This window comes from Primulina tabacum, chromosome 15 (assembly GCF_025594145.1).
Source record: "Primulina tabacum isolate GXHZ01 chromosome 15, ASM2559414v2, whole genome shotgun sequence".
NCBI classification, from domain to species: Eukaryota; Viridiplantae; Streptophyta; class Magnoliopsida; order Lamiales; family Gesneriaceae; genus Primulina; species Primulina tabacum.
In genome coordinates this window covers 14,398,404-14,542,582 of record NC_134564.1, presented here as the reverse complement: position 1 = coordinate 14,542,582, position 144,179 = coordinate 14,398,404, and the positions used below count along the sequence as shown (strand labels likewise).

The 144,179-nt window shown below is 40.0% G+C and overlaps 1 protein-coding gene and 1 pseudogene across 1 annotated transcript; one reads left to right on the top strand and one right to left on the bottom strand.

The window, feature by feature from the left end:
* LOC142525902 (uncharacterized) overlaps window positions 1-3,397 on the bottom strand; it is a 7,953-nt pseudogene extending 4,556 nt beyond the window's left edge.
* Window positions 3,398-43,221: 39,824 nt separating this feature from the next.
* On the top strand, window positions 43,222-102,408 carry LOC142525901 (uncharacterized). The gene is given in 11 exon segments (XM_075630188.1): window positions 43,222-43,402; window positions 43,552-44,237; window positions 44,239-44,712; window positions 45,142-45,388; window positions 45,835-46,467; window positions 81,517-81,607; window positions 97,011-97,066; window positions 97,069-97,644; window positions 97,792-97,923; window positions 97,984-98,144; window positions 102,403-102,408. Coding segments are annotated over 11 exon segments (3,243 nt in total).
* The last annotated feature ends 41,771 nt before the right edge of the window (window positions 102,409-144,179 follow it).

Sequence of the window (144,179 nt, the reverse complement as noted above, 5' to 3'; positions counted from 1 at the left end):
CCTCGTCTCCTCCCGAATCATATTCCTCATCCTATCTACCCAATTCCTTAGGTTTGGATTTACTCCCACTCGCACTAACTTCAATCTTATCCAACCTCTCATGTAAGGGCTCTAATTCATTCCTCATCATCCTACTAAAATGCCGAAACAACGCCTCCATTTGAACCATAGACAACCCCGGGTTCGAACTATCTCCTACCTCCCTCTCCATTTAATTTCAAATTTGTACCTGCAAGAAAACGTTAGTAGAAAACAAAATGTTCCTCACCCAAATGCTCACGGTCACTCCAAAGAAATTCACTCGTCTCTCCTCTCTTATTTTTTTTTTGCTCACAACAAATATTCACCGTTCACTCCAAGGAAAATGCACTCGCACTCAAGTAATGTCACTCAAGTTCGAGAGTTCTCTCAAGGTGAGCTTTGTATTTGAATATATCAACAATCAAGTTTCAACTTGTGAACAAATGTGATCGACTCACTTGGACTGCGTAGACAAGCAATTTGAAGATCAATATATTTTTTTTTCGACTGTGTGAGGCAAGTGTATATGACTCACAAAAAGAATAGAACAAAATATTGAAAAGAAATAATGGAGAATTTTCGGAATTTTTGTACTCTTTTTATTTAAATAATAAAAATTCCGAAAATTCAAAGAAAAAAAATAAGACACAAAATTTCGTGTATCACAGAATCACGAACGACGAAGAATGATAGAACAAAACAGATCTGAAAGCGGAACGAAAGAATAATTAGATATGATAATAGAACGAAGTATAAACTTATTTGAACTCAATGAGCCTAAGCTCTGATACCAAATGATACGAATCCTCGTACGAATAAATAGCAATCACGATTAAAATCGAATCGCGCCCTCTGTTCAATAACGAACAAGGATCGATGTGTTGTCCCGATCTTTTGAATCAAGTGTGTGTGTTGTGATTTTAACCTCTAAACTATGAAAAGTTTAGCAACAAATAATCACGAAATAAACAATCGAAAACTCGACGAACCTTCAAAGAACAAGTCGAAGACAATCCGCACAAGCACGATCGACAAACGCCACAAAGTTAAAAACTTTGATAAGTTTGATTTGAAGAACAAAGCAAGGCTTTGAATGTTTGAGAGAAAACTCTAAAACTTTGATAAAATATCAATAATGATCTGAATTGTACATGAATTTTCGTCCAAATATATTTTAGTAATCAAAGGATAACACCAAATCTAGTTACCAAACAAATTAAAACACTAAAAAGGAAAATATATTCGCCAAGCTGTCTCAGACACGGACCCCGTGTAGGCCTTCGTGTACGGGTCCGTGTACACTCGGCCAAAATTACTCTCCAGCAAACAAAGGACACGGACCACGTGTAGAGGTCCATGCTCGGGTCCGTGTAGACTCGGGATTTCTTCATTCTTGTGTGTAATGGACACGGACCCCGTGTATAGGTCTGTGCTCGGGTCCGTGTAGCCTCGGTCCTTCAAAATGTACTTGAATGATATTCCTTTGGTCCCTCACACGTACTCCCATGCAACACGAAGCCTTCCGCACTATGCACCCCACTTGTAAGTCCGTCTCTTTGGCTCATAAGTCCATGCAACGCTTCCTTGAACTTCTTCAATCGTCCCCTCGTAATTGGTCCCTCCGGCAACTCTAAAGGGTTCCCATGCTTTCCTTGGGGCTCGACCTTCCGTGTTTGCATCATTGTATCTCCTCTTTTGGCTCTTTGGGTGTGGGTTCTTCAATTGTGAGTGTCTCTCGAACCTCTTCGAGTTCTATCATCTCTCCATTTCTATCCAATAGAAATTCATTTTCGAACAAGGTTGTATTCCTAGAAACAAACACCTTTGTCTTTTGAGGATGATAGAAATAGTATCCAACTGAATTCCTTGGATATCCCACAAAGTAACATAAAATGGACGACTATCCAATTTATCTCCCACTGCCTGCTCACATAAGCAGGGCAGTCCCCATAGTCTAAGATAAGAATATTTGGGAGGCTTACCCATCCATATCTCATATGGTGTCTTATCAATTGCCTTTGAATGGACATTTTTCAACAACAGTGCCGCTGTCTCAAGCGCATATCCCCAAAAGGATGGCGGTAACTCTGTGAACCCTATCATTGACCGAACCATGTCTATCAAAGTCCTGTTACGAAGCTCCGAAACACCATTTAACTGCGGTATAGCAGGCAGAGTACACTGTGAGATAATCTAATTCTCTCTAAGATACTCTTGGAACTCGGCACTCAAGTACTAACCGCCTCGATCCGATCGAAGTGACTTGATGCTTTGTTCCAAACTGTTTCTCTACTTCACTTCTGAATTCTTTGAACCTTTCAAAGGCTTCAGATTTGTATTTAATCAAATACACATACCCATACCTCGTAAAGTCATCGGTAAAGGTGATGAAGTAGGCATGTCCATGCTTAGTGGTGATGCTAAGCGAACCGCACACATCGGTATGGATCAAATCCAATAACCCTTTGGCTCGCTCCACATGGCTCTTAAAGGGAATTTCGGTCATCTTTCCTTTTAGAATGGATTCACAACTTGGGCAGAGAATTAATATGAGACATATCAAACATGACTACTCCACTAGCTTGTTCATCCTTCTTAGGGAAATATGTCCTAATCGAGCATGCCATAATTGTGCCAAATTTAGAGTATCTTGTTTTCTTTTGTTTTTTGTTGTTATTGCTTGGACATTGTTTAGTGGAATATCTTTCAATTTTAAGTTATAGAGATCGTTTTCAAGTTCTCAAGTACCAATCCTACATTCATTCTTGTAAATGTTGCAAACACCTTTGCTAAATAAACAAGAAGATCCATCTTTATCAAGCATAGAAATGGAAACAATGTTTTTCACCAAATCCTGTACAAACGAATCATCTCTTAAAATTAACTTAAAATCATTGTTCAAAAGCAAGTAAACATCTCCTACGGCCTTGGCAGCAACTCTTGCTCCATTGCACATCCTCAAAAAGGTCTCACCTTCCCTAATTCTCCTACTTCTTACCATCACCTACAAATCATTACAGAGATGTGAGCCACAGCCGGTATCCAATACCCAAGAAGTAGAGTTAATTGAAATGTTTACTTCAATATAGAACATACAATTTTCAAAACCTTTCTGGGCAAGATATTCTCTGCAGTTACACCTCCAATGTCCGGGCTTCTTGCAGTGATGACATACATCAACAGTCTTGTCAGCCTTTACTAGTATGGCTGCCACAGTGGGACTCAGAGATTGCCTCTTCAATGGCACGTTCTTCTTGGGATGTTGGAAAGAACGCTGTTTTCCCTTCTCATGTGGACCAATCTTCGTATCAGATGAAAAACCCATATAAAGAATCAACTTCTCTTTCTTAATGGTGGCTTCAAACATAACAAGCATATTTACAAACTCCTCAAGGGTAGGCTCTAGCTTGTTCATGTTGAAATTCACCACAAAAGGATCAAATGAGCTCGGCAGTGACAAGAAAAACACGTCGGTGGTCAACTCCGAAGGCAGCGTAAGATCCATGCCAACGAGCTTTTCCACAAGCCCAATCATCTTTAGGTCATGCTCATGGACCGAAGGCCCCATCTCGTATGCGTAAAATGATCAACTCCTTGACAGTGGCATGCCTAAGAGGTCGAGTCTGCTCACCAAAGAGCTCTTTGAGATGCAAATGAATGTCAGCAGCATTCTTTGCATCCTCAAAATTCCTCTGCAGCTCATCATTCGTAGAACACTGCATATACCACTTGGCTTTCAAGTCATGGTCACACCATACCTTGTAAGTCTGTAATTCCTCAGGAGTGCAGCCAGTCGGAGCCTCAACAGGGAGCGACTCAGTAAGTGTATATGCTATCCTTTCCGAATTCAAGACGGTTTTCAGGTTTCTTAGCCAATTGAGGTAATTAGGTCCAGTTAAAATGTGTTTGTCGAGTATTGCAGATAGCAGATTGCGAATCGAAGACATTTTCAAATTTGTACTGAAAAGTCAAACAGATTAATTTTAATGACTATTTTAAAATATTTAGTAAGATATAAAGTATGGACTTTTACTTTATAAATTTTCACTCCCACTATTTGGACATCTTTCACTAACCTCTGGTGAAAACGGGAAACTCCTTTCCTCAGTAGGTACGTAAGGTCTAATTATCAAATTATGATCCCGAATAATTTCAGCCAATCATAATTCCTAAAAGCTAGTTTCCAATGCATCTCCATGCAACCCTCTACGTAAACTTTTGTCTCACGTTTTATTAGGGCCAAATAATATGACATCGTTCATCTTTTCGTGTCAAGCCTTACACATCGATGTTTAACCTTAATGGACCGTCGCCATGAGTTACTTCAATAATATGAGCCGAAATCATGGGAGTTCCACGTAGTTCACATCACCATGTCAATGGATGTCACAGCTTTCGGGTGTCCAAGGCCCCCCCTATATTATGATCCGAGCCCCGAGCACGGTTAGCGTTCATCATGCACCCATTGTCGATGGAAGACATGGAAATTATAAACATATTTACAATTCCCTTTTCGGGTTTGATATTAATTTTGAATCTTATTCAAAATGAGGGTTTTTAATTTTGAAATGTCTCATCATTAATTTTATTTAAAAGCACGTCATGTTTGATCGTATGTTTGCTGGATTCATGCAACTTTGTTATTATCATAATAATAACACACATACTCATTATTTATAACATATCATGCATATATTATAAACAGTAAACAAAACAAGGATGATCAATCGCCCAAAAAACTAATGGTCCGTGTGAGCTAAGCACGGGCCTAGATCCAACCTTAGGGAAATGTATGGGATGCAAATGAAACTTTTACATAAGCCTCCAATATTTACATGTCTTCGACCATCATAATCATCAAGACCACCATCTTCCAATCTTGATCTTCCACTATACTAATATTTACAAATAAATATTCATGACAAATAGGGATACATCTCATGGGGTGAGAACGGGCTATAAACTAAGCCCACTTTTAAATTGATAATTATTACAATCATTCAATACAAAATATCCTAGCATACACCTAGAAAATTGGGCTTGGGCTTTTGATCATCCTTCATGCATAATATCACATATCATACACCATCAATTAATTATCACAATAATCAATTGATATAATATTATATATCTTGATCCAATCACTAACCGCCACGATTATAAACTAAATCAACAAAGTAAACAAACTCCTATGAGTATTTTATAATTAATTTATTTATAATAGAATTTCTTGTAAATCACCATTTACTATAAATAATTAAAGTCTAACTTCAATCATTTATTTCATGAGAAAATATATACAAATTTTGTAAATTTAAACTTAAGGGCCTAATAAGGCCTTTTTCACCAAAAATATTTTGGCCCATTTAAATTTCACAAATTGTGTTAGCCATCTAATGACCCAACAACTCAAGGCCCATGACACTTTGAAATTCCAAAACACTTTTGGAAACCCTAGTCGTCATCGTCGTTGCCAGAGCACCGTCGCGGGAGTCCGGCCAACAAATTTTTTATTTTTATTTTTAAAGAGGGGTGCCCTTGCTGCCCAAAATTCCACAAAAACAGCCTCGATTTTGTTGCGACAAATTTTCTCATTTGGTTAGAAATTGTTCTCAATATAATATCATATATTTGCTACACAAAACTAGTAACCTTAGCTCTGATAACACTTGAAAGGGGATCAGTTACGGTGCCCGATTGCGCAACAGAAGTTTCAAAAACAAAATTTTTACAAGAAGAAAACCAAGCACCAACTAGTATGTGTAGCAAATACAAAAATACAAAAATGACATTCATAGTGTGTTTAGAAATATTTACTTATCAATAACAAGGAATGATTATCGACTCCAACCAAGTTGTAAATGTGGGGACCCAGGACGCTAATTCCAATTTTAATCATTCTTAGGATTTATTCAATCAATTATAATAAACAGGGTCTAAAATTTTTTTTAAAATACAATGCGGAAACGTAAGATAAATCAATCTGAAATACACATTATACATAAAAGTACAAGTCTCGTATTTCCTACAATGATTCAACTAGGTTCCACTACTATATATCAAGTGATGATTCCTAGTTTACTTCTGCGCCCGGATCTCCACGCTATCTAGTCCAGCTTCATTCTTTTTTTGACCCTGATTCTATCACACCTGTTGCCATGCACAAATACAAACAAGACAACAGCCGGATAACTCCGGTGAGAAATAAATCCCAGTATAAATCAACGCAACATGCATTTATATAAACAATGTAAAAGCATGTAAAACATGTAACAGATATCGGTAACATTGATGCGATCATGGTAGCGTTGCAGGGACTTATGATCAATCAAGGAAGGCTCACGGGCAAGGAGCAAAGTGCCGAAAAGTTCGTGATGCATGGGAGTGAGTTCGGAAGCCAAAGGATTATCATTCAAGCATTGTTAGATCAGACCGAGGCTACACGGACGGACGTGTACACGGACCTGTACACGGGGTCCGTGTCCATTACACTTGAGGAAGAGAATTCCCGAGCCTACACGGACCCGAGCACGGACCTGTACACGGGGTCCGTGTCTATTGTTTTCCCGAAGAGTAATTTTGCCGAGTGTACACGGACCCTCATCCGGAGGCCTACACGGGGTCCGTGCCCTTTACGTTTGGGCGAGAATATTTTTCCTTTTTAGAGTTTTAATTATTTTGGCAAGTAGATTTGATATCTTTTGATTTTTGAGACAATATATACTCGAAAGTTTCATCATTGTAAACAACTTTTGAGTCATTAATTGAGTTTTATATAAAACTTTTCTTTGAGAATTCTCTCAAAAACAAGCTTAAGTTTCGTTATAACTTTTGCGTTGTATCAAATCAAACTTATCAAAAGATTTATCTTTTGTGGCGTTTGTCAATCGAATATCACGAGGGTTGCCAAGGACGGGTTCTTTAGAGGTTCTCTTGAACGAGATTGTTTCTATCGTTGATGAATTGTTGCTAGACCGCGTGATCTAGAGGCGATTATCACACCTATCAATTACTTGTTTCAAAGATCGGGACAAATCAAAGATCTCGTGGGCGGGATCACATCAAACATGCAACAAAATCATAAACATAATCAATATAAACTGCCAATCATACTTGTGACTCCACATCTCAGATTAGACTCAATCCTAGTCTAGGGATCCCGATTTCCAGACGTTGGTATTCCTATATCGACCAACAGTAATCGAAGAAACTTCGATTCTATCCACGTCGATATAACCAAACATCCAGTGTCTTGATCTATCCGTCACAGACTGTGGCACTATCACCAATACACTATCTTGTGACATTGTGCAATGTGCCCGTGGCGATCCCACCACTATCAGGCACTCGTCTAATACATGCTTCCTATAAATCAATAGAACAGCATATAAAATCAAATCAATGCATATAAGAACAATAAGTATGTGATTTAGGGAAACTCAAGTATATCCTACTCGAGTCGATCTCCCAATACCACATTGACTTATACCTTTGTCTTCTTGATCTGACGAAGTCGAAGTCTCGAAGTCAAATCTGTCCATATCAAATCTGAAATGACAATATCGAATAGACTGTGTCAATGTATCACTAAATTCAAAACCTGTACTGATCAATACTCAAATCAATACATAATCTGATCAATGTCAACGACATACAATGCAATCTCAATCACTACTGAATCTGATTAAAATCAATCTACTGATGTCTCGACGACATAATAATAATGTCTTGATAGCCCCGTCAATCTCAACATCACAGATATAATCATACAACTCATAATCGCTATCAATACGAATCATAATCTGTAAGGCCCGAGGATTTTATCCTATTAATCTGAAATGATTTGGGGATAATTGATATGATTATAAATGGAAAGGATCGAACCGGGAAAGACGAGATAATGCATGAAAATGTGCGAGGAACAGTAGCCCTCGCGCATATGCGCGACGTGGGCAGACGACCTCGCGCATATACGCGAAGTGAGTCGCGCATATGCGCAAGCCTGTACAAGCGAAGTTTAGAGGACCTCGCGCATATGGCGCGAGCTGCCAAGAAGCTTATCCACGAGACCCGTAGGTCTCGCGCATATGCGCCGATATTAATCGCGCATATGCGCGAGACGTGCAGTAGGCACACCGAGCCACTTGGCTTATTGCATGTGCGTGGATGTATATATATATATGTACATCTTAATTCTTCAGAACAAGAAAACGAAGAAGGAAACTAAGAAAAGGAGAAGCTTCAGAGAAAGAATGAAATCCTTACGCCTTTTGTGAGAAATCCGCCCGTCCGATTTTGAATCCGTCTTCGGTATTGAGTTCCTATCGACGTAGGCTACAACTGGACGTAAGTTTTGCTACGTTTTGATATGATTTGAAATTGTGGTATTGTCAAAATCTGATATGATTCATATATGATGGTCTTGTCATGTTAGACATCGTATAATCGAAACCGGACTGGAGAACAAATACCATATGAAATTGTTATGATTTTCGGAGTATTTTTGTAGTCGATTTGATATCAGATTGAATTGTTATCGATTATGAGGTGTTGGAATTTATATCTGACTGATATGGTAGTGCTGGATATATTGAAATTATGACATCATATTGTTGAAACAGAATTTGATTGAATTCTGATTATATCCAGTATTGATTGAGTGGTGTATTGATGTCGTACCCTCAATATTGTTATTGTCAGATTGAGTATTGACAGGCTTTGAGTTCGAGACTTCGACAGAGTCAGAGTATCAGAAAGAAAGGTATAAATTAATGTTGAGTTGGGATTGCACAACTCGAGTGATGTTTGACTCGAGTTTCCCTAAATCACATACTTAGTTTATTGCATTGATATTTGTAATTGATGAGATTGATGTTTGTAGTCTATTGATTTATAGCCACTCCATGTATTGACTACTGATTGTTGAGTCACCGGCTGATTCGCCTAGTCACCGGCTGATTCGTCTAGTTATCGACTGATTCGTCTAGTTATCGACTGATTCGTCTAAACTTTGGCTGATTCGCTTAATTACTGGCTGATTCGTCTAGTTATTGGCCGATTTGCTTAATTCTTGACTGATTCGTCAATCTGCGGCTGTTTCGCCCAGACACTGGATATATGAATTATATCGATGCCATTTAGGGTTGATTCATTCCTATCGACTGAGATTCGATATAATTATCAATATTCAGACATTAGGATCCCTAGGTTAGAGTTGAGTCGAGTCTGAGATGACGCGTTGTTTGAGTCGAGTATGTGATGACTAGTTGATTTACAGTTTTATATCATTCAAACTTGTTGATTTGCTACATGTTAATGATAACTGTTATATGCTTTTGTATATATTTTTATATGATTGCATGTTTACATTGTTTATACTGGGATTTATTCTCACCGAGTTATCCGGCTGTTGTCTTGTTTTGTATGTGTGCATGACAATAGGTGGGGCTGGATCAGGGTCAAGAAGAGGATGAGAGAAGACAGTTAGCGTGGAGATCCGAGCTTAGGGGTATATCTGTTATATCACCTGAGATGTAGTGAAGAAACAGTAGTTATTATGATTTATGATTGTACAGGACTTGTACTTAGATCTGAATAGTGATCTTGTAAATGAGATAGGACTTATTTCATATGCTGCGTACTCTCGTATTTTAAAAAAAAATTAGACCCTGTTTATTTTAATTGATTAATTATTCCCAGAAAGTGATTAAGAATTGAATTAAGTTCGGGTCCCCACAACAGGTGGTATCAGAGCGATAGATCCTTTAGATTGAAATAGAAGCTAGTGAGCGGGGTAGATTGAGTTTTCTTTCCTTGCTTGTGATTGCTAGCATGCTTTACTGCTTTATATAATGCATGTTACTTGACTTATCTGATTTGATTGTGTAATATGTATTATTGGGAACGAATTTGAACCGATTCTCGATCAGCAGTAAGATGATCGGAGGAGGGAACTGAAGTGAAACAGGTTTATTGGATTGGGGTACTAATCCATTTGATTATCAGATATGCCTCCTCGAAGAATACCAGAACAGGGTAGCATATCGAATCCTCCAATGGATGTGACAGCAACTCCGATGGAAACGTTATTGAAAAGGTTTCAGTCATTCAAACCACCGACTCTGAAGGGTACTGAGACATCAGTTGAATGTGAGAGTTGGTTAGATAACATTGAGATGCTATTTGATTCACTGGAGTACAGTGATGAGCGCCGAATTAAATTGATTGGGCACCAGTTGCTTGATGTTGCAAAGAACTGGTGGATTACGATGAAGAGGGCCTTGGAGCATCGAGGTACGACTATTACTTGGGTTGTATTTAAAACTGAGTTTTATCAAAGATTTTTCCCAGTGTCGTACAGGAAAGACAAGGGGGCGGAGTTTGCCAATTTGAGACTGGGTCAACTGAACATTGAAGAATATGTAACCAAGTTCTCTACCTTGTTAAAGTTTGCTCCACATGTGGCTGGAAATGACGAAGCCGTTGCTGATCAGTTCATCAATGGCTTGAATCCCGATATATTTACATTGGTGAACACAGGGCGACCGAATAACTTTGCTGATGCCATGAATAGAGCAAAGGGCGTTGAAGCGGGCCTGATAAGACAAAGAGGAGCTGCAGATGTTCCTCCTGCATTGAGACCACAACAACCACCTCCCCGATTTGAGAGTGATAGTAGCAGTGGTGGAAAGAAAGATTTTCTGAAGGCTAGAGGAAAGCAGTTTAAGAAGTCTGGCGGCAGTTCTTCTAGCTCCAGTCTGTAACGTCCCAGATTCGACGACTGTCCTCACTGTACCAAGACGAGTCTTTTCCAGCGTGCTTATGTCCACTTCCCAGGAGGTCACCCATCCCAAAATTTCCCCAAGTCAAGCACGCTTAACTTTGGAGTTCTTATGTGATGAGCTACCGAAAAGAAGATGCACCTTCGTGATATGAGTAGTACCAATCAAATCTTTTAAGACCTCTTCAACTGTACAGTCCATTACATTGAACAGTCTCGGAATCCCTCTCATTCCGGTGTGGGATCGGTTCATTCATGTTCCCTCCACCTAGAAGCCTGCCAGGAGCCGCTCATTGTCCGTGCAACCTCATGGCACCGGCGATCACCCCCCGCCCTCTTCGGCCCCGGGGGCCTCACAGGTTCCAAACAGAGTTATACCGGAGCTTACTACGAAAATTGTGGAGGGAGACATTCCACTGAGCAATACCAAGGAATACTTGGTAGTTGCCTCTTCTGCAAACAACAGGGACATTTTGCCAGAGTGTGTCCACATCTCAAAGATCCAAGGGAGCCGAATCATCTGCATCAGCGGCACAGTGGAGTAGACGATCAGCTGCTGTTCATTCATTTCAGCCAGCACCATCTCAGTCACAGCAGAGGCCAGGAGGAAGTAAGACAATTGGCCAGCCTCCTAGACAGCAGGCCAGAGTATTTGCTTTGACTGAGGAGCAGGCTCAGGAAGCACCAGATGATGATGTTGCAGGTAACTATTCTTGATGTAGTTATCCTGCTTTTGTATTGTTGAATACGGATGCTTCCCATATGTTTATTTTTGAACGATTTGCATTGAGTCATGCATTACCTGTTGAATTTTATCTACTGTAGTATATCTCTTTAGTGGTTGGGGAGAGTTTTTATAGCAGTGAATTCTGTAAAATATCGTATACTACAATAGGATGAGAATGAGATTGAGTTAGATCGTCTGGTAGCTGGTATTGTACTAATGTTGTCTGATTTTGGGACGGCATTACTGATATTGATATGCTGACCAAGTACAGAGCTACCCTAGATTAGTTCCAGAAAATGGTGAGAATCGGACCTGAGATGGCCAAAGAATGAATATTGTACGATAAGGATTCTAGATTGAGAATTCCTTTGATAATCCGTACTATCTATGATTCGATTATTACAGAAAGGAGCAGAGAGACTCCTTATGTATTCAGGTTGATTTACTGAAGTTGAGTCTATCATTGGCTGATTTACCAATGATATGAAAGTTATTGATGTTTTCCCCAGATAAGACTTTAGATTTGATTTCAGTCATAGAGATTGATTTAACCTTGACTTGATATCGGAAATTGTGAAATGGTGAATCCTGATTGAGATAGATTGCATTCAGGGTATGTTATATCTGAAGATGATGTATTTATTGATTTTAGCAGAATTAAACCGTAATTAGTTGGCCGAGATGGATATCAGTGTTAGATATTTGCGGTTTTATGAGTTAGCAGATCAGTACCGATGAGTGATGTTTTGAATTTTATTGAATATTGCTGTTATTCTGAATCCGTGTTCGAATCAGATAGTAGACAGTGGGGGAATTTATATTGTACAGTCCGACCCAGAGCTGATTTTGAAATATAAGTAGCTCAGAAAGTTGATCAGAAGGTACAGAACTAGATAGCGAGGGTTAGAGCAAGACATCGATCCGAGTACCAGGTTCGTGACAATGTTCTGTATGTAAATAATTGTATTGTTGTGCCAAACGTTTCGGAGTTGAAACGATAGATACTATTAGAAGCGCACAACATTCGATTCAGTATTCGTCTTGGTGGCAAGAAAATATGTATAATGATTTGAAAGGACAGTTTTAGAGGAAACAAATGAAAGCTGATATTGCTAAATTTGTAGCCAAATGTCTGAATTGCCAACAGGTAAAGGCTGAGAGAAAGAAACCCGGAGGATTGTTAAAGAATTTGTCCATTCCTGAATGGAAATGGGATCACATTTCCAGGGATTTTTGTGACGCAGTTACCATGTTCCTCCGGAGGTTGCGATGCGATTTGGGTTGTGATTGACAGGTTGACCAAATCCGCATACTTTATTCCGGTACAAGATGACGTACAGACATAACTAGATGGCTGAGATTTATGTCAGAGAGGTAGTTAGACTGCATAGAGTGCCGAAGTCGATTGTAGCAGACCATGATCCTCGGTTCACATCGTACTTCTGGCAGAATTTACAGCAGATTTTAGATACGAAGTTATATTTTAGTACTGCATATCATCCATAGACCGATGGATAGTCTGAGCAGACGATCCAAACGTTGGAAGATATGCTGAGAGCAGCAGTGCTTGATTTTAGCACTAGGCTGGCAAGATATATTGCCACTTGGTGAGTTTCGTACAACAATAGCTATCAAACGAGTATTGAGATAGCTCCGTTCGAAGCGTTGTACGGAAAGAGGTGTCGATCCCCTCTTTATTAGATGATATCTCTGAGGTTCCTGATATCGGACCTGACATGACTAGAGATATAATTGAAAAAGTGAAGCTGATTCAAAAGAGAATGAAGGCAGCCCAAGACAGACAAGCCAATTATGCCAATGTGCGACGACGACCGTTGGTATTTGAGGCTGGTGACCGAGTATTTCTGAAAATTTCACCTTTCCGAGGAGTTGTTCACCTTTCAGAGGGTTGTCAGATTTGGCAAGAAAGGGAAACTATCTCCTATGATATATTGGGTCGTACGAGATTTTTGAGAAGATAGGAGATTGTGCCTATCGACTCGCTTTAATCGCCTTCATTATATGGGATATAGGACGTTTTTCATGTTTGTTCTTGCGAAAATACTTGTCTGATGCTTCACATGTCATCCAACCAAATGAGGCCGAGTTGGATGAGACATTGAGTTATTTCGAAAAGTCGATTCAGATTCTTGATCGAAAGGAAAAGTAGCTCAGAACGAAGACTATTCCACTTGTGAAAGTTCGGTGGAGTTAACATAGCATGGAAAAAGCTACTTGGGAAACTGAGTCTGATATGAGACAGAGGTTCCCAGTTTTATTTCACTAAGGTGAGTTGTTTACTTAGCTTCTTCTATATACCTTCTTATGATATGATTGATCGCCATTGATTTCGAGGACGAAATCATATCTTAGGGGGGGAGAAATGTAAGGCCCAAGGATTTTATCCTATTAATCTGAAATGATTTGGGGATAATTGATATGATTATAAATGGAAAGGATCAGACCGGGAAAGACGAGATAATGCATGAAAATGTGCGAGGAACAGTAGCCCTCGCGCATATGCGCGACGTGCGCAGAGGACCTCGCGCATATGCGCGAAGTGAGTCACGCATATGCGCGAGCCTGTACAAGCGAAGTTCAGAGGACCTCGCGCATATGCGCGGAGATGAGTCGCGCATATGCGCGAGCTGCCGAGAAGCTTATCCACGAGACCCGTAGGTCTCGCGCATATGCGCCGATATTAGTCGCGCATATGCGCGAGACGTGCAGTAGGCACACCGAGCCACTGGCTTATTGCATGTACGTGGATGTATATATATATTTATGTATATCTTAATTCTTCAGAACAAGAAAACGAAGAAGGAAACGAATAAAAGGAGAAGCTTCAGAGAAAGAAAGAAATCCTTACGCCTTTTGTGAGAAATCCGCCCGTCCGATTTTGAATCCGACTTCGGTATTGAGTTCCTATTGACGTAGGCTACAACTGGGTATTGAGTTCCTATTGACGTAGGCTACAACTGGACGTAAGTTTTGCTACGTTTTGATATGATTTGAAATTATGGTATTGTCAAAATCTGATATGATTCATATATGATGTTCTTGTCATGTTAGACATCGTATAATCGAAATCGGACTGGAGAACAAATACCATATGAAATTGTTATGATTTTCGGAGTAGTTTTGGAGTCGATTTGATATCAGAATTGAATTGTTATCGATTATGAGGTGTTGAAATTGATATCTGACTGATATGGTAGTGCTGAATATATTGAAATTATGACATCATATTGTTGAAACAGAATTTGATTGAATTCTGATTATATCCAGTATTGATTGAGTGGTGTATTGATGTCGTACCCTCAATATTGTTATTGTCAGATTGAGTATTGACAGGCTTTGAGTTCGAGACTTCGACAGAGTCAGAGTATCAGAAAGAAAGGTATAAATTAATGTTGAGTTGGGATTGCACAACTCGAGTGAGGTTTGACTCGAGTTTCCCTAAATCACATACTTAGTTTATTGCATTGATATTTGTAATTGATGAGATTGATGTTTGTAGTCTATTGATTTATAGCCACTGCATGTATTGACTACTGATTGTTGAGTCATTGGCTGATTCGCCTAGTCACCGGCTGATTCGTCTGGTTATTGGCTGATTCGTCTAGTTATCGACTGATTCATCTAAACTTTGGCTGATTCGCTTAATTACTGGCTGATTCGTCTAGTTATTGGCTGATTCGCTTAATTCTTGACCGATTCGTCAATTCTGCGGCTGTTTCGCCCAGACACTGGATATATGAATTATATCGATGCCGTTTAGGGTTGATTCATTCCTATCGACTGAGATTCGATATAATTATCAATATCCAGACATTGGGATCCCTAGGTTAGAGTTGAGTCGAGTCTGAGACGACGCGTTGTTTGAGTCGAGTCTGTGATGACTAGTTGATTTACAATTTTATATCATTCATGTTTGTTGATTTGCTACATGTTAATGATAACTGTTATATGCTTTTGTATATGTTTTTATATGATTGCATGTTTACATTGTTTATACTGGGATTTATTCTCACCGGAGTTATCCGGCTGTTGTCTTGTTTTGTATGTGTGCATGACAACAGGTGGGGCTGGATCAGGGTCAAGAAGAGGATGAGAGAAGACAGTTAGCGTGGAGATCCGGACTTAGGAGTATATCTGTTATATCACCTGAGATGTAGTGAAGAAACAATAGTTATTATGATTTATGATTGTACAGGACTTGTACTTAGATCTGAATAGTGATCTTGTAAATGAGATAGGACTTATTTCATATGCTGCGTACTCTCGTATTTTAAAAAAAATTTAGACCCTGTTTATTTTAATTGATTAATTATTCCCAGAAAGTGATTAAGATTTGAACTAAGTTCGGGTTCCCACATAATCTCAATTCTGTACAGTCTCGCAATACCGGCAATACAATATCAGTATATTCGAATCAACAACTCATCTGATCCAAATCTGAATAATATCAATATACCCAGCGATACAGTATAAATCAGATATCAATTCCAACACCTCATAATCGATAACAACATAATTTTGATATCAAATCGGTATAACCACAATTGAATCAACTCTGAAAATTCATAACAATTGCATAAACAGTCTGTTCTTTAATCTGGTTTCGATTATATGATGTCTATTGTCTCGAGAACAACATATATGAATCATATTCAATTCCAGTCAACATCATATTTTCAAATCATCTCAAAACGTAATAAAACTTACGTCCTTGTGTAGCTCGTGTCGAGAGGAACTCAGAATTGAAGTCGGATTCAAAATCGGACGGACGGATTTCTCACAATTCACAATTTAACCTACAAAAACAAGAAAGCTTTTTCCCTAGAGATTCTCGGCTCTTTTCTCTCTGAATTTCGAAAGAAGACATCATATATATACTGCATGCAACACCAGGAAACGTGGCTTATTTTTCATGCTGCACGTCACACCGCGGCTGCGCTCACTTTTGCACCGCGGGTGCGCTTAGTGTACTGATATACATCAAATTTTCCAGAAGCTTGGACCGCGGGTGTAATGCCCGAGACTTCAATTCTATTAATATGAGATTATTAATTATGTTTTAATGTAATTATAGCCGGGCCATTCCGAGACCAGATTGGAGTGAGCAAGAAAGTCGAACACTTCGCGCCCGGGCGGAAGTCCTTGTCCGCCCGAGCGCGACTGAATTACGTAGGAGGGCCGAGAGTTGCGCGCCCGGGCGGAACTTTATGTCCGCCCGAGCGCGAGACGTGGTTTATGAAAAATCATGCCACGTATCTTATGGTTGCCTGCAATATATAAATATACGTATCAAGCTTCAATTCTTCAGAAATCCTCAAAAGAAAATCGAGAGAAGTTGCCGTGAAAGTGTTGAATATAGACTGATATAGTATTATCAGTATCGCAAGATTGTACTGTTGTACTGTCAGAATTTGATAAAACAGAGATGTTGTGATTTGATTAGAATATTGATACAGAATATTGATATTGTCATTGCCAGATTGAACCGTGACAGACTTTGAATCAAGACTTTGATTGTATCAGATCGACAGCAAGAAAGGTATAAATAAATGTTGATTCGGGATTGCACAACTCGAGTTAGGTTCGACTTGAGTTTCCCTAAATCACATACTTTATTTATTGCATTGATATGTTAATGTATTGACTTAGAACAAAGTCAGAGTCCGAGTCTAGGGCAGATCAGCCTAGCTAGGGCAGAACCGCCGAGTCTTTCTTAGAACCGATAAGACTCTAGACCTACGGTGTATCGAAAAGCTTTAGATGTAGATCGACGTCTATCGTAGACACCCGATACAGAATACCAAAGTCTAAATTAGATTGGGATCCCTAGATTTGAGATAAGATAAGATTAGATCACGAGTCATTGATTCATGTAGTCAGATTAGATACATGTTTTGATGTTTGTTATGCTTTTATATATGTTTTATATGAATGCATTTAATACATTGTTTATACTGGGATATTTATATCTCACCGGAGTTATCCGGCTGTTGTCTTGTTTGTACTGTGTACTTGACAACAGGTGGGGCAGGTACAGGGTCACAGAGGTGAAGACAGATCGAGATTAAAGTGGAGACTACGGACTTGGACTAGAGATAGGGTTTAAACACTTGATAGTAGTTGTTGAACCTGAGTGTGTATGTTTGTATGTTTTATCAGATTTATACTTTAATACTGATATGTATAGGAGTTTGATTCCATTGCCTTCCGCGTTTTAAAAAAAAAATTTAAAATTTAGACCTTGTTTATTATAATTGATCAGATTAGTCCCAATGACGATTTAAAAGATGATTAGCGTCCGGGTCCCCACAGCGGGTGCGCTCTCTTTGGTACCGCGGGTGCGGTGCACGTTCTGCCCCAAAAACGTACCCTACTGCCCTCCAAGCGCGGGTACGGTAGAAGCTTAAGCGCGGGTGCGGTGGCTATTGAAATCAAAAAAATCCAACTTTCTGCCCTTACACCGCGGGTGCGGTCTATTTCTTGGTGCGGGTGCGGTCTCTCTCTTTGTCAACAGACTCAATTTGCAACGTCGCTTCTCCACGTCTGTTCTTCCATCGCCTTATTCATAATATATAACAATTCAAAAATATCAAACTAAAATCTCGGGCATTACAGTAAACAACTTGGATTTTGAAGGTAGACAATCTACAAGCTCCCTTGAGCACTCCTTGCTCAAATTTCTTCTTTCCTTCAAATTAGTTCCACCATTAACAAGGTAGATCCACTCTAATTTTGCATTTTTCTTTGAGAAAAGTATATTTTATCTCCAACAAAATCAAGAAGAAAATTGGAGGGAGAATTGAAGCAATATTTCGGCCAACATGAGGAAGAAAAAGAGGGAGATTAAATTTTATTGGAGCTTGAAAAAGTTAAAATGCATGTGAGACACATTCTTTGTTTATTGAAAACGTTGTCTCCCAACTCTTCACCTTCCCATGCATATTATTTGGGCTTGTAACAATTATAAAGCCCATGGACTTTTATTTAAATGTCCCAAACAAATTTAAGACCAATTAAACTTTATTTGAATTTACTCAAGCCCACTAGTTGAATAATTATTCCTTATTGGGCTCTACAAGACTCAATGTTATTTAATTAATTCAACACTTGAATTAATTTAATTATTTGAATTCTAATCGTTCCACCAGTATTTAATTAATTCATTACTTGAATTTTTTTAATTTAGTCCATAATAATGTTTATGAAAATCACAGTTTTCAAATACATTATTTATTTGGCCAACTTTTAATTTAGGAATACTTCCACAAATTAAAATTCATATTCTTCTTATAGAAGTCATACTTCTAATTTTCCTTGTGTTTATAAGCCGTTCAACACATTGAACTAATTTCACTTCTCAATGGGATCTAAAAAGTTCGCACTTGTGTGACCCTTAATGGTTCATTGATACAACTAACAGTGGTTTCACATATCTATGTGATTAGGGACTAAACATGTCCTTATATGAGCATACCTCAATTGCCCCGTTCTTACTTATTAACTCCTTGATAATAAGAACGTCAGAACTCAAGTCTGATAGTACCCAACCAATCATGTTAAATGCCTAGCAGCATCGCTTACATGATTCCCTATGTATCAAATGATAGTGCCTGCAAGAACCATTCAATTATGGTTAGCGTACAGTACGATCCCTTCATCTCATATATCCCGACCGATTCGACAACTATTGGTATATCAAGAGCTGTCAAATGAATCACTACTATGTGTCATGTCGTAGTTGCATTCGATGATGTAATCTATTGTGGGGACCCGAACCTAATTCATTTTCTTAATCATCATTAGGATTTGTTAATTAATCTGGGTCTAAATTTTTTTTAAAAATACATGAGTGCGCAACATATAATAATTAATCTGATATAAACATCGAAAGTAAAGTACAAGTCTTGTACAACATATGTTCAGATCAACTAGTGTTCAACAACTACATCAAGTGCTGAAAATCAAATCTACGTCTAAGTTCGGATCTCCATGCTAATCTTGATCTCTCATCCTTTTATCGACCCTGATCCTGTCCTACCTGTTGTCATGTACACATACAAACACAACAACAGCTGGATAACTCCGGTGAGAAATATATTCCCAGTATAAACAACGTATACATGCAATCATATAAACAGATATAAAAGCATGAAACAAATATCAATAACATGTATCATAATCTGAAAGACATGAATCGATATAAAACTTTAAATCAAACTCTTGACTCATAATCTCTGACCCGACTCTTCTCTAATCTAGGGATCACGGCTTCCTGGACTTTGGCACACTCTATCGAATCTCAGCAATAGAAGTCGATCTAATCCTAAGCAACATCGATATAAACCAAACATCCAGTGTCTTGGCACATCCGCCAAAGACTTGGCACCTCAGGCCAATGAGTAGGCATATCCGCCCATGTGGGGACCCGGGCTCTAACTCAATTCTTTTCGGGGTTAATTGGATCTTTATTCAAAAATACGGGTCAAAATTTTGCTTTTAACATTAAATCAAATGTTTATAACTCAGGCACAAGATAATTCTATATTCATTTCATTACAACAAACATAATATACATGTCTCGTTTTATTCATATTCTACAAATCAGTAATTAAATACAGTACATATCAAAAGTACAACTACTAGTTCATCTGCTACGCCCGTGATCACCACGCTATGTCCATCTCTCATCTCTGTCGCGACCCTGATCCTGCCCTACCTGTTGTTATGCACACATACAGACATAACAACAGCCGGAAACTCCGGTGAGAACAAATCCCAGTATAAAACATGCTGATACGAAATCATAAATCATGCATGAAAGCAATAACAATGGCTCCATAGTCTATGAAACCGATCTATCTAAACATGCAACTCAAATCAAATCATATCTTGACTCGAATCGACTCTACTCTAGGGATCCCGATGTGAATAAGACGTCACTGTCTGTCACCTACCCTCCTAATCGGGGTAATTGTACGTCTTATTCCTAGACTTCGGTCATATCTGTATCGAATGTCTACAATCGGAGTGAATCTGATCCGAAGCGTCGATACCACCGAACATCTAGTTTGGCAAGTCTGCCAATGACTCTCCTATCTCAAAGGCTTGAATATAAATCTATAAACAAGACATCATCATATCAAGAGATTTGGATATAAATCTATAAACAAATCACAATCACATCAAAAGATAAACAACAATTCTAGTATGTGATTTGGTTGGGAAACTCAAATTGATTCTCATTTGAGTTGTGTCTTCCCCAAACAAAACATGAATTATACCTTTCGTCGCACAATGTCTGTCGATGTCGAAGTCTCGATGACGAATCTGTCACTATCAAATCTGAAATGGAAATGTTGATACATATTCTATCAATCTCTAATCTCAATCAACACATATCCAATTCAATACTTGACCTCGGTACCATTTGACGGCATAACAACGTAATTTCTTAATACCGATCAATCCAACTCCCACATATATCAATAATTCATAGGTCTCAACTCATAATCATCATCATAAGCATATGATAGTACTCAAAATCTGCACAAGTTAACTCTAAACATGCTGGAAAATAATAACTATAGCATACAATATCCGTTCTTCGATCTGGTTGCATTTCCACGACATCTATAATCTCAAGAACATATAATCACAAACATATCTGAATTTCCTCCACATGTTAACTTCAAAACATGCTGAAAAGATATAGAAAGTATACCCTTTTGGAGCCCTTGTCAAGAGGAACAAGAATCTCAACTTGGATTAAAGTTTGGATATGTAATTCTTTCAAAATCACAACCTTAAAGCATAAGGAGTTGAAGCTTCTCCCCACTCTCTCACGTTTTCAGCTGATGGAAATGGTGAAATTGAAGACTCAGCACAATTATATATATATATATGCCATGTGTCTTCATGGAGTTTGAAGGTGGATTTCTCGCATGCAGCACCGCGGGTGCGGTCACTCTTCACCGCGGGTGCGCTGTGCCCACGGCATGCCTTTCATTTTCTGAAATTTGACGACCGCGGGTGCGGTACATATAAGACCGCGGGTGCGGTGACATTACCGCGGGTGCGGTTACGTTAGCGCCGCGGGTGCGGTGTCATTTCTGTAATTAATTCTCAACTCTCTGTCCATCAACCGCGGGTGCACTCTGTCTTGGACCGCGGGTGCGGTGACCCTACTGTAAAATGACCAATTTTCTGTCCATGCACCGCGGGTGCGGCATCAGAAGGAGTGCGGGTGCGCTCTCTTCCTTCAAGCAACACTTCATCTTTTCATTTTATCCACATACAATCTATGGCATTACATTTCTCCCCCTCTTAGATATTAGCTCGTCCTCGAACGTGAAATCAATTAATCAAAGTATGTAAAAACAGCAGTAAGATCAAAAGATGAATAAATACTCACATCACGAGAATAACTCGGGATATTTCTGTCTCATATCTGCTTCTGTCTCCCAAGTTGCTTCCTCGGTGCCATGATGACTCCACTGGACTTTCACTAGGGGAATTGTCTTCGTTCTGAGCTGTTTCATTTTCCGATCAAGAATCTGTATCGGTTGTTCAACATAACTCAATGTCTAATCCAGCTCAGCTTCGTCAGGTCGAATGACATGAGAACAATCTGGCATGTATCTACGCAGCATCGATACATGAAAAACGTCATGTATCCCGGATAGAGAAGGAGGAAGAGCTAGTCGATATGCTCGATCGCCATTCTTTTCAAGAATCTCGTATGGACCGATGTATGTAGGAGACAATTTCCCACGCTTGCCAAATCTGACAATGCCTCTGAAGGGAGAAATTTTCAAGAATACTCTGTCTCCTTGTTCAATTACTAACGGTCTATGTCTGATATTGGCATACTTGGCTTGTCTATCCTGTGCCGTCTTCATTCCTTTCTGGATTATCTTCACTTTCTCAGTCATATCACGAATCATATCAGGCCCAAGTTCTGGTGCCTCAGAGATATCATCCCAATATAGAGGAGATCTGCATTTTTTGCCATACAACGCCTCAAACGGTGCCATCTCTATGCTCGTTTGATAGCTGTTGTTGTACGAGAATTCACACAACGGTAGTGAATCTTGCCAACTAGTGCCGAAATCTAGCACTACAGCTCTCAACATGTCCTCTATAGTCTGGATAGTCCGCTCTGACTGTCCGTCTGTCTGGGGATGATAAGCAGTGCTCAGGTGCAATGTCGTACCTAAAGCCTGCTGCAGACTGTGCCAAAAGTGAGAAGTGAATCGTGGATCACGATATGATACGATAGACTTCGGCACACCATGTAATCTGACTACCTCTCGGACATATATCTCAGCCATCTGATCATGTCTGTACGTCATTCTGTACGGAATAAAACACGCTGATTTGGTTAATCTGCCTATCACAACCCAAATCGCATCACAACCCCGGGATGATCGAGGTAACTTCGTCACGAAATCCATGGAAATGTGATCCCATTTCCATTCAGGAATAGACAAACTCTGAAGTAACCCTCCCGGCTTCTTTCTTTCGGCCTTCACCTGTTGGCAATTTAAGCACTTAGACACATATTCGGCAATATCTGATTTCATATGTTTCCACCAGAACTATGTCTTCAAGTCGTTGTACATCTTTCTGCCACCAGGGTGAACGCTGAACCGACTACAGTGTGCTGCTGACAATATCTGTTGTTTCAACTCCGAAACATCTGGCACTACAATACGGTTATTCACATACATACAAAATCATGTACCTGATATTCAGACTGATGTCCTGATCTGACCATCTGAATTGACTGCTGTATATTCTGATCTGTTCTTTGAGCTTCTTTGATTTTCATAATCATATCTGGCTCAACTTGAATCGTGGCAAGTCTTAATGGTCTACTATCTGTGTCAAATGCTAAACCAGACAAACAACAATCTTCAACTAAATTCGAAACACCTATCGTCGATAAGGATAGGGCACAAACCTTTCGACTCAAGGCATCTGCTGCTGCATTTGACTTCCCTGGATAGTACTTGATCTCGCAATCAAAATCTTTCAGTAGATCAAGCCATCTACGCTGCCTCATGTTCAACTCTGACTGAGAAAAAAGATACTTCAGGCTTTTATGGTCAGAGTAAATCTCAAATTTCTCACCATAAAGATAATGACGCCAGATCTTTAAGGAAAAAACAATAGCCGCTAATTCAAGATCATGAATGGGGTATCGAATCTCGTGTGGCTTCAGCCTGTCTAGAGGCATATGCGATCACATGACCACGCTGGATAAGAACACATCCCAGCCCTCTGTGAGATGCATCACAATATACAACAAAATCACCAATACCCGAAGGAATCATCAAGACAGGTGCACTGGTCAGCCTCTTCTTCAACTCTAGGAAACTAGATTCACAATCCGCAGACCACGCAAACGGTGCATTTTTCTGTGTCAACTGGGTAATCGGCTTTGCAATACTGGAAAAATCTTTGATGAATCGTCTATAGTACCCTGCTAGACCCATGAAACTGCGTATCTCAGGCACCGAAGTGGGTCTCGGCCAACTGATCACAGCTTCCACTTTACTCGGATCTACAGAAATACCGTCTCCAGATATGATATGACCCAAGAAGACAACCTGTCTCAGCCAAAACTCACACTTTGACAGTTTCACATATAATCTTTCATTTCTTAGTGTTTGCAACACAATTCTCAAATGATTGGCATGCTCATTCAGATTCTTTGAATACACCAAAATATCATCAATAAAAACAATCACAAACTCATCTAAATACCTCTGAAAGACACGGTTCATTAGTCCCATAAACACCGCTGAAGCATTCGTTAATCCAAAAGGCATGAAAATAAATTCGTAATGTCCATACCTGGTTCGGAATGCTGTCTTTGGTATATCAATATCTCGTACTCGCAGTTGGTGATATCCAGATCTCAGATCGATCTTGGAATAGATAGATGATCCCTGCAACTGATCAAATAAGTCGTCGATACGAGGCAAATGATATTTATTCTTTAGCGTTGCCTTGCTTCAGTTGCCTGTAATCTATACACAATCTCATAGAACCGTCTTTCTTTCGCACAAATAGCACTGGTGCGCCCCAAGGAGATACACTAGGTCTGATATATCCCTTGGCTAGAAGATCTTCTAGTTGTGCCTTCAATTCCTTCAATTCTATTGGTGCCATCCTGTACGGAGCTCTCGAAATAGGAACGGTACCTTGAATAAGATCAATGCTAAAATCTACCTCTCGGGCTGGAGGTAACCCTGGAATCTCGTCAGGAAATACATCTACAAACTCTCGTACTACTGGCAAATCTGCCAATGCCGAGCTCGATTTCAGTAAGTCTACTGAATAAATAAGGAACCCTTCTGATCCTTGCTGCAACAATCTACTCATAGTCAGAGCAGATACTAAGGGAATCCGAGATCTGGAACCCTTACCGTAGAATTTCTACTCCTCTGTCATTTCAGGTCTGAATCTGACAATCTTGTGAAAACAGTCTATGGTGGCTCTGTAATTAGTCAACATGTCAATCCCGACAATACAATCAAAATCAGATAAACCAAGTACAACACATTCTAAATCGATCTCATGCCCTTCAAACTGTAGTACACAATGTTTAACTGAAGTCACAGATATCAGACCACTTCCCAACGGAGAAGAAATAGACACTACAGTAGACAATGACTCTATAGGCAATGCATGTGTCAATGCAAAACGTTCTGATATGAATGTATGTGATGCACCTGTATCTATCAATACATATGCAGGATAACCGCAAAGAAAACAGTTACCTGCAATCATATCGTCTGGTGCATCTTGGGCTTGCTCCTCGGTCAGTGCAAACACCCTAGCCTGTTGTCTAGGAGGTTGGCTCACTGTCTGGCCACCACTAGCTCTAGGTTGGGATTGTGCAGATGGTGGCTGGAATGAATGTACAGATGTCTGTCTCTCAGGCTGAGTCACTGATGCTGATGACCCTGCACTCTGAAATCTCTGGGCACCTCTCTGGGGACAAACTCTGGCAAAGTGTCCCTGTTGCCTGCATATATTACATCTGCCCATCACTCCCTGACACTGCTCTGTGGCATGTCGGCCTCCACAAGTAGTACAATATACACCTGTCACATCTGTACTCTGGCCAGGACCTCTCTGTCTTGACCCACTGGAGCTCGATGAACTGCTCCCTGCTCTCTTGAACTGCTTACTCTTAGCCTTCAAAGAATCTTTCTTCCCAATACTATTGATTCCACTATCAAATCGAGGAGGAGGTGGTGGAAACTGTGGGGCGAACGGTGGCAGGTCTCTGACCCTGAACACTATAGGAAGCTCCTCGCTGCCTAATCAAGCCAGCCTCTGCTCCCTTCGCTCGATTCAGCGCCTCAGAAAAAGTGTTGGGTCGTCCCGTGTTCACTAAAGTGAAAATATCCGGATTCAAACCACTTATGAATTGATCGGCAACTTCCTCATCATTCCTGCTACGTGAGGTGCAAATCGAAGCAAGGACGAGAATTTGGCAACATACTCCTCTATGTTCCATTGCCCCTGTCTCAAGTTGGCGAACTCGGCCCCTTTGTCTTTTCGATATGACACTGGAAAGAAACGTTGATAAAATTCATCTTTAAAAACTTTCCAAGTAATATCAATACCTCGATGTTCTAAGGCTCGTTTCGCCGTTAGCCACCAACTCTTGGCCACTTCTTGCAATTGATGCCCAACCAGCTTCACTCTACGTTCATCTGTATAGGCAAGTGATTCAAATAACATCTCTATATCATCCAACCAGCTTTCGCAATCCGCTGCATTCTCAGTGCCTTTCAAAGTCGGAGGTCGGAATGACTGAAACCGTTTCAACAGTGTCTCCATCGGGGTAGCGGTTACGTCCATCTGGGTACCTGACGTACTCCCCTGTTCTGGCACTTGTCTTGCAGCTGGTTGCGGTATCCTTCTAGGCGGCATATCTGATTATCAAACAGATTAAGATACAATCTATACAATCTGTCTCAGCCCTCCTCTGATCATATACTTCTGATCCATAATCGGTTCTGATTCAGTCTTTACAAGTATATGCTGTAATCAACTCAGATACAATACAACATATAATAGGGAAAGCATTAAATCATGCTAGCACATCAAAAGCAAGGAAGAAGACTCGATCTACCCCGCACATTCTATTCTATCTCAGTCTACAGAACCTACGGCTCTGATACCACCTGTTGTGGGGACACGGGCTCTAACTCAATTCTTTTCGGGGTTAATTGGATCTTTATTCAAAAATACGGGTCAAAATTTTGCTTTTAACATTAAATCAAATATTTATAACTCATGCAAAAGGCCCTGTAACTTCTTGCTTGAAAATTTGCGGAAAAATTAAAATTTTTTTTTTTAAAAGAACTTAAATGGCCTCATTCATAAAATCACTTGTAAATCAAGTTCAATATTTAAAATAATAGCAGCGGAAGAAAATAAAGTTTTGCCAACAATAACAATTTAAAAATTATCCAACGACTGATAAAAATTGTTTGCGGAATAAAATAACAACTGCTGCACTGAGGTCCTCGGGTGTCACTACTGCCGACCCAAGCTGGCTCACTGGTCCCCTGCCCTCGGCCCTGGCCTCATCAGTACCTACAACAATCAAATCTAGTGAGCCTATAGACTCAGCATGCATATATCGCAGGTAACGAGTAAAAATCTGAATTAAAATATGCATGAGTTAACATATCCTGTCCTGAGGCATGCTGAAAATAATCTGTAATGAGCAATTATAATACGTGCATAACTGAACTGATAATCACAGTAAAAATGTTTGCTCCTTGGAGCCTGTACTGAAATAACTGATAAAATTTTCTGTTGAGATTATGTTTTACGCCTGTGGCCACTGCACTAAGCTGAACTGATCGGTAACTGGCTACCGGGGAGGCTGAAACTGAACTGAGCTGGCCGGTCACTGGCGACCGGGTGGTACCATACTGAACTGATCGGTCACTGGCGACCGTATAAAATAACACTCTCACATAGTGAATGAACCACAAGCCATATCGCATAAATCTCAAAAATAATCATTTTCTGTTTAATGCACGTAAAATAATTAACTGGCATAATGAAAATGTCCCGTAATTTAACCAACTGGATTGGATTGGATCGTTCCCAGGCTCGCTGCAACCTAACTGTGCTATGAAAAATATGCAATAGCTTAAACTTGACCAACTATGCAATTTACGTTAAAAATATGCGACTATGACGCCTAATGATTTCGTATTTAGTCATGACTCCGAACCAACCTGAACCGACACCAAACCGACGTATAGTCATGATTAAAATACGCTGAAAAATCATAAAATGATGCTCCTAAAATGATAGGGTCGAAATCTAGGTGGAATGGAGGCCAAAACACGAAACGCTCTTTCGAGAGTCAATTTGGCACATCGCACCGTAAATTCTCGTACGACCTCAAAAATGAACCGAATCACAAACGGTGCAAAAACATGACCTTCCCAACTCAAAGGGACATCGTCCAGTCCAAGGCCATATGCTAAAAGCCAACCGAGAACTCAAACGAGCCGCCGAACCGACACAGCAACTTGCTGTAATTTTCCAGCAACTGTACAATCGTGTAACTTGTGTTGTTTTCGAGACTACCGGCCATTGGGGCGTGAACCACCGACCAGAGACTCTTACCAACATCCCAAGGAATGATTCGAACCATGGCTAAGGGCCTTAGGCCAGCCACAATCCGCGTCACACAAAAACTCAACCGAAACTCCAACCGATAACCAACATGCATGCGTGTGTAGTGTTTTGCTTAGATCGATGTCTTGCAGTCGTTCCAGTGGCCATTTGATTGACCATGGAACAATCTAGACATATAGGGGCATGGTATGAACCATGGCTATGGGCCATAGGCCAACCAAGATCCATACCAAGCAACCAAAACCGAAACCGTATGCTGAACCAATGAAGATGCCGAATGGGGAAAGAGGTTGTTCTTGATGTTTTGATTAAAACCGATGTACCATGGACCAAGCCACCAAAAGGGTGACTTAGTCACGTCTTAGACATGCTAGGGGAGTGATCCAACCATGGCTATAGGCCCTTGGGGCAGCCAAGATCAGATCCTTCCTCCTTGACAACCAAACTGAATTTTCGAACTCAAAAAGGGACACAAATGGTGTTGCTGTCATTTCTTGCTTTCCAGCGAGCATGGGCTGAAACCGATGGACAAATGGGGTCCTAATACATCCTATTACATGTATATAAGTCGCCTTGGGAGCATGGAGTCGAACCAATCACCTGAAACTCACAAACCAAGAGAAACCGTGAAGCTTGCCGAGGAAAATTCGAAAATTCTGCATGTGTTGTTTCAAAATGTTTTGACATGTATCTCGGTTTTTGCTTGAATAAACATGATCATGTACTGAAAAATAAATGATAATATTACTTGATTGAGGTTTGAAAGAAATCTAGACATGCCTGGTTATCGTTTGAAATGAAAACGAAAAAAAGAGACGAGACGGCGCGGAGGAGACAGAGTGGCTTCCTTTTCTACCTTACCTTGCTCTCGATTTTTCTCTCTTCTTTTTGGCTATGTACCTCACGATTTTTACCTCTGAAAATGAGTCTGAATTCACTCTGAATTTTCGAAAAGGAGAGGGGGGGAAAAGATGGTTAGGAGGGTGAGGGAAGTGGGTGCAAGATATAAGGAAAGATATCAAGACTGAGTCTTCTAAATTTTAATTTTGAATGGTTGTTGATATCAAGTCTATGTTGGGTGTTTCTAGAATGGTGATGGACCGATTTTATGCATGGTAGTCTAGGTTAGAATGAGGTTAATTAATAATTTAATGGTGCTCCCAAACAAAAAGAATTATCCTCCTAATTAAATACCAAGAAGGGGTCAAAGGTGATGAGTTGGCAAATGAATCTTCTAGCAACTAAGGGTGGCCGAAAATGCATAATAAAATAAAGGGGAAATGTTTTTTATTTACTAAATTACTAACTCTTAAAAGCCTCACTAATCCCTTAAATAATTTAGTGAATAAAACCATTAATTATGCAACTTAAATGAGTTTATTTCTTAATCACCTCAAGCAACTTAAATTAATTCCTCAAACCTCCTTTTTAACTTAAATGAACTTACTTGCTAGCTAAATTAACTTCTGGAAGTATTTCTCGAATCTTAAATTCTATCTCAAAACTTCAACTCCAGTCCGGCCTCACTGAAATAACTGAAATGCTAAAAATCAAACTACTGAACTGAAATAATAAAATAATTAAGTTCAAAGAAATGCATTTAAAATAATCATGCAATGAAGTCAATTAAATTTAAAAATCTAGAATTATGCATGGCTTATACGTAGACTGATTTACGGGTTCTACAATCCTTTCCCCCCTTAAAAGAAATTTCGTCCTCGAAATTAGAACTCACCGAATAACTCGGGGTATCGATCTCTCATCTCCGGCTCAGACTCCCACGTAGCTTCCTCCTCAGAATGGTTGAGCCATTTGTTTTGACTCGCTTAACAAGCTTGTTCTGAAGTTTCTTCTCCTGCCGGTCTAGGATCTGCACGGGTCTCTCCTCATAAGACAAGTTCAGAGTAAGCTGCAACGGCTCGAAATTCAGCACATGCGAAGGATTTGCCATATACTTCCTCAGCATGGAGACGTGGAAGACATTGTGTACTCCGGCCAGATTCGGCGGAAGAGCCACGCGATAAGCAAGCGTCCCAACTCTGTCAAGGATCTCAAACGGTCCAATGAATCTCGGACTGAGCTTCCCTTTCTTCCCAAATCTCATGACACCCTTCATAGGTGCCACTTTCACGAAGACATGATCGCCCACTGCAAACTCTAAGTCTCTCCTCCGCTGATCGGCATAACTCTTCTGTCGGCTCTGAGCAGTCCTCATCCTATCACGGATCTTGACTACTACCTCTGCTGTCTGCTGAACAATCTCTGGACCCAACTCTGTTCTCTCTCCTACTTCATCCCAATGAACAGGAGATCTACACTTGCGGCCATACAGTGCTTCATACGGAGCCATACCTATAGACGACTGGAAACTGTTGTTATAGGTGAACTCAACCAGTGGCAAGTTCGACTCCCAACTCCCTGAGAAATCGATGACGCAAGCGCAAAGAAGATCCTCCAAAATCTGAATAACTCGCTCCGACTGTCCATCTGTCTGCGGATGGAAAGCTGTGCTAAACAGCAACTTCGTACCCAAAGTCGAATGCAAACTCTTCCAAAATGAGGAAGTGAATCTGGGATCTCTGTCGGATACGATCGAAACTGGAATACCATGGAGTCGGACTATCTCTCGGATATATAGCTCTGCATACTGAATCATGGTGAAAGTAGTCTTAATAGGCAAGAAGTGCGCTGATTTGGTAAGACGATCTACAATCACCCAAATAGCATTCGATCCCCTGGCTGACTTCGGCAATCCGGTCACAAAATCCATGGTAACATTCTCCCACTTCCACTCAGGAATAGGAAGAGGCTTGAGCAAACCTGCTGATCTCTGATGCTCGGTCTTCACTAACTGACAGGTCAGACACTCGGACACAAACCGTCTTATGTCCTTCTTCATACCGGGCCACCAATACAATAGCTGCAGATCTTTGTACATCTTCGTACTCCCAGGGTGAATGGAGTACAGGGACATGTGGGCCTTTGATAAGATGTCTGCTCGGATAGAATCACTGCTAGGAACCCATATCCTATCTCGGTATCTCACAATACCGTCGCTGACTGAATACAAAACACTGCCCTTGGCTTCATCTCTCTTCTTCCACTGTGCCAACTGCTCATCTGCGGCCTGACCACTGCGAATACGGTCCAAAAGAGAAGACTGAATGGTCAAGGTAGATAGACGAGGAACTCTACCTCGAGGGTAAGTCTCAAGATCAAACCTCTGCATCTCAATCTGAAGAGGTTTCTGCATCGTCAAGTGAGCCATCACTGCGACTTTTCTGCTCAAAGCATCCGCGACTACATTAGCTTTGCCCGGGTGGTAGCTAATGTCACAATCGTAGTCTTTCACAAGCTCCAACCAACGCCTCTGACGCATGTTCAGCTCCTTCTGCGTGAAGAAATACTTGAGGCTCTTGTGGTCGGTAAAGATCTGACACTTTCTCTCCATACAGATAGTGCCTCCAAATCTTCAAAGCAAAAACTACGGCCGCTAACTCCAGATCATGGGTAGGGTAATTCTTCTCATGGATTTTCAGCTGTCGAGAAGCATACGCTATTACTCTCCCATGCTGCATCAGAACTGCACCTAAACCAAGCTTCGAAGCATCGGTATAAAGGACAAACTCACCGGATCCTGACGGTACAGCCAAAACGGGTGCTGAGATAAGTGTTTGCTTCAAAGTATCGAAGCTCTTCTGACACTCCTCGCTCAACACAAACTTCACATTTTTCTTGGTCAGAGCTGTGAGTGGAACGGCAATGGATGAGAATCCCTGAATGAACTTCCTGTAATATCCTGCTAGCCCAAGAAAACTGCGGATCTCGGATGCATTCTGAGGCACAACCCAATCTCTGACTGCAGCGACTTTCGCCGGGTCTACCTCAATGCCACTGCTAGAAACAATGTGGCCCAAGAATGCCACCTTCTCTAACCAGAATTCGCACTTACTGAACATTGCGAATAATTTGTGCTTCTGCAATGTCTGCAACACTGTGGTCAGATGTCAGCTGTGCTCCTCCCGACTCTTGGAGTAGACGAGAATGTCATCTATGAACACTATCACAAACTGGTCGAGGTACGGCTGAAATACGCGATTAATTAGATCCATGAAGATCGCTGGCACATTCGTCAGACCGAACAGCATCACAAGGAACTCGTAGTGACCATAACGAGTCCTGAAAGCTGTCTTCGAAACATCAGCATCTCTCACCCTCAACTGGTGATAACCAGAGCGCAGATCTATCTTGGAGAAAATCGAAGCTCCCTGCAACTGGTCAAACAGATCCTCAATCATCGGCAGTGGGTATTTATTCTTCACTGTAACCCTGTTCAACTCCCGGTAGTCAATGCAAAGCCTCATCGTGCCATCCTTCTTTTTCACAAATAAGACTGGCGCGCCCCATGGAGAAAAGCTCGGGCGAATGAACTCCTTGTCGAGAAGTTCCTGAATCTGCTTCTTAAGCTCTGCCATCTCTGTCGGTGCTAATCGGTATGGCGCTTTGGATATCGGAGCCGTACCTGGCATAAGCTCAATGGAAAACTCCACCTCTCTCTTGGGTGGCATACCAGAGACGTCTTCGGGAAAAACGTCTAAGAAATCTCTGACAATCGGAACATCTGAGGCTGACTGGCTGGGTTCCTCGGGGACAGATAAAAAGGTCGCTAGAAATGCCCGACACCCTCTATGCATGAGTTTCCTAGCCTGAGCATAAGGAATAATGCGCGGTAAAGGAAAGTACCTGTCCGGCTCAAATAAGAACTGCTCCATTCCAGGCGGTCGGACAAGAACAGATCTCCGCTGGAAGTCTATCAACACTCTGTTCCTCAATAGCCAGCCCATCCCTAGGATGATGTCAAATTCTGGCATCGGTAGCACAATCAGATCCGCATAAACAAGTTTACCGTGCAGCTCAAGGTCTATATCTCGGATAACATTGGTGGCTACCATCTCCTCGCCTGACGGCAACACTACTGAAAAGGCTGTATCTAGCCCAATGGTCTGGATCTTGAGAAAGTTTGCAAAGACCTCCGAAATAAACGAGTGAGTGGCCCCTGAATCTATCAAGGCCTTGGTAGCGGAACCATATATAAAAATTCTCCCTAAAAGAGCGGAGCTCTAAGTTGAATCCAGTAGTTACAATGAACTAAACTTATATACATGCAAAGGTCAAGGTTCTTCTAGCTTAATTTCCCACAAAATAAATCTGAGTAGAGCATGCAATCCTATAACAGTTCTAAGTTCAAATCTAAATCCCGATTCCCAAAACACGGAAATTCAAATAATAACTTAAAGTTTAAAGGTACCTGTCAACAACATAGTCTCAGGGTTGGTTTCCGCGGCATGGAGAGCAAAAACCCTGCCCTGAGTAGGCAGATTCCTCTTAGGGCACTGCAGCAACATGTGGTCTGGACTGCCGCACTTAAAACACTTTCCTGAGCCAGCCATACATGCTCCAGGATGGCGACGTGAGCACCTGGGACAGACTGGGTGCTCCTGAGTCCTCGTGGCTGGGCGTCCCCGCTGCTGCTTCTGCTGCTGATGCTGGCCTCGGTTCCTGGGCGGTCCATGAAAAGGCCTCTTATTCTGCTGCTGATGCTGATGAGGAGGAGGGCGGTGCGGTGCCTGGACTGGTCGCTTGCCTGGCGATCCCTCTCGATATTCCGCAGATCCTGCTCTGCGGCTAAGGCCTTGGAGACGGCAATCTCATAAGTAGCAGGGTCACATACCCTAACATCCCGGCGCAAGATCGGCCGTAAACCCACCAGGAAGTGCATCAGCTTGGCTCTGGCATCATTCGCGATCAGGGGCACAAAGTGACAGCCGCTCTCGAACTTACGGATAAACTCCGTAACCGTCATATCCCCCTGTCTCAGACTCATGAACTCGGTGGTCAGCCTGGTGCGAACCTCCTCAGAAAAATACTTGGAGTAGAAAACTTCCGTAAAGCGGTTCCATGAAAGTTTAGCCAAAGTCAAGGCTACCGAAGCTCCTTCCCACCATAAGCGGGCGTCTCCAGTGAACAGGTAGGTGGCACAACGGATTCTGTCTGCATCTCCCAGCTCCATGAACTCGAATATAACCTCAAGGGATTTGATCCATCCCTCGGCAACCATGGGGTCAGATGTCCCAGAGAATTCCTTCGGGCGCATCTTCATGAATCGCTCATAAACAGCCTCGGGCCCTGTCGGCCTGGCTGCGGCTGCGGCATTGTTCCCCGCAAACTGTGCGAAGAACTGTACCATCCCAACTAACATCTGGGCACTCATGTCCGGTGGGGGTGGTGGAGGAGGTGGTAGGTCTCCCTCCGGTCTACGCTCCTCCCTGTCCTCTCGGCGAGGCTCCTCCTCTCTGTTGCGCTCCAAAATGCGTCTAGGGGGCATACTGTTCCAACATAACCCATACGTAACTAACATGCATAATTCCATAGTTTATTTTAAATGAACACTGAAGTACTGAAAATCTGGAAGCATGCTGACAAAATAATTCATGCTTTAACTGAAAAGCTGAACAAAATGCTGAACTGAAAAACTTACAGACCGAAGACGTGGCTTCGTGAGCTTCTCGCGGTCAGTAGTAGTGAAACCCTATACAGAACCACCGCTCTGATACCAATTGAAAAAGGCCCTGTAACTTCTTGCTTGAAAATTTGCGGAAAAATTAAAAATTTTCTTTTTTTTTTAATAGAACTTAAATGGCCTCATTCATAAAATCACTGGTAAATCAAGTTCAATATTTAAAATAATAGCAGCGGAAGAAAATAAAGTTTTGCCAACAATAACAATTTAAAAATTATCCAACGACTGATAAAAATTGTTTGCGGAATAAAATAACAACTGCTGCACTGAGGTCCTCGGGTGCCACTACTGCCGACCCAAGCTGGCTCACTGGTCCCCGCCCTCGGCCCTGGCCTCATCAGTACCTACAAAAATCAAGTCTAGTGAGCCTAAAGACTCAGCATGCATATATCGCAGGTAACGAGTAAAAATCTGAATTAAAATATGCATGAGTTAACATATCCTGTCCTGAGGCATGCTGAAAATAATCTGTACTGAGCAATTATAATACGTGCATAACTGAACTGATAATCACAGTAAAAATGTTTGCTCCTTGGAGCCTGTACTGAAATAACTTATAAAAGTTTCTGTTGAGATTATGTTTTACGCCTGTGGCCACTGAACTAAGCTGAACTGATCGGTAACTATCTACCGGGGAGGCTGAAACTGAACTGAGCTGGCCGGTCACTGGCGACCGGGTGGTACCATACTGAACTGATCGGTCACTGGCGCCCGTATAAAATAACACTCCCACATAGTGAATGAACCACAAGCCATATCGCATAAATCTCAAAAATAATCATTTTCTGTTTAATGCACGTAAAATAATTAACTGGCATAATGAAAATATCCCGTAATTTTACTACCTGGATTGGATTGGATCGTCCCCAGGCTCGCTGCAACCTAACTGTGCTATGAAAAATATGCAATAGCTTAAACTTGACCAACTATGCAATTTACGTTCAAAAGATGCAACTATGACACCTAATGATTTCGTATTTAGTCATGACTCCGAACCAACCTGAACCAACACCGAACCGACGTATAGTCATGATTAAAATACGCTGAAAAATCATAAAATGATGCTCCTAAAATGATAGGGTCGAAATTTAGGTGGAATTGAGGCCAAAACACGAAACGCTCTTTCGAGAGTCAATTTGGCACATCGCACCGTAAATTATCGTACGACCTAAAAAATGAACCGAATCACAAACGGTCAAAAACATGACCTTCCCAACTCAAAGGGGCATCGTCAAGTCCAAGGCCATAGGCTAAAAGCCAACCGAGAACTCAAACGAGCCGCCGAACCGACACAGCAACTTGCTGTAATTTTCCAGCAACTGTACAATCGTGTAACTTGTGTTGTTTTCGAGACTACCGGCCATTGGGGCATGAACCACCGACCAGAGACTCTTACCAACATCCCAAGGAATGATTCGAACCATGGCTAAGGGCCTTAGGCCAGCCACAATCCGCGTCACACCAAAGCTCAACCGAAACTCCAACCGAGAACCAACGTGCATGCGTGTGTAGTGTTTTGCTTAGATCGATGTCTTGCGTCGTTCAAGTGGCCATTTGATTGACCATGGCATGATCTAGACATATAGGGGCATGGTATGAACCGTGGCTACGGGCCATATGCCAACCAAGATCCATACCAAGCAACCAAAACCGAAACCGTATGCTGAACCAATGAAGAAGCCGAATGGGGAAAGGGGTTGTTCTTGATGTTTTGATTAAAACCGATGCACCATGGACCAAGCCACCAAAAGGGCGACTTAGTCACGTCTTAGACATGCTAGGGGAGTGATCCAACCATGGCTATAGGCCCTTGGGGCAGCCAAGATCAGATCCTTCCTCCTTGACAACCAAACTGAATTTTCGAACTCAAAAAGGGACACAAATGGTGTTGCTGTCATTTCTTGCTTTCCAGCAAGAATGGGCTGAAACCGATGGACAAATGGGGTCCTAATGCATCCTATTACATGTATATAAGTCGCCTTGGGAGCTTGGAGTCAAACCAATCACCTGAAACTCACAAACCAAGAGAAACCGTGAAGCTTGCCAAGGAAAATTCGAAAATTCTGCATGTGTTGTTTCAAAATGTTTTGACATGTATCTCGGTTTTTGCTTGAATAAACATGATCATGTACTGAAAAATAAATGATAATATGACTTGATTGAGGTTTGAAAGAAATATAGACATGCCTGGTTATCGTTTGAAATGAAAACGAAAAAAAGAGACGAGACGGCGCGGAGGAGACGGAGTGGCTTCCTTTTCTACCTTACCTTGCTCTCGATTTCTCTCTCTTCTTTTTGGCTATGTACCTCACGATTTTACCTCTGAAAATGAGTCTGAATTCACTCTGAATTTTCGAAAAGGAGAGGGGGGTAAAGATGGTTAGGAGGGTGAGGGAAGTGGGTGCAAGATATAAGAAAAGATATCAAGACTAAGTCTCCTAAATTTGAATTTTGAATGGTTGTTGATATCAAGTCTATGTTGGGTGTTTCTAGAATGGTGATGGCCGATTTTATGCATGGTAGTCTAGGTTAGAATGAGGTTAATTAATAATTTAATGGTGCTCCAAAACAAAAAGAATTATCCTCCTAATTAAATACCAAGAAGGGGTCAAAGGTGATGAGTTGGCAAATGAATCTTCTAGCAACTAAGGGTGGCCGAAAATGCATAATAAAATAAAGGGGAAATGTTGTTTATTTACTAAATTAATAACTCTTAAAAGCCTCACTAATCCCTTAAATAATTTAGTGAATAAAACCATTAATTATGCAACTTAAATGAGTTTATTTCTTAATCACCTCAAGCAACTTAAATTAATTCCTCAAACCTCCTTTTTAACTTAAATGAACTTACTTGCTAGCTAAATTAACTTCTGGAAGTATTTCTCGAATCTTAAATTCTATCTCAAAACTCCAACTCCAGTCCGGCCTCACTGAAATAACTGAAATGCTAAAAATCAAACTACTGAACTGAAATAATAAAATAATTAACTTCAAAGAAATGCATTTAAAATAATCATGCAATGAAGTCAATTAAATTAAAAAATCTAGAATTATGCATGGCTTATACGTAGACTGATTTACGGGTTCTACAACTCAGGCACAAGATAATTCTATATTCATTTCATTACAACAAACATAATATACATGTCTCGTTTTATTCATATTTTACAAACCAGTAATTAAATACTGTACATATCAAAAGTACAACTACTAGTTCATCTGCTACGCCCGTGATCACCACGCTATGTCCATCTCTCATCTCTGTCGCGACCCTGATCCTGCCCTACCTGTTGTTATGCATACATACAGACATAACAACAGCCGGAAACTCCGGTGAGAACAAATCCCAGTATAAAACATGCTGATACGAAATCATAAATCATGCATGAAAGCAATAACAATGGCTCCATAGTCTATGAAACCGATCTATCTAAACATGCAACTCAAATCAAATCATATCTTAACTCGAATCGACTCTACTCTAGGGATCCCGACGTGAATAAGACGTCACTGTCTGTCACCTACCCTTTCAATCGGGGTAACTGTGCGTCTTATTCCTAGACTTCGGTCATATCTGTATCGAATGTCTACAATCGGAGTGAATCTGATCCGAAGCGTCGATACCACCGAACATCTAGTTTGGCAAGACTGCCAATGACTGTCCTATCTCAAAGGCTTGAATATAAATCTATAAACAAGACATCATCATATCAAGAGATTTGAATATAAATCTATAAACAAATCACAATCACATCAAAAGATAACAACAATTCAAGTATGTGATTTGGTTGGGAAACTCAAATTGAATCTTATTTGAGTTGTGTCTTCCCCAAACAAAACATGAATTATACCTTTCGTCGCACAATGTCTGTCGATGTCGAAGTCTCGATGACGAATCTGTCACTATCAAATCTGAAATGGAAATGTTGATACATATTCTATCAATCTCTAATCTCAATCAACACATATCCAATTCAATACTTGACCTCGGTACCATTTGACGGCATGACAACGTAATTTCTCAATACCGGTCAATCCAACTCCCACATATATCAATAATTCATAGGTCTTAACTCATAATCATCATCATAAGCATATGATAGTACTCAAAATCTGCACAAGTTAACTCTAAACATGCTGGAAAATAATAACTATAGCATACAACATCCGTTCTTCGATCCGGTTGCATTTCCACGACATCTATAATCTCAAGAACATATAATCACAAACATATCTGAATTTCCTCCACATGTTAACTTCAAAACATGCTGAAAAGATATAGAAAGTATACCCTTTTGGAGCCCTTGTCAAGAGGAACAAGAATCTCAACTTGGATTAAAGTTTGGATATGTAATTCTTTCAAAATCACAACCTTAAAGCATAAGGAGTTGAAGCTTCTCCCCACTCTCTCACGTTTTCAGCTGATGGAAATGGTGAAAGTGAAGACTCAGCACAATTTTATATATATATATGTCATGTGTCTTCATGGAGTTCGAAGGTGGATTTCTCGCATGCAGCACCGCGGGTGCGGTCACTCTTCACCGCGGGTGCGCTGTGCCCACGGCATGCCTTTCATTTTCTGAAATTCGACGACCGCGGGTGCGGTACATATAAGACCGCGGGTGCGGTGACATTACCGCGGGTGCGGTTACGTTAGCGCCGCGGGTGCGGTGTCATTTCTGTAATTAATTCTCAACTCTCTGTCCATCAACCGCGGGTGCACTCTGTCTTGGACCGCGGGTGCGGTGACCCTACTGTAAAATGACCAATTTTCTGTCCATGCACCGCGGGTGCGGCATCAGAAGGAGCGCGGGTGCGCTCTCTTCCTTCAAGCAACACTTCATCTTTTCATTTTATCCACATACAATCTATGGCATTACAGCCCATGACTCAATACATGCTTTGCTATAAATCAATAGACTAAGCATTCCAATCTCATGAATTGCAAACATCAATGCAATAAAATAAAGTATGTGGTTTTGGGAAACTCAAGTTGGATCTAACTCGAGTCGTATCTCCCAGGTTCAACATTGATTTATACCTTTCTTTTGTCAATCTGATGAAGTCGAAGCTATCAATACTCAATCTGGCAATGAAAATATTGAGGAGTACAATATCAATATACAACCTCATCAATACTGGATATAATCAGAACTCAATCTAATTCTGTTTTGACGGCATAATAGCACAATCTTGATATACCCAGCAATACAAATATCAGCAGAAACAAATCTTAACTCATAATTGATCACAAACTCAATCTGATATCAAATCTGTATAATCTCAATCAAATTCAATCTGAAAAATGATAACAATTTCATACGGTATCCGTTCTTCGATCCGATTTCGATTATACGATTACAATAATCTCAGGAACAGATAATATCAATCATATCAAGATTTTCTCTATATCATATTTTCAAATCATATAAGAAAGTAATAAAACTTACGTCCTGTTGAAGTTCTTGTCGAGAGGATCACGGTACTCAATTCAGATTGAAAATCAGACAGCCGGATCTTTCGCAAATCAAATTTTCAACTTTAAAATGACTTTAAGCTTTCCAGGGAGAATTCTCGTTCTTTCCTCTTGCCAACTGAAGGAATGAATGAAAGTTATATATATATCTTGCATGCCAAGGACCAAGTGGCTTGTCTTTTGTGCTGCACGTCTCGCGCATATGCGCGACCTTCCTCGGCGCATATGCGCGAGACCTACTGGTCTCGGCATTCTTCTTTTCCTTAGCTCGCGCATATGCGCGTTTTCTCTTCGCCTATATGCGTGAGGTTCTCTGCCATGATCGCGCATCCTGTCGCGCATATGCGCGAGGTTCTCTGCCTGCCTCGCGCATATGCGCCGTGCCTGGTCGCGCATATGCGCGAGGGGTTCAATCCTCGCACATAACAATGTCTTCTCTCGTCTTCCCTGGTCTGTTCCTTTCCGTCTATAATCATATCAATTATCAATAAATCATTTCAGATTACAATAATAAAATCTCGGGCATTACATCTATGAAACCCCTTTCATAATTACCACCAACACTCTGATCAGAGATTTCAAACCACATACACATAGGATATCCATACCTGAAGGTAAGAGGGTGAATCCCCGACTAAAATGCATCGACTTCTATATATTTCGACAAAACACCCAACCTTGCCACCTGATTACCCCATTAGAGTCGGTAAACAAATCAAAGTTTAATACTAGCATATAGAGTCTCAATGTTTTCTCAGGTCATAAGGACTAATGTTGTACAACTATAAATTTGGACGTTTCCACTCGATAAGTGAGAACCACTTCAAATGTCCTTTATGGAGGGTTGTTCAGTGCACTCTACAAGGAGCACCTATTTGCATGCTCTAACATCACAATGTCCCCTACCAATGAAACATGGTACTCACATCGCAGATACTAGTCTCAAGCTCGAGCTGCCTTTATCCTTCTTAGCGGCGGCAGAATCGACTAGGAACTGTTTATAATATATAGTATTCCAAATATGAGTTTCATGAGACTCATCATATGAGCATCTCATATTCTTTCTACTGTTTGTATATTCAAGGACTTTATCTATGCAATTAGCATGAGTATATAGATAAAGATGTGTCAAAACAATAATTTCAATTATTATTAAAATAAAGATTGTTTATACATAAATTTTCAACATGATTCCTCGCCCAACACTTGGCTCGACAGGCACCTACTGTAACAAACACAATTTAATAAATACCAAAGAAATTTAATAAACTCAGGGACGTTACTTAACTTTGCATAAACTATGGAATACAAAGATACTTACTTGTCGAGTTCCCCATGTGTGGATGAATGCAGTGATGCGAACACGGAAGGTCAAGTCCCAAGGAAAGCGTGGGATCCTTTAGAGTTGCCGGAGGGACCAGTCACGAGGGGACGACTAAAGAAGTTCAAGGAGGCACTACAAGGAGTCATGAGCAAGCATGAAGGGGTCGTGATGCATGGGAGTACGTCGAGAGGCCAAAGGAATATCATTCAAGCATTGTTGGACACGGCCGAGACTACACGGATGTGTACACGGACCTGCACACGGGGTCCGTGTCCTTTACAGCCGAGGATGAAGAATTCCAGAGTCTACACGGACCCGAGCATGGATCAGCACACGGGGTCCGTGTCCTATGACATTTGCGAAGACCGAGTGTACACGGACCCGTACACGGAGATGGACACGGGGTCCGTGCCCCTTGTTTCCAGCTGAAGGTGATTTCCCGAGAGTACATGGACCCGTACACGGATGTCTACATGAGGTCCGTGTCTGAGACGGCTGCGCGAGAATATTTTCCTTTCTAGAGTTTTAATTATTTTGGAGACTAGATTTTTGATATCTTTTTGACATATAAATATGTTTTGGACGAAATTTTATACACAATTCAGATTATCATTGATATTTTTATCAAAGTTTAGAGTTTTTCTCTCAAGCTTTTTCAAAGCCTTTGCTTGGAGTTCATTCAAAAATCAAACTTATCAAGATTCGTTCTTGTGGCTTTTGTCGATTGATATCATACGGATTGTCAGGGACAAGTTCCTTGAAGGTTCGTCTGTTTCTCAATTGTTTAAATCGTGAATATTTATTGCTAAGTTTTTATAATTTAGAGGTGAATATCACACATTCAAACTTGATTCAAAATATCGGGACAACAACGATTCTTTGTTCGTTATTGAATTGAGGGCGCGATTCGATTTTAATCGTGTTTGCTATTCGTTCGTACAAAGATTCACATCATTTGGTATCAGAGCATAGGTTCATTGAATTCAAGTAAGTTTATCTTGTTCTTAAATCTTCATATCTGTGTTATTTCTTCGTCTTTTTTCGGATCTGTTTTTGTTCTACCATTCTTCATCAGTTTCTGAAATTTTGGTGATATTTTTGTTGGGATTTTCGAGTTTTTACTCAGCCTTAGAGAAAAAAAAAGATTACCAAAAATCCGAAAATTCACCATTATTTCTTTTTGACATTTTGCTCTATTCCTTCTTGTGAGTCATATACAAGTGTCTCACACAGTCAAAAAAAAATATTTATCTTCAAATTGCTTGTCTACGCAGTCCAAGTGAGTCGATCACGTTTGTTCACAAGTTGAACTTGATTGTTTGATATACGAATACAAAGCTTGAGCACACTTTCGAGAGAAACATCAAATTCGAGTGGAAACATTTGAGTGTGAGTGTTATTTTGTTTGGAGTGACTAGTGAGTATTTGTTGTGAGCAAACAAAATAAGAGGGAAAAGACGAGTGAATTTCTTTGGAGTGACCGTGAGCTTTTGGGTGAGGAATATATCTTGTTTTCTACTAACGTTTTCTTGCAGGTACTAAACTGAAATTTAAATGGAGAGGGAGGTAAGAGATAGTTCAAACCCTGGGGTTGTCCAAGGTCCAAATGGATGCGTTGTTTGGGCATTTTAGTAGGATGATGACGATCCAAATGGAGTCGTTACATGAAAGGTTGGATAAGCTTGAGGTTGGTGTTAGTGGGAGTAAATCTAAACCTAAGGATTTGGGTAGAGATGATGAGGAATGCGATTTGGGGGGAGACGAGGAGAGTCAAAATGAGAATTGGGGTAGGATTGGAAGAGATAGAGGATTTGGTAGAGGAAGAAGAGAAGCCTTACGGGGTAGATATGATGGAATAGGGAAGATGGAAACATGGGTAGCATTAAGATGAAAATTCCTTCATTCCATGGGAAATCCGACCCGGAGGCGTACTTAGAGTGGGAAAAGAGGGTAGAGTTTGTGTTCGAATGTCACCACTACTCCGAACAAAAGAAGGTTAGGTTGGCGGTGGTTGAATTTCTAGACTACGCTCTAATTTGGTGGGATCAATTAGTTACCACTAGAAGGAGGTATAATGAGGGACCCCTTGAGTCTTGGGATGAGATGAAGAGATTGATGAGAAAAAGGTTTGTCCCCAATCACTATTATAGGGAGATGTTCAAGAGGTTACAAACTTTGAGGCAAGGGTTGAAGAGTGTTGAGGACTACTATAAGGAGATGGAAGTAGTCATGATTAGGGCCAATGTTGAGGAAGATAGTGAGGCGACCATGGCTCGTTTTCTTTGTGGTTTGAACAGGGAAATTCACGATCAAGTGGAGCTTCGGCTCTACTTGGATCTAGACAAAATGGTGCAAATGGCCATAAAAGTGGAGCAACGACTCAAAAGGCGTGGAGTTGGCCGCACCAATCAAACTGGAGGCTCATCATCTTCTTGGCGGTCAAATGTGGTGAAACGTGAGGAGAATAAGTTGGTGACCAAGCCCAAGATTGAGACCAAACAAGAGGCGCCTAAACAAGGAGTGCAAGGTAAATCTGAAACTCCTTCTAATCGATCTAGGGATGTTAGATGTTTTAGGTGCCAAGGGTTAGGTCATATTTCTAGTGAATGTCCTAACAAAAGAAGTGATGATCTTGAATGACTATGGTGAATATGAGTTGCATAGTGATGGTGAGGATGAGGATGATATGCCTGCATTAGAGGATCCTGACGAGGGTTTTGAGGCGGTTGTAGGAGAAGCACTAGTGACTAGGCGTATCATGAGTGCCCAAGTCAAGGAGGAGGAGACTAACCAAAGAGAGAACTTGTTCCATACTAGGTGCTTTGTGAATCAAAGGGTTTGCAATTTAATCATAGATGGGGGGAGTTGTACTAATGTGGCTAGTAGTGAGATGGTCGAGAAATTAAGTCTACCTACATTGAAGCATCCTCAACCATATAGGCTTCAATGGTTGAATGATTGTGCGGAGGTGAAGGTGAACAAACAAGTGTTGGTGACTTTTTCTATTGGGAAGTATGTGGATGAGGTCTTGTGTGATGTGGTGCCCATGCATGCTTGTCATATCTTGTTGGGTATGCCGTGGCAATATGATAGACGGGTGACACATGATGGGTACAAGAATAGGTATTCATTTATGTTGAAGAAGGATTCCATTGTTTTACTTCCTTTGTCCCCAAAGCAAGTGTTGGAGGACCAATTAAAAAAAAAGAAGAGAGATGATGAGGTCGAAAAAAAGAGTGAATTAAAAAGTGAGATGGCCTTTGAAAATAAAAATGAAATGGCTGAAAAAAAGAGTGACAAAAAAGGTGAGATAGCCATACAAAAGAAAAAAGAGAGGAAAGAAAATGAGGGAAAAGAAAATGAGAGGAAAGAGGCCAAAAAGAAATCATATATGGCCCAAAAAGGTGAGTTGAAACAATGTTTGCGCACACATGAACCGCTTGTGTTAATTGTTTATAAGGAGATCCTCCTCAACACAAGTGATATAGCCGAATCCCTTCCGAGCATTGTTGTTTCCCTTTTGCAGGAATTTGAAGACGTGTTTCCCGAGGAGTTACCTCAAGGCTTACCACCATTGAGGGGAATCGAGCACCAAATTGATTTAGTGCCGGGGAGTGCATTGCCAAATCGTCCAGCCTATAGGAGTAATCCGGAGGAGACTAAGGAGCTTCAACGGCAGGTAAGTGAGTTGTTAGATAGAGGGTTTGTGCGTGAGTCCATGTCACCTTGTGTTGTACCTGTATTATTAGTTCCTAAGAAAGATGGCTCATGGCATATGTGTGTAGATTGTAGGGCAATCAATAACATAACCATTAAGTATAGGCATCCCATACCTAGACTAGATGATATGTTAGATGAATTGCATGGTGCATGTGTCTTTAGTAAAATTGACTTGAAAAGTGGATATCACCAAATTAGGATGAGGGAAGGTGATGAGTGGAAAACTGCTTTTAAAACCAAGTATGGGTTATATGAGTGGATGGTCATGCCTTTGGCTTAACTAACGCTCCTAGCACCTTTATGAGGTTAATGAATCATGTCTTGCATGCACACATAGGAAAATTTGTTGTGGTTTACTTTGATGACATCCTTGTGTATAGTAAGAATCTAGAAGAGCATGTTAAACACTTGAGACTTGTGCTAATCACACTAAGGGCTGAAAATTTATATGCTAACTTAAAGAAATATGATTTTTGTACAAGCAAACTTGTCTTCCTTGGTTTTGTGGTAAGTTCACAGGGTATACAAGTGGATGAAGACAAGGTAAGTGCTATTCGAGATGGGCCAACGCCTACTACTGTTGGTCAAGTCCGAAGCTTTCATGGACTTGCAAGCTTCTATAGGAGGTTTGTAAAGGATTTTAGCACATTGGCAGCACCGATGACGGTGGTAATCAAGAAGAACGTTCCATTCCATTGGGGCGATGAGCAAGAGGAGTCTTTTAATCTTATTAAGAAAAAATTAATTAATGCTCATTTACTTGTTTTACCTGATTTTGCTAATACTTTTGAAATTGAATGTGATGCATCAGGTGTAGGTATTGGTGGAGTGTTGATGCAAGGAGGGCGGCCGGTGGCATACTTTAGTGAGAAGCTCAATGGAGCAGCGCTTAACTATCCCACGTATGATAAGGAGTTCTACGCACTTGTGAGGACCCTAGGAACGTGGCAGCACTACTTGAGGCCTAAGGAGTTTGTGATTCATACGGATCACGAGTCTCTAAAGCACCTTAAGGGGCAACAGAAGTTGAACAAGCGGCATGCCAATTGGGTGGCATTCATTGAAACATTTCCCTACGTCATCAAATACAAACAAGGTAAGGAAAATGTCGTAGTCGACGCACTATCACGGATGTACGTACTAATCTCTACCTTGGAATCTAAAATTTTGGGGTTTGAGCATGTGAAAGAATTGTATGTGCTAGATGAGGACTTTAGGAGTTTGTTTGAAACTTGTATGCATGGTCCACATGATAAATTTTATTTGCATCATGGTTTCTTCATTACCTGATCTTGTAATACATGAGCTACGTGAGTTTATAAAACAAAATAATGGCACTTATACGTATCAATATGCATACAAAGAACATACATATCAAGTTGTGACCAATAATGAATCTTTAAACCATGTCATACCATACCATATATTCATGTTCATTTTTGTTCTTGAGCCTCATTAATTGACCTGTACTACTATGCTTGCTTTATTATATAGCTACTACTGTGTTGGACGTCAGGGAGCACCTTTGACAACCCCACGTCCCATGAACATATATTGGCCAATAGGTTTGGTGGACTTAAAACCACCCATGATATCAACAAGCTCGTATATCATATAAAAATCAGTCATTTCCTTTTCCTTTCATGTTCATGTTCATGAAATAGCACCCATCTTCAATATTCATGAATGTCTTTCATATTGAATACATAACAATAGAATATGGTGTTATGTTTTCATCAATAAACATACTAACAATGTACATATGTAAATAAAAAATGGGAAGAATTTGAAATTCATAATATTACTCATGTATTACTTCAAGAACATGGCAAATTACAGTCCAAGTGTACAAATACTGCTTTGAGACGATATTTCTCGTTCCTATACCGTGAAATATATCAATAGTTCAGTTACTATGTCTATACTAGGTGAAAGCAACTCCTCTACATGTTTAACAACCAAAAGATATAAAAACCTATACCCTTAGGAAGTTCTTGTGATGGAAAATTTAATTCTAACTTCAAAATGTTGAAGGAAAGGAAGAAAGGATCTTTTGGAGGATGGGTCTTTGTATTTCTTTCGAGTTTTTACTGGTATAGAAGTGGAGAAACTGATGAAATGGCTTAGAAAATCGATACTTATCTTTTCTTATGCAAAGCGGCGCTCGGGCAGTCATTCTCTTCTGCCCGGGCGCGAAAAAATCGGCCGAAAATTTAAAAATTACATGTACTGGCGCTCGGACGGTCATTTTTTCTGCCCAGGCGAGGTACTTTTGGGAAAATTATTGTTTAGGGGCGCTCGGGAGGTAATTCTCTTCCTCCCCTGCACACTGTTTCATCAAAGATCTCTGAAACATACGTTTCTTCCTTTCATAATCTGAAAAAATGTGGTTAACATGAAAGTTGTAGCCCTATCTCTTGGCTTGCAACTCCAATCGGTTTCATGTCATTTAAGGTCTGAGTAAAAGTTATGCTTATTCTCCCAACATGTGTCAGTGAAGGAATGACAATACACACGACACACTTCGGGGCACTTTTGCCTTGTCTTCTACAATGATATTGTTAGAGTAGGTGCCCGTCGAGCCAAGTGTTGGCCGAGTGTTCACAATGAAACTCTATGTATAAACAATCTTTATTTTAATAATATTTGAAATTATTGTTTTGGCACATCTTTATCTGTATAACCATACTAGTTGCATAAATAAAGTCCTTGAATATACAAATAGTAGAAAGAATATGAGATGCTCATATGATGAGTATCATGAAACTCATATTTGGAATACTGTATGTTCTAAATAGTTCCTAGTCGATTCAGCCGCCGCTAAGAAGGATATAGGCCGCTCCAGTTCGAGACTAGTATCTGCGATGTGAGTACCATGTTTCATTGGTAGGGGACATTGTGATGTCCGAGCATGCAGGTAGGTGCTCCTGGTAGAGTGCACTGAACAACCCTCCATAAAGGACTTTCCAAGTGGTTCTCACTTATCGAGTGGAAACGTCCTAGTTTATGGTTGTACACCATTAGTCCTTATGACCCGGGACAACATTGAGACTCTATGTGCTAGCATTACACTTTGACTTGTTTACCGACTCTCATGGGGTCATCAGGTGGCAAGGTTGGGTGTTTTGTCGAAACATATAGGAGTCGATGCATTGTAGTCGGGGATTCACCGCTTACCTTCGGATATGGATATCTTATGTGACCTCATGTGTATGTATTATGAAATCTCTGATTAGAGTATGGTGGTAATTAAGAAAGGGATTTCTTAGATTACACCATCGATGCAACTACAACATGACACATAGTATCGATTCATTGACAACTCTCGATATACCAATGGTTGTCAAATCGGTCGGGATATATGAGATGAAGAGATCGTACTGTACGCTAACCATAATTGAATGGTTCTTGCAGGCACTATCATTTGATACCTAGGGAATCATGTAAGCGATGCTGCTAGGCGTTTAACATGATTGGTTGGGTACTATCAGACTTGAGTTCTGACGTTCTTGTTATCAAGGAGTTGATAATTATGAATGGAGCAATTGGGGTATGCTCGTATAAGGACATGTTTAGTCCGAATCACATGGAGATGTGAACCCACGGCTAGTTGTATCAATGAACCATTGAGGGCCACACAAGTGCTAGCTTTCTAGATCCCGTTGAGAAGTAAAATAGTTCAAGGACTTTAAAGGAGTTTATAAGCGTAAGGAAAAATAGAAGTATGACTTCTATAAGGGGAATGTAACTTTTAATTTGAGGAAGTATTCCTAAATTAAAAGTTGGTCAAATAAATAATGTATTTGAAAATTGTGATTTTCATAAACATTATTATGGACTTAATTAAATTAATTCGAGTGTTGAATTAATTAAACACTAGTGGACCTAGTAGAGTCCAAATAATTAAATTAATTCAAGTGTTGAATTAATTAAATAACATTACATGGCCCAATTAGAAATAATTATTAAGCTAGTGGGCTTGAGTAAAATCAAGTAAACTTTAAATGGACTCAAATATGTTTGGGACATTTAAATAAAAGTCCATGGGTCTTGTAATTGTTACAAGCCTAAATAGAATGTGCATAGGGAGGTGAAGAGTTGAGAGACAACTTTTTTCATGTCCAAGGCATGGCATGCTTTTGGGACACCACAACAACTTTTTCACACACCAAGAAAAGTCTCCCCTTCCCTCCAAGACACACTATGGCCGAAAATTCCTTGTGAATTTTTTCTCCAATTTTGTTCTTCATTTTGTTGAGGAAATCCTTCTCTTCTCTTTGAAAAATCCTCTTATTTTTCTAGTGCAAAATAAGAGGGGTTCTATCTAGTTGGTAGTAGGCTTGATATTGAGCAAGGTGTTCTCGAAGGAAGCTTGTAGATTGTCTTGCCTTTGAAGAGCCAAGTTGTTGACAACTTGGTTGGAGCCAACATCAATCTCAAGAGATTGATAGGTAAAATTTTCCAAACACCATATGTATGACATTTCGTGTTTTTGTATTTGCTACACACTATAGGCTTAGGGTGCTCGGTTTTGTTTTTTTGTTGAAAAACAAATTTTTGAAACTTCCGTTGCGCATTAGGGCACCTAAAATCGATCCCTTTCAAGTGGTATCATGAGTTAAGGATACTATTTTGTGTAGCTTATACAAGATATTATATTGAGGTCCATTTCTAACCGCATGAGATGATTTGTTGCAACGAATTCAAGGCCGAATTGGGACGGGTTTTGGGCAGCAAGGGCCCGAACAGCCCCATGATTTTTAAATAAAAAAAAAAATTTGTTGGCCGGAATCTGGCGACGGCGATGACGACTAGGGTTTTCAAAAGTGTTTTGGATTATCAAAGTGTCATGGGCCTTGAGTTGTTGGGTCATTAGATTGCTAACATATTTGTGAAATTTAAATGGGCCAAAATGTTTTTGGTGAAAAATGATTTTTTGGGCCCTTAAGTTTAAATTTACAAAAGTTGCAAATATTTTCTCAAGAAATAAATAATTTAAGTTGGACTTTAATTATTTATAGTAAATGGTGATTTACAAGAAATTCGGTTATAAATAAATTAATTAGAAAGTAGACAAAGGTGTTTGTATACTTTGTTAATTTAGTTTATAATCGTGGCGGTTAGTGATTGAATCAAGATATATAATATTGGATCAATTAATTATTGTGATAATTAATTGATGGTGTATGATATGTGATATTATGCATGAAGGATGATCAAAAGCCCAAGCCCAATTTGCTAGGTGTATGCTAGAATATTTTGTATTGAATGATTGTAATAATTATCAAATTTAAAGTGGGCTTGGTTTATGGCCCGTTCCCACCCCATGAGATGTATCCCTATTTGTCATGGATATTTATTTGTAAATATTAGTATAGTGGAAGATCAAGATTGGAAGATGGTGGCCTTGATGATTATGAAGATCGAAGACACGTAAATATTGGAAGCATATGTAATAGTTGCATTTGCATCCCATTCATTTCTCTAGGATTGAACCTAGGTCCGTGTTTAACTCACACGGGCCATTAGTTTTGGGGCGATTGATCATATCCTTGTTTTGTTTACTGTTTATAATATATGAATGATATGTTATAAATAATGAGTATGTGCGTTATTATTATGATAATAATAAAGTTGCAAGAATCCGGCAAACATACGATCAAACATGGCGAGCTTTTAAATAAAATTAATGATGAGACCTTTCAAAATTAAAAACCCTCATTTTGAATAAGATTCAAAATTAATATCAAGCCCTGAAAAGGGGAACTATAAAGTTGTTTATAATTTTCATGTCTTCCATCGACAATGGGTGCATGATGACCGCAACCCGTGCTTGGGGCTCGGCTCATATTATTGGGGGGCCCTGGGTGCCGGAAAGCTGTGACATCCATTGACATGGTGATGTGAACTACGTGGAACTCCCATGATTTCGGCTCATATTATTGAGGGAACTCATTGCGACCGTCCATTAAGGTTCAACATCGATGGCTAAGGCTTGACACGTAAAGATGAACGACGTCATATTATTAGGCCCTAATCAAACGTGAGACAAAAGTTTATGTAGAGGGTTGCATGGAGATGCAATTGGAAATTACCTTTTAGGAATTGTGATTGGCTGATATTATTCGGGATCATAATTCGCTAATTGGACCTTGCGTACCTACTGAGGAAAGGAGTTTCCCATTTTCACTGGAGGGTAGTGAAAGATGTCAAAACAGTGGGAGTAAAAAATTTATGAAGTAAAAGTCCATACTTCATATCTTACTAAATATTTTAAAATAGTCATTAACATTTATCTGTTTTACTTTTCAATACTTTTTGACAACGTCTTCGATTCGCAATTCTCTATCTGTAATACTCGACATACACGTATTAACCGGACCTAATTACCTCAATTGGCTAAGAAATCTGAAAATCTTCTTGAATTCGGAAAGGATAGCGTATACACTTACTGAGTCGCTCCCTGTTGAGGCTCCGATTGACTGCACTCCGGAGGAATTGCAGACTAACAAGGAATGGTGTGACTATGACTTGAAAGCCAAGTGTTATATGCAGGCTTCTATGGAGGATGAGAAGTCGGTTCTTTATGTGGGCTCTTCATCTGGTACGAAGACTGGTCCACCTGGGAGGGAAAGAAGCGTTCTTTCCAACGTCCCAAGAAGAACGTGCCCTTGAAGAGGCAAGCTCCGAATCCTGTTGTGGCAGCCACACCGAGTAAAGGCTGACAAGACTGCTGATATTTATCATCACTGCAAAAGGCCTGGACATTGGAGGCGTAACTGTAGAGAATATCTTGCCCAGAAGAGTTCTAGAAATGGTATGTTCTATATTGAAGTAAACATTTCAATTAACTCTACTTTTGTGTATTGGATACCGGCTGTGGCTCACATCGCTGTAATGATTTACAGAGGATGGGAAGAAGTAGGAGACTTAGAGAAGGTGAGACCTTCTTGAGGTTGGGCAATGGAGCAAGAGTTGCTGCCAAGGCCGTAGGAGATGTTTACTTATTGTTGAACAATGATTTTAAGAGATGTTTTGTTTGTACCTGATTTGGTGAAAACATTGTTTTCATTTCTATGCTTGATAAAGATGGATATTCTTGTTTATTTAGCAAAGGTGTTTGCAACATTTACAGGAATGAATGTTTAAATGGTACTGGAGAACTTGAAAACGATCTCTATAACTTAAAATTGAAAGACATTCCACTAAACAATGTCCAAGCAATAACAACAACAAACAAGCAAAAGCAAGATACTCTAAATTCGGCACAATTATGGCATGCTCGATTAGGACATTTTTTCCTAAGAAGGATGAACAAGCTAGTGGGAGTGGGCATGTTTAATATGTCTGATATTAATGCTCTCACGACTTGTGAATCCTGTCTAAAAGGAAAGATGACCAAAATTCCCTTTAAGGGCCACGTGGAGCGAGCCAAAGGGTTATTGGATTTTATCCATACCGAAATTCACTCTTTTTTTCGGCCTCATCTCTCTTCTTTTTTTTCAACTGGTCCTCAAACACTTGCTTTGGGGACAAAGGGAGTAAAACAATGGGTTCTTTCTTGAGTAAAAAAGAATATTTATTTCTAAACCCATCATGTGTCACTTGCCTATCATATTGCCATGGTCTCCCTAATAAAATATGACAAGCATGCATTGGCACCACATCACACAACACCTCATCAACATACTTCCCAATCGAAAACGCTACCAAAACTTGTTTGTTCACTTTCACTTCAGCACAAGTCATTCAACCACTGTAGCCTATATGGTTGAGGATGTTTCAAAGTAGGCAAGCTCAATTTTTCCACCATCTCAAGACTAGCAACATTGGTACAACTCTCTCCATCTATAATAATGTTGCAAACTTTACCACTGACAAAACATCTAGTATGGAACAAGTTTTCCAGCTGGTTAGTCTCCTCCTCTTTGACTTGGGCATTCATGATACGCCTAGTCACTAACGCCTCACCCACAACTGCCCCATATCCCTCATCAGGATCTTCTAATGCAGGCATCTCATCTTCATCCTCTCCATCATCTCCCTCACTATGAGATTCATACTCCCCATAAGTATTCAACACCATCACTCTTTTATTGGGACATTGGCTAGCAATATGGCCAACTCCTTGACACCTAAAACATTTAATATCTCTAGAACGATTAATAGTAGTTTCAGGTTTACCTTGCACTCCTTGCTTAGGCGCCTCCTGTTTAATGTTAGCTTTGGGTTTGACCACTACCTTGCCTTCTTTATGTTTAACAACATTGGAACGCCAAGGTGTTGATGTATTCCCATCATCGTACCTTCCCCAGTACGGCTTCTCTTCTTCCCCTACCAAATCCTCTACCTCTTCCGCTTCTACCCCAATTCTCGTTTTGACTCTCCTCTTCTCCTTCCAAATCATAATCATCCTCTTCTTCTTCCACTCTTCCCAAACCTTTAGGCTTAGATTTATTTTCACTCGTACTAACCTCAAGCCTATCCAACCTCTCATATAAAGGATCCAACTCGGCCCTCATCATTCTACTAAAATGCCCAAATAACGCCTCCATTTGAACCTTAGACAACCCCTGATTCGAACTCTCTCCTACCTCCCTCTCCATTTTACTTTCAGATTTTGTACCTGCAAGAAAATATTAGTAGAAATAAAAGATGTTCCTCACCCAAATTCTCACAATCACTCCAAAGAAATAACACTCGCACTCAAATATTTTCACTCGAATGTGATAGTTCTCTCAAAGATGTGATCAATCTTTATATTTTTTTTTTATTAAACTAACAAGATTTAACTTGTGAACACTTGCAACTGTCTCACTTGGATTGCACAAAGCCAAGAACACTAGAATAAAACAGATTTGAAAACATAACAAAGGATAACACAGATCTGAAAACAGAAACGAAGAAATAACACAGATCTGATAACAGAACGAAATTTATGTTTTTCTTTTCTTATATATTTTTTTATATAGAAAGATTTGACAATAGAAACGAAAGGATACCACAGATCTGAGATCGAACGAAATTTTAAACAGATCTGAAAATAGCAACGATAACTTACTTGAATCAAAGATAACCAAAAGCTCTGATACCAAATGATACGAATCCTCGTACGAATGAAAAGCAAACATGATTATTGAAATCGAGCCCTCAATTCAATAACGAACAAGAATCGATTATGTTGTCCCGATCTTTTGCAACAAGTAACAATTTGTGATATTCACCTCTAAGTGATTATAACTTAGCAACAAATATAAACGATAAAAACAATCGAATTTCAAACGAACCTTCAAAGAACTTGTTTTGACAATCCGTGCAAAAAACAATCGACAAACGCCACAAAGATACAATCTTTGATAAGTTTGATTTGTGTTGAAGATCAAAGGAAAATGCCTTGAATATTGAGAGAAATCTCCAATAATATGTTTAAAGTCTGAATGATCACGTTTTTGGTTGATACAATGCATATAAATACAATAAAATAATAAAAAGTAGTGTAAAAAGTCATCAAAAGAGTTGGCAACAAAGTTTTACACGGAACTGCGCGCGGTGGCGTGCCATGTTCTGCACATTCCAGCCGGGTGCGCGCGGTAGCGCCGAAACATGTGCGGGGGCGCGCCTTGTTCTGCCTGTGGGCGCGGCAGCGCCGAAACAAGCGCTGTGGCGTGCGGCTGCACCGCTTCTGGCGCGGGGGCGCGCGTGTTGCTAGTCCTCATGGTCTTTTAGCACTTGAATGACATTCCAAACACTTCCATCATTGTGTCCATGTTCCTCAAGTTCCTCTAATTTAGACACCCCATTTATTGAACTTCCTTGGTAGATTACCTTGAATCCTTGAAGTGCTTCTTTAAACTTCTTGCTACGGCCCCTCGTTATAGGTCCTTCGGGCAACTCCAACGACTCCCATGCCTTCTTTGGTGCTTGACCAACCACGTTTGCATCACAGTTTAAGAAGTTAGGGAGTAGTTCATCTAGCTCCAGTGGTTCTAGCTAGAGTTATACATGAGTTTATTGCAGAACTTGTGGAGGAAGACATTCCACCGAGCAATGTAGAGGGGTGTTTGGTAGTTGCCGCATCTGCAGACAGTCTGGACACTTTGCTATAGTTTGTCCACAGCGAGTTTCCCAAGGATTCCAGGGAACAGAATCATCTGGTTCCGTGGCACAGCCTGATAGACAATCATCTCTTGTTCACTCTTTTAAACCACTGACGGCTCCTCAGTCACAGCCAAGGCCAGTAGGAGGCCAGACAGTTAGCCAACCTCCTAGACAGTAGGCCAGAGTGTTACATTGACTAAGAAACAGGCCCAGAATTCATCTGATAATATTGTGGTAGGTAATTGTTTCCTGTGTGGTTATTCTGCATATGTATTGATAGATACTAATGCATTACATACGATTATATTTGAACGAATTGCGTTGATATATGCTTTGTCTATTGAGTCATTATTTGCTGTAGTATTTATCTCGTCACCTTTGAGGAGAGATTTTGTATCAGTGACATCTGTTAAGCATGGTATGCTACAGTATGACAGACATGAGATTGAGTTAGATGATATTGTACTTGGGTTGTCTGATTTTGACTGTATTATCGATATTGATATGTTGACCAAGTACAGAGCTATCATGGAATTGTGTCCATGAGATTGTGAGATTCAGACCTGAGAGGGCTGAAGAGTGAAAATTTTACGGTAAGGATTCTAGATATAGAATTCCTTTGATATATGTGATGTTTATGACTCGATTATTACAGAAAGGAACAGAGGGATTCCTTATGTATTCAGTTGACGTACTGAAATCGAGCCTATCATTGGCTGATTTGCCAGTGATATATGAATTGATGATGTTTTCCCAGATGAGATTTCAGAATTGGCTCCAGTCAAAGAGATAGATTTCAGCATTGAATGTGTACCAGGTACAGTTCCTATCTTTAAAATGCTGGACCACATGGTACTGATTGAATTTAAAGAGTTGAAAGAGCAGTCTGAATATTTACCGGCCAAGGGTTACATTAGACCAAGTGTTTTTCCTTGGGGTATTTCAGTTATGTTTAGAGGTTAATGAATTGTGTATTTTAGAAGTACTTTGATGATTGTATGATTATTCTATCGATGACATTCTGATATATTCGAAGAATATGACTGATTATACCGAATATTCAAGAATTGTGTTGAGTACTTCGAGAACAGAGAAATTGTATGAAAAACTGTCAAAAATGTGAGTTTTGGCTGAGACAGATTGTATGTTTGGGACACAGTACATCCGAAGATGGTATAGCGGTTGATAAGAACAACGTCGAAGACGTGATCAGTTAGCCAAGACCGATACTAGTGTCAGAAAGTCGCAGTTTATGAGTTTAGCAGATCAGTATCGATGATTGATGTTTCGAATATGATTGAATAAGGCTGTTGTTCTGAATCCGTGTTTGAAACAGATAGTAGACCGTTGAAAATTTATATTGTGCAGGCCGAACCAGAGCTGATTTTGAAAATTAAAACAGCTCAGAAAGTTGATCAGAACGTTCAGAACTCGATATCGATAGTCAGAGTAGGGCATTGATCCGAGTATAAGGTTTTTGACAGTGTGTTTTATGTGAATAATCGTCTTGTTGTGTCAGATATTTCAGATTTGAAACGACAAATATTGTCAAAAGCGCATAGCAGTCGATTTAGTATTCGTCCTGATGGACAGAAATATGCATAAATGATTGGAAAAGACCGTTTTGGTAGAAACAGATGAAAGTTGATATTACTGAATTTGTATACAAGTGTCTGAATTACCAACAGGTAAAATCTGAAAGAAAGAAACCAGGAGGTCTATTACAGAGCTTGTCTATTCCTGAATGGAAATGGGATCACATTTCCATGGATTTCGTGACGAAGCTACCACGTTCCTCCCGAGTTTGTGATGTGATTTGGGTTGTGATTGATAGATTGGCCAAATCAGCATGCTTTATTCCGTACAAGATGACGTACAGACATGACCAATGGCAGAGATTTATGTAAGAAAAGTGGTCAAATTGCATAGAGTGCCGAAGTCGATTGTTTCATACCGTGATCCTCGGTTTACTTCGCACTTTTAGCAGAGTTTACAGCAGGCTCCAGGTACAAAGTTACACCTTAGTATTGCATATCATCCACAGACCGATGGACAGTCAGAGCGGACAATCCAGACATTGAAAGATATGCTTAGAGCTGTAGTGCTTGATTTTAGCACTAGTTGACAAGATTCCTCGCCACTTTCTGAGTTTTCGTACAACAACAGCTATCAGACGAGTATAGAGATGGCACTATTTGAAGCGTTGTATGGCAAGAAGTGCATATCCCCTCTGTATTGGGATGATATATTCGAGGTACCTGAAATTGGACCTGATATGATTAGAGATATGACTGAGAGAGTGAAGCTAATTCGTCAGAGAATGAAGACAACTCAGCCAGACAAGGCAGAACTTGATGCGACTCTGAGTTATTTTGAGAAACCGATTCAGATTCTTGATCGTAAAGAAAAACAGCTCAGAACAAAGACTATTCTGCTTGTGGAAATTCAGTTGAATCGACATGGCATTGAAAAAGCTACGTAAGAGACTGAATCAGATATGAGATAGAGATTCCCAGAGTTATTTCACTGATGTGAGTTTTCTGTCTAAATTCTGTTATACATTTCTTTCTGATATGATCTGATTGCCTGTGATTTCGTGGACGAAATCGGATCTTGGGGGGGAGAAATGTAATGCCCGAGAATTTTGTTATTATAATCTGAAACAATTTGTTGATAATTGAGGTGAGTGTAGACGGAACGGGCCAGACCGGGATAGGCGAAAAGAGGACTGAATTATGTGCGAGGACTGAGCACCTCGCGCATATGCGCGACCCAGCCGGTCGCATATGCGCGACAAGGACCGGCGCATATGCGCGAGTATGGCAGAGAATTGCAAAGAAATATATATATATATATATATATATATATAAAAAAGTGTTATTCTCCTCAGAAGAAGCAATAGGAAGAAACGAAAGCTCAGAGGGAAGCTTCAATTCTTGATATTAGAATTCAATTTGCGAGAAATCCGTTCGTCTGATTTTTTATCCGACTTCAGTACTGAGTTTCTATCAACAAGAGCTTCAACTGAACCTAAGTTTCTTATGTTTTTTATATGATTTGAAATTATGATATTGCCAGAATCAGATATGATTGATATATGGTGTTCTTGACATAGTAGACATTGTATAATCGAAAATGGATTGAAGAACGGATACCGTACAGAATTGTTATGATTTTCAGAATTGGTTTGATTGGGATTCGATATCAGATTTGTATTGTTATCGATTATGAGATGTTGGGATTGATATCTGATTGATATTGTACCGCTGGGTATAGTGAGATTGTGCAGTTATGCCGTTGAAACAGAATTAGATTGAGTTCTGATTAAATCCAGTATTGATTTGAGTAGTGTATTGATATTGTACTCCTCGATATTTTCATTGCCAGATTGAGTATTGACAGGCTTCGGATTCGAGACTTCGACTTTGTCAGATCGACTGAAAGAAAGGTATAAATCCTTGTTGATCCGGGATTACACAACTTGAGTTTGATATAACTTGAGTTTCCCAAAATCACATATTTGATTGTCATTGCCTCGTTATGTTGCAATGTTTGAGATTGATATGCTTATTCTATTGATTTATAGTTAAGCATATGTTATGTGAGGAGTCATGGGCGGATGTGCCTAGTTCTTGGGCTGATGTGCCTGATATTTGGCGGAGATGCCAAGTCTTGGGCAGAAGTGCTAAGACACCGGACGTTTGGTCATATCGATGTTGCCTAGGAGTAGAGCGACTTCTATTGCCGAGATTCGATATGTACAGGACCAAAGTCCGTAAATAAGAATGTACCGCCACCACGATCGGGATAGTAGGTGGGAGATTGTTACGTTCTTATTCAGATCGGGATCCCTAGATTAGGAAAGAGTCAAGTCTGAGATTATGATTTAGAATTTGATTTACAGTTTTATATCGATTCATGTCTTTCAGATTTGATACATGTTATTGATATTTGTTTCATGCTTTTATATCTGTTTATATGATTGCATGTATACATGATTTATACTGGGAATGTATTTCTCACCGGAGTTATCCGGCTGTTGTTGTGTTTGTATGTGTGCATGAGAACAGGTGGGACAGGATCAGGGTCAAGACGAGGATGAGAGATTATACTTTAGCGTGGAGATTCGAACCCAGAAGTAGAGTAGGTTTCAGCACTTGATATTAGTGGTTAAACCCTAGTTTTATTTTAATGTAATGGTACCAGACATGTATTTTTACTTTTGATATGTATATCAGATTGATTACATTACGTTTCCGCATTTGTATTTAAAAAAAAAATTTAGACCCTGTTTATCTTAAGTGATACAATTATTCCAAAAAATGATTAAAAAATTAATTAGCGTCCGAGTCCCCACAGAGCACCTTTGACAACCTCATGCCCCATGAACATATATTGGCCAATAGTATATGGTGCTATGTTTTCATCAATAAACATACTAACAATGTACATATAGCAATAATCAATTTCAAGCATTTGAAATACATAATATTACACATGTATTACTTCAAGAACATGCCAACTTACTGTCCAAGCGTAAGAATACATGTTTGAGGCGAGTTTCTCATTCCTATACTGTCAAATATATCAATAGTTCAGTTACCATGTTTATACTAGGTGAAAGCTACTCCTCTACATGTATAACAACCAAAAAAGATAAAAACATACACCCTTAGGAAGTTCTTGTGATGGAGAACTAAATTCTTTCAATATGATGAAGAAGAAGAAGAAAAGAGATTTTTGGCAGGAAGGGTTCTTGTTTCTTTCGTGTTTTTGCTGTTAAAGAGGCAGGTGCAATTGAGAAGAAGCTTAGAAATCCGACACTTATCCTTTCCTATACAAAGCGGCGCTCGGATGGTAAGATATTACTGCTCAATAATGGAAAATTCTGTCCAAAAACTAAAGTTTTGGTGCACCGGCGCTCGGGCGGTAAGATCTTACCGCTCGAGGCGCGAAGCATTCTGCCTCTATGTACTGCTTCGTCAACGATCACTCCAGAAATGTCTCTTCCATTCATAATCTGAAAACGTGGTAAACATGAACGTTGTAGCTCTATTCTTGGCTTGAATCTCCAATTGGTTTCATGTTATTTGAAGATCCGAGTAAAACATTATGGTCAATCTACCAAAATGTGTCATTGTAGGAATGACGATACACACAACACACTTCAGAGCGCTTTTGGCTTGTCTTCCACAATGATTTGGACAAAATTCAAAACATGAAAGTTGTAGTCTTATGTCTTATCTTTATAATGGTTGTGGCCTCATACAAGTTGGATCAATATCCAAATCATTATGCTAAAACGCGTAAGAACTGTCATATTTTCATCTCATTTCCTACAGTTCCGTACCAACTTTCATTACACTATTTTACCTACACAACTTACTATCAGTACTTAGACATATATTCATTCTCAATACTGATATGAATCTTTGTACGAACGAATAGCAAACACGATTAAAATCGAATCGCGCCCTCAATTCAATAACGAACAAAGAATCGTTGTTGTCCCGATCTTTTGAATCAAGTTTGAATGTGTGATATTCACCTCTAAATTATAAAAACTTAGCAATAAATATTCACGATTTAGACAATTGAGAAACAGACAAACCTTCATGGAACTTGTCCCTGACAATCCGTATGATATCAATCGACAAACGCCACAAGAACGAATATTGATAAGTTTGATTTTTGAATGAACTCAAAGCAAAGGCTTTGAAAAGCTTGAGAGAAAAACTCTAAACTTTGATAAAAATATCAATGATAATCTGAATTGTCTCCAAATTTCGTCCAACATGTTTTTATAAAACAAAAGATATCAAAAATATAGTCTCAAAAATAATTAAAACTCTAGGAAGGAAAATATTCTCGCTCAGCCGTCTCAGACACGGACCCCGTGTAGCCCTCCGTGTACGGGTCTGTGTACTCTCGGGAATTCACTTCAGCTAGAAACAAGGGGCACGGACCCCGTGTCCACCTCCGTGTACGGGTCCGTGTACACACGACCTTCGCAACTGTCATAGGACACGAACCCCGTGTACTGGTCCGTGCTCGGGTCCGTGTAGACACTGGAATTCTTCATCCTCGACTGTAAAGGGCACGGACCCCGTGTGCAGGTCCGTGTACAGGTCCGTGGAGTCTCGGCCATCTCCAACAATGCCTGAATGATATTCCTTCGGCCTCCCGACGTACTCCCATGCATCACGACCCCTTCATGCTTGCTCATGACTCCTTGTAGTGCCTCCTTGAACTTCTTTAATCGTGCCCTCGTGACTGGTCCCTCCGGCAACTCTAAAGGATCCCACGCTTTCCTTTGGACTTGACCTTCCGTGTTGGCATCATCCTCCCCTTCTTGAAAAGGATTTGTCCTCAAATCTAGTTCGTCACCTACATCAAACAACGACAAGTCACTAACATTAAAAGTAGAACTCACGTTATACTCACCTGGTAGGTCGAGTTTGTAGGCATTGTCATTGATCCTTTCAAGGACTTGAAACGGTCCATCGCCCCTAGGTAGTAGCTTTGAACGTCGCTTCTCCGGGAACCTTTCCTTCCTCGAGTGTAGCCACACCCAATCTCCCTTCTCAAATATCACCTTCTTCTTCCCTTTGTTGGCTTGCTTGGCATATTGCTCATTTCTCTTCTTAATGTTGGCCCTGACCCTTTCATGCAAGTTCCTAACAAATTCAGCCTTCTTTTTCCCATCCATGTTTAACCTTTCACTCACAGATAAAGACATCAAATCCAACGGAGTCAAAGGATTAAAACCATAAACAATCTCAAATTGCGAAAAATTTGTAGTAGAATGCACACTGCGATTATTAGCAAACTCAACAAATGGCAAACAATTCTCCCAATTCTTTAAGTTCTTTTTAAGAATAGCACGCAAAAGTGTTCCTAAAGTTCTATTGACAACTTCAGTTTGTCCATCCGTTTGAGGATGACAAGTAGTAGAAAACGACAATTTTGTGCCAAGTTTAGCTCATAAAGTTTTCCAAAAGTAACTCAAGAATTTAACATCGCGATCAGAAACAATAGTCCTAGGCATGCCATGCAACCTAACGACTTCTCTAAAGAACAAATCCGCAATGTTTGAAGCATCATCGGTTTTATGACAAGCTATAAAATGTGCCATCTTAGAGAATCTATCCACAACAACAAAAACAGAATCCCTCCCCTTCTTAGTCCTAGACAACCCCAAAAAAGAGTCCATAGAAATGTCAATCCTAGGCTCACTAGGAACAGAAAGTGGTGTATACCATCCATGCGGTTGTGTTCTAGACTTAGCTTGCCTACAAGTTATGCACTTATCACACACACGCTCAACATCACGTTTCATATGTGGCCAATAAAAATGCTCATGCAATGTGCCTAAAGTTTTAGCCACCCCAAAGTGCCCCATTAAACCACCCCCATGTGCCTCCCTAACAAGTAATTCACGAATTGATGACTTGGGAATGCACAATTTATCTTCTTTAAACAAGAAACCATGATGCAAATAAAATTTGTCATGTGGACCATGCATACAAGTTTCAAACTCACTCTTAAAATCATCATCTAGCACATACAACTCCTTGACATGCTCAAAACCCAAAATTTTAGATTCCAAGGTAGAGATTAGTACGTACCTCCGTGATAGTGCGTCGGCCACTACATTTTCCTTACCTTGTTTGTACTTGATGATGTAGGGGAATGTTTCAATGAATGCCACCCACTTGGCATGCCGCTTGTTCAACTTCTGTTGGCCCTTAAGGTGCGTTAGGGACTCATGATCCGTATGGATCACAAACTCCTTAGGCTTCAAGTAATGTTGCCACATCTCTAGAGTCCTCACAAGTGCATAGAGCTCCTTGTCGTATGTTGGATAGTTAAGCGCTGCTCCATTAAGCTTTTCACTAAAATATGCCACCGGCCGTCCTCCTTGCATCAGCACTGCACCAATACCTACACCTGAAGCATCACATTCAATTTCAAAGGTATTAGCAAAATCAGGTAAAACAAGTAAAGGAGCATTAATTAATTTTTGCTTCATAAGATTAAAAGACTTCTCTTGCTCCTCGCCCCAATGGAATGGGACATTTTTCTTTATCACCGCCGTCATTGGTGCTGTCAGTGTGCTAAAATCCTTCACAAACCTCCAATAGAAGCTTGCAAGACCATGAAAACTTCGAACTTGACCAACAGTAGTAGGAGTTGGCCAATCTCGAATAGCACTTACCTTGTCTTCATCAACTTGTATACCCTGTGAACTTACCACAAAGCCAAGAAAGAAAAGTTTGCTTGTACAAAAATCACATTTCTTTAAGTTAGCATATAAGTTTTCAGCCCTTAGTGAGATTAGCACAAGTCTCAAGTGATTAACATGCTCATCCAGATTTTTGCTATACACTAGGATATCATCAAAATAAACCACAACAAACTTTCCTATGTGTGCAAGCAAAACATGATTCATTAACCTCATAAAGGTGCTAGGAGCGTTAGTTAAGCCAAAAGGCATGACCATCCACTCATATAACCCGTATTTGGTTTTAAAAGCAGGTTTCCACTCATCACCTTCCCTCATCCTAATTTGGTGATAACCACTCTTCAAGTCAATTTTGCTAAAAATATAAGCACCATGCAACTCATCTAACATATCACTGTACCAAGACTCGTCTTGGTACACTGAGGACAGTCGTCAAATCTGCGGCATTACAATTCTCAGGCCAACACTTGGCTCGACGGGCACCTACTCTGACACATATCTGAAAGAGGATCGTTTAAGGTGCCCTAATGCGCAACGGAAGTCTAAGGCCCGAGATTTTAATTACTGTAATCCGAGATTAATCTGAAATGATTTATTGATTAATTGATATGATTATAGACAGAAAAGATCAGACCGGGAGAGCCGAAAGAAGATTTGACATGAGGTGCAAGAAGTGTCCCCGCGCACATGCGCGACATGTATGGGCGCACATGCGCGAAGGATGACAGAACCATGTGCGTACATGCGCGACTTAGATTCGCGCATATGCGCGAGAGGTCCAGAGAGTTGGGCGCACATGCGCGACCTCAATATGCGCACATGCGCGGAACGTCCAGAGAGTTCGGCGCACATGCGCGGCAGAAGGCGCGCATATGCGCGAATGGTCAAGGCACGAGACAGTAGGTCTCGCGCATATGCGCCTTATGTGCGCGCATATGCGCGAGCAGTCCGGTAGTTCGGATAAGGCTTCCGGCGCATATGCGCGGCCTTGTGCGCGCATATGCGCGCGACATGCAGAACAAGAACAAGCCACTTGTCTTTTTAGGTGCAACGTGTATATATATATATGTATATACAAGAAATTTGTTCATTCAGAAATGAAAGAAGAGAGAAACCGAAGCTCCAATTCCTGATGTGCGAAAATTGAACGTCACGCAAAATCCGTCCGTCTGTTTTTGAATCCGAGTACAGTACCGAGTTCCTAGCGACGACATCTACAACTGGGCGTAAGTTTTGTTACGTTTTGATGTCGTTTGAAATTATGATGTTATCAGAATTAAATAGGAATCATATATGGTGTTTCTGATACAGTAGACATCGTATAATCGAAGTCAGATTAAAGAACAGACTGCTTATGTAATTGTTATGATTTTTGGAATTGATTAATTGAGATTCGATATCAGATTTGTATTGTTATTGAAATTATGAGTTGCACCGATAATTGATTATGAGTTCTGGTATTATATCTGTGGTGTTGGAATTGACGGGGTTATCGAGACTGTATTGTTATGCCGTCGAAACATCCGTAAATTGATATTGATCAGATTCGGTATTGTTGAGATTGTATTGTTGTATCGTATGTCGATTGGCATTGATCCGATTATGTTTTGATTTGAGTATTGATCAGAACAGGTTTTGAACTAAGTATGTACTGATATTTATCTATTCGATTGTCATTATCAGATTTGATATGGACAGACTTGACTTCGATACTTCGTCTTCGTCGGACCGAGAAGATAAAGGTATAAATTAATGTTGAGTTGGGATTGCACAACTCGAGTGAGGTTTGGTTCGAGTTTCCTAAATCACATACTTTACCTTATTGTATTGATTTGATTGATGTACTTTTTCTTTTGATTTATAGACAGCAGGTATTAGACGAGTAATCTTGTGACAGAAGTGTCTGATAGTGGTGGGATCGCCACGGGCACATTGCACGATGTCATAAGATAGTGTATTGGCGATAGTGCCAAAGTCTGTCACCGGATGTTTGGCTATCGATGTGGATAGAAATGTGGCTTCTTCTATTACTGGTGATCGGTACCGTATCGATGTGGATAGAATTATAACTTCTTCTATTACTGATGATCGATATTATATCGATGTGGATAGAATCGGAGTTTTTTCTATTACTGGTGATCGATACTTTACCGATGTGGATAGAATCAGAGCTTCTTCTATTACTGGTGATCGATACCCTATCGACGTGGATAGAACTGGAGTCTTTTCTATTACTGTTGGTCGATATGGGAATGCCAACTTCTGGAAACCGGGATCCCTAGACTAGGATTGAGTCTGGTCTGAAATGTGGAGTCATGAGTCTAATTGACAGTTTATATTGAGTTACGTTGATTATGTTCCTGAATATGGTACATGATGAATTATGTTCCTGATGATGGTACATGTTTAGAATAGGATATATTCTTGATATGGATTTATATTCTGATTTGAAGACATGTTAGACATATTGTTATATGCTTTTATATTGTTTTTATGATTGCATGTATACATGATTTATACTGAGAATGTAATTCTCACCGGAGTTATCCGGCTGTTGTCTTGTTTGTATGTGTATATGGCAACAGGTGGGATAGGATCAGGGTCAAGAAGAGAACGAGGCTGGACTAGATAGCGTGGAGATCCGGGCTTCGAAGCAACTTAGGATTCAAGCACTGATAGATAATTGAACATAGTTGAATTCTTGTAGATAATACAAGATTTGTATGTTTATAATTAATATGTAATTTGAATTGAATTACATTACGTTTCCGCTTTGTATTTAAAAAAAATTTAGACCCTGTTTATTATAATTGTTTGAATTATTCCTAAAGACGATTAAGGAATGAATTAGCGTCCGGATCCCCACAGGAAGTTTAAAAAATTTGTTTTTCAACAAGAAAACAAAACCGAGCACCCTAAGCCTATAGTGTGTAGCAAATACAAAAACACGAAATGTCATACATAGGGTGTGTAGAAAATTTTACCTATAAATCTCTTGAGATCGATGTTGGCTCCAACCAAGTTGTAAACAACTTGGCTCTTCAAAGGCAAGACAATCTACAAGCTTCCTTTGAGCACACCTTGTGCTCAATATCAAGCCCACCACCAACTAGCTAGAACCTCTCTTATTTTGCACTAGAAAAATAAGAGGATTTTTCAAAGAGAAGAGAAGGATTTCCTCAACAAAATGAAGAACAAAATTGGAGAGAAAATTCACAAGGAATTTTCGGCCATAGTGTGTCTTGGAGGGAAGGGGAGACTTTTTCTTGGTGTGTGAAAAAGTTGTTGTGGTGTCCCAAAAGCTTGCCATGCCTTGGACATGAAAAAAGTTGTCTCCCAACTCTTCACCTTCCTATGCACATTCTATTTGGGCTTGTAACAACTACAAGGCACATGGACTTTTATTTAAATATCCCAAACATATTCGAGTCCATTTAGTTAAATACCCAATGTTATTTAATTAATTCAACACTTGAATTAATTTAATTATTTGGACTCTTCTAGGTCCACTAGTGTTTAATTAATTCAACACTTGAATTAATTTAATTAAATCCATAATATTGTTTATGAAAATCACAATTTTCAAATACATTATTTATTTGACCAACTTTTAATTTAGGAACACTTCCTCAAATTAAAAGTTACATTTTCCTTATAGAAGTCATACTTCTATTTTTCCTTACGCTTATAAACTCCTTTATAAGCCGTTCAACACATTGAACTATTTACTTCTCAACGGGATCTAGAAAAGCTAGCACTTGTGTGGCCCTCAATGGTTCATTGATACAACTAGCCGTGGGTTCACATCTCCATGTGATTCGAACTAAACATGTCCTTATACGAGCATACCCTCAATTGCTCCATTCTTAATTATCAACTCCTTGATAACAAGAACGTCAGAACTCAAGTCTGATAGTACCCAACCAATCATGTTAAACGCCTAGCAGCATCGCTTACATGATTCTCTAGGTATCAAATGATAGTGCCTGCAAGAACCATTCAATTATGGTTAGCGTACAGTACGGTCCCTTCATCTCATATATCCCGACCGATTCGACAACCATTGGTATATCGAGAGTTGTCAATGAATCGATACTATGTGTCATGTCGTAGTTGCATCGATGGTATAATCTAAGAAACCTCTTTCTTAATTACCACCATACTCTGATCAGAGATTTCATACTGCATACACATGAGATCACATAGGATATCCATACCCGAAGGTAAGCGGTGAATCCCCGACTACAATGCATCGACTCCTATATGTTTCGACAAAACACCAAACCTTGCCACCTGATGACCACATGAGAGTTGGTAAACAAGTCAAAGTGTAATGCTAGCACATAGAGTCTCAATGTTGTCCCGGATCATAAGGACTAATGGTGTACAACCATAAACTACGACGTTTCCACTCGATAAGTGAGAACCACTTGGAAAGTCCTTTATGGAGGGTTGTTCAGTGCACTCTACCATGAGCACCTATCTGCATGCTCGGACATCACAATGTCCCCTACCAATGAAACATGGTACTCACATCGCAGATACTAGTCTCGAACTCGAGCGGCCTATATCCTTCTTAGCGGCGGCTGAATCGACTAGGAACTGTTTAGAACATACAGTATTCCAAATATGAGTTTCATGATACTCATCATATGAGCATCTCATATTCTTTCTACTATTTGTATATTCAAGGACTTTATTTATGCAACTAGCATGGGTATACAGATAAAGATGTGCCAAAACAATAATTTCAAATATTATTAAAATAAAGATTGTTTATACATAGAGTTTCATTGTGAACACTCGGCCAACACTTGGCTCGACTGGACACCTACTCTAACAATCTCCCACTTGCACTATAGCCAACTACCCATATGCTTCAAACCCATCGTGATGCGAATCCTCGTACGAATAAAAGCAAACACGATTAATTAGAATCGGGCCCTCGGTTCAATAACGAACAAGGATCGATTATGTTGTCCCGATCTTTTGAAACAAGTAACGATTTGTGATATTCACCTATAAGAGATTAACACTTAGCAACAAATATCAACGATGATAACAATCGAATTTCAAACTGAACCTTCAAAGAACTTGTTTTGACAATCCGTGCGAAAAACAATCGACAAACGCCACAAAGATACAATCTTTGATAAGTTTGATTTGATTTTGAACAAAGCTTTAAAAGCCTTGAGGAGTGAGAGAAACTCCTCAAAATATTTTTATCAATCTGAATTATTTCGTTCATGTCTATTACAATCATTATATAACCAATAAAACATGCAAAAAGTAGTGTAAAAAGTCATAAAGAAAGTTGTGAACAAATTCTACACGGCAGGGCGCGCGGCTGCGCATGATCTCGCGCGGTGGCGCGCGTCATACTGCATTGCACCAGCCCGAGGCGCGCGGCAGTGCCGAATCACGCGCGCTGGGCGCGCGGCCGCGCCGGTTATAGCGCGCACGCGGGCGCGCGCGCAGTTCTGCTCTGCGCTAGCGCGTTCTACTGCAATGCTTCTGGCGTGCGCACAGTTCTGCACATCTGCGCTAGTACGTGCTGCTGCTTCTGCACATCTGCGCTAGCGCGTGCTGCTGCACTGCTTCTCTCGGGCCATTTTGCACTCATATGCTTGGTTGTTCGGGACTCCTTCATTATGTTATTTGTTGAACTCCACCACTTGCTTGGATATGCTTGATTCATCATTATTGAGCTTGAAGGTCCGAAACAACGACGCTCTCTAAATCTCCTTCCAATCATTTGCACGCCACGCTCGGTCAGATTCGTATCATACTCCCTTTCTTCAAAAAGATTTGTCCTCAAATCTTGTCTACCTACGCAAAAACGAAGCAAGTTAGTATTAACAAAATTTATATGACCAACATGCTTACCTTCGGGTTCAAGTTTGTAGGTTCTATTGCCCACGTGCTCCTTCAACACTGGAATTCCCAACATCACTATTGTCTTTCCTATAAACTCATCAAATTTACCACATACCAAATAATAAATGACACCAAATGATAAAATACCATTAAGTATCACAAAAATAAGGTATCTCCCCTTCTTAGACCTAGTTAACACACAATTGAAATCCATACACGTGTACGACCGTAGTTCACTAGGAATAAGATATAATTGATGCAATACATAAGAATCAAACTTAGATGCCCTTTTCCCATATCCAATGCAACCTTCACTACACCTCTTAACATACCTCATCATATGCAACCAACAAATATAATCATGTATTTTATCAAAGATAAAGACACAACTATATGCATCACCAGAACGTAACTCATGCAATGAATTTAGAATAAACAATTTGTCCTCCTTAAAATTGTATTCATTATGATCATAAAAATTCTTACGTGCAATGCATCTTTCACAATTCCACTTAATGTACCTCTTCATATGCAATCATAGTAAAAATTCATACATAATATATATGGCTCTAGTTACTTCATGGCTACCAATTAAACAAATATCACGTGCCTCCATATCAAGCAACAACTCATGCAATGGATGTAGGATGAAAAATTTATTTTCTTTAAATAGGTATTCATCATAAACAAAGAAATAATTGTAACGCCCCGAAAATTTAAAGGCCCATGCGAACCACATGCATTTGAATTATTAAATTCTCCTGTATTTTAATTAAATGTTTTAATTGCATGAACTAATTATGTTGTTCATATTTGCATGTTTAAAATATATTTTTCTTCATGATTGCATTAAAATATATTTTTAAAGGTTATTCGAGTTGCGATCGAGGAACGGAGACCGAGGGCTGAAAAATAGAAAATGTTTTTATTAAATAATTGTTTTTAATTATTTAAAATATGGGTGATGTTTTTTCTTATTTTTAAAAATAAGGGGATTTTGAGGTGATTTTATACGCCGAGATTTAAATTTTATCGGTGTTGGATTTTTAACAAAAATATGAACATATTAGGAACCCGGCTAATAAATTCACAAACTTTCCTAAACAAAATTATTTTAAAACCTTAATTAAGCACTAATGGGCCTAATTACCTATTTAATGGGCCTAAGCCTTATTAGTGATTAATTAAGAGTATTTAAAGTACAAAAACCCTTCCCCACCCTCATTGTCACACGCCACTTTCATAATTCAGCACACCAATTCTCCCCAATCATAATACACGATACACACATAGAATATTTTGAAGAGAAAAGTTCGAAAGTTCAAGGAGGATTCAGCCTAGGTTTCTTGTCGCCGTTCTTCGCTTCTTCAACGGATATTCGTGCGTTAAATACGCAAAGGCACGCCATATTCTGCTTTTACTCATCATTCACACCATAGTATTTTATTTAATTGAATTTTGCATGAAAAACAAGTGATTTCTTATTTATTTTCGTTTTACAAGAACATGGATTTTTAAAGCTTGGGTATTGTTTCAAAATAATGTTTGTATGTTTGAAAAGGGGCTGCCATGATTAGGACATGTTTAGGCAACGTTTTTCATGAATTACAGAGTCCTAAGAACCCACATACATGCTGCAAGCACGAACCGATTACGTTGGAACCGAATTCGAATGTTTGAATCTTAGGTGATCGGGTTTCATGAATTACGATGCATGGCTTGGCTCGGTTGCATCCAGGGCTGGGCTAGAGTCATGAGGGGTTAGGGTTTGAGTCCTAGCCAGCCTAGGACTCAAGGGTCACGGTTGGGGAGGAGTCCTAGCAAGCTAGGACTCCACCCAAGATCACCCGAGAAGCATGGAGTGGCGCGCAGGTGGGCAGCTGTTGTGCAGGAAGAAAGAGGCTCGGCCTGGGGGTCTGGGCAGGGGCTAGGTTAGGTCCTAAGGGTCCTAAGAGGGTGCTTGAGGGGATGGTTCAAGGGGTGGCTCGTTGGGTAAAGGGCTAGCAACATAAACAAGAGTTATAGTGCATGTGGGTTTCTCGGCCAAGCATGCGTTTCTGATGTATGAGTTCGGTGTTCCACTTGGGGTCGAGTCCTATGGGTTCTATGGGTCCTAGGGTGCCTAGATGGTCTGGTCACGAGTTGATGCAGGGTGGCTCGATGGGGCTCGAGCCAAGCACAGAAAACGTGAGGGAGAAGTTTTTTGGCAGCAAGTTAGGCGTGAGTTGCTGTCAAGGTTCAGGTGCTTCGATGCTGGGTGTTGGGGCTTTGGGATGGTTTGGGCTTGGTCTGGGCGTTGTCTAGGGAAGGTTAGGGTCGTGTGGGCCCGGTGGTGGCTCGGCTGGAAGTGTCCTAGGTTGGCTAGGAGTCCTTATGTGCTTAGGAGTTACACACACATACACGGGCAGATTTTGGGCAGAGTTCAGTAGGCTTTTTGAACGGGTTAGGGTCATGATTTTGGGCTGGGCTTTCACAGTAGGGTCCCTAGATGGGTTGGCTAGGTTTTGGTTCGAGGTGGCTCGGGCGCGGCTCGAGTATTTTGGGAGATGGCTCGGGTGGTTCGCTTAGGTGTCATATTTCGAAATTAAAGAACTAAAAACGAATCCAAGGGTCCACGGGGGTGGCTCATGACTTGGAAGGGTAGAATAAATCATAAAAAGGTTATGTTTAAAATTTGGGATCAAAATCATGAGTTTTGGATTTATTCGTGATTTAATCGCCATACGAAATGCTAATTAACGAGTTAATTGAAACGCCTAGTTTATGCCTTATAAAATTATGAAAAATTAGGGTTTAACCTTAAATAATTATTAGAAGCCTAAGTTTTTAATTTGGGAATTTTATATTAAGGTTTGGTTTAATTCGAGATTAAAATGCATTAATACGTCACATTTAAAGATTTATTTAAAAATCCTCGTTTTAAGCTAAATAAAAATATGAGAAAATTCATGTAGGCTTAAATAATTATTTGGGACATGTTAGAACTAATGGAATTAAGAAAATGTCAAAACCGAGAAATTTTACGTCTAGGGGTAAAACGGTCATTATACACCTAGAAATTAGTAAACGTCATGGCAGTGCCCTATTTGCTGTTTTATGTGCTAATATGATTAATTTTTATAGTTATGGATGTTTATGGAAATTGTTTTATGCTAAAATATTATTTTAAATGTTTATGGAATTTTATATATTAAAATGATCTTTTAAATATTTAGGGAATTTTATATGTTTATGACTTAATATGTTAAAATGTTATTGTAAATGTTTTGAGGTTAAAATGTCATTTTAAATTTTTATGAAAAGTTCATGATTAAATTATGATTTTTAAATGTCTAAGAGATTTTTATGACTTAAGAAGACATTTAAAATACATGTTGCATGCTTGGTTTCAAAAATGAAAAACGTAATGATATTCATGATTTTTCTAAAGTGGTGTGAATGAAAAATGTTGAAGGATGTGAAATAATTGTGACTAATTCGTTAATGTTGGCGACGTCGTGAGGGTTATGGTCCCAGTGGGAGCCCGACGATCGTGTTTCCATCATTGCGAATATGTGGTAACGGTTTTGTGGTAACAGAAGAATGGGAATATCGTGAGGGGAAAAGGCCCCAGAGGGAGCCCATTTATGGGAAAAGGCCCCCAGAGGGAGCCCCGACGATCGTATTTCTATTCGAATCATGATAGGCCAGGGCCCAGTTGACCGGTGAGAGTGTTGCTGGTGTCCCCCGCCGCCCAGTACTGTGGTTTTATGTAGATGGATCCATCGACCCTCATGAGCATGATCAGGAAAGTCACAATTAACGATCTGAATTCAACAAAAGGAAAAAGGAAAAGGAAAAGGAAAAGGAAAAATGTTTATGATCATGAAAAATGTTTTATGTCATGTCATGTTGAGGAAAAAGGGAAAATGTTAAGGTTTATGATTGCATGTCATGAAAAAGTATTTTATGAAAATTTTTATGTTTAAAGTTTTATGCATCATGAAAATATTTACGAAAATGTTTATGTTTATGCATCTTCATGAAAACGATATTTTAAGTACAAATATTTTTTACCGTTATATGTTAACTGTATTACGTATTACTCGTTATCAAGAATATGACGTGTTGAGTCTTTAGACTCACTAGGTGTGTATGATGCAGGTGATTATGATAATATGTTAATGGAGGTCTTGATGGTTGATTTGACTGGACTGGAGGTGCACATAACCCGAGGACCGACGCTAGTTTTCCGCACTAGTTATGATTTATGATTTTAAGTTATATTAAAGATATTTTTATGACTTTTATTTATGTTATGGGAGATTTTTGAGAGGTTATAGTATGGGCTATACTTTTCAAATTATTGCTTTTTAGGTTTGGTAAAATATGCGACGATTTCATTTTATCACTATTGCACTTGGTTTTTAAAATGCTAGTTGGTTAATGTTTAATTTTAAAGGGTAAAATATTTTATAAAAATATTTTCATGTGAGCTTTGTACATGGCCGAAAATTGAGTGTTTAAAAAAAAAAATTTTCTAGTACTTTTTAAGAAAACGAACAGCAGACGTTTCAATAATCATGTTCATCCTTGCACCTCTCAAAACCATCAAACAAGCATAAATCATGCAAATAGAGCACCGTAAATATACTATCCATGTAATCTTCACAACCATCACCAATCAAATATAAATCATGGAAATAGGACACGTCACATAAACTATCAATGTAATATCTTATCTTATCACAAAATCTAAGTCTAATGTATATAAACCCTTGTAGTAAACAAACCCCATCAACTTTGTAAATCGTGAGACATTCAAAATTTAGAGTAGGTACATGCAATTCATCCGTAGTATCACATCCATAACAATCAATAAATAAGAATAAATTTACATCTGGCCCCTTAACCACCAAATTTGCAACACATTCTCCAAGCTTTGGAAAATGATACATCAAAGAATTAAGATAAGGATGAAAGTCATACCTCATGGTTGTTGTGTTGGCAACTAACCTTACCTCATCGCGATGGTACTTGTATTCTCGAGGCTCGGACCCTTGGGTTCTCCCTTTAGTAAGAATCACTTGTCTCCTTAGCATGACAACCCCAAGAACCTGCAAATAAAAAATAGCAATGCTCGGGATTGAACCGGCTATATCATCACCATAACAATAAACCACTTTCTACAAATGTATATGAAATGGTTTATGCAAGAATAAGCAACTCTCCACCTCACTTTTTTCACTCTTTTGGGCCTTTAATTTATTTTTCTTTTTTTTTTTCCTTTGGCCTCTCTTTCTTTTTCTTTTCTCTCTTTTTTCTTTTCTATGGCCATCTCACTCATTTGTTCTCTCTTTCTTTCGGCCATTTTAATTTCTTTTTCGCTCAATTCAAGGAATTTCAATTGATTCTCAAGAACAACAATTGGGTATAATTGAACAAATGAAGTATTTAGTTCCTCAAGAAGTTGATCTACGGTAGTTCCACCTTGCCTACTCTCCGCCTCCATAGCAGAGAAATTAAACACTTCTCCCTCATCTAATGATTCAACCTCCACTATATATTGTTCAACATCATTCGACTCACCAACTAATTGAATACCATCATCATCAAATCTAGCCTCAACTTCAGATTTAAGTTCAGCAACAACATCAGATTCAGGCTCAACAGATGATTCTACTATGGCAACCTTATCACGTGGACATTGATTGATATCATGACCAATTTCTAAACACCAACAACATATAATATCACAAGTACTAGAATTTGAGTTTTTACTTGTACCTTGATATTCATATTTGCTAGCTTCAACTCTCGACTCATTCTTTGGCCTAGCAACTGAGTTTCTCTTCCAAGCTTGTCCTCCAAGTGGATATCAACGACTCCCCTTGCAAACCACGTTCACCTCTTATGCCAACTCCTCTATCTTCCTCACATCGCATACCATCATCCCTATCCAAATGCGATGCTCTATTCCTCCCAAATCTACTACCTCGTCTATTCCCATCAACATGCCTATCATACATCTCCTCTTCTTCACACCTCCTATATTTTTTTCGTAGAGGCTTAAACTCTTTCTCCCACATTTTATCCAATCCTCCTAACATTGATTGAAATTGACGATCGTCAATCATTATACCTGCAAGAAAAGGTTAGTATAAAACAATAATAGATAAGTTTCCTCACCACGAAATCCTCACTGGTCACTCCAATGGAAATTCACTCGACTCTCCTTTTTTTTTTCATTTTTCTCACTACAACACCGGTCACTCCAAAGAAATAACGCTCGCACTCAAGTGTTTTTCACTCGAATTTGATAGTTCTCTCTAAGATGTGCTCAAGCTTTGTACTTGTATATCAAACTAACAAGATTCAACTCGTGGACACTCGCAACTGTCTCACTTGGACTGCGCAAAACAAAGAACGCTAGAATAACGCAGATCTTACAATAATACAAATGATAACACGGATCTTAAAACAGAATCGAAGTTTTAGAAAGATCTTGAATAAAAAAGAAAAGATAACACAGATCTGAGAACAAAATGAAATTTTAAACAGATCTGAAAATAGAAACAAAAGGATAACACAGATCTGATAACAGAACGGATTATTTTTTTTAGACAGATCTGAAAATAACAACAACGACGATAACTTACTTGAATCAAATAGAACCTGGCTCTGATACCAAATGATGCGAATCCTCGTACGAATAAAAGCAAACACGATTAATTAGAATAGCGCCCTCAATTCAACAACGAACAAGGATCGATTATGTTGTCCCGATCTTTTGAAACAAGTAACGATTTGTGATATTAACCTCTAAGCGATTAACACTTAGCAACAAATATCAACGATGATAACAATCGAATTTCAAACGAACCTTCAAAGAACTTGTTTTGACAATCCGTGCGAAAAACAATCGACAAACGCCACAAAGATTCAATCTTTGATAAGTTTGATTTGATTTTGAACAAAGCTTTAAAAGCCTTGAGAATTGAGAGAAACTCCTCAAAATATTTTTATCAATCTGAATTATTTCGTTCATGTCTATTACAATCATTATATAACCAATAAAACATGCAAAAATTAGTGTAAAAAGTCATAAAGAAAGTTGTGAACAAATTCTACACGGCAGGGCGCGCGGCTGCGCATGATCTCGCGCGGTGGCGCGCGTCATTCTGCATTGCACCAGCCCGGGGCGCGCGGCAGCGCTGAATCACGCGCGCTGGCGCGCATGGCGCGGCCGCGCCGGTTATGGCGCGCACGCGCGCATGCGGCTGCGCCTCTTCTGGCGCGGGCGCGCGCGCAGTTCTGCTCTGCGCTAGCGCGTGCTGCTGCAAAGCCTCTGGCGTGCGCACAGTTCTGCACATCTGCGCTAGTACGTGCTGCTGCTTCTGCACATCTGCGCTAGCGCGTGCTGCTGCACTGCTTCTCTCGGGCCATTTTGCACTTATATGCTTGGTTGTTCGGGACTCCTTCATTATGTTATTTGTTGAACTTTACTACTTGCTTGGATATGCTTGATTAATCATTATTGAGCTTGAAGGTCCGAAACAACGACGCTCTCTAAATCTCCTTCCAATCATTTGCACGCTACGCTCGGTCAGATTCGTATCACATCGATTCGCGATGCTTCTCAAATAATGGTCCAGGTAAAGACTTAGTTAGCGGATCAGCAACATTATCTGCGGAGCCGACTTTGTCAATCGAGACTTCTCCTCTTTCCACAATCTCTCGGAGGATGTGGTACTTTCTCAATACATGTTTGGACTTCTGATGAGACCTTGGCTCCTTTGCTTGAGCAATGGCTCCAATGTTGTCACAAAACATCGGGTCAGAAGTAACTCCATTAGGAATGACGTCCAACTCTTGGACAAAATTCCTTATCCAAACAGCCTCCTTTGCTGCATCTGATGCAGCAATGTATTCGGCCTCAGTAGTGGAATCCGCAGTACTGTCTTGCATGGAACTCTTCCAAGAGACAGCAACACCGTTGAGCATGAATACGAACCTAGAGGTTGACTTCGAGTCATATATATCGCTTTGGAATCTAGAGTCGGTATAGCCTTCCAATTTCAGTTCCCCACCACCATAGAGCAAGAACAATTCATTGGTCCTTCTCAAATACTTGAGGATGTCTTTCACAGCTTTCCAATGTGGAAGACCGTGGTTCGATTGATATCTACTCAATACACTTAGTGCGAAAGCCACGTCAGGACGTGTAGATATCATCCCATACATGATGCTACCAATTGCAAATGCATACGGAATGCGTGTCATCGCCACTATCTCTGCATCAGTCTTGGGAGACATAGACTTTGATAGGGACACGCCATGACACATTGGTAGATGTCCTCTCTTGGACTCATCCATCGAGAACGCTTCACGATGGTATCAATGTATGTGGATTGGGTGAGACCAAGCAATCTTCTCGATCTATCTATATAGATCTGTATTCCCAATACAAAAGATGCTTCACCCAAGTCCTGCATCGAGAACCTACTCGCTAACTATATTTTAGTTGATTGCAACATTCCTACATCATTCCCAATTAGTAGAATGTCATCAACATAAAGCATCAGGAATGTCACAGCACTCCCACTGACCTTCTTATACACATAGGGTTCCTCAGGATTCTTAGTAAAACCAAACCCTTTGATTGTACTATCGAATCTAAGGTTCCAACTCCTAGATGCCTGCTTAAACCATAACTATATCTATGAAGTTTGCAAACCATATGCTCACTTCCAACAGATGTAAACCCTTCAGGTTGAGACATGTAAATCTCTTCCTTAATATCCCCATTAAGAAAGGCTGTCTTGACATCCATATGCCATATCTCATAGTCATACCGTGCAGGCTATGGCTAGCAATATCCTAATGACTTGAACATTACAATTGGAGAAAAGGTTTCCTCAAAGTCAACTCCTTGTATTTGAGTATATCCTTTTGCCACCAATCGCACCTTGAAGGTCAATACCTTCCCATCCGCCCCAAGTTTCCCCTTGTAAATCCATTTACACCCTATGGGAACAATTCCCTCAGGTGGATCCACGAGATTCCACACTTGGTTCGAATGCATGGAATTCATCTCGGATTCTATTGCTTCAAGCCACTTGGATGAATCGGCATCAGATAACGCTTCCTTGAATGTCCCGGGATCACATCCATGGTTAGGCTCATCATGGCCCTCTTCAAGTAGCAGACCATACCTCATAGGTGGTCTTGAGACTCTCTCAGTTCTTCTAGGAGCTTGTATTTCCTCTCTTGGCTCTTCGGGTAAGGGTTCTATAATTGTGGGTGTCTTTTGAAGCTGTTCGAGTTCTATCATCTGCCCTTTTCTATCCAATAGAAATTCCTTTTCCAAAAAGGTTGCATTCCTAGAAACAAACACCTTTGTTTCTTGGGGATGATAGAAATAATATCCAACTGAATTTCTTGGATATCCCACAAAGTAACATAAATTGGATCGACTATCCAATATATCTCCCACTACCTGCTTCACATGAGCAGGGCACCCCCATATTCTAAGATAAGAATACATGGGAGGCTTACCCATCCATATCTCATATGGTGTCTTATCAACTGCCTCTGAATGGATATTGTTCAACAACAGTGCCGCAGTCTCAAGCGCATATCCCCAAAAGGATGGCGGTAACTCCGTGAACCCCATCATAGACCGAACCATGTCCATCAAAGTCCGGTTATGACGCTCTGAAACACCATTCAACTGTGGTGTAGCAGGCGGAGTCCACTGCGAGTATTCATCTAGCAACCTCCCATTTATCTTCCTAGACATTCCTCCCCTCCCCATTTTCGAAATTTCAGAGTAAAAACCTTCACAAAAAACGTGAGAAGCTAGGGAGAAATAAGAGAGAAAACACAAGAAAAATAAAAGAGAAAACAAGAGAAGAGAACTCCGCCTCCGCCGCGCCGTGTCGTCGTATTAGTTCGTTTTCTTTTCAAATGAAATCCAGGCATGTGTATATTTTCCCTCGCTCTTCAATCAAGTCATAATATGATTTTTAAAACATTACATGATCATGATTTATAGCCAAGAACCGAAATTTTTCAGCAACATGATCACAGAATTCTGCACAGTTTTTTTTGGGGGTTCTTCATGCTTCACGGTTTTGGCTGTTTTGATGGTTTCAGGCGGTTGGCTTGTGCCCAGGCTCCCAAGGCTGCATCTAGACACGCACTAAGACATGTTAGGATCATATTGGTCCATTCGTTCAAGCCCCATACCCGCTGGAAATTCAGAAATGACAGCAACTCCCCTCTAGTGTCATATTGTGCTTCGATTTTTCGGTTTTGCTGTCAAGGTTGATGGTTCTGATCTTGGCTGCCAAAAGAATAATGAGGGAAAAGAAAATGAGAGGAAAGAGGTAAAAAAAAACATATATGGTCCAAAAGAGTGAGTTGAAAAAATTGTTGCACACACATGATCCACTTGTGTTGATTCTTTGCAAAGAGATTCTCTTTAACACAAGTGATATAGCCGGATCCCTTCCGAGCATTGTTGTTTCACTTTTGTAGGAGTTTGAAGATGTATTTCCGGAGGAGCTATCTCAAGGATTTCCACCATTGAGGGGAATCGAGCACCAAATCGATTTCGTGTCGGGGAGTGCATTGCCAAATCGTCCAGCCTATAGGAGCAATCCGGAGGAGACTAAGGAACTTCAGCGGCAGGTAAGTGAGTTGTTAGATAGGGGTTTTGTGCGTGAGTACATGTCACCCTGTGCTGTACCTGTTTTACTTGTTCCTAAGAAAGATGGCTCATGGCGTATGTGTGTCGATTGTAGAGCAATCAATAACATAACCATTAAGTATAGGCATCCCATACCTAGACTAGATGATATGTTAGATGAATTGCATGGTGCTTGTATCTTTAGCAAAATTTATTTGAAGAGTGGGTATCATCAAATTAGAATGAGAGAAGGTGATGAGTGGAAAACTGCTTTTAAACCAAATACGGGTTATATGAGTGGATGGTCATGTCCTTTGGCTTAACTAACGCTCCTAGCACCTTTATGAGGTTAATGAATCATGTTTTGCGTGCACACATAGGAAAGTTTGTTGTGATTTATTTTGATGATATCTTAGTGTATAGCAAAAACTTGGATGAGCATGTTGAGCATTTGAGACTTGTACTGACAACACTTAAGGCTGAACATTTATATGCTAATCTTAAGAAATTTTGATTTTTGTACAAGCAAACTTGTCTTTCTTGGTTTTGTGGTAAGTTCACAGGGTATACAAGTGCTATTCGAGATTGGCCAACACCTGCTACTGTTGGTCAAGTCCAAAGTTTTCATGGTCTTGCAATCTTCTATAGGAGGTTTGTAAAAGATTTTAGCACAGTGGTTGCACCGATGACGGCAGTAATTAAGAAGAACGTTCCATTCCATTGGGGCGAGGAGCAAGAGAAGTCTTTTAATATTATTAAACAAAAATTAATTAATGCGCCTTTACTTGTTTTGCCTGATTTTTCTAATACTTTTGAAATTGAATGTGATGCTTCAGGTATAGGTATTGGTGGGGTTTTGATGCAAGGAGGACGACCAGTGGCGTACTTTAGTGAGAAACTTAATGGAGCAGCACTGAACTATCCAACGTATGACAAGGAGTTGTACGCGCTTGCGAGGACTTTGGAGATGTGGCAACACTACTCGAGGCCTAAGGAGTTTGTGATCCATACCGATCATGAGTCTCTAAAGTACCTTAAGGGACAACAGAAACTGAACAGGCGGCATGCCAAGTGGGTGGTATTCATAGGTACATTTCCCTACATAATAAAATACAAACAAGGTAAGGATAATGTAGTGGCCGACGCACTATCACGGAGGTACGTATTAATCTCTACCTTGGAGTCGAAAATCTTGGGATTTGAGCATGTGAAAGAGTTGTATTTGTTGGATGAGGATTTTAAGGAGATATTTGAAACATGTATGCATGGTCCACATGACAAATTTTATTTGCATAATGGGTTTTTATTTAGAGAAGATAGATTGTGCATTCCTAAGTCATCAATTCGTGAGTTACTTGTAAGGGAGGCACATGGTGGCGGTTTGATGATACGAAACCTCGTACGAATGAAAAGCAAGCACGAATATTGAAATCGCACCCTCAATTCAATAATGAACAAGAATCGATTATGTTGTCCCGATCTTTTGAAACAAGTAACGATTTGTGATATTTACCTCTAAGCGATTATAACTTAGCAACATATATCAACGATAATAACAATCGAATTTCAAATGAACATTCAAAGAACTTGTTTTGACAATCCGTGCGAAAAACAATCGACAAACGCCACAAAGATACAATCTTTGATAAGTTTGATTTGTGTTGAAGATCAAAGCAAAATGCCTTGAATATTGAGAGAAATCTCCAATAATATGTTTAAAGTCTGAAATTATTTCGTTCATGGTCTGATACAATGCATATATAATCAATAAAGCATGAAAAAGTAGTGTAAAAAGGCTTAATTAAGATAACTAGCAAATTTGACACGGAAGTGAAGACCGCGGGTGCGCTGATGATTCGACCGCGGGTGCGGTGCAGCTTCGGGAATTTTTTTTAAATTCGATTATCATGGACCGCGGGTGCGGTCCCTGTTTTAGCGTGCGGTGCAGCTTCGGCAATTGCACTTGAATAACATTCCAAAGACCTCCAATATTATTTCCATGATTCCCAACCTCCTCTAATTTAGTCACCCAATTTGTAGATTCTCCTTGGTAGTTTATCATGAGTCCTTGAAGTGCTTCTTTAAACTTCTTGCTACGTCCCCTCGTTATAGGACCTTCGGGCAACTCCAACGACTCCCATACTTTCTTTGGTGCTTGATCAACCACGTTTGCATCATTCTCCCTTTCTTGAAAAGGATTTGTCCTCAAATCTTGATCATCTCCTACATCAAACAACGAAAGATCACTAAAATTAAAAGTAGAACTGACATTGTACTCACCTGGTAGGTCTAATTTGTAGGCATTGTCGTTGATCTTTTCAAGCACTTGAAATGGTCCATCACCCCTAGGTAAGAGTTTCGAACGTCGCTTTTTTAGAAATCTTTCATTTCTTAAGTGCAACCACACCCAATCTCCCTTTTAGGAAATGAGAGAAATGAAGTCCACTCATCCATTTAACTCACTTAAATCTCAAAACACGCTTCTAATGTTCATGCACCGCGGGTGCGCTCCAACATGCACCGCGGGTGCGCTATGCCTTCGGCATTCCAACCAAAAATCCAAACATGACGACCGCGGGTGCGGTAACCTTTACACCGCGGGTGCGGTGCTAAAATGAATGCAGGTGCAGTAACCTTACTGGAAAAACAATCGAAACTTTGAACCATGAAACCGCGGGTGCGGTTCTTTACTGACCGCGGGTGCGGTCACCTCTGTATCCAACAACCAACTCTTCGCAACAAAGATCGAATCGCAACGCTGATAAAATACAACTACCATCAACTAATAACAACAATGCCACAAAACAATAATAACCAACAATACTATGACCCATAATCACAACTCTTAACATCTAAACCAAATAATCCATAAACATACGAAAACTTAAACCATACCGTTCATCAGGCTTGGCTATTACAATTGCAGAGGCCCTAAAACTTCTTGCTTGAAAATTTGCGGAAAATTAAAAATTTTCTTTTTAAAAGAACTTAAATGGCCTCATTCATAAAATCACTGGTGAATCAAGTTCAATATTTCAAAATATTGCAGCGGAAGAAAATAAAGTTTGCCAAAAATCACAATTTAAAAATATCCAACGACTGATAAAATGTTTGCGGAATAAAATAACAACTGCTGCTCTGAGGTCCTCGGGTGCCACTACTGCCGACCCAAGCTGGCTCACTGGTCCCCGCCCTCGGCCCTGGCCTCATCAGTACCTACAACAATCAAGTCTAGTGAGCCTAAAGACTCAGCATGCATATATCGCAGGTAACGAGTAAAAATTTGAATTAAAATATGCATGAGTTAACATATCCTGTCCTGAGGCATGCTGAAAATAATCTGTACTGAGCAATTATAATACGTGCATAACTGAACTGATAATCACAGAAAAAAATGTTTGCTCCTTGGAGCCTGTACTGAAATAATTGATAAAATTTTCTGTTGAAATTATGTTTTACGCCTGTGGCCCCTGCACTAAGCTGAACTGATCGGTAACTGGCTACCGGGGAGGCTGAAACTGAACTGAGCTGGCCGATCACTGGCGACCGGGTGGTACCATACTGAACTGATCGGTCACTGGCGACCGTATAAAATAACACTCCCACATAGTGAATGAACCACAAGACATATCGCATATATCTCAAAAATAATCATTTTCTATTTAATGCACGTAAAATAATTAACTGGCATAATGAAAATTCCTGTAATTTTACCAACTGGATTGGATTGGATCGTCCCCAGGCTCGCTGCAACCTAACTGTGCCATGAAAAATATGCAATAGCTTAAACATGACCAACTACGCAATTTACGTTCAAAAGATGCGACTATGATGCCTAATGACTTCGCATTTAATCATGACTCCGAGCCAACCTGAACCGACACCGAACCGACGTATAGTCATGATTAAAATACGCTGAAAAATCATAAAATAATGCTCCTAAAATGATAGGGTCGAAATCTAGGTGGAATGGAGGCCAAAACACGAAACGCTCTTTCGAGAGTCAATTTGGCACATCGCACCGTAAATTCTCGTACGACCTCAAAAATGATCCAAATGACGAACGGTCAAAAACATGACCTTCCTAACTAAATGAGGCACTGTCCAGTCCAAGGCCATGGGCTAAAAGCCAACCAAGAACTCGAACGAGCCACCAAACCGACACTGCAACTTGCTGTAATTTTCCAGCAACTGTACAATCGTGTAACTTGTGTTGTTTTCGAGACTACCGGCCATTGGGGCGTGAACCACCGACCAGAGACTCTTACCAACATCCCAAGGAGTGATTTGAACCATGGATAAGGGCCCTAGGCCAGCCACAATCCGCGTCACACCAAAACTCAACCGAAACTCCAACCGAGAACCAACGTGCATGCGTGTGTAGTGTTTTGCTTAGATCGATGTCTTGCGTCTTTCCAGTGGCCATTTGATTGACCATGGCACGATCTAGACATATAGGGGCATGGTATGAACCGTGGCTATGGGCCATAGGCCAACCAAGATCCATACCAAGCAACCAAAAACCGAAACCATATGCTGAACCAATGAAGAAGCCGAATGGGGAAAGGGGCTGTTCTTGTTGATTATTTAAAAACCTGATGAGCCATGGACCAAGCCACCAAAAGGGCGACTTAGTCACGTCTTAGAAATACTAGGGGAGTGATCTAACCACGGCTAAGAGCCCTTAGGGCAGCCGAGATCAGATCAAACCCTCAAGACAGGAAACTGAAATTTTCGAACACCATTTTCTGCACCTATGGGGCTTGCTGTCATTTCGGTTTTTCCAGTAAGCATGGGACTGAAATAAACATTCTAACATGGCCCTAACATGTCCTAGTACATGTCCATATGCAGCCTTCGAGTCCCTGGAACGATCCATCCCTGAAATCGAAACAAAACATACCAATCGTGAAGCATGGAAGTCGATAAAAAAAATCTGTGCAGAATTTTCGTTTCTTGTCTACTGAAAATTTCGGTTTTTTTTTAATGATAAATCTTGATCATGTACTGAAAAATAAATTATAATATGACTTGATTGAGGTTTTGAAAGAATCTAGACATGCCTGGTTATCGTTTGAAATGAAAACGAAAAGAAGAGACGAGACGGCGCGGAGGAGACGGAGCGCTTTCTTGTCTACCTTTCTTGCTCTCGATTTTTTCTTTCTTTCCCTCTAGCTAAGACTCACGATTTTTTTCACACAAATGGGGCTCTGAATGGTGCTGAATTCGGTGGTGAGGGAGGGAGAAAATGGTTGGGGAGTGAGATAAGATGGGTGCAAAATATAAGGAAGAATCAAGACCAAGTCCACTCTCCTTTTGAAATTTGAATTATTGTTTGATATCAAGTCTACTTGGGGATGAGGTGGCCGAATTTATGCATGGTAGTCTAGGTTAGAATGAGGTTAATTAATAATTTAATGGTGCTCCAAAACAAAAAGAATTATCCTCCTAATTAAATACCAAGAAGGGGTCAAAGGTGATGAGTTGGCAAATGAATCTTCTAGCAACTAAGGCTGGCCGAAAATGCATAATAAAATAAAGGGGAAATGTTGTTTATTTACTAAATTAATAACTCTTAAAAGCCTCATTAATCCCTTAAATAATTTAGTGAATAAAACCATTAATTATGCAACTTAAATGAGTTTATTTCTTAATCACCTCAAGCAACTTAAATTAATTCCTCAAACCTCCTTTTTAACTTAAATGAACTTACTTGCTAGCTAAATTAACTTCTGGAAATATTTCTCGAATCTTAAATTCTATCTCAAAACTCCGACTCCAGTCCGGCCTCACTGAAATAACTGAAATGCTAAAAATCAAACTACTGAACTGAAATAATAAAATAATTAACTTCAAAGAAATGCATTTAAATAATCATGCAATGAAGTCAATTAAATTTAAAAATCTAGAATTATGCATGGCTTATACGTAGACTGATTTACGGGTTCTACAACAATCTCCCCTCCTTAAGGGAATTTCGTCCTCGAAATTGACGTCACTGCGCAAACAACTCAGGATACTTCTCTTTTATCTCATCCTCTAGTTCCCACGTGGCTTCTTCAATCAAATGATTCCTCCAAAGGACTTGAACAATGCCGATCTCTTTGTTTCTCAACACTTTAACTTTGCGATCCAGAATCTGGACCGGAATCTCTTGATAAGTAAATTCGGCGTCAAATCCAATGGCTCGTGGCGAAGAACATGGGAAGGATTCGCAATATACTTCCTGAGCATTGAAACATGAAAAACATTGTGAACTCTGTCAAGATCTGGGCGGTAGGGCCTGTAAGCTCAATCACCAACTCTATCCAAGATCTCAAATGGGCCAATAAATCTCGGACTCAACTTTCCCTTCTTGCCAAACCGCATCACACCCTTAAGAGGTGCTATCTTCAAGAACACATGGTCGCCCACCTCAAACTGCAACGGCCTACGACACACATCAGCATAACTCTTCTGTCTCGACTGTGCTGTCTTCATCCTCTCTCGAATAACAGCAACAACATCAGCTGTCTGTTGGACCAACTCTGGACCCAACATCTTCCTCTCACCAATCTAATCCCAATACAAGGGAAATCTACACTTTCTGCCATAAATTGCTTCATACGGTGCCATGCCAATTGTCGCTTGGTAGCTATTATTGTACGTGAACTCAACAAGAGGCAATTTAGAATCCCAGCTACCAGGATAATCTATAGTACAAGCTCTGAGCATATCCTCTAAAATCTGAATAACTCTCTCTGATTGACCATCACTCTGGGGATGATATGCTGTACTGAATGCTAACCGTGTACCCAAGGCTCTGTGCAAACTCTTCCAAAACTCTGAAGTAAATCTAGGGTCACGATCAGACACAATCGACACAGGAACACCATGAAGTCTAACAATCTCTGCTATATACTCTTCGGCATACTGGTTCATGGAATACGTTGTCTTAATTGGAAGAAAATGCGCTGACTTGGTCAACCGATCAACGATAACCCAAATAGAGTTAAAACCTTTCAGCGTCCTTGGAAGACCAGTCACGAAGTCCATCGTACTATGCTCCCATTTCCATAGAGGAATCGGTAATGACAGCAATGTCCCAGCAGGTCTCTGATGCTCGATTTTCACCTGCTGACAAGTTAGGCACTGAGAAATAAACATGGCAATATCATTCTTCATACCTGGCCACCAATAGAGTCTACGAAGATCCTGATACATCTTGGTGCTGCCTGGATGTATCGAGTATGGCGCGGTATGTGCCTCTGTCAAGACGTCTCGCCGAATATCATCACCAACAGGAATACATATACGGCCTCTGAAAGTCACCAAACCATCTCCATTCAATCCAAACTCTGAATTACCTCTCTCCTCTGCTCTGGCTCTCAACTCTGTCAACTGCGAATCATTGACCTGCTCTCTACGGATCCTGTCCGTCAATGTAGCCCGAATGACCAATGCTGAAAAGCGAGCAATGGTTCCCGGAACAACCAAAGCTATCTTTTCTCGCTGCAAATCTAACAACAATGGCTTTTGAATCAAAGAATTCAAAGAAGAACTCGACTTACGGCTCAAAGCATCTGCTACAACATTTGCCTTCCCTGGGTGGTAACTAATCGTCACATCATAATCTTTGACAAGCTCTAACCACCGACTCTCTCTCATATTGAGTTCTTTCTGGGAAAACAAATACTTCAAACTCTTGTGGTCCGTGAAAATTTCACACTTTTCGCCATATAAGTAATGTCTCCAGATTTTCAAGGCGAAAACCACAGCTGCCAGCTCCAGATCGTGCGTAGGATAATTATTCTCGTAGTCCTTCAACTGGCGAGAAGCATAAGCTATAATTTTCCCACGCTGCATCAGCACTGCACCAAGACCCTTCTTCGACGCATCAGTGTAAACAACAAAGTCCTCTGAACCACTGGGCAATGCAAGTACAGGAGCTGACGTCAACTTATCTTTCAACTCTTGGAATGAACTTTGGCAATCATTGGACCACTCAAACTTCACAGTCTTCCTCGTCAGATTGGTTAACGGCAGGGCAATCTTGTAAAAATCTGAAATGAAACGACGATAATAACCCGCCAAACCAAGAAAACTACGTACCTCTGATACAGTGGTAGGAATAGACCACTTCTGAATCGCCTCAATCTTTACTGGGTCAACAGCTATACCATCCTTCGAAACAACATGGCCTAAGAAAGAAATCTGCTCCAACCAGAACTCACACTTCTTCAACTTAGCATACACAACCTCTTCTCTCTCAACAACTGAAGAACAACTCTGAGGTGCTCTGAATGAAGCTCTTTAGTCTTGGAAAATCAATATGTCATCGATGAAAACAATGACAAAGCTATCCAAATACGGCTTGAACACTCGGTTCATCAGATCCATGAAGACTGAAGTAGCATTAGTCAGACCAAAAGACATCACAAGAAATTCATAACGACCATACCTTGTCCGGAACGCCGTCTTAGGGATATCAGACTCCCTAACCTTCAACTGATAATAGCCAGATCGCAAATCAATCTTCGAAAACATTGTAGCCCCTTGCAGTTGGTCAAAAAGATCATCTATTCGTGGCAACGGATATTTGTTCTTGATAGTCACTTTGTTGATCTCTCTGTAATCAATACAAAGCCGCAAAGACCCATTTTTCTTTTTGACGAAAAGAACCGGAGCTCCCCATGGCGAAGAACTCGGCCGAATGAAACCTTTATCCAAAAGATCCTGCAACTGCGTCTTCAACTCTTTCATCTCTGTTGGGGCCATTCTATATGGAGCCTTAGAAATAGGAACCGTACCTGGAACTAGATCAATCACAAACTCCACATCTCTGTCCGGCGGCAAACCCGGCACATCATCCTCAAAAACATCATGGAACTCTCTCACCACATCAATATCATCAATATTCAATTTCACAATTCTATCCACATCCACAATCGAAGCCAAAAACCCATCACAACCTCTAAACAACAACTTCTTAGCCTCAAGACATGAAATAAAAGGAAGGACCAGCGAAGTTCCTGCACTGGCGAGCATACCTTCCCTATTGTCATCATCTGCAAATTTCACCGTCTTAGCAACGCAATCAATCACTGCATGATAGGTTGATAGCCAATCCATGCCAAGTATAATATCAAACGAAACCATAGGGATAACAATCAAATCAGCATAAACCACTCGCTCATCAATTTGAACAGAGCACGCATACACAATAGATGTCGGGCACAACACATCCCCCGAAGGCAATACAACATTAAACTGGAGGGGAAGAACCGAAGGAACGATACCCAAAGATCTCAAAAATAGTTCAGACATAAAAGAATGAGTAGCACCTTTATCAATCAATGTCGTAGCTACTCTGCCTGAAATTAAAATAGTGCTAGAGATCACAGAAGAATCATGGTTTATACCTTCCTTCGTCATGGTAAAGATGCGTCCCTGCACCTTCTCTTTACTCGAGCCTCTCGGACAATCCTTGGCAATATGGCCTGCAGTGCCACATCTGTAGCAAGTATGAGTACCAAATCTGCACTCTCCCCGATGATGCCTACCGCACATGGGACACAATGGTTTCTCGGAATCAAATGGAACTGCCGGTGGTTTAGGACTCAACTCTAACTTGCCTTTCCCCTTGAAATGATCCTTTCCTCTTTGACTCGAACCCTGGCCTCTCTGAGCAATGGCCTGCTGCCTCGCTTGTCTCTCTCTGGCAATGTCTTTCTCATCTTGCTCGGCCAACAAAGCCTTAGTCACAATCTCTTTGAATGTCACAGCCTTCGACATATTAATGTCCCTTCTGATTTCTGCTCTAAGGCCTCTAATGAAATGAGCACCTTTGTCTTTGTCGTTGGAAGCAATATACGGGGCAAACAGACAGCCCTCCTCGAACTTCACAATATACTCATCGACATTCAAACCTCCCTGTCGAAGCTCCAAGAACTCTGTCACCTTCCTAGCTCGAAGTGCGTCTGGGAAGTACTTGTCATAGAAAAGATCAGTGAACTCATGCCACTTCAATGTCGAAATATCCACACTAACCTTGGTAGCATTCCACCAAATGCGTGCTGCCTTGACTAACATGAACACTGCACAACTAATTCTGTCTTTGTCCCCATAGTTGAGATGATCAAAAATAGCCTCAAGTGCCTTGACCCATTCTACGGCCATCAACGGATCAGTGCTTCCTGCAAATTCCGGCGGATCCATTCTCTTGAAAGCGGTAAAGATGCCATCGGTACCAACTGCTTGTGCCACTTGGCCTCTCACTTGACCTCTACCTTGACCTTTACCTTGCAAACGTAGTAACTGTTGGATCTGCTCACTGTGGACCTTAGCTTGCTCTTTCAACAACTTGCCGAACTCATCGACAACTCTAGAGGAAGAACTATCCTCACCCTCTGCGGCCTTTCTCTTAGGAGGCATAACTCCTACAATGTGCTCACACAATACATATCAATAGATAACAATGAATAGATGTAGAAGAAGACATACCGGGACTGTTGAAAGTAGACGAAGTCATATGCATTGGTCCAAAGAACGGTGCTCTGATACCACTAAATGTGACACCCTCGACCGATTTTAATAAAATAACAGCGGAATAAAAAATTTTCTAAAAAGAAGGAAGGATTTAAAAATACATGTCAATGTATAATCAAAAGTATATACATGATCAATCAAATGATGAAACCAAAATCCAAAATATCATTTTTATGATCAAGTCCAAAATTCCATCAAAATAACTTCTTCCTTCCTTCTCTATATGCATATGACTCCGGCCCACAATCAACGTCCCGGCCCGTCGCTCTTATCTGCATCACATGAATCACTGAAATGAGTATAAAACTCAGCAAGTGGAACTCTTACATAGCAATGGATACATAGCATACTCTGAAAATCATGACTTTGAAAACATTAAATACCATCAACTCTGAAACATGAATATTCTGAAACATGAATATCATAGCAATAATAACAATAACGATGGTATTTCTCTTTACTATGGTTGGATTGATATCTAAATAGTATCTCTGTCTCTGTACCTATATCCCATCGATTTAAATCGATAACTCTGAGGGATATAAGCCTATGGTCGTTGATCAACTAATTGCATGCAATCTCTGACTATGTATCTATCAATCCATAAAACATTTGAACTCTCTCTTGGACATTTTAACAAACACTTTGCATACTCTATCTCTTGTATTCCCTTTTACACAATTGAGACATTCAATTGCCTCCAATATACAAGAAGGTATATCTATACATAATATGAATCAAATGGAAGGGAATAACATGTTAAAACATTGTAACACAATACATATATTATCATGTGAGCACAAGGAATGAAATTCCACTTACTACCAACAAGAACACCTTCAATCTAATCCCTTGGTTGAATTCCTACAACAATAAACCATATATAACACCATCAATAACCCAATAATCCAACAACAATACCATAAAAGCCATAGAATCAACACCATCACAAACCCATATCATCTCTCACACCAAAACCAAGAATAAACTAGACCAAAAGCTTACCTTAGCTTCCTTGAACCCAAAACTATCTTGATCTCTCAACAAATAACCAACAAGAAGCTTGGATTAAAGAAAGGAATTGAAGGAAATGAAGAAACCCTAGCCTCTAAGGAGAGAAAAATCGAGAATGAGGGGAAGAAAATGAGAGAAATGAAGCCCACTCATCCATTTAACTCACTTAAATCTCAAAACACGCTTCTACTGTTCATGCACCGCGGGTGCGCTATGCCTTCGGCATTCCAACCAAAAATCCAAACATGACGACCGCGGGTGCGGTAACCTTTACACCGCGGGTACGGTGACCATACCGCGGGTGCGGTAACCTTACTAGAAAAACAATCGAAACTCTGAACCATGAAACCGCGGGTGCGGTTCCTTACTGACCGCGAGTGCGGTCACCTCTGTATCCAACAACCAACTCTTCGCAACAAAGATCGAATCGCAACGCTGATACAATACAACTAACATCAACTAATATCAACAATGCCACAAAACAATAATAACCAACAATACTATGACCCATAATCACAACTCTTAACATCTAAACCAAATAATCCATAAACATACGAAAACTTAAACCATACCATTCACCAGGCTTGGCTATCACAACATGTAGTAGAAAACAACAGTTTTGTGCCAAGTTTAGCCCACAAAGTTTTCCAAAAGTAACTCAAAAATTTAACATCATGGTCAGATACAATAGTCCTAGGCATACCATGTAACCTAACGACTTCCTTGAAGAACAAATCCGCAATATTTGATGCATCATCGGTTTTATGACAAGCAATAAAATGTGCCATCTTAGAGAATCTATCAACAACTACAAATATTGAATCCCTCCCCTTCTTAGTCCTTGGCAAACCTAAAACAAAATCCATAGAAATATCAATCCAAGGTTAACTAAGAACAGGAAGTGGCGTATACAATCCATGTGGTTTTGTTCTAGACTTAGCTTGTCTACAAATAATGCATTTTTCACAAACACGTACAACATCACGTTTCATATGTGGTCAATAAAAATGTTCATGCAAACAACTCAAAGTTTTAGCCACACCAAAGTGCCCCATCAAACCACCACCATGTGCCTCCCTCACAAGTAATTCACGAATTGATGACTTAGGAATGCACAATCTATCTTCTCTAAATAAATACCCATTATGCAAATAAAATTTATCATGTGGACCATGCATACATGTTTCAAATACTTCCTTAAAATCCTAATCCATCGCATACAATTCTTTCACATGTTCAAATCCCAAGATTTTTGAATCCAAGGTAGAGATTAGCACGTATCTCCGTGATAGTGCGTCGGCCACTACATTATCCTTACCTTGTTTGTACTTGATTATGTAGGGAAATGTTCCTATGAATGCCACCCACTTAGCATGCCGCTTGTTCAGTTTCTGTTGTCCCCTAAGGTACTTTAGAGACTCATGATCCGTATGGATCACAAATTCCTTAGGCCTCAAGTAGTGTTGCCTTGCCACATCTCCAAAGTCCTCACAAGCGCGTACAACTCCTTGTCATACGTTGGATAGTTCAGCGCTACTCCATTGAGTTTCTCACTAAAGTACGCCACTGGTTGTCCTCCTTGCATCAAAACTCCTCCAATACCTACACCTGAGGCATCACATTCAATTTCAAAAATATTAGAAAAATCAGGTAAAACAAGTAAAGGCGCATTAATTAATTTTTGTTTAATAATATTAAAAGACTTCTCTTGTTCCTCGCCCCAATGAAATGGAACGTTTTTCTTAATCACCGCCGTCATCGGTGTCGCCAGTGTGCTAAAATCTTTTACAAACCTCCTATAGAAGCTTGCTAGACCATGAAAGCTTCGAACTTGACTAACATTAGCAGGCGTTGGCCAATCTCGGATAGCACTTATCTTGTCCTCATCCACTTGTATCTCCTGTCGCTGAAGCTCCTTAGTCTCATCCGGATTGCTTCTATAAGCTGGACGATTTGGCAATGCACTTCCGGGCACAAAATCAATTTGGTGTTCAATCCCCCTCAATGGTGGTATTCCTTGAGGTAGCTCCTCCGGAAATATATCATCAAACTCCTGCAAAAGGGAAACAACAATGCTCGGAAGATTTCCGGCTATATTACTTGTGTTAAAGAGAATCTCTTTGTAAAGAATCAACACAAGTGTATCATGTGTGTGCAACAATTGTTTCATATCACTCTTTTGGGCCATATATGTTTTCTTTTTGACCTCTTTCCTCTCATTTTCTTTTAACCTCTTTTTTTATCTCTAAGATCATTTCATCATTTTTTTATCACTTATTTTTTTTACCATATCTTTTTCTTGTTTGTTTAAGGCCACCTCACTTTTCTCTTCACCCTTTCTTTCGGCCTCAGTCTCTTTTTTTCTTTTGTCGTTAGTCTTCCATGATTTGTTTTGGGGACAAAGGAAGTAAAACAATGGGTTCGTTCTTGAGTACAAAAGAATATCTATTTTTAAACCCATCATGTGTCACTTGCCTATCATATTGCCATGGTCTCCCTAACAAAATATGACAAGCATGCATTGGCACCACATCACATAACACCTCATCAATATACTTCCCAATCGAAAACGCAACCAAGACTTGTTTGTTCACTTTCACTTCCGCACAGTCATTCAACAACTGTAGCCTATATGGTTGAGGATGTTTCAAAGTAGGCTCAATTTTTCAACCATATCAAAACTAGCAACATTGGTACAACTTCCTCCATCTATAATAAGATTGCAAACCTTGCCATTGACAAAACACCTAGTATGGAATAAGTTTTCCCTTTGGTTAGTTTCTTCTTCCTTGACTTGGGTACTCATTATACGCCTAGTCACTAATGCTTCGCCCACAACTGCCTCATATCCCTCATCAGAATCCTCTAATGCAGGCATCTCATCTTGATCCTCTCCATCATCTCCCTCACTAAGATTCATACTCCCCATAATTATTCAACACCATCACCCTTTTATTGGGACATTGGCTAGCAATATAACCAACTCCTTGACACCTAAAACATTTAATATCTCTAGAACGATTAATAGGAGTTTCATGTTTACCTTGCACTCCCTGCTTAGGCGCCTCCTGTTTAATGTCAACTTTGGGTTTGACCACTACCTTGCTTTCTTCACGTTTAACAACGTTGGAACGCCAAGGTGTTGATGTATTCCTATATTGTGTGGTACGGTCAACTCCTCTCCTCTTGAGTTGTTGCTTCACTTTATCGCCATCTGCACCATTTCATCTAGATCCAAGTAATGTCTAAGCTCCACTTGGTTTTGAATTTCCCTGTTCAAACCACACAGAAAACGAGGCATAGTAGCCTCACTATCCTCATCTATATTTGTTCTAATCATGACTACTTCCAACTCTTTATAGTATTCCTCAACACTCTTCATACCCTGTCTCAAAGTTTGTAACTTCTTAAACATTTATAGTAGTGATTTGGTACAAACCTCTTTCTCATTACGCTCTTCATCTCAGTCCAAATTTCTATAGGCCTTTCATTGCATCTTCTCTTAGTGGTTACTAATTGATCCCACCAAATAAGTGCATAATCAACAAACTCAACCACGGCCAACCTAACCTTTTTGAGTTCAGAATAATGGTGACAATCAAACACAAATTCAACTCGCTTTTCCCATTCTAAGTAAGCCTCTGGATCCGACTTACCATGGAACGACGAAATTTTCATCTTAATGCTACCTATGTTATTATCTTCTTTATTCCCATCATCGTACCTACCCCGTAAGGCTTCTCTTATTCCCCTACCAAATCCTCTACCTCTTCCGCTCCTACCCCAGTTCTCGTTTTGACTCTCCTCTTCTACTCCTAATTCATAATCATCCTCTTCTTCTTCGACTGTACCCAAACCTTTAGGTTTAGATTTATTTTCACTAGTGCTAACTTCAAGCCTATCCAACCTCTCATATAAAGGATCTAACTCGGCCCTCATCATTCTACTAAAATGCCCAAATAACGCCTCCATTTGAACCTTAGACAACACCTGGTTCGAACTTTCTCCTACTTCCCTCTCCATTTTACTTTCAGATTTTGTACCTGCAAGAAAATGTTAGTAGAAATAAAAGATGTTCCTCACCCAAATTCTCACAATCACTTAAAAAAAATAATACTCGCACTCAAATATTTTCACTCGAATGTGATAGTTCTCTCAAAGATGTTATCAATCTTTATATTTGTATACCAAACTATCAAGATTCAACTCGTGACACTTGCAACTGTCTCACTTGGATTGCACAAAGCCAAGAACACTAGAATAACACAGATTTGAAAAGAGAACAAAGGATTACACAGATCTGAAAACAGAAACGAAGGAATAACACAGATCTGATAACAGAATGTAATTTATATTTTTCTTTTCTTATATATATATAATTTTTTTTATATATAGAAAGATTTGACAAAAGAAACGAAAGGATACCACAGATCTGATAAAAGAAAAAAATTTTAGACAGATCCGAAAATTAAGAACAAGATACTTACTTGAATTCAATGAGCCAAAGCTCTGATACCAAATGATACGAACCCTCGTACGAATGAAAAGCAATCACGAATATTGAAATCGCATCCTCAATTCAATAATGAACAAGAATCGATTATGTTGTCCCGATCTTTTGAAACAATTAACGATTTGTGATATTTACCTCTAAGCGATTATAACTTAGCAACAAATATCAACGATAATAACAATCGAATTTCAAACAAACCTTCAAAGAACTTGTTTTGACAATCCGTGCGAAAAACAATCGACAAAGATCAAAGCAAAATGCCTTGAATATTGAGAGAAATCTCCAATAATATGTTTAAAGTCTGAAATTATTTTGTTCATAGTCTGATACAATGCATATATAATCAATAAAGCATGAAAAAATAGTGTAAAAAAGCTTAATTAAGATAACTAGCAAATTTGACACGGAAGTGAAGACCGCGGGTGCGCTGATGATTCGACCGCGGGTGCGGTGCAGCTTCGGGAATTTTTTTTAAATTCGATTATCATGGACCGTGGGAACTTCGGCAATTGCACTTGAATAACATTCCAAAGACCTCCAATATTATTTCCATGATTCCCAACCTCCTCTAATTTAGTCACCCAATTTGTAGATCCTCCTTGGTAGTTCATCATGAGTCCTTGAAGTGCTTCTTTAAACTTCTTGCTACGTCCCCTCGTTATAGGTCATTTGGGCAACTCCAATTACTCCCATGCTTTCTTTGGTGCTTGATCAACCACGTTTGCATCTTTTGATGGGGCACTTTGGTGTGGCTAAAACTTTGAATTGTTTGCATGAGCATTTTTATTGCCCCATATGAAACATGATGTTGAGCATGTTTGTGAAAAGTGCATTACTTGTAGACAAGCTAAGTCTAGAACACAACCACATGGATTGTATACACCACTTCCTGTTCCTAGTGAACCTTGGATTGATATTTCTATGGATTTTGTTTTAGGTTTGCCGAGGAATAAGAAGGGGAGGGATTCAATATTTGTTATTGTTGATAGATTCTCTAAGATGACACATTTTATTTCTTGTCATAAAACCGATGATGCATCAAACATTGCGGATTTGTTCTTCAAGGAAGTCGTTAGGTTGCATGGTATGCCTAGGACTATTGTATCTGATCGTGATGTTAAATTTTTGAGTTACTTTTGGAAAACTTTGTGGGCTAAACTTGGCACAAAACTGTTGTTTTCTACTACATGTCATCCTCAAACGGATGGACAAAATGAAGTTGTTAATAGAACTCTTGGAACACTTTTGCGCGCTATACTTAAAAAGAACTTGAAAAATTGGGAAGAATGTTTATCATTTGTTGAGTTTGCGTATAATCGTAGCGTGCATTTAACACATTTGGATTTAATGTCTTTGCCTGTGAGTGAAAGGTTAAACATGGATGGAAAGAAGAAGGCTGAATTTGTTAGGAGTTTGCATGAGAAGGTTAAGGCTAATATCGAGAAGAAGAATTTACAATACACGAATCAAGCCAACAAGGGAAGGAAAAAGATGATTTTTGAAAAGGGAGATTGGGTGTGGTTGCACTTAAGGAAGGAAAGATTTCCAGAAAAGCGACGTTCGAAGCTCTTACCTAGGGGTGATGGACCATTTCAAGTGCTTGAAAGGATCAACGACAATGCCTACAAACTAGACTTACCAGGTGAGTACAATGTCAGTTCTACTTTTAATGTTAGTGATCTTTCGTTGTTTGATGTAGGAGATGATCAAGATTTGAGGACAAATCCTTATCAAGAAGGGGAGGATGATGCAAACGTGGTTGGTCAAGCACCAAATAAGGCATGGGAGTCGTTGGAGTTGCCCGAAGGACCTATAACGAGGGGCCATAGCAAGAAGTTTAAAGAAGCACTTCAAGGATTCATGGTGAACTACCAAGGAAGTTCAATAAATGGGGTGTCTAAATTAGAGGAACTTGAGGAACATGGACACAATGATGGAAGTGTTTGGAATGTCATTCAAGTGCTAAAAGACCATGAGGACAGCAGCACGTGCGCCCCCGCGCCATTTTAGCACCATGTGGACAGCAGCACGCGCGCCCTTGCCAGAAGCGGCGCAGCCGCGCGCCACAGCGCGTGTTTCGACGCTGCCGCGCGCACAGGCAAAACACGGCGTGCCCCCGCGTGTGTTTCGGCGCTACCGCGCGCACCCGGCTGAAATAATATTGGAGGTCTTTGGAATGTTATTCAAGTGCAATTGCCGAAGTTCCCGCGGTCCATGATAATCGAATTTAAAAAAAATTCCCGAAGCTGCACCGCACCCGCGGTCGAATCATCAGCTCACCCGCGGTCTTCACTTCCGTGTCAAATTTGCTAGTTATCTTAATTAAGCTTTTTTACACTACTTTTTCATGCTTTATTGATTATATATGCATTGTATCATACCATGAACAAAATAATTTCAGACTTTAAACATATTATTGGAGATTTCTCTCAATATTCAAGGCATTTTGCTTTGATCTTCAACACAAATCAAACTTATCAAAGATTGTATCTTTGTGGCGTTTGTCGATTGTTTTTCGCACGGATTGTCAAAACAAGTTCTTTGAAGGTTCGTTTGAAATTCGATTGTTTTTATCGTTGATATTTGTTGCTAAGTTATAATCACTTAGAGATGAATATCACAAATCATTACTTGTTTCAAAAGATCGGGACAACATAATCGATTCTTGTTCGTTATTGAATTGAGGGCTTGATTTCAATAATCGTGTTTGCTTTTCATTCATACGATGATTCGTATCAAACTGTTTCCTTCGAGTTTTTAGAAAATCTTTCTTTCCACCACTTCTACTGCCGCTATCAAATCTTGACGGTGATTGCAAGAATTGAGCTGGAGGTTGTTGCTGTTTTTGTGGTTGAGCAACATACGACATTCCTCGCTGTTGGATCAAACTTGCCTCAGCTCCCTTTGCCCTATTTAAGGCGTCAGCAAAATTATGGGGTCGCTCCACAATTACCAATGCAAATATCTCAGGATTCAATCCATTGATGAACTGATTAGCTACAGCTTCATCATTCCCAGCCACGTGAGGAGCAAAACGTAGTAAGGTAGAGAATTTTGCTATATATCCTTCAATATTCAGCTGACCCTGTTTCAAGTTGGCAAACTTTATACTCTTTTCCTTTCGGTACGATACTGGGAAAAACCTTTAATAGAATTCAGCTTTGAAGATTTTACACGTAATCACCGTACCACGCTGTTCTAAGGCTTCCTTGGTAGCGATCCACCAACTCTTCGCGACCTCGTGTAACTAGTGCCCAATCAGTTTAACTCTACGTTCATCTGGATAATCAAGTAAATCAAACAGCATTTCTATATCATCTAGCCAACTCTCACAATCAACAGTCGTCTCAGTACCTTCAGAATCGGTGGTTGAAATGACTGAAACCTCTTCAACAGTGTTTCCATTGGAGTTGCGGACATATCCATCTGCTTAGTCAAGGTACTATCCGGTTCTGGGATTTTTCGAGGAGGTATATCTGATTACCCAAAAGAATTAGTAACCAAATACAACAAACATGTTTCAGTCCTCTTCTGATCATCTTACTGCTGATCAAGAATCGGTTCTGATTCATTCTCAAATAATACAGCTTACAATCAAATCAGATAATCAAGTAAACATGCAATTTCAAAGCAGTAAACTATACTTTCATGCTAGCATGCAAGAGCAGGAAAGAAAACTCAATCTACCCCGCTCACTAGCTCTTATCTCAGTCTAAGGAACCTACTGCTCTGATACCACCTGTGGGGACCGGGACGCTAATTCATTTCTTAATCATTTTTGGGAATAATTGAATCACTTAAGATAAACAGGGTCTAAGTTTTTTTTTTTAAATACAAATGCGGAAACGTAATGTAATCAATCTGATATACATATCAAAAGTAAAAGTACATGTCTGGTACCATTACATTAAAATCAAACTAGGGTTTAACGACTAATATCAAGTTCTGAAACCTACTCTACTTCGGGGTCCGAATCTCCACGCTAAAATATAATCTCTCATCCTCGTCTTGACCATGATCATGTCCCACCTGTTCTCATGCACACATACAAACACAACAACAGCCGAATAACTCCGGTGAGAAATATATTCTCAGTATAAATCATGTATACATGCAATCATATAAACAGATATAAAAGCATGAAACAAATATCAATAACATGTATCAAATCTGAAAGACAAGAATCGATATAAAACTGTAAATCAAACTTTGACTCATAATCTCTGACTCGACTCTTTCCTAATCTAGGGATCCCGATCTGAATAAGAATGTAACAATGTCCCACCTACTCTCTCGATCGTGGTGGCGGTACGTTCTTATTTACGGATTTTGGTCATGTCTATATCGAATCTCGGCGATAGAAGTCGTTCTACTCCTAGGCAACATCGATATGACCAAATGTCCGGTGTCTTGACACCTCTGCCCAAGACTTGGCATCTCCGCCAAATATCAGGCACATCAGCCCAAGAACTAGGCACATCCGCCCATGACTCCTCACATAACATATGTTTAACTATAAATCAATAGGATAAGCATATCAATCTCAAACATTGCAACATATCGAGGCAATGACGATCAAGTATGTGATTTTGGGAAACTCAAGTTAAATCAAACTCGATTTGCGCAATCCCAGATCAACATTGATTTATACCTTTCTGATATGAATCTGGCCGGGCATGACGTGCTAAATCTTGTGTTTCGAAGCTTCAAAGAATTTGGCATGCATAGCAATGAAGTTGGAAGATATTTCAATGTTATTCGAGTGCTAAAATATGAAGATGAAACCAAAACAAGACTCCTGACCCCAGAGCTCCGCGCTAGGGCGGTAAAAAAAGTCACGCCCGAGCGCGTGCCTCGCGCCCGCGCGGTAAAACATTGTCGCTCGAGCGCGAACAGTCCAGAAGACCTGGCGCCTGAGCGGTAATATCCTACCGCCCGAGCGCGACTGCTGCGAGGAGAATCCTAGTTTCCTAGTTTAGATTAGATTTTGAGTATCTTTTATTTTGAAAACAATATATAGACGAATTTTGATGATTGTAAAGACAATTCAGATTATTTTTGATATTTTATCAAGGTTTTGAGTTTTCTCTCAACTTTTTTTCAAGGCTTTGCTTTGTAAATCAAAAATCAAACTTATCGAAATTTTTAACTTTGTGGCGTTTGTCAATCGTTCTTACGCGGATTGTCAAAGACGAGTTCTTTGAAGGTTCGTCATAATTTCGGTTGTTTATTTCGTGATTATTTGTTGTTAAACTTTTCATAGTTTAGAGGTGAAAATCACACACACACACTTGATTCAAAAGATCGGGACAACAACGATTAATTGTTCGTTATTGAATTGAGGGCGCGATTCTAAATTAATCGTGTTTGCTATTCGTTCGTACAAAGATCCACATCATTTGGTATCAGAGCTTTAGGTTCCTTTTGATTCAAGTAAGTCTATCCTTTTTTTTTATTTTTTAGATCTGTGTTTATCCTTCGTTTGTATCAGATCTGTTTTACCTTTTCGTTCTTCATCTATCGTGAATCTGATTCTCAAAATTTGGTACATTTTTTTTTCTTTTTCCCCTTGAATTTTCGAGTTTCAAGTACAGGAAAAAAAACTCGAAAATTTTGCTACAAATTTTTGTTGGTATTTTGTTCTATTTTATTGTGGGAGCCATATTCAGGTGCCTTTCACAATCAAAAAAAAAAAATTGTGTTATTATTTAGCATTGAATCTTGTTCTTATCTTTGTTGTGTGTCATATTCAAATGACTCTCAAAATCAAAAAAAAAAATAAATAAATAAATATTTCAAATTTCTCGTTTTACGCAGTCCGTGTAAGTTAGTTTGTAAGTGTCGTGAAGTTTGAATTTGTGAGTTTGATGCACACAAGCTACAAAGCCTGAAAAGCATACCCTACGAGAGAATTCTCAAAAATCGAGTGAAATACTTGAGGGCGAGTGTTTATTTCTTGGAGTGACATGCGAGGTTTTGTAGTGAGGACAAAAAAAAGAGAAAAAAAAGAGAGAAATAAAAAAAAAGAGAAGAGTCGAGTGAATTTTCATTGGAGTGACCAGTGAGGATTCGTGGTGAGGAAACTTATCTTTTATTGTTTTATACTAACCTTTTCTTGCAGGTATAATGATTGACGATCATCAATTTCAAAAAATGTTTAGGGGGTTGGATAAAATGTGGGAGAAGGAGTTTAAGCCTCTCCGTGAGAGGTATAGGCGATGTGAAGGAGAGGAGACCTATGATAGTCAAGGTGATGAGAGTAGACGAGGTAGTGGAGCTGAAGGAAGTAGAGCATTACAATTGGATCGTGATGATGATAGGCGATGTGAGGAGGATAGAGGAGTTGGCAGAAAAAGTGTACGTGATGTGCCTACGGAGTCTTTGACATCCACTTGGCAAAGGAACATGGGAGTGAAAATCAATGCTAGGCCAAAGAAGGAGTCGAGATGTGAAGCTATCAAATATGAATATAAAGGTACATTTAAGAACTCAAATTCTAGTACTAGTGATATTATATGTTGTTGGTGTTTAGAAGTTGGGCATGACATTAACCAATGTCCACGTGAGGAGGTGACAGTAATAAAATCACCAGTTGAGCTTAAATCTCAAATGGAGGTTGATGTTGTGGGTGAGCCTGAATCTCAAGTGGAGGATGAGGTTATTACTGAACTTGAACATGAGTTTGATGTTTTAGTTGAGCTTGAATTTGAGGTGGTAATTGAGAAAGTTATTGATGATAGTATTCCACTAGTTGATGAGTCGAATGATGTTAAACAATGTACAGTGGAAGTTGAATCATTAGGTGGAGGATCAACTATTGTAGATCAATGTGAAGGACCTAAAACTCCTTTCTTGAAAATTTGCGGAAAATTAAAAATTTTCTTTTTAAAAGAACTTAAATGGCCTCATTCATAAAATCACTGGTGAATCAAATTCAATATTTCAAAATATTGCAGCGGAAGAAAATCAAAGTTTTGCCAACAACAACGATTTAAAAATATCCAACAACTGATAAAAATTGTTTGCGAAGAAAATAACAACTGCTGCTCTGAGGTCCTCGGGTGCCACTACTGCCGACCCAAGCTGGCTCACTGGTCCCCGCCCTCGGCCCTGGCCTCATCAGTACCTACAACAATCAAGTCTAGTGAGCCTAAAGACTCAGCATGCATAAATCGCAGGTAACGAGTAAAAATCTGAATTTAAAATATGCATGTGATAAAATATCCTGTCCTGAGGCATACTGAAAATAATCTGTACTGAGCAATTATAATACGTGCATAACTGAACTGGAAGTCACTGTAAAAATATTTGCTCCTTGGAGCCTGTACTGAAATAACTGATAAAATTTTCTGTTGAGATTATGTTTTACGCCTGTGGCCACTGCACTAAGCTGAACTGATCGGTAACTGGCTACCGGGGAGGCTGAACTGAACTGAGCTGGCCGGTCACTGGCGACCGGGTGGTACCATACTGAACTGATCGGTCACTGACGACCGTATAAAATAACACTCCCACATAGTGAATGAACCACAAGCCATATCGCATAAATCTCAAAAATAATCATTTTCTATTTAATGCACGTAAAATAATTAACTGGCATAATGAAAAATCCTGTAATTTTACCAACTGGATTGGATTGGATCGTTCCCAGGCTCGCTGCAACCTAACTGTGCCATGAAAAATATGCAATAGCTTAAACATGACCAACTATGCAATTTACGTTCAAAAGATGCGACTATGACGCCTAATAACTTCGCATTTACTCATGACTCCGAGCCAACCTGAACCGACACTGAACCGACGTATAGTCATGATTAAAATACGCTGAAAAATCATAAAATAATGTTCCTAAAATGATAGGGTCGAAATCTAGGTGGAATGGAGGCCAAAACACGAAACGCTCTTTCGAGAGTCAATTTGGCACATTGCACCGTAAATTCTCGTACGACCTCAAAAATGATCCAAATGACGAACGGTCAAAAACATGACCTTCCTAACTCAATGAGGCACTGTCCAGTCCAAGGCCATGGGCTAAAAGCCAACCAAGAACTCGAACGAGCCTCTGAACCGACACAGCAACTTGCTGTAATTTCCAGCAGCTGCGACCTAGCTTGCATCGCGTCGTTTGCGAGACTTTTGGCCATTGGGGCTTGAACTACCGACCAAAGCCTCTCCACAACGTCCCAAGGAATGATTTGAACCATGGCTAAGGGCCCTAGGCCAGCCACAATTCGCCTCATTCCAGCAACCACCCGAAAGTTCTCACCGAGGGCCCTCATGCGTGCGTGTGTAGTGTTTATGCTATGATCGATGTCTTGCGTCGTTCCAGTGGCCATTTGATTGACCATGGCACGATCTAGACATCTAGGAGCATGATATGAACCGTGGCTAAGGGCCATAGGCCAACCAAGATCCACACCAAGCCACAAAAGAAACGAAACCAAATGCTGAAAAATGGAAGGGCCGAATGGGGAAACGGCTGTTCTTGTTGATTATTTAAAAACCGATGAGCCATGGACCAAGCCACCAAAAGGGCGACTTAGTCACGTCTTAGACATGCTAGGGAAGTGATCCAACCATGGCTATAGGCCCTTGGGGCAGCCAAGATCAGATCCTTCCTCCTTGACATCCAAACTGAATTTTCGAATCACATTTCTGCACTTATGGGGAACTTGCTGTCATTTCGGTTTTCCAGCAAGCATGGGGCTGGTTTGAATGGACCAAAATGGTCCTAATGCATCCTACTACATGTATACAAGTCGCCTTGGGAGCCTGGAGTCGATCCAATACCTGAATCTCACAAACCAAAAGAAATCGTGAAGCTTGCCATGAAGAGCCGAAATTCTGCATGTGTGTTCCAAAATATTTTGACATGTATCTCGGTTTTTGCTTGCTAAAACATGATCATGTACTGAAAAATAAATGATAATATGACTTGATTGAGGTTTGAAAGAAATCTAGACATGCCTGGTTTCGTTTCGAAAGAAAACGAAAAGAAGAGACGGGACGGCGCGGAGGAGACGGAGTGGCTTGCTTCTCTACCTTTCTTGGCTCTCGATTTTTCTCCCTTTCTCCCTAGCTGTTATTCACGTTTTTTCTACTGAAAAGGGGTCTTATTTTCGGTGGAGGTGGAGGGGGGAGTGATGGTTATGAAGGTGAGGAGAAGGGTGCACAAAAATAGGATCATATCAAGACCAAGTCTTCATGCATTTGAATTTTGAATTTTGAATTGCTATCAAATGATCTCTTGGGTGGTTCTAGACTATAGTGGCCGATTTTATCATGCCAAACAAGGGTTAGGATAGTGGTCTAGTATTAATTAATTAAGGTGGAAAAATAGCTAAAAGAATTAGCATGCTAATCAACCAAGAATGGGTCAAAGGTGAGTTGGCAAGTCCTAGTTTGTTCTTCTATGGGTGTGGCCGAAAATGCATGATAAATGGTAGGGGGAAAATTGATTATCTAGTAATTTAATAACCCTTAAAAGCCTTACTAATCCTTTAATTAATTTAGTGAACTAACCCCTTAATTAAGTAACTTAAATGAGCTCATTTCTTAATCACCTCCAATAATTAAATTAAAATCCTCAACTAACTTAAATAATTCCTTAAACTTCTTTTTAACTTAAATGAACTTACTTGCTAGCTAAATTAACTTCTGGAAATATTTCTCAAATCTTAAATTCTATCTCAAAACTCCAACTCCAGTCCGGCCTCACTGAAATAACTGAAATGCTAAAAATCAAACTACTGAACTGAAATAATGAATAATTAACTTCAAATAAATGCATTTAAAATAATTATGCAATAAAGTCAATTAAATTTAAAAATCTAGAATTATGCATGGCTTATACGTCTACTGATTTACGGGTTCTACAATCCTTCCCCCCTTAAAATAAATTTCGTCCTCGAAATTAGAACTCACCGAATAACTCAGGGTATCGACTTCTCATCTCCGGCTCAGACTCCCACGTAGCTTCCTCCTCTGAATGGTTGAGCCATTTGACTTTGACTCGCTTAACCAACTTGTTCCGAAGTTTCTTCTCCTGTCTGTCTAAGATCTGCACGGGTCTCTCCTCATAAGATAAGTTCGGAGTAAGCTGCAACGGCTCGAAATTCAGCACATGCGAAGGATTTGCCATATACTTCCTCAGCATGGAGACGTGAAAGACATTGTGTACTCCGGCCAGATTTGGCGGAAGAGCCACACGATACGCTAGCGTCCCAACTCTGTCGAGGATCTCAAACGGTCCAATGAATCTCGGACTGAGCTTCCCTTTCTTGCCAAATCTCATGACACCCTTCATAGGTGCCACTTTCACGAAGACATGATCGCCCACTGCAAACTCTAACTCTCTCCTCCGCTGATCGGCATAACTCTTCTGTCGGCTCTGAGCAGTCCTCATTCTATCACGGATCCTGACTACTACATCTGCTGCCTGCTGAACAATCTCTGGACCCAACTCTGCTCTCTCTCCTACTTCATCCCAATGAACAGGAGATCTACACTTGCGACCATACAGCGCTTCATACGGAGCCATACCTATGGACGACTGGAAACTGTTGTTATAGGTGAACTCTACCAATGGTAAGTTCGACTCCCAACTCCCAGAGAAATCAATAACGCAAGCACGGAGAAGATCCTCTAAGATCTGAATAACTCGCTCCGACTTTCCATCTGTCTGCGGATGGAAAGCTGTGTTAAACAGCAACTTCGTACCCAAAGTCGAATGCAAACTCTTCCAAAACGAGGAAGTGAATCTGGGATCTCTGTCGGATACGATAGAAACTGGAATACCATGGAGTCGGACTATCTCTCGGATATACAGCTCTGCATACTGAACCATGGTGAAAGTCGTCTTAATAGGCAAGAAGTGCGCTGATTTGGTAAGACGATCTACAATCACCCAGATAGCATTCGATCCTCTGGCTGACCTCGGCAATCCGGTCACAAAGTCCATGGTAATGTTCTCCCACTTCCACTCGGGAATAGGAAGAGGCTTGAGCAAACCTGCTGGTCTCTGATGCTCGGCCTTCACTAACTGGCAAGTCAGGCACTCGGATACAAAACGCCTGATGTCCTTCTTCATTCCTGGCCACCAATACAATAGCTGCAGATCTTTGTACATCTTCGTACTCCCAGGGTGAATAGAGTACGGGGACGTATGGGCCTCTGATAAGATGTCTGCTCGGATAGAATCACTGCTAGGAACCCATATCCTATCTCGGTATCTCACAATACCGTCGCTGACTGAATACAAAACACTGCCCTTAGCTTCATCTCTCTTCTTCCACTGTGCCAACTGCTCATCTGCTGCCTGACCGCTGCGAATACGGTCAAAAAGGGAAGACTGAATGGTCAAGGTAGATAAACGAGGACCTCTACCTCGAGGATAAGTCTCAAGATCAAACCTCTGCATCTCAATCTGAAGAGGTTTCTGAATCGTCAAATGAGCCATCACTGCGACTTTCCTGCTCAAAGCATCCGCAACTACATTAGCTTTACCCGGGTGGTAGCTAATGTCACAATCGTAGTCTTTCACAAGCTCCAACCAACGCCTCTGACGCATGTTCAGCTCCTTCTGCGTAAAGAAATACTTGAGGCTCTTATGGTCGGTAAAGATCTGACACTTCTCCCCATACAGATAGTGCCTCCAATGTTTCAAAGCAAAAACTACGGCCGCTAACTCCAGATCATGGGTGGGGTAGTTCTTCTCGTGGATTTTCAGCTGTCGAGAAGCATACGCTATCACTCTCCCATGCTGCATCAAAACTGCACCTAAACCAAGCTTCGAAGCATCCGTATAAAGGACAAACTCGCCGGGCCCTGATGGCATGGCCAAAACTGGTGCTGAAATAAGAGCTTGCTTCAAAGTATCGAAGCTCTTCTGACACTCCTCGCTCCACACAAACTTCACATTTTTCTTTGTCAGTGCTGTGAGTGGAACGGCAATAGAGGAAAATCCTTGGATGAATTTCCTGTAATATCCTGCTAGCCCAAGAAAACTGCGGATCTCTGATGCATTTTGAGGCACAACCCAATCTCTGACTGCTGCAACTTTCGCCGGGTCTACCTCAATGCCACTGCTAGAAACAATGTGGCCCAAGAACGCCACCTTCTCTAACCAGAATTCGCACTTACTGAACTTTGCGAATAGTTTATGTTTCTGCAATGTCTGCAACACTGTGGTCAGATGCCTGTTGTGCTCCTCCCGACTCTTGGAGTAGACGAGAATGTCATCTATGAACACTATCACAAACTGGTCGAGGTACGGCTGAAATACGCGATTCATTAGATCCATGAAGATCGCTGGCGCATTCGTCAGACCGAACGGCATCACTAGGAACTCGTAGTGGCCATAACGAGTCCTGAAAGCTGTCTTCGAGACATCAGCATCTCTCACCCTCAACTGGTGATAACCGGAACGCAGATCTATCTTGGAGAAAATCGTAGCTCCCTGCAACTGGTCAAACAGATCCTCAATCCTCGGCAGTGGGTATTTATTCTTCACTGTAACCCTGTTCAACTCCTGGTAGTCAATGCAAAGCCTCATCGTGCCATCCTTCTTTTTCACGAATAAGACTGGCGCGCCCCATGGAGAAAAGCTCGGGCGAATGAACTCCTTGTCGAGAAGTTCCTGAATCTGCTTCTTAAGCTCTGCCATCTCTGTCGGTGCTAGACGGTATGGCGCTTTGGATATCGGAGCCGTACCTGGCATAAGCTCAATAGAAAACTCCACCTCTCTCTCTGGTGGCATACCAGAGACGTCTTCGGGAAAAACGTCTAAGAAATCTCTAACTATCGGAACATCTGAAGCTGACTGGCTGGGTTCCTCGGGGACAGATAAAGAGGTCGCTAGAAATGCCCGACACCCTCTATGCATGAGCTTCCTAGCCTGAACATAAGGAATAATGCGCGGTAAAGGAAAGTACCTGTCCGGCTCAAATAAGAACTGCTCCATTCCAGGCGGTCGGACAAGAACGGATCTCCGCTGGAAGTCTATCAACACTCTGTTCCTCAATAGCCAGTCCATCCCTAGGATGATGTCTAATTCCGGCATCGGTAGCACAATCAGATCCGCATAAACAAGATTACCGTGCAGCTCAAGGTCTATATCTCGGATAACATTGGTAGCTGCCATCTCCTCGCCTGACGGCAACACTACTGAAAAGGCTGTATCTAGCCCAATGGACTGGATCTTGAGAAAGTTTGCAAAGATCTCCGAAATAAACAAGTGAGTGGCCCCTGAATCTATCAAGGCCTTGGTAGCGGAACCAGATATAAAAATTCTCCCTGAAAGAGCGGAGCTCTAAGTTGAATCCCACTACAAGATCTATACTTATAGACATGCAAAGGTCTAGGTTCCTCTAGCTTAATTTCCCCGAAATAAATCTGAGTAGAGCATGCAATCCTATAACAGTTCTAAGTTCAAAATCTAAATCCCGATTCCCAAAACGCGGAAATTCAAATAATAACTTAAAGTTTAAAGGTACCTGTCAACAACATAGTCTCCGGGTTGGTTTCCGCGGCATGGAGAGCAAAAACTCTGCCTTGGGTAGGCAGATTCCTCTGAGGGCACTGCAGCAACATGTGGTCTGGACTGCCACACTTAAAACACTTTCCTGAGCCAGCCATACATGCTCCAGGATGGCGACGTGAGCACCTGGGAAAGACTGGGTGCTCCTGAGTCCTCGGGGCTGGGCGTCCCCGCTGCTGCTGCTGCTGCTGCTGCTGGCCTCTGTTCCTGGGCGGTCCATGAAATGGCCTCTTATTCTGCTGCTGATGCTGATGAGGAGGAGGGCGGTGCGGTGCCTGGACTGGGCGCTTGCCCTGGCGATCCCTCTCGATATCCCGCAGATCCTGCTCTGCGGCTAAGGCCTTGGAGACGGCAATCTCATAAGTAGCAGGGTCAGATACCCTAACATCCCGGCGCAAGATCGGCCGTAAGCCCACCAGGAAGTGCATCAGCTTAGCTCTGGCATCATTCGCTATCAGGGGCACAAAGTGACAGCCCCTCTCGAACTTACGGATAAACTCCGTAACCGACATATCCCCCTGTCTCAGGCTCATGAACTCGGTGGTCAGCCTGGTGCGAACCTCCTCAGCAAAATAATTGGAGTAGAAAACCTCCGTAAAGCGGGTCCAAGAAAGTGTAGCCAATGTCAGGGCTACCGAAGCTCCTTCCCACCATAAGCGGGCGTCTCCGGTGAACAGGTAGGTGGCACATCGGACTCGGTCTGCATCTCCCAGCTCCATAAAATCGAAGATAACCTCGAGGGATTTGATCCATCCCTCGGCAACCATGGGGTCAGATGCCCCAGAGAATTCCTTCGGGCGCATCTTCATGAATCGCTCATACACAGCCTCGGGCCCTGTCGGCCTGGCTGCGGCTGCGGCTACGGCTGCGGCATTGCCCCCCGCAATCTGTGCGAAGAACTGTGCCATCCCAGCTAACATCTGGGCACTCATGTCCGGTGGGGGCGGTGGAGGAGGTGGTAGGTCTCCCTCCGGTCTATGCTCCTCTCTGTCCTCTCGACGAGGCTCCACCTCTCTGTTGCGCTCTAAAATGCGTCTAGGGGGCATACTGTTCCAACATAACCCATACGTAACTAACATGAATAATTCCATACTTTATTTTAAATGAACTCTGAAATACTGAAAATCTGGAAGCATGCTGACAAAATAATTCATGCTATAACTGAAATGCTGAACAAAATGCTGAACTGAAAAAAACTTACAGACCAAAGGCGTGGCTTCGTGAGCTTCTCGCGGTCAGTAGTAGTGAAACCCTATACAGAACCACCGCTCTGATACCAACTCTGAAGAACCTAAAACTCCTTTCTTGAAAATTTGCGGAAAATTAAAAATTTTCTTTTTAAAAGAACTTAAATGGCCTCATTCATAAAATCACTGGTGAATCAAATTCAATATTTCAAAATATTGCAGCGGAAGAAAATCAAAGTTTTGCCAACAACAACGATTTAAAAATATCCAACAACTGATAAAAATTGTTTGCGAAGAAAATAACAACTGCTGCTCTGAGGTCCTCGGGTGCCACTACTGCCGACCCAAGCTGGCTCACTGGTCCCCGCCCTCGGCCCTGGCCTCATCAGTACCTACAACAATCAAGTCTAGTGAGCCTAAAGACTCAGCATGCATAAATCGCAGGTAACGAGTAAAAATCTGAATTTAAAATATGCATGTGATAAAATATCCTGTCCTGAGGCATACTGAAAATAATCTGTACTGAGCAATTATAATACGTGCATAACTGAACTGGAAGTCACTGTAAAAATATTTGCTCCTTGGAGCCTGTACTGAAATAACTGATAAAATTTTCTGTTGAGATTATGTTTTACGCCTGTGGCCACTGCACTAAGCTGAACTGATCGGTAACTGGCTACCGGGGAGGCTGAACTGAACTGAGCTGGCCGGTCACTGGCGACCGGGTGATACCATACTGAACTGATCGGTCACTGGCGACCGTATAAAATAACACTCCCACATAGTGAATGAACCACAAGCCATATCGCATAAATCTCAAAAATAATCATTTTCTATTTAATGCACGTAAAATAATTAACTGGCATAATGAAAAATCCTGTAAATTTACCAACTGGATTGGATTGGATCGTTCCCAGGCTCGCTGCAACCTAACTGTGCCATGAAAAATATGCAATAGCTTAAACATGACCAACTATGCAATTTACGTTCAAAAGATGCGACTATGACGCCTAATAACTTCGCATTTACTCATGACTCCGAGCCAACCTGAACCGACACTGAACCGACGTATAGTCATGATTAAAATACGCTGAAAAATCATAAAATAATGTTCCTAAAATGATAGGGTCGAAATCTAGGTGGAATGGAGGCCAAAACACGAAACGCTCTTTCGAGAGTCAATTTGGCACATTGCACCGTAAATTCTTGTATGACCTCAAAAATGATCCAAATGACAAACGGTCAAAAACATGACCTTCCTAACTCAATGAGGCACTGTCCAGTCCAAGGCCATGGGCTAAAAGCCAACCAAGAACTCGAACGAGCCTCTGAACCGACACAGCAACTTGCTGTAATTTCCAGCAGCTGCGACCTAGCTTGCATCGCGTCGTTTGCGAGACTTTTGGCCATTGGGGCTTGAACTACCGACCAAAGCCTCTCCAAAACGTCCCAAGGAATGATTTGAACCATGGCTAAGGGCCCTAGGCCAGCCACAATTCGCCTCATTCCAGCAACCACCCGAAAGTTCTCACCGAGGGCCCTCATGCGTGCGTGTGTAGTGTTTATGCTATGATCGATGTCTTGCGTCGTTCCAGTGGCCATTTGATTGACCATGGCACGATCTAGACATCTAGGAGCATGATATGAACCCTGGCTAAGGGCCATAGGCCAACCAAGATCCACACCAAGCCACAAAAGAAACGAAACCAAATGCTGAAAAATGGAAGGGCCGAATGGGGAAAGGGCTGTTCTTGTTGATTATTTAAAAACCGATGAGCCATGGACCAAGCCACCAAAAGGGCGACTTAGTCACGTCTTAGACATGCTAGGGAAGTGATCCAACCATGGCTATAGTTTAGAACCCGTAAATCAGTAGACGTAGAAGCCATGCATAATTCTAGATTTTTAAATTTAATTGACTTCATTGCATAATTATTTTAAATGCATTTATTTGAAGTTAATTATTCATTATTTCAGTTCAGTAGTTTTATTTTTAGCATTTCAGTTATTTCAGTGAGGCCGGACTGGAGTTGGAGTTTTGAGATAGAATTTAAGATTTGAGAAATATTTCCAGAAGTTAATTTAGCTAGCAAGTAAGTTCATTTAAGTTAAAAAGAAGTTTAAGGAATTATTTAAGTTAGTTGAGGATTTTAATTTAATTATTGGAGGTGATTAAGAAATGAGCTCATTTAAGTTACTTAATTAAGGGGTTAGTTCACTAAATTAATTAAAGGATTAGTAAGGCTTTTAAGGGTTATTAAATTACTAGATAATCAATTTTCCCCCTACCATTTATCATGCATTATCGGCCACACCCCTAGAAGAACAAACTAGGACTTGCCAACTCACCTTTGACCCATTCTTGGTTGATTAGCATGCTAATTTTTTTAGCTATTTTTCCACCTTAATTAATTAATACTAGACCACTATCCTAACCCTTGTTTGGCATGATAAAATCGGCCACTATAGTCTAGAACCACCCAAGAGATCATTTGATAGCAATTCAAAATTCAAAATTCAAATGCATGAAGACTTGGTCTTGATATGATCCTATTTTTGTGCACCCTTCTCCTCACCTTCATAACCATCACTCCCCCCTCCACCTCCACCGAAAATAAGACCCCTTTTCAGTAGAAAAAACGTGAATAAAAGCTAGGGAGAAAGGGAGAAAAATCGAGAGCCAAGAAAGGTAGAGAAGCAAGCCACTCCGTCTCCTCCGCGCCGTCCCGTCTCTTCTTTTCGTTTTCTTTCGAAACGAAACCTGGCATGTCTAGATTTCTTTCAAACCTCAATCAAGTCATATTATCATTTATTTTTCAGTACATGATCATGTTTTAGCAAGCAAAAACCGAGATACATGTCAAAATATTTTGGAACACACATGCAGAATTTCGGCTCTTCATGGCAAGCTTCACGATTTCTTTTGGTTTGTGAGTTTCAGGTATTGGATCGACTCCAGGCTCCCAAGGCGACTTGTATACATGTAGTAGGATGCATTAAGACCATGTTGGTCCATTCAAACCAGCCCCATGCTTGCTGGAAAACCGAAATGACAGCAAGTTCCCCATAAGTGCAGAAATGTGATTCGAAAATTCAGTTTGGATGTCAAGGAGGAAGGATCTGATCTTGGCTGCCCCAAGGGCCTATATGTGAGGCCCGGGGCCGAAGAGGGCGGGGGGATGATCGCCGGTGCCATCAGTTGCACGGACAATGAGCGGCTCCTGGCAGGCTTCTAGGTGAAGGGAACATGAATGAACCGAACCCACACGGGAATGAGAGGGATTCCGAGACTGTTCAATGTAATGGACTGTACAGTTGAAGAGGGCTTAAGAGATTTGATTTGTACTACTCATATCACGAAGGTGCATCTTCTTTTCGGTAGCTCATCACATAAGAACTCCAAAGTTAAGCGTGCTTGACTTGGGGCAATTTTGGGATGGGTGACCTCCTGGGAAGTTTCCCAGGGTGCGTGTGAGTGAGGACATAAAGCACGCTGGAAAGACTCGTCTTGATACAGTGAGGACAGTCGTCGAATCTGGGGCGTTACACTGTATCAGAGCCGACCTCTCTTAGTACGGTGTGGTTCGGGGACGAACCAAGCGGAAGCTGGTGGGCATGTGAGGCCTGGGGCCGAAGAGGGCGGGGGGTGATCGCCGGTGCCATCAGTTGCACGGACAATGAGCGGCTCCTGGCAGGCTTCTAGGTGAAGGGAACATGAATGAACCGAACCCACACGGGAATGAGAGGGATTCCGAGACTGTTCAATGTAATGGACTGTACAGTTGAAGAGAGCTTAAAAGATTTGATTTGTACTACTCATATCACGAAGGTGCATCTTTTTTTCGGTAACTCATCACATAAGAACTCCAAAGTTAAGCGTGCTTGACTTGGGGCAATTTTGGGATGGGTGACCTCCTGGGAAGTTTCCCAGGGTGCGTGTGAGTGAGGACATAAAGCACGCTGGAAAGACTCGTCTTGATACAGTGAGGACAGTCGTCGAATCTGGGGCGTTACACTGTATCAGAGCCGACCTCTCTTAGTACGGTGTGGTTCGGGGACGAACCAAGCGGAAGCTGGTGGGCATGTGAGGCCTGGGGCCGAAGAGAGCGGGGGGTGATCGCCGGTGCCATCAGTTGCACGGACAATGAGCGGCTCCTGGCAGGCTTCTAGGTGAAGGGAACATGAATGAACCGAACCCACACGGGAATGAGAGGGATTCCGAGACTGTTCAATGTAATGGACTGTACAGTTGAAGAGGGCTTAAAAGATTTGATTTGTACTACTCATATCACGAAGGTGCATCTTTTTTTCGGTAGCTCATCACATAAGAACTCCAAAGTTAAGCGTGCTTGACTTGGGGCAATTTTGGGATGGGTGACCTCCTGGGAAGTTTCCCAGGGTGCGTGTGAGTGAGGACATAAAGCACGCTGGAAAGACTCGTCTTGATACAGTGAGGACAGTCGTCGAATCTGGGGCGTTACAATCAACCTCTTGAAGAACAAACTATTTCATTAGTTCAATTGACTCCAAATGCTCTTGAGGATGAATTGAAAGTTATTCATAAATTGAGTGAAAAGAAATATGAAATGGCCGAAAGAAAGAGTGAACAAAAGAGTGAGACGGCCATAAAAAAAAATAAAGATGAGATGAGAGAAAAAGAAAAAGAAAAAGAGGCCAAAGAAAAGAACAAGAAATTAAAGGTCCAAAAGAGTGACAAAAGTGAGATAGAGAGTTATTTATTTTTGTATAACCCCTTTCATGTACCTTTGTACAAAGTGGGTTATTATCCTTGTGAAGGTATAACCGGTTCAATCCCGAGCATTGTTATTTCTCATTTGCAGGATTCTGTTGAAGTCATGATGAGGAGGCGAGCAAGTGTTGATGGTGCGAGAATGCAATGGGATGAACCATATGAATTCAAGAGCAATAGCGGCGAGGTAAGGTTAGTTGCCAGCGCAACATCTGAGATGTATGATTTGCTTCTTTACCTTAAGCCATTGTTGTTTTGTTTTCATGAATTGCGAGAACGGGTTGAAAATGTGATATTTAGGAGGTCTGATTGTGATTTAACCTTGTTGCCTAAGTGTCATAGATTTGAGAATGATTACATATTGAATAGATCAAATTTAAATGTTAGTCATTGTGATTTTTCAAGAGTTGTCAAATTGATGAGTTTTTGTCATGATAATGAATTGTATGCATTATGTTCAAATCTTTGTGATGACTTAAATGTTAACATGGGTAGTACATCTAGTGTGTTCTATTTCCATTATTTATATTTGATTGATGATGGTTTTGAAGATTACATGGATAGTACATTTTGTGTGTCCTATTTGCATGATTTATGTTGGTTTGGTTATGGTTTTGAGAGGTGCAAGGATGAAGATGTTTATTTCTTTGTTTATGATGAGTACATGTTTAAAGAGAATAAAATTTTCATTACACTCCTATTGCATGAGTTTTTGTTTGATATTGAGGCGCATGGCATTTGTTTGATTGGTAGCCATGAAATAACTAGAGCCATTGATAGGATGCATGAATTTTTACTATGGTTGCATATGAGGAGGTATATTGAGTGGAATTGTGAAACATGCATTGAACATAAGAATTTTTATGATCATAATGAATACAACTTTAAAGAAGATAAATTCTTCATACTATATTCATTGCATGAGTTCCGTGCTAATGAGACATATTGTGGTGGTTTAATTGCTGATAAAATGCATGATTATATGTGTTGGTTGCATATGAAACGACATGTTGAGTGTGATTGTGATACATGCATTGCACATGGGAAAATGACATGGCGACTGTATTCCTATGTCATGCATCAGTTATATCTTATTCCTAGTGAACTATGGTCGTACATTAGTATGGATTTTGTTATGTTGTTAACTAGGTCTAAGAAGGGGAGGTACTTAATTTTTGTGATACATAATGGTATTTTATCATTTGGTGTCATTTATTATTTGGTGTACGTTGAGGTTGATGAGTTGATATTAAAGGCAATCGTGGAGTTAGGGAGCAAAACGTTGATGGCGCACATGGGCGATGGCATCTACAATTTAGTGTTGAAGGGTAAGCATGTTGATAAATTAATTCTTTTTATTACTAACTTTCTTCGTTTTTGCGTAGGTAGCCAAGATTTGAGGACAAATCTTTTTGAAGAAGATGAGTATGATATGAATCTGACCGGGCATGACGTGCTAAATCTTGCGATTCGATGCTTCAAAGAATTTGGCATGCATAGCAATGAAATTGAAAGATATTTCAATGTTATTCGAGTGCTAAAATATGAAGAGAAAGCCAAAACAAGACTCCTGAGCCGAGAGCTCCGAGCTAGGACGGTAAAAAAAATCGCGCTTGAGCCCGTGACTCGCGCCCGAGCGGTAAAACTTTACCGCCCGAGCATGAACAGTCCAGAAGACCTGGCGCTCGAGCGGTAATATCATACCGCCCGGGCGTGACTGCTGCGAGGAGAATTGTAGGGACCCGGACGCTAATCATCTTTTTAATCGTTATTGGGACTAATTTAATCAATTAGAATAAACAGGGTCTGAATTTTTTTTTTAAAATGCGGAAGGTAATGGAATCATTCTATTATACAAACCAGTATAATAATACAAATCCTGTATAACATGAATCTAGTTCAAAACTAAGGTTCAACTACTACAATCAAGTAATGAAACCTATCTATATCCAAGTCCGGAATCACCACTCTAATCTCGATCTTTCTTCACCTCTGTGAGAATAAAATCCCAATATAAACAATATATCAATGCAATCATATAAAGCATATATAAAAGCATAATAAACATCAAGACATGTATCTACTCTGACCACATGAATCAATACAAATCTGTACCTAAATCAAGGACTCATTTCTAATCTAGGGATTCCGATCTAATTTAGACTTTGGTATGCTGTATCGAATGTCTACAATAGACGTCGATCTACATTTAAGCTCATCGATACACTGTAAGTCTAGTGATGCGAATCCCCGTACGAATGAGAAGCAAACACGATTATCGAAATCGAGCCCTCAACTCAATAACAAACAAGGATCGATTATGTTGTCCCGATCTTTTGAAACAAGTAATGATTTGTGATATTCACCTCTAAGCAATTAAAACTTAGCAACAAATATCAACGATAAAACAATTGAATTTCAAACGAACCTTCAAAGATCTTGTTTTGACAATCCGAGCGAAAAACAATCGACAAAGGCCACAAAGATGCAATCTTTGATAAGTTTGATTTGTGTTGAACAAAGCAAGATGCCTTGCAAATTTGAGAGAAACTCTTCAAAATATTTTTATCAATCTTCAATAATAATTTTCGTTCATAGTCCTTACAAGCATTAAATAGACAATAAAATACAAGAAAAACAACATAAAGTAGTGTAAAAAGTGAACTTGTCTAGCAAATTTGACACGGCACTGCGCGCGGTGGCGCATGAACTGGCGCAGCCGCGCGCATGGTTCTTCACCCGGACAGCACGGGGCGCGCGGTAGCGCCACTTCTGGCGCGGGCGCGCGCACTGGTGCGCACGGGCGCGTCGCTTCTGGCGCTGGCGCGCGCGCTGTTCTGCTCTGCGCTAGCGCGCGCTGCTGCACTGCTTCTGGCGTGCGCACAGTTCTGCCCATCTGCGCTAGCGCGTGCTGCTGCTTCTGCACATCTGCGCTAGCGCGTGCTGCTGCACTGCTTCTCTCGGGCCATTTTGCACTCATATGCTTAGTTGTTCGGGATTCCTTCATTATACTATTTGTTGAACTCCACAACTTGCTTGGATATGCTTGATTCATCATTATTGATCTTGAAGGTCCGAAACAACGACACTCTCTAAATCTTCTTCCAATCATTTGCACACGGTGCCTAGCCAGATTCATATCATACTCCCCTTCTTCAAAAAGATTTGTCCTCAAATCTTCACTACCTACACAAAAACGAAGCAAGTTAGTAATAACAAAATTTATATGACCAACATGCTTACCTTCAGGCTTACGTTTGTAGGTGCTATGGCCCACGTGCTCCTTCAATGTTTTGAGCCCTGAGTCCATGGTTGTCTTCATTGTCAATGTAACAACCTCAACATACACCCAATGACGAGTGACACCAAATGATAAGATATCATTAACTATCAAAAAGATCAGATTTCTCCCCTTCTTAGACCTAGTTAACACACAAGTGAAATCCATACATGTGTACGACCATAGTCCACTATGAATAAGATATAATTGATGCAACACATAAGAATCAAACTTAGATGCCCTTTCCCCATATCCAATGCACCCTTCACTACACCTCTTAACATACCTCTTCATATGCAACCAACACATATAATCATGGATTATGTTGATGATAAAATAGCAACAGTATGCTCCACTAGCACGTAATTCATGCAATGAATATAGAATGTCAAATTTAATCTCTTTAAACATATATTCATCATGAATAAAGAAATAATCATGTTCATCCTTGCACCTCTTAAAACCATCAAACAAGCATAAATCATGCAAATAGAACACATTAAATGTACTATCCATGTAATCTTTACAATCATCACTAATCAAGTATATATCACGAAAATAGGACACGTCACATGTACTATCAATGCAATATATTATCTCATCAAAAAAATCTAAGTCTAATGTATATAAACCCTTGTAGTAAACAAACCCCATCAACTTTGTAGATCGTGAGACGTCAAAATTCAGAGTAGGTACATGCAATACATTCATGGTCTCAAATTCATAACAATCAAGGAATAAAGGTAAATCTACATCTAACCCCTTAACCACCACATTTGCAACATATTCTCCAAGCTTTGGAAAATGATACATCAAAGAATTAAGATAAAGACGAAAGTCATACCTCATGGTTTTTACGTTGGCAACTAACCTTACATCACCTTTCTTAGTTCCAAATTCATATGGATCATCCCATTGCATTTTCTCACCAATAACACTATCTCGCCTCCTCATCATGACTTCATCGGATTCCTGCAAAGAAGAATTAGCATCGCTCGGGATTGAACCGGCTATATCATCACAATGACAATAAACCACTTTGTACAAAGGTACTTTAAAGGGTTTATTCTAAAATACATGAGTCTCAACCTCACTCTTTTTATTCTTTTGGGCCTTTAATTTATTTTTCTTTTCTTTTTCTTTGGCCTCTTTTTCTTTTTCTTTTATTTCATCATTCTCTTCTTTTTTTCTTTCTATGGTCATCTCACTCTTTTGTTCACTCATTCTTTTGACCATATCACATTTTTTTTCACTTATTTAAGGGAATTTCAATTGATTCTCAAGAACAACATTTGGATTCAATTGAACACATGAAATATTTTTTTCTTCAAATGTTTTGAGCAACAAATTTTCTTCTTGCCTACTCTCCTCCTCCTTAATAGACAAATCACACATTTCTTTCTCCCCACCTAATGATTCAGTCCTCACTGTATATTGTTCAACAACATTCATCTCACTAACTAGTGGCATAACATCATCTTCAACTCTATTAATCACCACCTCAAATTCATGTTCTTCTACAACCAGAACTTCATGTTCAAATTCTCCAACAATCTCAACCTCCACTTGAGATTTAAACTCAACCGACGATTCTACTACTGTCAGCTCCTTACGTTGACATTGGCTAGTATCATGCCCAAATTTTAAACACCAACAACATATAATATCAAAAGTACTAGAATTTGAGTTTTTACTTGTACCTTGATATTCATATTTGCTAGCTTTACATCTCGACTGCACCCTTGGACTAGCAATGATTTTCTCTCCCTGGTTGCAATACCCACCACTCTCCTCACATCCCCTATCATCATCTCAATGCAAATACAACAATCTATTCCCTCCAAATCTTCTACGTCGCCTATCCTCATCATGTTGCCTATCATCATCCCGATCCAAATACAATGATCTATTCCCTCCAAATCTTCTACGTCGCCTATCCTCATCATGTTGCCTATCATCATCCCGATCCAAATACAATGATCTATTCCCTCCAAATCTTCTACGTCGCCTATCGTCATCATATTGCCTATGATGTATTTCCTCTTCTTCACTCCGCCTATACCTCTCACGTAGAGGCTTAAACTCCTTCTCCCATATTTTATCCAACCCTTCTAACATTGTTTGAAATTGACGATCGTCAACCATTATACCTGCAAGAAAAGGTTAGTATAAAACAATAAAAGATAAGTTTCCTCACCATGAATCCTCACTGGTCACTCCAATGGAAATTCACTCGTCTCTCTTTTTTTTTTAATACAAAATACTCACCGGTCACTCCAAAGAAATAACGCTCGCACTCAAGTGTTTTCACTCAAATTTGATAGTTCTCTCTAAGATGTGCTCAAGCTTTGTACTAACAAGATTCAACTTGTGGACACTTGCAACTGTCTCACTTGGACTGCACAAAACAAAGAACGATAGAATAACACAGATTTGAAAACATAACAAAGGATAACACATATCTGAAAACAGAAACTATGGAATAACACAGATCTGATAACAGAACAAAATTTATGTTTTTCTTTTCTTATATAGAAAGATTTGACAATAGAAACTAAAAGATAACACATATCTGAGAACAGAACGGATTTTAAACAGATCTGAAAATAGAAATAAAAGGATAACACAGATCTGATAACAGAACGGATATATATATATTTTTTATTTTTATACAGATCTGAAATAACAACAACAACAATAACTTACTTGAATTCAATGAGCCAAAGCTTTGATACCAAATGATGCGAATCCTCGTACGAATGAGAAGCAAATACGATTATCGAAATCGAGCCCTCAACTCAATAACAAACAAGGATCGATTATGTTGTCCAGATCTTTTGAAACAAGTAATGATTTGTGATATTCACCTCTAAGCGATTAAAACTTAGCAACAAATATCAACGATAAAACAATTGAATTTCAAATGAACCTTCAAAGATCTTGTTTTGACAATCCGAGCGAAAAACAATCGACAAACGCCACAAAAATGCAATCTTTGATAAGTTTGATTTGTGTTGAACAAAGCAAGATGCCTTGAAAATTTGAGAGAAACTCTTCAAAATATTTTTATCAATCTTCAATAATAATTTTCGTTCATAGTCCTTACAAGCATTAAATAGACAATAAAATAGAAGAAAAACAACATAAAGTAGTGTAAAAAGTCATAAAGAACTTGTCTAGCAAATTTGACCCGGCACTGCGCGCGGTGGTGGCTCATGAACTGGCGAAGCCGCGCGCATGGTTCTGCACCTGGACAGCACGGGGCGCGCGGTAGCGCGCACTGGCAGCACGGGGCGCGCGGTTGCGTCACTTCTGGCGCGGGCGCGCGCACTGGTGCGCACGGGTGCGCCGCTTCTGGCGCTGGCACGCGCGCTGTTCTGCTCTACGCTAGCACGCGCTGCTGTACTGCTTCTGGCGTGCGCACAGTTCTGCCCATCTATGCTAGCGCGTGCAGCTGCACTGCTTCTCTCGGGCCATTTTGCACTCATATGCTTCGTTGTTCGGGATTCCTTCATTATACTATTTGTTGAACTCCACAACTTGCTTGGATATGCTTGATTCATCATTATTGATCTTGAAGGTCCGAAACAACGACACTCTCTAAATCTCCTTCCAATCATTTGCACACGGTGCCTAGCCAGATTCATATCATCTAGGGTCTTAGCTGTTCTGTCAAAGACCTGGCGGTTCTGCCCTAGCTAGGCTGATCTGCCTTAGACTCAGACTCTTGCTCTGCTATAATTCAATAGACTAAACATATCAATCTAATAATTTGCAAACATCAATGCAATGAAATAAAGTATGTGATTTAGGAAAACTCAAGCCAAACCTAACTCGAGTTGTGCAATCCCGAATCAACATTTATTTATACCTTTCGTTCTGTCGCTCTGATTTAATCGAAGTCTCGACTCAAAGTCAGTCAATGTTCAATCTGGCAATGACAATATCAATATACCGCATTAATATTCTATTCAAATCAAGACATCTCTGTCTTATCAAATTCTGACGGTACAACAGTACAATCTTGCGATACCGGTGATGCCACATCAGTATATACTAATTCCAATAACTTATAATCAACCACAGGGCAAATCTGACATCACATCTCAGTCAGTTTAACTGTGAAATTCATAACAATTCCATAATCAATCTGTTTCTTAATCTGACTTCGATTCTATGATGTCTACGATGTCAAGAAAACCATATATGAATCATGTCTGATTCTGACAATATCATAATTTCAAATCTTAACAAAACATAACAAAACTTACGTCCTGTAGTAGCTGTCAACGATAGGAACACGGTATTGAAATCAGATTCAAAATCAGACAGACGGATCAAAATATAAAGGCGTAAGGATTTTTCTGAAAGATTTTCGATTTCCCTTCTTTGTTTTTTTTTTTTATATGAATTCTGAAGGATGACATATATATATATATATCCAGTTTGCATGTAAAGCAACGTGGCTTATTTTTCTTGAACTTGGGTCGGCGCTCGAGCGGTGCTAAACTACTGCTCGGGTGCGGCATTCTCTGTCCAAGCATTTCCAAATTGCACCTTGGCGCACGGGCGGTCACAACCTACCGCCCGGGCGCCACCTCTTCTTCACGCAACATATATTGGATGAACACTGGCGCTCGGGCGGTCAAAAACTACCGCTCGGGCGTCAGACTCTCTGTCCACAAGTTGTGTAATTCATATGCTTGGCCCAATTTGGTCTCGTAATGGCCCGACTATAATCATATTAGTTCAAATTCAATAATCTTTGCTTAACATGATATGAAATCTAGGGCATTACATTTCTCCCCCTCTAAGATACGATTTCGTCCCCGAAATCCCAGGCAATTTATCATATCAACAAGGATTATATACAGATACTGTATAAAAATTTACATTATCAAAACAACTCTGGGAATTCTTGTCTCATATCTGATTCAGTCTCCCAGGTTGCTTCTTCAGTGCCATGACGAGTCCATTGAAATTTTACAAGTGGAATGGTCTTCGTTCTGAGCTGTTTTTCTTTACGATCGATAATTTGAATCGGTTTTTCAACATAGCTCAACGTCTCATCCAGTTCGGTCTCGTCTGGCTGAATAGCATGTGAAGCATCAGGAAGGTATTTCCTTAATAACGATACATGAAAGACATCATGTATCCCGGATAATGAAGGCGGTAAAGCGAGTCGATAGGCACGATCTCCTATCTTCTCGAGAATCTCATAAGGCCCAATGTATCGTGGAGACAATTTTCCTTTCTTGCGAAATCTGACAACTCCTCTGAAAGGTGAAATTTTTAAAAATACTAGGTCTCCTGCCTCAAATACCAACGGTCTACGTCAAACATTAGCATATTTGGCCTGTCTGTCTTGCGCTGCCTTCATTTTCTTTCGGATTAGCTTCACTTTTTCTGTCATATCTCTTATCATGTCAGGTCCAGTCTCAGGCACTTCAGAGATATCATCCCAATAGAGAGGGGATCGACACTTCTTTCCGTACAACGCTTCAAATGGTGCCATCTCAATACTCGTCTGATAGCTGTTGTTGTACGAAAACTCACAAAGTGGCAATGCATCTAGCCAATTAGTGCTAAACAGCATCACCAAGAATTCGTAATGCCCGTATCTGGTCCTGAAAGCTGTCTTGTGAACATCTGCATCCTTCACTTTCAGCTGATGATACCCTGATCGAAGATCTATCTTAGAGGACACAGTAGCTCCCTGTAACTGATCAAACAAGTCTTCGATTCTAGGCAACAGGTACTTATTCTTGATCGTTACCTTGTTCAGCTCATGGTAATCGATGCACAGTCTCATGCTTCCGTCTTTCTTTTTCACAAAGAGCACTGGTGCGCCCCACGGTGAGAAACTCGGGCGGATAAACTCCTTGTCTAAGAGCTCCTGAATCTGCTGCTTAAGTTCTAACATCTCTGCTGGAGCTAATCTGTACGGTGCCTTAGAGATTGGCACTGTGCCTGGCATGAGATCGATTGCAAACTCCACCTCTCTATCTGGTGGAAGGCCTGCGACGTCGTCTGGAAAGACGTCTCGGAAATCCCTGACTACTGGCACCCCTGAAATAGAAGGAGTGGGCACGTCCGTTGCTGAGATAACGCTGGCCAAGAAGGCCTGACACCCCTTCGAAATGAGTCTCCGTGCCTGCATGCAAGAGATCATACGCGGGAAACTCCTCCACCTGGCTGGCTCAAAAAGAAACTACTCCATGCCCAATGGTCTGACTAACACTGACCTCTTCTGAAAGTCGATAAGAACTCTGTTCTTATTCAGCCAGTCCATTCCAAATATGATGTCGAATTCTGGCATCGGCAATAGGATTAAATCGGCATATACTAGGTGGCCATGTAATTCTAGATCGATGTCTCTGACCACAATGGTAGCTAACAGCTCTTCCCCTGATGGGACTGTCACTGAAAAGTTCACGTCTAGGCCAATGGGCTTGAGGTCCAAATGATTAGCAAAAATCTCCGATATGAAGGAGTGAGTGGCCCCTGAGTCTATCAGTGCAGTTGTGGATAATCTCTTAACAAAAATGTTTCCTGAGATACGTTAGCACCACACAAAACTTATATCCCCAACATACAAACAGTAACCTAAAGCATAATAGAACTCCATATCCTATGTCACACAAAATATTACTGGCACGCTAATAATCCCAAGCAAGTTTCCACATGCATGGAAAAATAATACTGAGATTAGGTAGAAATGGTTACCGGTCAGTAGTGTAGTGTCTGGGTTCGCCTCCTGAGCATGCATGGCGAAAACTCTCCCTTGAGTCGGTTGCTTCCACTGCGGGCACTCCTTCAGCATGTGGTCGCTAGCTCCACACTTGAAGCACTTGCCTGATCCATATAAGCACTGCCCCGGGTGCTGGCGGTTGCATTTAGGACACACTGGGTAAGCAACGGGCTTCTGAGGCGCCCCCTGCTGTTGAATTGGACCCATTCTGAAATCTCAATCTCATATCAGATTTTGTCTCTTTTAATGCCCTGTTAACTTTACCATATATACCAATCCATAGCTCCTCACAACTCAATCTCGGCCTCAAATACCAACAGTCATCACCTGACGTTGGCATATTTCATATCAACTTCCGAGCTATCTTCATTTGATTCTGAATCAGTTTCATTTTCTTTTTCATATCTCGGATCCCATCAAATCCAATCTCAGGTATCACCGCAGTATCATCCCCATATGAAGGAAATCCGCAGTTCTCACTGTACAATACCTCGACTAGAGCTATCTCGATACTCATCTAATAGCTATTATTGTACAATATTTCATAAAGTGACAAGACATCAGGTCACTAGTGCTAAAACCCAGCACTACAGTTCCTGGATATCCTCCAGTATCTAGATAGTTCGCTCCGACTATCCGTCAATCTATAAACCATATATAAAAAATCATGCTATACATTCTGCCAAAAGTATAAAATCAACCAAAATCACGGTATGATATAATTAACTCTGGCATTCAATACAATCTGACCCCTTTTTCTGACATACCTCTCAGTCGTCTTGTCATATCTGCACGTCATTCTGTACAATATACCTATGCAGATTTGAACAATCGTTCAATCATAACCACATTCTGGTACATTCTTGGCACGATTTCGGTAACTATCACCAGATCCATAGAATTGTACTCCTATTTCTATTCAGGAATCGATAATCAGTATAACCAATTTCCTGGTTTCTATCTAACTGTCCTCATCTATCAGCGATTTAGACATTTCAATACAAATTCTGACATAACTGATTTCGTTTATTTACATCAAAACTGTCCGTTTGAATTATCACACATTTCCTGTTACCAGAATAATACTGAATCTACTACTGTGTGCCTCTGACAATACCTGTATTTCAAATTCGAAATATCTGGCACAAAAAATCAGCTAATTATATAAAATAAAGCATTACCTACCTGGTATTCTGATTGATACACTGTTCTAACTATCGAAATCAAGTTCTGAACAATCTGATCAAACTTCGGAACTGCTGTAATTTTCAACATCAGCTCTGAGTGTCGTTTTCATCCACTGATCACTGTCTCAACTGTGCTACAATTAATCAGTATACTATCTTCGTATATCACAGACTCTGAATACAATCTGTTGCAATCTGGATTCATAGCCGAACAATTCTGTATACAACAATCTCAGTTCCCAGAATATTCAATACAAATTTCAACTGTTTGATTCAATCACTCATACGCGGCGAATATATCAAAATATCGTAGATAAAACGAGCATAAGGTCATCAGAACACTTCGGAACACAGGATTTATCAACCCATACACAGAACTGAAGTATTTCCCCAAAGGAACACATAATCAGATGTAACTCTAACTCTCAGGCAGTAAATCTTTTAACTGACATTTCAATTCTTTCAATTCAATCAATATCAGTCTGCACAGAAGTCTAAAATGAAATTCATACCTGATATTAAATCAAGGCTGAAGTCGCTCTCTCTGATATAAGACAAACCCGGAATTTCATCTGGAACGACTATAGCAACTCTCCTGCTACTGACAAATCATTTCCAGATAAGCTCAACTTCAGTAATCAACTGAATACATAAGGAATTATTCCATTCTTTTCGATAATCATCGAATCGTACATAATACGGATATCAAGGAATTCAAAATCGAGAATCCTTACCGTATATCATTCGTTCATCGGCCATTTCAGGTCCGAATCTTACCATCTCCTGGCAAGAATCTATAATAGTTTTGTACTTGTTAGCATATTAATATCAATAATGTGGGGACCCGGACGCTAATCATCATCTTAATCATCTTTGGGATTTAATTATCAATCAGGGTCTAAAATTTTTTTTTTTAAATGCGGAAGGTAATGGAATCAATCTATTATACAAACCAGTATAATAATACAAATCTTGTACAACATGCTTCTAGTTCAAACTAGTCTAAGGTTTACCTACTAAATTTCAAGTATTGAACCAAGTCTACAATAAATCCGAAGTCACCACTCTAAACTCGTCTTCTCTCATCATCTTCTTGATCCCGATCTTGTCCCACCTGTTGTCATGCACACATACAAACAAGACAACAGCCGGATACTCCGGTGAGAATAATCCCAGTATAAATAATGTATACATGCAGTTAATTGAATTAACATAAAAGCATGAATTATATCTTATTACATGTAGCATAATCAAACAACATGTATCAATACCAGTCTGTAAATAAAACATGAATCGTAATCTACGAAATATAAATCAATACAAATCTGTAAATCAAGTTCTAGTCTCGATATCTAAGACTCGACTCATCTCTCATTCTAATCTAGGGATCCCGGTGAATAAGAACGTAACAAGTCTTCCACCTACTACTACCAGTCGCGGTGGCGGTACGTTCTTATTTCTGGACTTTGGTCTAGCTGTATCGAATAATCTACAATAAGAACAATGTCTGTATCTTAAGCACATCGATACACCAAACGTCCAGTGTCTTGGCGTATCTACCAAGACTAAGCCTAGTCTGATAATGTGCAATGGGTCCGTGACTATACTGTCAAAATCTAACCCCTCTGTCAGTGACTCTCACTCAATAGCTCTCTGCTTTCTATTTCTAATTCAATAGAATAAACATAATCATGAAAATACAAAGGTATAAAAACAATACCATACAAGTATGTGGTTCAGGGAAGCTCGAGTTAAATCTAACTCAAGTCGATCTCCCAATTAACATCGATTTATACCTTTGTCTTCTCGGTCTGATGAAGACGAAGTCTCGTATCCTCTGTCCATATCCAAATCTGATAATGACAATCATATAAATACCATATCAGTATATAACTCAATTCAAGACCTGTTCTGATCAATACTCAAATCGGTATATAATCTGATCCATATCTGAACAAGGTACAATCTAATTGATATCAATGATATCACGATACAATCAAAATCATTACTAAATATTATCAATCTCAATTAATACTGAATCTGATCAATATCAATCTACTGATGTTTCGTCGGCATAACAATATAGTCACGATAACCCCGTCTATCTCAACATCACAGATATAATACCAGAATTCATAACCACTATCAGTACAACTCATAATCTGAATAATAACACAACTCTAATATAGAATCTCAACTAAATCAACTCTAAAATTCATAACAATTTCATAAAAAATCTATTCTTTAATCTGACTTCGATTCTATGATGTCTAACATGTCAAGAACATCATATATGAATTCCATTTAATTCTGACAACATCATAATTTCAAACCTATCAAAACGTAACAAAACTTACGCCCAGTTGTAGCCTGCGTCGATAGGAACACAGTACTGAAGTCTGATTCAAAAACAGACGGACGAATTTCTCACAAAAGGCGTAAGGATTTTCTTTCTCTTTCTGAAGCTTTCCCTTTCTCCCTTCGTTCCTTTTGTTCTAAATAATTGCAAGGTATATATATATATACGTTGCATTCCAAGACACCATGTGGCGATTTTTCATGATGCATGCCGCGCGCATATGCGCCGGTAGTTCTGCCCGGCTGCCTGTTGCATAATCTTCTCGCGCATATGCGCGACGATATGCGCGAGATGTTCTGTCTCGCATCTTCCCTTACTCGCGCATATGCGCGCCTTCCGCCGTGCATGTGCGCCGAACTCTCTGGACGTTCCGCGCATATACGCGCATTCAAGCCGCGCATGTGCGCCGATTATATTCTTCACACCTAATGTGATTCCTTCTTTCGGCTCTCCCGATCTGATCCGTTCCGTCTATAATCATCTTTAAATAAATAAATAAATCATTTCAAATTAATCTCAAATTACAATAACAAAATCTCGGGCCTTACAAATAATGTAGTCAGAATCAGATAACACAAGTACAATACAATCTAATTCAATCTCATTCTCTTTTTACTGCAGTACACATTATATCACAGAATTCACTGATATCAATTCTTCTCCCCAAAAGGTACAAAGATCAATACTACAGTAATACAGACCCTGCAGGTACAACATATATCAATACAACTCAGTCAAAGATAATTGTAGGAAATGCATTAGTATATATCAATACATATGCAACATAATCATAAAAGATTATTCCCTGCCACTATATCATCATGTGTGTCCTGGGTCTGTTCCTCGATCACTACCACCAGATGATTCTGCTCCCTGAAATCTTCGGGAACCTCTCTGTGGACAGACTCTAGCAAAGTGTCCCGCTGTATCAGATCTGTGTTATCCTTTTGTTTCTATTTTCAGATCTGTTTAAAATTTCATTCTGTTCTCATATCTGTGTTATCTTTTCGTTTTTATTCAAGATCTTTCTAAAACTTCGATTCTGTTTTCAGTTCTGTGTTATCCTTTGTATTGTTGTAAGATCTGCGTTATTCTAGTTGTTCTTTGTTTTGTGCAGTCCAAGTGAGACAGTTTGCAAGTGTTCACAAGTTAAATCTTGTTAGTTTGATTAAAAAAATATATATATAAAGATTGATCACATCTTAGAGAGAACTATCAAATTCGAGTGAAAACACTTGAGTGCGAGCGTTATTTCTTTGGAGTGACCGGTGAGTATTTTGTAGTGAGAAAAAAAAAGAGTCGAGTGAATTTTTTCTTTGGAGTGACCAGTGAGGATTCGTGGTGAGAAAACTTATCTTTTATTGTTTTATACTAACCTTTTCTGTAGGTATAATGGTTGACGATCGTCAATTTCAAACAATGTTAAAAGGGTTGGATAAAATATGGGAGAAGGAAGTTTAAGCCTCTACATGAGAGATATAGGCGGAGTGAAGGAGATGAGAGGTATGATAGGCAAGATGATGGGAATAGATGAGGTAGTAGAATTGGTGGGGATAGAGCTTCGCACGTGGATCATGGTGATGATAGGCGATGTGATGAGAATAGAGGAGTAGGCCGAAGAGGTGAACGTGATGTGCACAAGGAGTCTTTGACATCTACTTGGCGGACGAGCTTGGAAGAGAAATTATTGCTAGGCCAATGAATGAGGTCGAGACATGAAGCTACCAAATATGAATATCAAGGTACAAGTAAAAACTCAAATTCTTGTACTTTTGATATTATATGTTTTTGGTGTTTAAAATTTGGGCATGATACTAGCCAATGTCAACGTAAGGAGCTGACAGTAGTAGAGTCGTTGGTTGAACTTAAATCTCAAGTGGAGGTTGAGATTGTTAGAGAATTTGAACATGAAGTTGAGGTTGTAGAAGAATCTGGAATTTGAGGTTGTGGTTGAGAAAGTTGTGATGATAGTATTCCACAAGTTGATGAGTCTAATTATGTTAAATTGTGTATAGTGGAAAGTGAATCATTGTGTGGTAAAGAAATGTGTTGATTTGTCTATTAAGGAGGAGGAGAATAGGCAAGAAGAAACTTGTTGTCAAAACATTTGAAGAAAAACATATTTCTTTTGCTCAATTTAAACGAAAAGAAATATTGATGATCAATTGAAATGTATTGAAAAGAGTCGAAAAAAAATGTGATATGGTCGAAAGAATGAGTGAACAAAAGAGTGAGATGACCATAGAAATAAAAAAAGAAGAAAAGAATGAGATAAAGAAAAAGAACAAGAAAAAGAGGCCAAAGAAAATAAAAAGAAAAAGAACTTTATGGCCCAAAAGAGTGAGATGGAGAGAAGCTTATTCTTGCATAAACCATTTCATGTTACCTTTGTACAAAGTGATTATTGTTATGGTGATGATATAGCCGGTTCAATTCCGAGCATTGCTATTTCTTATTTGCAGGTTCTTGGGGTTGTCATACCAAGGAGACAAGTGAGTTTTACTAAAGGGAGAACTCAAGGGTCCGAGCCTCGAGAATACAAGTACCATCGCGATGAGGTAAGTTTAGTTGCCAACACAACAACTATGAGATATGACTTTCTTCCTTACTTTAAAGTTGTTTCGTTTTGTTTTCAAGAATGTGTAGAGCGAGTTGCAAAGTTGGTGGTTAAGGGGTCGGATGTAAATTTATCCTTTTTCCTTGATTGTTATGAATTTGAGATCATGGATGAATTGCATGTACCTACTCTGAATTTTGAACGTCTCACGATTTACAAAGTTGATGGGGTTTGTTACTACAAGGGTTTATATACATTAGACTTAAATTTTGTGATAAGATAAGATATTGCATTGATAGGACATGTGACGTGTCCTATTTCCATGATTTATATTTTATTGATGATGGTTGTGAAGATTACATGGATAGTATATTTAGGGTATTCTATTTGCATGATTTATGCTTGTTTGATGGTTTTGAGAGGTGCAAGGATGAACATGATTATTTCTTTATTCATGATGAATACCTATTTAAAGAAAATAAATTTTTCATCCTACATCCATTGCATGAGTTGTTGCTTGATATTGAGGCACATGACATGTGTTTAATTGATAGCCATGAAGTAACTAGAGCCATAGATATGATGCATGAATTTTTACTATGGTTGCATATTAGGAGGTATATTGAGTGGAATTGTGAAACATGCATTGCACGTAAGAATTTTTATGATCATAATAATTACAATTTTGAGGATAAATTGTTTATTCTAAATTCATTGCATTAGTTACGTGCTGGTGATGCATATAGTGGTGTATTTATCTTTGATAAAATGCATGATTATATGTGTTGGTTGCATATGAAGAAGTATGTTAAGTGGTGTAGTCTAGTGTGCATTGGATATGGGGAAAGGGCATTTAAGATTGATTCTTATGTGTTGTATCAATTATATCTTATTCCTAGTGGACTATGGTCGTACACGTGTGTGGATTTCAATTGTGTGTTTAACTAGGTCTAAGAAGGGGAGAAATCTGATCTTTGTGATAGTTAATGACATCTTATCATTTGGTGTCATTCGTCAATTGGTGTATGTTGAGGTTGTTATATTGACAGTGAAGGCAACCATGGAGTTAGGGCTCAAAGTATTGAAGGAACACGTGGGCAATAGCACCTACAATCTTCAGCTTAAAGGTAAGCATGTTGATAATATACTTCTTGTTATTACTAACTTGCTTCGTTTTTGTGTAGGTAGACAAGATTTGAGGACAAATCTTTTTGAAGAAGGGGAGTATGATACGAATCTGACCGGGTGTTACGTGCTAATGATTGAAAGGAGATTTAAGATGCGTTGTTGCCGCGGACTTTCAAGCTTGATTGTGATTAACGATGATGAATCAAGCATATTCAAGCAAGTGGTGGAGTTCAACAAAAAATATACCGAAGGACCTATAATGAGGAGATGTATCAAGAAGTTTAAAGAAGCACTTCAAGGACTCATGATGAGCAACAAAGAAAGTTCTACAAATGGGGTGTCTAATTTAAAGGAGTTTGGGGAACATGGACACAACAATGGAAGTCTTTGGATTGTTATTCAAGTGAAATTGCCGAAGGTCCAGTGCACCCGCGCTAAAGCAGGGACCGCACCCGCGGTCCATGATAATCAAATTTAAGAAAATTTCCCGAAGCTGCACCACACCCGCGGTCAAATTATTAGCGCACCCGCGGTCTGGTGCCGAAGCTACACCGCACCCGCGGTCAAACAAGCACCGCACCCGCGTTCTTTTGGTGCACTTCCGTGTAGAAATTGTTCACAACTTTCTTTATGACTTTTCACACAACTTTTCTCGTATTTTATTGTTTATTTAATGCTTGTAATCACTATGAACGAAACATAATTGAATGATATAAGAAAAACTTGAGGTTCTCTCAATTTTCAACGCTTTTAGCTTTGTTCTTCACAAGAAGAAAACCAAATCAAACCTATCAAAGATTTTCATCTTTGTGGCGTTTGTCGATTGTTCTTCATACGGATTGTCAAAACAAGTTCTTTGAAGGTTCGTTTGAAATTCAATTGTTTATCGTTGATATTTGTTGCTAAGTTATAATCGCTTAGAGGTGAATATCAAAAAATCATTACTTGTTTCAAAAGATCGGGACAACATAATCGTTCCTTGTTTGTTATTGAATTGAGGGTGCGATTTCTATTTTTGTGCTTGCCTTTCATTCGTACGAGGATTCGTATCAGCAAGGGTCCAATTCAACAGCAGGGGGCGCCTCAGAAGCCCGTTGCTTACCCAGTGTGTCCTAAATGCAACCGCCAGCACCCGGGGCAGTGCTTATATGGATCAGGCAAGTGCTTCAAGTGTGGAGCTAGCGACCACATGCTGAAGGAGTGCCCGCAGTGGAAACAACCGACTCAAGGGAGAGTTTTCGCCATGCATGCTCAGGAGGCGAACCCAGACACTACACTACTGACCGGTAACCATTTCTACCTAATCTCAGTATTATTTTTCCATGCATGTGGAAACTTGCTTGGGATTATTAGCGTGCCAGTAATATTTTGTGTGACATAGGATATGGAGTTCTATTATGCTTTAGGTTACTGTTTGTATGTTGGGGATATAAGTTTTGTGTGGTGCTAACGTATCTCAGGAAACATTTTTGTTAAGAGATTATCCACAACTGCACTGATAGACTCAGGGGCCACTCACTCCTTCATATCGGAGATTTTTGCTAATCATTTGGACCTCAAGTCCATTGGCCTAGACGTGAACTTTTCAGTGACAGTCCCATCAGGGGAAGAGCTGTAGCTACCATTGTGGTCAGAGACATCGATCTAGAATTACATGGCCACCTAGTATATGCCGATTTAATCCTATTGCCGATGCAGGAATTCGACATCATATTTGGAATGGACTGGCTGAATAAGAACAGAGTTCTTATCGACTTTCAGAAGAGGTCAGTGTTAGTCAGACCATTGGGCATGGAGTAGTTTCTTTTTGAGCCAGCCAGGTGGAGGAGTTTCCCGCGTATGATCTCTTGCATGCAGGCACGGAGACTCATTTCGAAGGGGTGTCAGGCCTTCTTGGCCAGCGTTATCTCAGCAACGGACGTGCCCACTCCTTCTATTTCAGGGGGTGCCAGTAGTCAGGGATTTCCGAGACGTCTTTCCAGACGACGTCGCAGGCCTTCCACCAGATAGAGAGGTGGAGTTTGCAATCGATCTCATGCCAGGCACAGTGCCAATCTCTAAGGCACCGTACAGATTAGCTCCAGCAGAGATGTTAGAACTTAAGCAGCAGATTCAGGAGCTCTTAGACAAGGAGTTTATCCGCCCGAGTTTCTCACCGTGGGCGCACCAGTGCTCTTTGTGAAAAAGAAAGACGGAAGCATGAGACTGTGCATCGATTACCATGAGCTGAACAAGGTAACGATCAAGAATAAGTACCTGTTGCCTAGAATCGAAGACTTGTTTGATCAGTTACAGGGAGCTACTGTGTCCTCTAAGATAGATCTTCGATCAGGGTATCATCAGCTGAAAGTGAAGGATGCAGATGTTCACAAGACAGCTTTCAGGACCAGATACGGCATACGAATTCTTGGTGATGCTGTTTAGCACTAATTGGCAAGATGCATTGCCACTTTGTGAGTTTTCCGTACAACAACAGCTATCAGACGAGTATTGAGATGGCACCATTTGAAAGCGTTGTACGGAAAGAAGTGTCGATCCCCTCTCTATTGGGATGATATCTCTGAAGTGCCTGAGACTGGACCTGACATGATAAGAGATATGACAGAAAAAGTGAAGCTAATCCGAAAGAAAATGAAGGCAGCGCAAGACAGACAGGCCAAATATGCTAATGTTTGACGTAGACCGTTGGTATTTGAGGCAGGAGACCTAGTATTTTTAAAAATTTCACCTTTCAGAGGAGTTGTCAGATTTCGCAAGAAAGGAAAATTGTCTCCACGATACATTGGGCCTTATGAGATTCTCGAGAAGATAGGAGATCGTGCCTATCGACTCGCTTTACCGCCTTCATTATCCGGGATACATGATGTCTTTCATGTATCGTTATTAAGGAAATACCTTCCTGATGCTTCACATGCTATTCAGCCAGACGAGACCGAACTGGATGAGACGTTGAGCTATGTTGAAAAAACCGATTCAAATTATCGATCGTAAAGAAAAACAGCTCAGAACGAAGACCATTCCACTTGTAAAATTTCAATGGACTCGTCATGGCACTGAAGAAGCAACCTGGGAGACTGAATCAGATATGAGACAAGAATTCCCAGAGTTGTTTTGATAATGTAAAGTTTTATACAGTATCTGTATATAATCCTTGTTGATATGATAAATTGCCTGGGATTTCGGGGACGAAATCGTATCTTAGAGGGGGAGAAATGTAATGCCCTAGATTTCATATCATGTTAAGCAAGATTATTGAATTTGAACTAATATGATTATAGTCGGGCCATTACGAGACCAAATTGGGCCAAGCATATGAATTACACAACTTGTGGACAGAGAGTCTGACGCCCGAGCGGTAGTTTTTGACCGCCCGAGCGCCAGTGTTCATCCAATATATGTTGCGTGAAGAAGAGGTGGCGCCCGGGCGGTAGGTTGTGACCGCCCGTGCGCCAAGGTGCAATTTGGAAATGCTTGGACAGAGAATGCCGCACCCGAGCAGTAGTTTAGCACCGCTCGAGCGCCGACCCAAGTTCAAGAAAAATAAGCCACGTTGCTTTACATGCAAACTGGATATATATATATATATATGTCATCCTTCAGAATTCATATAAAAAAAAACAAAGAAGGGAAATCGAAAATCTTTCAGAAAAATCCTTACGCCTTTATATTTTGATCCGTCTGTCTGATTTTGAATCTGATTTCAATACCGTGTTCCTATCGTTGACAGCTACTACAGGACGTAAGTTTTGTTATGTTTTGTTAAGATTTGAAATTATGATATTGTCAGAATCAGACATGATTCATATATGGTTTTCTTGACATCGTAGACATCATAGAATCGAAGTCAGATTAAGAAACAGATTGATTATGGAATTGTTATGAATTTCACAGTTAAACTGACTGAGATGTGATGTCAGATTTGCACTGTGGTTGATTATAAGTTATTGGAATTAGTATATACTGATGTGGCATCACCGGTATCGCAAGATTGTACTGTTGTACCGTCAGAATTTGATAAGACAGAGATGTCTTGATTTGAATAGAATATTAATGCGGTATATTGATATTGTCATTGCCAGATTGAACATTGACTGACTTTGAGTCGAGACTTCGATTAAATCAGAGCGACAGAACGAAAGGTATAAATAAATGTTGATTCGGGATTGCACAACTCGAGTTAGGTTTGGCTTGAGTTTTCCTAAATCACATACTTTATTTCATTGCATTGATGTTTGCAATTATTAGATTGATATGTTTAGTCTATTGAATTATAGCAGAGCAAGAGTCTGAGTCTAAGGCAGATCAGCCTAGCTAGGGCAGAACCGCCAGGTCTTTGACAGAACAGCTAAGACCCTAGATGATATGAATCTGGCTAGGCACGTGTGCAAATGATTGGAAGGAGATTTAGAGAGTGTCGTTGTTTCGGACCTTCAAGATCAATAATGATGAATCAAGCATATCCAAGCAAGTTGTGGAGTTCAACAAATAGTATAATGAAGGAATCCCGAACAACGAAGCATATGAGTGCAAAATGGCCCGAGAGAAGCAGTGCAGCTGCACGCGCTAGCATAGATGGGCAGAACTGTGCGCACGCCAGAAGCAGTACAGCAGCGCGTGCTAGCGTAGAGCAGAACAGCGCGCGTGCCAGCGCCAGAAGCGGCGCACCCGTGCGCACCAGTGCGCGCGCCCGCGCCAGAAGTGACGCAACCGCGCGCCCCGTGCTGCCAGTGCGCGCTACCGCGCGCCCCGTGCTGTCCAGGTGCAGAACCATGCGCGCGGCTTCGCCAGTTCATGAGCCACCACCGCGCGCAGTGCGGGTCAAATTTGCTAGACAAGTTCTTTATGACTTTTTACACTACTTTATGTTGTTTTTCTTCTATTTTATTGTCTATTTAATGCTTGTAAGGACTATGAACGAAAATTATTATTGAAGATTGATAAAAATATTTTGAAGAGTTTCTCTCAAATTTTCAAGGCATCTTGCTTTGTTCAACACAAATCAAACTTATCAAAGATTGCATTTTTGTGGCGTTTGTCGATTGTTTTTCGCTCGGATTGTCAAAACAAGATCTTTGAAGGTTCATTTGAAATTCAATTGTTTTATCGTTGATATTTGTTGCTAAGTTTTAATCGCTTAGAGGTCAATATCACAAATCATTACTTGTTTCAAAAGATCGGGACAACATAATCGATCCTTGTTTGTTATTGAGTTGAGGGCTCGATTTCGATAATCGTATTTGCTTCTCATTCGTACGAGGATTCGCATCATTTGGTATCAAAGCTTTGGCTCATTGAATTCAAGTAAGTTATTGTTGTTGTTGTTATTTCAGATCTGTATAAAAATAAAAAATATATATATATCCGTTCTGTTATCAGATCTGTGTTATCCTTTTATTTCTATTTTCAGATCTGTTTAAAATCCGTTCTGTTCTCAGATATGTGTTATCTTTTAGTTTCTATTGTCAAATCTTTCTATATAAGAAAAGAAAAACATAAATTTCGTTCTGTTATCAGATCTGTGTTATTCCATCGTTTCTGTTTTCAGATATGTGTTATCCTTTGTTATGTTTTCAAATCTGTGTTATTCTATCGTTCTTTGTTTTGTGCAGTCCAAGTGAGACAGTTGCAAGTGTCCACAAGTTGAATCTTGTTAGTACAAAGCTTGAGCACATCTTAGAGAGAACTATCAAATTTGAGTGAAAACACTTGAGTGCGAGCGTTATTTCTTTGGAGTGACCGGTGAGTATTTTGTATTAAAAAAAAAAGAGAGACGAGTGAATTTCCATTGGAGTGACCAGTGAGGATTCATGGTGAGGAAACTTATCTTTTATTGTTTTATACTAACCTTTTCTTGCAGGTATAATGGTTGACGATCGTCAATTTCAAACAATGTTAGAAGGGTTGGATAAAATATGGGAGAAGGAGTTTAAGCCTCTACGTGAGAGGTATAGGCGGAGTGAAGAAGAGGAAATACATCATAGGCAATATGATGACGATAGGCGACGTAGAAGATTTGGAGGGAATAGATCATTGTATTTGGATCGGGATGATGATAGGCAACATGATGAGGATAGGCGACGTAGAAGATTTGGAGGGAATAGATCATTGTATTTGGATCGGGATGATGATAGGCAAAATGATGAGGATAGGCGACGTAGAAGATTTGGAGGGAATAGATTGTTGTATTTGCATTGAGATGATGATAGGGGATGTGAGGAGAGTGGTGGGTATTGCAACCAGGGAGAGAAAATCATTGCTAGTCCAAGGGTGCAGTCGAGATGTAAAGCTAGCAAATATGAATATCAAGGTACAAGTAAAACTCAAATTCTAGTACTTTTGATATTATATGTTGTTGGTGTTTAAAATTTGGGCATGATACTAGCCAATGTCAACGTAAGGAGCTGACAGTAGTAGAATCGTCGGTTGAGTTTAAATCTCAAGTGGAGGTTGAGATTGTTGGAGAATTTGAACATGAAGTTCTGGTTGTAGAAGAACATGAATTTGAGGTGGTGATTAATAGAGTTGAAGATGATGTTATGCCACTAGTTAGTGAGATGAATGTTGTTGAACAATATACAGTGAGGACTGAATCATTAGGTGGGGAGAAAGAAATGTGTGATTTGTCTATTAAGGAGGAGGAGAGTAGGCAAGAAGAAAATTTGTTGCTCAAAACATTTGAAGAAAAAAATATTTCATGTGTTCAATTGAATCCAATGTTGTTCTTGAGAATCAATTGAAATTCCCTTAAATAAGTGAAAAAAAATGTGATATGGTCAAAAGAATGAGTGAACAAAAGAGTGAGATGACCATAGAAAGAAAAAAAGAAGAGAATGATGAAATAAAAGAAAAAGAAAAAGAGGCCAAAGAAAAAGAAAAGAAAAATAAATTAAAGGCCCAAAAGAATAAAAAGAGTGAGGTTGAGACTCATGTATTTTGAATAAACCCTTTAAAGTACCTTTGTACAAAGTGGTTTATTGTCATTGTGATGATATAGCCGGTTCAATCCCGAGCGATGCTAATTCTTCTTTGCAGGAATCCGATGAAGTCATGATGAGGAGGCGAGGATAGTGTTATTGGTGAGAAAATGCAATGGGATGATCCATATGAATTTGGAACTAAGAAAGGTGATGTAAGGTTAGTTGCCAACGTAAAAAACCATGAGGTATGACTTTCGTCTTTATCTTAATTCTTTGATGTATCATTTTCCAAAGCTTGGAGAATATGTTGCAAATGTGGTGGTTAAGGGGTTAGATGTAGATTTACCTTTATTCCTTGATTGTTATGAATTTGAGACCATGAATGTATTGCATGTACCTACTCTGAATTTTGACGTCTCACGATCTACAAAGTTGATGGGGTTTGTTTACTACAAGGGTTTATATACATTAGACTTAGATTTTTTTGATGAGATAATATATTGCATTGATAGTACATGTGACGTGTCCTATTTTCGTGATATATACTTGATTAGTGATGATTGTAAAGATTACATGGATAGTACATTTAATGTGTTCTATTTGCATGATTTATGCTTGTTTGATGGTTTTAAGAGGTGCAAGGATGAACATGATTATTTCTTTATTCATGATGAATATATGTTTAAAGAGATTAAATTTGACATTCTATATTCATTGCATGAATTACGTGCTAGTGGAGCATACTGTTGCTATTTTATCATCAACATAATCCATGATTATATGTGTTGGTTGCATATGAAGAGGTATGTTAAGAGGTGTAGTGAAGGGTGCATTGGATATGGGGAAAGGGCATCTAAGTTTGATTCTTATGTGTTGCATCAATTATATCTTATTCATAGTGGACTATGGTCGTACACATGTATGGATTTCACTTGTGTGTTAACTAGGTCTAAGAAGGGGAGAAATCTGATCTTTTTGATAGTTAATGATATCTTATCATTTGGTGTCACTCGTCATTGGGTGTATGTTGAGGTTGTTACATTGACAGTGAAGACAACCATGGACTCAGGGCTCAAAACATTGAAGGAGCACGTGGGCCATAGCACCTACAAACGTAAGCCTGAAGGTAAGCATGTTGGTCATATAAATTTTGTTATTACTAACTTGCTTCGTTTTTGTGTAGGTAGTGAAGATTTGAGGACAAATCTTTTTGAAGAAGGGGAGTATGATATGAATCTGGCTAGGCACCGTGTGCAAATGATTGGAAGAAGATTTAGAGAGTGTCGTTGTTTCGGACCTTCAAGATCAATAATGATGAATCAAGCATATCCAAGCAAGTTGTGGAGTTCAACAAATAGTATAATGAAGGAATCCCGAACAACTAAGCATATGAGTGCAAAATGGCCCGAGAGAAGCAGTGCAGCAGCACGCGCTAGCGCAGATGTGCAGAAGCAGCAGCACGCGCTAGCGCAGATGGGCAGAACTGTGCGCACGCCAGAAGCAGTGCAGCAGCGCGCGCTAGCGCAGAGCAGAACAGCGCGCGCGCCAGCGCCAGAAGCGACGCGCCCGTGCGCACCAGTGCGCGCGCCCGCGCCAGAAGTGGCGCTACCGCGCGCCCCGTGCTGTCCGGGTGAAGAACCATGCGCGCGGCTGCGCCAGTTCATGCGCCACCGCGCGCAGTGCCGTGTCAAATTTGCTAGACAAGTTCACTTTTTACACTACTTTATGTTGTTTTTCTTGTATTTTATTGTCTATTTAATGCTTGTAAGGACTATGAACGAAAATTATTATTGAAGATTGATAAAAATATTTTGAAGAGTTTCTCTCAAATTTGCAAGGCATCTTGCTTTGTTCAACACAAATCAAACTTATCAAAGATTGCATCTTTGTGGCCTTTGTCGATTGTTTTTCGCTCGGATTGTCAAAACAAGATCTTTGAAGGTTCGTTTGAAATTCAATTGTTTTATCGTTGATATTTGTTGCTAAGTTTTAATTGCTTAGAGGTGAATATCACAAATCATTACTTGTTTCAAAAGATCGGGACAACATAATCGATCCTTGTTTGTTATTGAGTTGAGGGCTCGATTTCGATAATCGTGTTTGCTTCTCATTCGTACGGGGATTCGCATCACTAGACTTACAGTGTATCGATGAGCTTAAATGTAGATCGACGTCTATTGTAGACATTCGATACAGCATACCAAAGTCTAAATTAGATCGGAATCCCTAGATTAGAAATGAGTCCTTGATTTAGGTACAGATTTGTATTGATTCATGTGGTCAGAGTAGATACATGTCTTGATGTTTATTATGCTTTTATATATGCTTTATATGATTGCATTGATATATTGTTTATATTGGGATTTTATTCTCACAGAGGTGAAGAAAGATCGAGATTAGAGTGGTGATTCCGGACTTGAATATAGATAGGTTTCATTACTTGATTGTAGTAGTTGAACCTTAGTTTTGAACTAGATTCATGTTATACAGGATTTGTATTATTATACTGGTTGTATAATAGAATGATTCCATTACCTTCCGCATTTTAAAAAAAAAATTCAGACCCTGTTTATTCTAATTGATTAAATTAGTCCCAATAACGATTAAAAAGATGATTAGCGTCCGGGTCCCTACAATTCTCCTCGCAGCAGTCACGCCCGGGCGGTATGATATTACCGCTCGAGCGCCAGGTCTTCTGGACTGTTCATGCTCGGGCGGTAAAGTTTTACCGCTCGGGCGCGAGTCACGGGCTCAAGCGCGATTTTTTTTACCGTCCTAGCTCGGAGCTCTCGGCTCAGGAGTCTTGTTTTGGCTTTCTCTTCATATTTTAGCACTCGAATAACATTGAAATATCTTTCAACTTCATTGCTATGCATGCCAAATTCTTTGAAGCATCGAATCGCAAGATTTAGCACGTCATGCCCGGTCAGATTCATATCATACTCATCTTCTTCAAAAAGATTTGTCCTCAAATCTTGGCTACCTACGCAAAAACGAAGAAAGTTAGTAATAAAAAGAATTAATTTATCAACATGCTTACCCTTCAACACTAAATTGTAGATGCCATCGCCCATGTGCGCCATCAACGTTTTGCTCCCTAACTCCACGATTGCCTTTAATATCAACTCATCAACCTCAACGTACACCAAATAATAAATGACACCAAATGATAAAATACCATTATGTATCACAAAAATTAAGTACCTCCCCTTCTTAGACCTAGTTAACAACATAACAAAATCCATACTAATGTACGACCATAGTTCACTAGGAATAAGATATAACTGATGCATGACATAGGAATACAGTCGCCATGTCATTTTCCCATGTGCAATGCATGTATCACAATCACACTCAACATGTCGTTTCATATGCAACCAACACATATAATCATGCATTTTATCAGCAATTAAACCACCACAATATGTCTCATTAGCACGGAACTCATGCAATGAATATAGTATGAAGAATTTATCTTCTTTAAAGTTGTATTCATTATGATCATAAAAATTCTTATGTTCAATGCATGTTTCACAATTCCACTCAATATACCTCCTCATATGCAACCATAGTAAAAATTCATGCATCCTATCAATGGCTCTAGTTATTTCATGGCTACCAATCAAACAAATGCCATGCGCCTCAATATCAAACAAAAACTCATGCAATAGGAGTGTAATGAAAATTTTATTCTCTTTAAACATGTACTCATCATAAACAAAGAAATAAACATCTTCATCCTTGCACCTCTCAAAACCATAACCAAACCAACATAAATCATGCAAATAGGACACACAAAATGTACTATCCATGTAATCTTCAAAACCATCATCAATCAAATATAAATAATGGAAATAGAACACACTAGATGTACTACCCATGTTAACATTTAAGTCATCACAAAGATTTGAACATAATGCATACAATTCATTATCATGACAAAAACTCATCAATTTGACAACTCTTGAAAAATCACAATGACTAACATTTAAATTTGATCTATTCAATATGTAATCATTCTCAAATCTATGACACTTAGGCAACAAGGTTAAATCACAATCAGACCTCCTAAATATCACATTTTCAACCCGTTCTCGCAATTCATGAAAACAAAACAACAATGGCTTAAGGTAAAGAAGCAAATCATACATCTCAGATGTTGCGCTGGCAACTAACCTTACCTCGCCGCTATTGCTCTTGAATTCATATGGTTCATCCCATTGCATTCTCGCACCATCAACACTT